This window comes from Triturus cristatus, chromosome 2_2 (assembly GCF_964204655.1).
Source record: "Triturus cristatus chromosome 2_2, aTriCri1.1, whole genome shotgun sequence".
NCBI lineage: Eukaryota > Metazoa > Chordata > Amphibia > Caudata > Salamandridae > Triturus > Triturus cristatus.
Window position 1 is genome coordinate 44,757,384 of NC_140582.1, and position 144,179 is coordinate 44,901,562.

The following is a 144,179-nucleotide window of genomic DNA, read 5'->3' on the forward strand; positions in this document are numbered from 1 at the left end:
GAGGGTTAAAGTGGCACCAATTAATGCCTTTGGTGAAAACCTTTCTACATCTCCCACACCCTAACCTTATGATTGTGCACTGTGGTGGAAATGACCTAGGCACTTTAACTGGTGTAGGTCTGGAAATGCTTATTAAGGACACCTTTGTGCAATTGATGTCGCTTTTTCCTCATTCTGCCTTTGTATATTCTAACATATGCCAAAGGCAAAAAGTGGAACTGGTCCTACCAATTTTGTCCGCAGATTGACAAAGCAAGAAAGCACGTCAACAAATCTGTTTCTGCTTTCCTCAGAGACTATGGTATGGGTTCTATATACCACAACAACTTGCGTTACAACATGCAAGACATTTATAGAGGAGACGGTGTACATTTCAATGATGAAGGGAACAGAGTCTTCCTCTTAAACTTCAGACTCTGCATCGGTACTTACTTGTAGGTACCAAAAAACACTCAATGAACACAACGGCTCTTTTTAGAGCCCCCTAATATCTTATCACTTAAATTTGTTTTTTTCTTCTTTTTTTTTATTTTCTACCGTACGCGTACGGTAAGCTTACCGTACGCGCACCCCGCGATTTTTTTAAAAAACATTTAAATGTATTTTTCATACTTTTATGGCCTTCTTGGACCCCCTGACAAACGCTAGGGGGTCTGCAACTCTCTTCGTTGCCCCCTTTCCACGTTCTCCTCCTTTTTTTATCAGTGTGAGACACACAAAATGGAGGCCGACACTTCCTGACTTCGACCGATTCGAATGTTTACAGTCATGTAACCACCAATCAGAATTGAGCTCGCGCATGGCACCGTGCGCGTACGGTAAGCTTACCGTAAGCGCTCGGAGCGCGCCTATAGATATATATATTGATTCAAATGCTATTTTCTCAGCAAATACTGAACACATTTACACCAGACCTACAAAAGGCACATCCCTGACCTGAGGACTACCTCTTTGCCAAATTTCAAGTAATTCTGTTCAGCCATTCGGGCTGCAGCTTGGACTAAAGGTCCTATGGAAAAATGCATGGGGAAAACGCGTTTTGGGACCCCCCCTTTTTCTCAGCCCCCACTTGACGAATCCCCCCGAGACTTTCAGGGAAGGAGCGGAGCGGAGCGCCCCACCTATTTTGAAAATTTCGCGAGGATTCGTCAATCGGCGCCAAAGTTATTCAAAATAGAATGTTGCGGATTTCCTATGGAAACACGGTCCTAACTATAACTACCTACTGGCGACCGCCAGTAGGTAATATATATATATATATATATATAGTTACCAGTCTTTCTCCCTCCAACAGGAAAAAAGTGTGACCATGCTCCAGGGGATTTAAAAGCGGCTTTATTTGTTGTCAATGCACAAGCATAAAAAGGGTCCCTGAAACACTTGGCAGACGCGTTTCTTCCTTCAAATGCATTCCTCAGTGCCTGTTTCAGTTGCATCCTTGTCAGGGGTCCATTACTGTGGTGTTTTATCAGCTGTGACCACTCCCAGTCACGTGATCACGCCCCTCCTCTGCCTCACAGGTGCGAAGCTCCTTGTGCTGTGCCTGCTCCCCCACTGCATGCTGGTCATCGTAGTTCGCCGCAGGGACCCATGCAGTGAAGGGATCCACTGAACACCAAGTGATGCTTCCAACTCTGGTTGGTCGGCGTTCCACAGCCGCTGCAGTGTGGAAGGCAGGTAACAAAGTTCTCTTTGGTCCCCCTTATCAGGCAGATAAATACTGCCTCCTCTCTCCCCAAGCGCTGAGACAGCACCAGGGGGGGCGACACGAGTGCTGTGTCCAGCAAAATACCAAAATGTTCGCAGGAAAATCGCGTACCACCAGACCGAGAGGGCGGTCACATAGCCAACACCTGCTAGCTGGCATAACATAGTTACCAGTCTTTCTCCCTCCAACAGGAAAAAGTGTGACCACGCTCCAGGGGACTTAAAAGCGGCTTTATTTGTTGGCAATGCACAAGCATAAAAAGGGTCCCTGAAACACTTGGCAGACGCGTTTCTTCCTTCAAATGGATTCCTCAGTGCCTGTTTCAGTTGTATCCTTGTCATGGGTCCATTACTGTGGTGTTTTATCAGCTGCGACCACTCCCAGTCACGTGATCACACCCCTCCTCTGCCTCACAGGTGCGAAGCTCCTTGTGCTGTGCCTGCTCCCCCACTGCATGCTGGTCATCGTAGTTCGCCGCAGGGACCCATGCAGTGAAGGGACCCACTGAACACCAAGTGATGCTTCCAACTCTGGTGGGTCGGCGTTCCACAGCCACTGCAGTGCGGAAGGCAGGTAACAAAGTCCTCTTAGGTCCCCCTTATCAGGCAGATAAATACTGCCTCTCTCTCCCCATGCGCTGAGATATATATCTCCAAGGTTTTCTTTCCAGAAAGGATCCATGCACTCACTGGTAACAGTTATAATCCAAATCCATTTATTTTGTAGGCAGCAGCATCCCGTGGGACAACCCCAACAGCCTTCTATCTATCTATGAAGGACTAGTAGGGAAGCACTGCTCCAGCAGTATAGGACATCAAATACCTGTACTCCAGAATCCCGTTCTCAGAGTAAGATTTATTTTACTGCCAACTCGTTTTGACCAAATGGTCTTTTTTTCTGCTAGTATCGTCTGGTTAGTGAGCTGAAAAGAGTGTAATCAAGGTCCGCTACATTTAATGTTTTTAAAGAAAAATTAAAATGTGTTAAAAATGTCAGAGTCCATTGTCACAAGTAGAGAGTAGTTATGTGGAGTGTCATGCAATACAGTGGAGGAAAGTGTTCTAAAGTCTATTGTCATAGACTGTAGTATTGTGGATTGAAACTGTGTAGAGTGCAATAGCATATCGTAAAGTATTATATAGCGTAGCGGCATGGTGTCTGAAATATTAGGGGCAATTATCAAAGGCTGGAGCAGCAAGTTGTACAGTGCAATGTCATGTCGAATAGTAGAATGTGGTGTTGTAGACAGCCATAGAGTGTTTTAGAGTGGAGTAGGTTAAAGTGGAGTGTCAGAGAGATGGGTATCGTCAATTGGAGTGTCGTAGAGTACAGCAGAGGAGAGAGTTGTAGAGTGGTGTGCTGTGTCATATTGTGGAGTGGCATGTGGTTGAGTGTCATACACTGTAGTACATTGGTGAAAAGTGGATGCCATAGAGTGGAGTAGAGTGTGATAGAGTGTAGTACAGTGTTGCCGAGTAGAGTTAGACACACTGGAGTAGAGTGTCAGATAATGGAGTGGCGTAGCGCAGAGTATAGTACAGTGGCTTAGAATGGGATAAAGTGAGGTAGAGTAGAGTACAGTGGAGTAGAGTACACTGGCGTGGGGTAGTATGGAGTGAAGTAAAGTGTTATAGATTGGAATGGCGTGTTGCAGATTATAGTGAAATGGAGTGCAGATGAGGAGAACGGCAGAGCATACAGTCAATTAAAGTGTCATGATTGGATTACAGTGCTGTACAGTAGAGTGCAGTGGGGTGTCATACACTATTGTAAAGTGATGTAGACTACAGTATAGTAAAGTAGCATACAGTCTAGTAGATGTTTGTTGAGTGGGGTGGTGTACAGTACAGTGTTTTAGAGATTGGTATAATCTTTTGGCATACACTGTCATATAGTACAATAGCATTGAGTGGCTTAGAGTGGTGTGGTGTACTGTAGAGTAGTGAAGTAGAGAGGAGTACTCTGTCAGAGTGGAGTAAAGTGGGGTTCAGTGGCATACAAAGAGTTGTGCGCAGTGTTGTATAGACCAGAGTATCATAGAGTTGAGTGTTGCACAGTGGCATGCAATAGAGTACAGTGTTGTGCAGTGGAACGAAGGGGAATAGACAGGAGTAAATTATTAGAGAGTGGTATACAATATAATAGAGTGTTGAATAGTGGAGTTGCATAGAGTACAGTAGTGTGTGAAACAGTGGAGCTGCATAGAGTGGATTGTTGCATAGTTGTGCAGAGTGAGGTAAAGTCTCATACAGTGGAGGAGAGTTCAGTGAAGTGGTTTAACATAGTGTGGGGTACAGTACAATAGAGTGTATTGGTGTGTCCTGGAGTAGAGTGGCATGAAGTGGAGTTTACTGGCATAGCATAGGTATCAAACTGTTACAAATTGGAGTGGGGTAAAGTATACTAGAGTGGAGTGCTGTGTCATTTTGAAAAGTGTTGCGTAGTGGAATAGTGTTGTAAGTTGGAGTGTACAGGAATAGAGTGGAGTATAGAGTTGGACAATGGAGTGTGCGGGATATATTGAAGCATAATGTTGTAGAGTGCCATGAACTGTGGGAGACTTTAACTGACTGTAGATATATTCAGTGGAGAAGAGTATCATTCAATGGCATGGCGTAGAGTGGTGTGGTGTACATTGTAGTGGTGTAGAGTGGAGTATCGTAAAGTGGAGGAGCATACAATGGAATAGCGTAAAGTGAAATAGCTTAGAGTGGAGTGATGCAGATTGGAGTAGGGTACAATGGATTTGTGTATAATGGAGAGGCATACATTGAAATGGCATAGTGTAGAGTCAAGAAAACTGTTACAAATTAGAGTGGCGTCTCATTGGAAACTGTTGTAGAGTGGAGTACAATAAAGTGTACGGGCATCGATTTGAGTACAAATTTAGACAGTGAAATGTTTGAGAATAGAGTGGATTACAGTCTAAGCGCCAGATGTATGACCCGTTTTTGCATACGCAAAAGGGTTTGCGACCTGTCGCGCATGCAAAAACCTACAGGGCCATGTACAAAGCCTATTTAGTGAGTTGCATTTTATTTGCAACTCCCTAAATAGGTTTTGCGACTCGCTATTAGTAAGGGGCATTCCCTTCCTAATAGCGACCGCAAAGCCATGTACTAATGTTTTGTGACTGCAAATGCGGTTGCAAAACATTTGCAAATGACCAACCTCTTCAAGGGGGTTGTAATGGAGTCTCAAATGGGAAGGAGTCCCCAGGGGACCCCTTCCTCTTTGAGACTGGCTCAGAATTTTTTTTAAGGACAGGCAGGGGCCCCAGGGACCACTACCTGCCCTTAAAAAATGAAACAAAAACGTTTAATTTTTTTTAATGCATTCCGTTTTCTATTAAGGCAAACAGGCTGCATTTAAAAAAAACTGCTGTATTGAAAAGCAGTCCCAGTCATGGAGGTCTATTGAGCCCATCAGACCACCATCTCTGTGAGGGACGGCCATCCCAACGGGGTCACAAATTGCGAGTGGCTTATTAATATTCATGAGCCTCGCATTTTGCGACCCCATTGGGAATTGCAATCAGTGTCTCTGACACTGTCGTACATAGCATTTTGCGAGTCACAAATTACGAGTCGCAAGTTGCGAGTCGCAAAATTCTTGGTTGTACATATGGCCCTAATAGAGTGGCATAGGGTTTTGTAGAGTGGAGCTTTGTAGAGTAGAGGAAAGTACACTGCAGTGGCGTAGAGTGAAGTAGCATACAATGGGTGGCATAAAGTGGAATAGCGTAGAGTGGTATAGCTTAGACTCAAGTGGTGTGCAGTGGTGCTTCATAGAGTGTATTAGGGTATAGTGTAGTAGCGTACAGTGAAATGACATTCACTGAAGTGGTTTAGCCTGGAGTAGTGTATTGTGGGGTGGGATAGAATCTAATAGTGTACAGTGGAGTGGTATACAGTGGAGTGGTGTCGACTGGAGTAGTGTATAATTTAGTGGCTTAGAGTGTAGGGGCATCCAATGGACTAGCATAGAATGGAGTGGTGATGAGTGGAATGGTGTATACTGTAGTGGCATAGAGAGGAGAAGCGTATAGTGGAGTGGCATATAGAAGGATAGCATGGAATGCAGTGGTGTATAGTAGAGTGGCATAGACTGCAATGGCAAATAGTGAAGTAGTGTACATGCAGTGGCGTACAGTAAAATTAGGTAGACTGTATTAGCTTACACTGGAATAGGTTTGAGTGTAATAGCATACAGTGGAGTGGCGTCCAAATTAATAGCATTTAATGGAGTGAGGTAGAGTTGAGTGGCATATACTGGAAAGGCGTATACTGGAGTAGCATAGAGCAGAGTGTTGTACATTGAAGTGGAGTAGAGTGTAATAGTGCATAGTGGATATCTCTACAATGGAGTGGCCTATAGTAAGAGTGGTGTAGACTGGAGTGGCATACAGTGGCATGGGGTAGAGTTTATTAACATAGAGTTGAGTGCCGTACATTGGTGTGGGGTCCAATTAAATAGCGTAGATTGGAGTGCCATACACTGGAGTGCCGTAAAGTGGAGTAGCATACAGTGGAGCAGCATAGAGCAGAGTAGCACACAGTGGAATGGCATGGGACAGTGACAGTGATGTCACTAATATTATTGAGGACTTTGCTGCTATGCAGTTAAATGAACTTGTTATAGGTGCCACCCATTCTGCCGAGCACCTTCTTTTTCCATTTGTTTCCAATCCTAGCTCCTTACAGGTTGTTCCAGCCCTACCCATGATCTGAACCAAACATTTTATGATCCCCCTGCCCATTCGCATACCCCACAAGGTGACTATTCCGGCCCCTGAACCAATTGGCAAACACCTGTGGTAAAAGCTATATCTTCCAAAGTTTGGCCAATTCATCCATGCCAGTAACCCTCACTTGTCCCCTAATGCTGAGTCTGTAAATAGCACTGTGAAAATTGGCTTATCTCTGCCTTAGACATCTTTATTTCAGGCAGACAGATCTCTGTGAAGAAGCGGTTTCCTGCCCCTGGTTCAACTGGGGTCTTATTTTGTCCAAAAAGCAGTACAAGGCCTTAGAACGCTCTTGGAGGAAAACATATGACCCTACTCAAAAAGTTCTATACAATTCAACTATCAAATTCTATCACAAACGTATCATGAAATCTAGGGCAGAATATTATGGTATTCAAATTAGCAACAGTAACATCCCTGCTAAATAAAGTTTGTGCCTGGTGAATAGCCTCTCAAAACCAGTGCTCTCATTTGACCCTATCAAAGTCTCTAGTGCACACTGCAACAAATTAGCAGACTACTTCATGAATAAGATCGAGGACATCTACTCACACTTCCCCCTGTCAACCCTATTTTAAGGTCTCAGAATGCGACACCGGCAATGGATAGCTCTCCTGCAGTCCTCCTCAGGTCACTGCCACCTCCATGTCCGCCTTCCTTTCAAAGTCTTTGCATTCAAGTGAAACCCGGCTCACCTGAAGATCCAATCAAACTGGACATTTTCATTAAACTTCAGGACCAGCCTCTTTCTGACAGCCTAGAACTGGTCAACGTTTCCCTGTCTACCGCTTCTGTGCTTGGTCCATGGAAGCAAGCTGAAGTTATTCCCCTCCTTAAGAAACCATTTTTGGACCCCTCTAAGCCTGAAAACTTCCATCCCATTTCCTTCCTACCTTTTCTTGCAAAAGTTACGGAGTGATATGTCAATGGCATTCTAACTAGATTCCTAGAAGATAATTGCATCCTGGACATATCTCAAAATGGCTTATGGCCTGAGTGCAGCACGGAATCTTCACTACTTGCTGTCTCTGAGCACCTTCAAAGTACCTCCAATGAAGGCAGCTACTCAGCCCTCATCCTTCGCAACTTGAGTGCTGCATTTGGAATGGTGCTTCACCAAATCCTACTCAGGTGCTTTCAGGACATTGGCATAGGAGGTGTCGCTCTCTCCAGGTTTGCCTCCTTCCTTTCAGAGCACTCCTTTCAGGTCATCACTCCCGTATAGCTCTAAACCCCACACATTACACTATGGCATCCCTCAGGTCTCCTTATTGATTCAGACATTCTGTAACATATACATCCAGCCTTTAGCTCAGGTTGTGGAATCTTGAGGGCTTACTCTGGTATAAACAAATGATACTCAGCTTGTGCTTTCACTCTCAGACAATCCATCGCAAGATATGGTCAACTTTCAAAAAGGTATGCTTGTGGTGGCAGAGTGGAAAAATAACAACTATCTATGCCTTAATGGTCACAAGACCGAGATTCTCCTCCTAGGCAAACAAGCTCTTTCCTGGGAAGACCACTGATTGCCTTCTTACCTCGGACCTCACCCCAAACCATGCTCTCCCATCAAAAACCTATGAGTTTGGATGGACATCACCCTTGCCTCTGAGGTTCAAGCTAAATTAGTTGTTAGCAACTGCTTTGCATTCTTGAAAATCCTTAAACCGATTCTGGGTCTTTTGGACCCATGCACCCGTCAAACCAGGCAGTCATCCTGTCCCGGCTAGACTATTGTCCTATTTTAAACCAAGGGGCTAATAAATCCATTATGAAAAACTCCAGCTAACCCAAAATGCAGCTGCTAGGCTGCTTTTTTCTCTTCCTAAGTTCTGGTCTGCCTCTGGCCGCCTGCTTAGGTTACACTGGCTCCCTGTGGATAAGTTTGTTGATTTTAAGACTCTCTACATCACCCACAAGAATCTTTACTCTCAGGAGGCCCTTATCCGGAGCCTTCTTATTTCATCCTATCCGCCCACAGGCTTTCTGCATTCCGCCTACCTAAACCTGGCCATTGTTCCTTAATTCAGGAGAGTCAGAAGCCGATCCTTCCTTGCCCTGGCCCCTTCTCTTTCAAACGTACTTCCTCTCTCTATCAGAAATATCAAAATTAGTCTACTTTTCAGGAAATCTCTCAGGACATGGCTTTTCTCATTCTAACTTCTCTTCCCCTTCCTTTGGGGTATTGGCAGTTGTAGGTATGTGTTCTATAGAGCTAGCGCTGGGAAACCCTATTGCTAGGGCAGCTATGTTCTCTACAAATCCTATAACATAATATAAGATAACATAACAACATTACATAACATATCATGGTGTAGAGTGGAATAGCATATATAGGAGTAGCATGTAGCAAAGTGGCATACAATGACGTGGCGTACAATGAGGAGGCATAGAGTTGACTTGCATACAGTGTAATGATGTAGAGTGGACAGGTGTAGAGTGGAGTTGGGCACAGTGTTATATCATAGAGTGTAGTGGTGTAGAGTGGAGCCTTGTACAGTTGGGAGGCCTAGAGTGGAACTGATGAAGACTGGAATAGCGTAGAGTGGAGTGGCTAAAGTGGCATGGCTTAAGATGTGTGTGACATTTAGCAGCAATGTAGATTTTGGTCAGCGGAGTAGCGCAAAACAGTGAATTGTGCTACCTTGCGATTCTCTAGATTTACCGATCAATGCAGGGACACACATGGTGGCCTTGTGTCCTTTTGTAAATATGACTTAAGTATTGCATTGCCCATGCAAACAATGAGTGAAGCAAGGTTACCGTAATCCAATAATACAGCTGTGCCTTAGTTTATTTTGGACCAAAACCAAAGGGGATGATGGGCGGAGAGTTGAACATTGCAAGCACTAACCCCCAGTCAACTGATCTGGGTTTAATCCATCATCATTCTTTAGCTCACTCCGCCACCCCAGTTCAGACATGGCCATATGCAAATCAGTCTGACCCTGTGACTCATGGGAACAGTCCAGCCCGAACTGCTAAGCCACGTCTTCCCTGGACCGGAAACAAGCATTCTGGGACCGGTTTCTAGCTAATCAGCCGTCATCAGCCAGGCTAGCTTGAATCCAGTGGCAAAGTGAGCAAGGGACCCACGTCTGGGCATATTTTGCCAACTTAGGGCGAACAAAGCAAAACCAAAGGGGATGATGGACGGAGTGTTGAATATTGCAAGCACTCACCCCCAGTCAACTGATCTGGGTTTAATCCATCATCATTCTTTAGCTCACTCTGCCACCCCAGTTCAGACATGGCCATATGCAAATCAGTCTGACCCTGTGCCTCATGGGAACAGTCCAGCCCGGCCGTGGTATATTGTGTAAGCCTGGGCAAAGCACTACGCTACGCTCGCGTAGTTTGCGAAGTTCGCGCTACTTCGCACTACGCGAATTGCACGTAGCACAGTGCGAACAAGCGTAGCGTAGTGCTGCGGTCATTTTTTGCTTGATCGCGGTCCTCAACGTCAAGTTGGCGACCGCGAGCAAGCAAAATGACATCCCGGCGAGACTTTTTCCTTGTTCGCGATCAGCAACATCAAGTTGGCGATCGCGAGCATGGAAAATAAACCTCCCAGCGAGATTCCCAACGCGAGGAGGTCAGGTTTCTCATTGTGAGTGGTCGCGTATGCTTGCGACCGCTCGCGATGAGAAACTACCAGTTCGTGTTGAGAAAGCTGCCGCTCGAGTAAAAATCTACTCGAGCAGCAGAAAACTACAGCTCGCACTGTGCAAGATGCCATTTTCAATGATTGCACAGTGCCGGTTGCTTGTCCGCACTGTGCAATCATTGAAAACAACATCTGGCACAGTGCGAACAGGTACTACGCAGTTCGCGAAGTGCTTCGCGTAGCTCGCGTAGTGCGAACTGCACTTTGCGTAGCTTCGCGAAGTGTTACTTCGCGAACTACGCCCAGGGTTAATACTGTGATATCTTTGCAGTAGACCATGGTACATGGCGATGACAAGCCAGTATATAATGGATTAATGGTTGCTTTTTTAGAATGAAAAGGCAGCCATATTTTTTCTACACTTTGGCTGTGTTCAGTTTTAGGGCCTTAGATATAGGTAAGTAGTAGGTCCCTACATATTACCTATTACCACGTTATGAAAGAATAATAGTTAGGGAAACATATTTATATTTTTTTTAATAAATGTTTTGAAATTACACGAAAATACAGTCGTGACATTCATCACTACATTTAAATTACTTATAACTTAAAAAATATTTACCCTACTTAACAGTACTACCCAAAAAACATAATCTCTATACCATAATGTATGACCCTGCCAAATTTCATGTAAATTCATTCAGCTGTTTTCGTGCTCCGTCAAACCCAATAGTAAATGAAAAATGCATTGGCGGAAAAACGTGTTTATTCACCCCCTATTATCTTTTCACCCTCTTATCGATTCACCAGAAAAATTTACATCATCTCAATCTGTAGAAAAGGCTAGAGATCTGGAAAGGTTTGTGATGATTTGTCAAACAGGTGGAAAGTGAATAGGGTGGTAATACCAGAGGAATTAATATATTTGGAAATAATAACTATAACTACAGGGTGGCAATCTGATTTAATGTGATTTCATTATTTGTATCTATTGTATATGTTATGTATTTGTTTATTGGTTTATATAAACATGCAACAATAAATGTGTCTTTTATTTTGTCATATAGTAATTCTGAAACCTTATGTATGCAGTCTAGTTTCTTTTTTAGTAGGATTGCGCTAATAATGAAGCCAAAAGTGAAGGACAACCAATTTTAGTTACAAAAATTAAGATTATGTTTTCTATCCAAATTGCAGTTATCATTTTCGCCATATAGTAGTGTGTGTAACTCATTGCTAGGTCACTTTTCCATCTTGTTGCACAGGAGCCCACAAGGAAGATGGTTTTATTATTATTTTGTGAGCCAGAAAGCATGCAAAGAAAACCTATGTAGATTAAGATGCATTGTATTGGTTATGTATTTGTTTATAGGTTTCCATTCGCTTGCAACCATAAAGGGGCCTTTCAGTTGTTCATGTAGTAAATCTCAAACTTTCAGTATGCAGTCTAGATTATTTTTTAGGCTTTCATGCTACTTAGAGTAGGATTGTGCTACATATGAAGGTCTAAGTGAATGAAAAACAATCATTGTTGTTCCTATAAAATTTGAGATTATCATTTTTTCCTAGTTGTTAATTATGTTACTATCCAAGTAGTAGTTTATGTGTCTCTCTGACAGGACCAATTTTTCATTTTGTTCCACTGGGGCACATAAGAAAGATCATTTTTGTTTGGCTTGTCAGGCTTGTTTTATTTTGTGAGTTAGAGAGCATACAAAGAAAACCTATATAGATTAGGATGTATTCTATTCGTTATTGTTTTGTTTATAGGTTGCCATTAGCATGTGACCATATAACACTCTGTCAGTTGATCATGTAGTAAATCTGAAACTTTACATATGAAGCCTAGTTTATTTTTGTATTTCCTTGTACTTTTAATAGTATTGTGCTACAAGATATCAGTAAGTTGAAAAACCTTACAACTTAACATTTATTTATTATACTTACTTGCAACACCCCCAAAATATCATCTGCGTCCCCTGAAATGTAACACTGCCAAATTTCACAAAAATCCGGCTGATGTTTTTTGCGCCATGCGAAATACAAAAACGTGTATTAAAGATGCATTGGTTTTGAAGCCTGGTAGATAGATATATAAATGTATATAACCTACTGGCAGTCGCCTGTAGGTAGTTAAAGGTAGGACCTAGTTTCCATAGGAAAAGTATTTTTTGACTTCTCTATATCTATGGCGTAGTTTGACAAATCTAAGCAAACTTTTACCCCAAAAACTGCACCAGTGATTCTCCTTTGACTTAAAAAGGTTTGGGGCGATCCATCAAGAAGGGGCCAAGAAAAAGGGGGGGAGTCAAAGAAAGTCTTTTTTAATGTTAATTCCAATAGTGAATATGATGAGGACAACTGCCAAAACCGCTGGACAGAAATACACCAAATTTGTCAAAAAGTAAGCTCTTGGTCTGGAAAGAGTGTTTTTGCTTATTTGGTGTAATTCCATGCAGTAGTTTTAGAGTGATTAAAAGAAATTCAAATGTGTATATCAAGGGACACCTACATGAAGGCTCGTGGCTCTTCACCCCAGGAGCAATGCTGTGATTGGTTGGCTGCAACTCGTGTAGAAAGTTGCGGCTGCCATTTTATGAGTGAGGACACGGCCCGGGAGATGGAAATAAAGCTAAGAAACTATAGAAGGGGTCAGGGTGATTGAAAATGCTGACCGTAAAGTTACTGAAACAGCCATGGAAGTGGACACCTTAGAAAAAGAGATCACTGACCTTAATATGGCCGATCCAGCAAAGAAAAATTATACTATCTTGGAGGAAATACTATCTAGATACGAAGACGATATTAAACAACGCAAGGCTCGTAAACTTAGATGGGACGAAATAGACCACGCGAATGGTAGGATTTTTATATTTGCCAAAATTATTTGATGACATAGTAAGGAAAGATCAGCCCAGGACAGAAATATAACACCATCAATCAGTGGCACCAGTGCCAGCTCCTCTGGCAATATCTCTAGCTGTGGGGACGAGGGCCCTAGTGGAGGCCAGCTGGTTGCACTACCTGATAATTCTTTTTTAAGGGAGGTTCAACGGATAAGAATGGGAATGGAAAACAAAGGGAATGAGATGAGACTAAAACAGGACAACAAAGGAAAACAAAGGAAAATAAAGAGAGGCAAGAGGAGAGGAAGAGGAAACCAAAGAAAGAGAGAGGGTACACACACGCTCATGGAACAAGAACAGGCAATAACTGACATGCAGGTGGGAGGAGTACAGGTTGTTAATCTTTCCAGTAAGGTACTGCCTAAAGATTTAATCACGGCTCTACAAAAGGGTATGAATTATTGTCCTACTTGGCTGTATGATGTTACTAATGTTAAGATTGATGTGTTCAAATTCGTAAGACAACTGAAATTAAAAAGGTTTTTTGAAAGCAACCCAAAGCCTGTTGTATCTGAGACATATAATACTATCACTGGGGAATTGTTGATGCTTATAATGTGACCACATTGTTATCACTGAATGAGGATGCCAATGCCCCTATTAATGTGCATGATGTCATATCGGATTTAGAACACTGTACTAACCTGAGCATGGGCAGTGGCCTTAAAAACAAAGCAAGGTGGACCCCACAGATCACCAGTGGAAATAATATTGACATTTTTCATAAGATGGTGAATATGGGAATAGATAAGTGGGATAGGCATATGCTCGTGAGTAACTATGTACCCTAATCACGTAATCTGACCTTTAAAGAATGAGAGGCCCTGAGGATATTATCTAAAGATACAGACCTCATAGTGAGGGAAGCTGATTAGGGAGGTAACATGCTTGTGATGGATAGAACCAAATATTATATGGAAATCATGTCACAACTAAACAATCAGACATGGTACAGAAAGATGGATAACAATCCTATGTTCGCAATAGTGAAAATAATCAACTCTGGCATACAACGGTAAAGTGAATGTGGCCTTTTGACTCATGATGAGTATTCTTATTTAAGAACAGATAAACCAAGATACCTCTGTATGTATGTGCTTACAAAGATTCATAAGGGCCCGGCTACACCACCAGGAAGGCCGATCATATCTGGAATTGGGGGGCCAACAGAGAGGATCGCTGAGTTTGTGGACACTATTCTGCAAACATACGTGACTACCATCATACATAAGGGATACAAAACATGTGTTAAACATCCTTAATGACTTGGTTTGGGACCCAAGTATGTGATTTGTGACAATGGACATGGTCTCATTGTACACGAATATCCTACATGACCATGGTATTCAGGCATTGAAACACTTTCTATACCGATGCCCTGTGGAGTTGTTGGAGCACTCTGAGATGCTCATTGAAATGTCACTTCTGATCCTTAAACATAATGCCTTTCTCTTTAATAACGAGTAGTACCTAGTGATCTGCGGGACTGCGATGGGCTCCAGATTTGCTCCATCTTTTGCCTGTCTCTTCATGGGATGGTTTGAGGTGGAGCATATCTGGGGCCCCTCGGGAGCTAGTAGGCAGGAGTACATTTTGTACTATGGAAGTTACATAAGCGACTGTTTAATGATATGGACAGGTAGTGGTGAGTGTGAGAGAGTAGGATCTGCACTTATGTTGCCCCCACTTTTCTGATGTATACACTGGTTTCTGGCTACAGTCTGGCTGAGTCCCTACTAATCAGGGCCCCAGTCTCTCTGTTCTCTCTAAACAACTTAGTGTGCATATTAGATGCACTAGTGATTGAATACTGTGGTACCTTATGAGCCCCTAGTATATGGTACCTTAGGTACCTAGGGCATTGGTACTTCACAGGCCTACCAGGGGCTCAAGCATGTATTATGCCACCCCTGGGAAGCAGACTCAATCTGACACCACAGGCCTGCTACTGCAGCCTGTGTGAGGTAGTGTTAGCACTCCTCACTGAGATATAGGTTCCTATATCTCACCATACACACATATATAAGCCTATCAGCCACCCCTATGGCAGGCCCTATCAATCCTGAGGGCAGGGTGCTTGGTTTACAATGTGAGGGGGTGCCTCTGCCTGAGCAGGGCCCCTCTTCAGCTACCAGAGTCTATTCTCTATTGCTGTTTGTGGATGTGGTTAAACCATATACTCTTAAGTGCATTAAAACGCTAACTTTGGAATGACTGCATCAAAACATGTCGTGTTTGTTGTGAAACAACTTGGAATCATACCCCCACATCAGTCCATGATGTGGGAACATGATCACACCCTTCTAGAGGGGCCGACATGTAAAACAATAGAAATCCTATAGAGCCCTGGCATCACAAAATGGATGCCACCAGCACAGACACTGGGCTGCCCTCCTGCTGCTGACTGAAACTTGCAGTGGAGGAGGCCCAACAAAAGACATCCTGTCACAGGGAGGTGTCACCACCTTCCAGACTGGATTTAGTGTATTGGAGCTGGGTGGGTGCACTCCTAGAGTGCTTTGAAGTCCTGCACTGGGGGAGCAGTAAGCTCCTCTGTGCATATGCCAGCTCAAACCGGTTCAGGGGCTACCTGTCCCTGCTCTGGCATGAAACTGGACAAAGGGAAGTGGGTGTAACCACCCCCTCCCCTGACCCTCCTAGAGGAGTGGCCTTAGAGCTAGTCCCTCCCCTATCTTCACTATAGGATAGCAAGCATTGCCCTCACAAATCAGATACCCCTGGACGAGGCTCTACAAAGAAGAATCCTGGCCCTTCGACGTTCCACTACCTTTGGAAGACAGAAGAATCTCCCTTGGAGTCAAGGAGTGACTCCCCTGCTTGGCAGGCACCAAAAACCTTAATCAACAGTTGCAAACTTTCCTGCTCCTGCCGGAGTCCGAAGTCCCTGTGACCCCAGAAGTGGATTTTCTGACCTCTCGACAGCCATTTTGAGTCCCCAGCAAAGCTGTGGTGTCTGGACCCCACGAGTGACAAGGAACTGCAATACCTGTGAACCGTGCACTATTTTCAAGTGCAAACCCTAAATAATGTTCTAGGAACTTGTACTTTGTACCATTTGTGGCCCACGCCCCCAGCAGGACTTGCACCAAAAATCAGCAGCCTACCCCATCCCGAGTGACCATGGGCTTCTGTGAAGCATTTCCTGTGGTGGCATCTTTGAGATCACTTGCCTGTTGGCTAGTGGGTCCCCCGAAGACTTTCTCAATGACTCAAAGAGTTTTCCTGGTTGCTCCGGGCCTGCCCTCACTTACCCTTGCTGGGTGAGTCCATCAGACCTTGCTGGTCTGCACCATCGACTTTCTTCTGTCTACACAAGCCTTGCATTTGCCAAGGCTTGTTAGCTCCAATCTGGTTCCTAACACTGCCATCATCAGCAGACATTGTGGGACACTCCTAATCCAGCTGCTGGTCATCGTCAATCTCTCCTGGACCTCGTGAGCAAAGAGTCAAAACACCATCGACGACCTGAATCGACGCAACATCTGTGGTCATCCATCTTGCTGGCCACCGGTCACTGGCAAGTGACTTTGAACACTGTCCTCTCAATTTTCAGGTCTCATCCATCTTGAATCCACATTTGGATTCCATCGGACACTTCTTCAGACGACGCAAGCAGCAAGTCTTCTTTGGTCTCCATAGAAAACAGCGAGGCGACCCGACACCAAAAGACACCTATGCACCCGGCTTCCCTGGGTGAGGTAACTCGTGCACTCCAGTGCCCAAGTGTGTGTTGGCTCTCGAAATACTTACCTTGTCAGTGGCTTGCTTGTAGTCTTCCTAGAAGTACCTTAGAACTGTAAAAATCTAACCGCGACTTGCACCATTTTAACCAATAGGAAACCCGCGGTTGTGTTCACACACTGCACGCGTCTCCCGTGGGCCTGTTACTTACCTGCTAACACTGCAATAGTGAAGCCCCAGCGATTCCCCAGGCCCTAGGCCTTATTATTTTTCAAGTCGACATCCTTATACCACTTTTTTTGTATATGGTCTGGTACGCCCCTAGGGCTCCAGCCATATTTGTGCTTAATTTATTGTGAAACGTTGACATATTGAATGTGTACCTAGTTCTAATCTCATAAAGAGATTAGTAGAGTGTGTCTAGTAATAAATACATATATATTTTATATATATACCTGTGTGGTGTCCTTTCATTTGGTAATTCAAGAGATTTTAAGGTAAAACAAGCTGCTTTACATTCCTCTGAGACTTAGCCTGAAGGCTGCTCTCCACAGCTACCACTAGGATAGCTTTCTTTAAAAGGTTGTCTTAAACCTATCTACCATAAGAGTCGAATTGGACTGGTGCAAGGTGGCCACTATAACTAGTGACCAGCATATGCCAGGCCAACTTCTCACAATGTGGATCTTGCAGAATTCTTTGAACACATGAATAACATCATACAGAATATGACATTCACCATGACAGAGGACACCGACAAGATTATATTCCTGGACGTAGAACTGTTCCAGGAGAAAGGGAAAATACACAGCAAAATGTACAGGAAAGTCACGGTGTGTAATTCACTGTTACACGCAAGTAGTTTGCATCCAAAGAGGCAAAACAACGCCATCCCCTAAGGAGAAATGCTAAGGCCCGCAGAAACTGTAGAAGAGACATGGATTTCTCCAGCAACCTGAGAGACATTGAGAACAGGTTTCTGTCAAGAGGATATCCTAAGGAAATAATCCAAAGGGCCAAAGATAGATCAATGCGATTACAAAGGTCAGATACTCTTAACACTGTCAGAAAGCATAAAGATAAGATTACACCTGTGAGATTAGTGACTAACTACCACCCCTGGTCACACAAACTGTTTGGAATACTGAAACACAATTGGCTTTTACTCACTGCTGACAGGTCTTTGAAACAATATGTTTCCAGACTTCCAAACATCACATATAGGATAGGTAAGACAAACCAAAATCTAATCAGCCCCAGCTACCCTCCACAGTCCCCAACTAATACAACCTGGGTAACACAACTTAACATTGGTTTGTTTGCCTGTGGATGCTGTAGCATGTGTAGGTTGGCCAAAAGAGGGGTAAAAGAATTTGAGTACAACGGATCACGTAGATTTAAGATTCATGACCATATAGATTGCCTGACAAAGTTTATGGTATATGTGATACAGTGCAAATTAAATAAAATTTACGTTGGAAGTACCATCCGTCCACTGAAAGACCGAATAGTGGATCACTTCGGTGCGCTGAAAAATCTGGACATCAGATACCCAATAGGTAGCCATGCGAGTGAGTGCTTAGAACAGAAAAAATCACTTGGCTTTCAATTCCATGGTATAGAGGTTGTTAAAATAGATCCAAGGGGAGGTGACAGGGAGCTAAGATTGAGGCAATGTGAGGCCCACTGGATCATGAAACTGCGGGCAGTGGACCTGGGGATTAACGTAGACAACTAATTGCATTACTTTTTACATGTATGATGTATTGCATGTACTGATGTCTTCTTATCCTCCTGCCATGCCTCTGTGAATTTCCCTATTACTTTCTACAAACCTGTACATAACCGATGCCCTGTAATGCTGATTGTAGATACCTTTTTAATGAACTTTTGAACATGTATGTGTTTGCTGTTTATATGTGACCTCTGAAATGTGCATGCTTCTAGAACCCCCCAAAAAACTCCCCTGGTTATCTAGAACTTTTCTTTTCCCTTTTTACACTGCCTTTAATTCCCATTTGTATATACTAATAAGCGAATCTCCAGCTAGAAATTGTTGGGATCCTGGATTCGAAATGGTAGGATATACTTTACCTAAAAGACCTATTGTGCCTTTGTTTCGGAAATAACCCCAATGTTTTATTGTATAGACCCTGACTCAATATTTGTCACTTTATCCTTTTGTCGTACTTCTGCTGTTCGAGTGCAAAAAGCCCGATGCCATTAAACTTGAGATCTTTAATAAGGATACCCCTAGAAATGGATGATATATATAAGATACATGCCTCACTATAATGTATTTTATTATTTTTCCAGCGCTCTGATATTGCTTATATTACTCTCAGATGGAGGCTGGGCATTTTGCCATTCGGCCCCGTCTTCCTCTGTCTGTCCATTTCTTAATGAGTTGATTATATGCGCCTGCTGGCCCATAACATGGTGTCATAGCGGTTGCTCTATAAAAGCCTGCATGTACATCAAATATATCTCAACATGAAACACATTACCTCCTTGTACCCCTATCTGCTACTGAACATTCTTTGTATTCTGTCAGAGCTTGTATGTGTATAATACAGATCCCATTGTGAATTGTATTTTAGTCATTTAATTTTATCTGTCTTTGAACACTAACATACAGTGCTTGTTCTCGTTTCTTTAGTTATAATCATTATTGCTAGACTCTACACCTGATGATTTTCTGTCTTGTGTGTATACAAAATGACCCCTACAAGATGGCGGCCGAGTAAAGCCCACCCGGGATTAGTCCTTTCTTTTCAACTCTGAAATTTACGCACGCACGTTTCCTCCACCTATTTATAGTGGGACGGTTGGAGGCTGCTTCTTGCTATGAGCCGGTTTTCCGTGATGGGAGTACTCTCCAAGTTTTGGTAAGTTGTTTTAGGCGACATAGTGTCCTGATTGTTTGCTTTGTTACGGGGCGAATATCGTTTTTAATACAAGTTTAAAACTTACGCTCGACAACCTTTGCCTCTGTCTACCCCTGTCCCTTTTTTGACCCGGGCATCGCATGTTATATTTTCCTCTGCGATGTCCTGAGAGCCCTAGTAATGCCACACAAGATACTATGAATTTCTCTACTTGTAACTGCAGTTTTTAGGTCTAGCCTATGCAGCGCGCATGCACTGCTTAGGAAAGAGATCTTTAGGAATCGGCACAGCTTTGCGGGCGCATTCGTGCACGCGTTGCATTGCTTCCAATGGCAATGCGTGCACGTCTGGCAATTCACTTGCGGGAGCGAGCTTTTCGCCATGTGTTCTCAATTATCACTCTTGGCGCCGCTCGCTCCCGCAAGGGAAATGCTTTTACTTTTGCCGAGAGGTTTTTTTTTCTACTTGTTTAAATTGCTGCCACGTTTCTTTACACATAACAGGGTAAGGTCGAGCCTTGCTTATTAAAGTACAATAAAAGGAAGCAGGTTATATTTTTTGTTCTAAACTATTATTGTTGTGTTACATGAGCGCTATTACGGCAGAAAAGACATGTAACATAAAAATGGTGTCACTGAAGATCTGTATAACTTATTACAACTGAGCAGTGAGGTCGTTGTACCCCGTACTCCTTAGTGCACGTAACAGGTGACTTCCTTTCCACGTGGACGTTTGGTGAGAAATGACGCGATGCTGTTCAAAAGCAAACTTTAGGCATGAAAGAAGGGAGATAGAAACATTCTAGTTCTTGATGGCCAGTGCCACCCACCTCAGCTGTGCTTAGGATGCTATGATAATGACCTCCCCAATCTCTGATCCGCTACGTCTACCCATGTCCTTCACATGAAATTAATTAACAGTTAGCACAGCCTGGCGCGAGAGCTCCCATTACAGGAAGCTGTGCCACGTCACCAAGGACAGGTCGAAGCTGTCATCTGGGGCAGCACGCATATCACATTTCCTCTTTTAGCTGCTCCTCATGTTTTTTCATTAGAGAGATACCCGCAGCCCTGGGCCAAAAGATGAATATAGCAGTGATTGACAATGATGGGATTTCCATTTTGTATGGGCAAAGGTTGAATAAAAATACTGTTTTACATCAGGATAATTGTTGGCTGTGCTGATTTGGAAAATATAGCTGCATAGTTACCAAGTGGTGTAATCTCAAATGTGACACGTTCAGCCACTCCTTACTTTTTAGCCAACAAGTTGTTGCATTCTCACAATTGTAGTTCAAATATTAAAATCGTGCATGTGGTGTTATATAAATTCCAGCATGCAAAGTTCTTGTGAACGCAAGGCTAGGACTGGCCAAGGATGTCAAACATGGTGCAGACTCACTTGGCAGCAATGGAATGAGTAGGGCAATTTAGTATAACAAATAGCACACTCCAAGAATATATTATAATGTTATTGCAATTCATCTCGTAGTTCTGTGACTTTTAAAAGCACTCGCCTTGCAGCTTCGTGCCTCTATGGGTCCACATATCTGTTTAGTGACTAGCAGTATCCTCATAATGTATAGCTGGGCAAACTTTGCCCCATATATTGTGAAGTCCTATTTTAAATTTTTGAAAGAGATTAAGACTTTTTCCGTGCAAGCCTCACCTACCATCCGAGATCATTGACTTTATAATAAAATTAAACAGATACCCGGATTTCATGTGCGCACTGACAATGCTTGTTTACACTATACTTTTACTCTTAACTCCTGGTGTCCCTGAAATCCAGTATTCGTTCTGGTTAAGCTCCCGCGGCTGTAAGTGTAAGATTCCACATTTATAGCTTGAATGGCTTGCTTACACGCCTCTAACCAAACTATGTGGCTGAGTAGAGCAAGCAGTTCAGTCTACCGCCTACTGATGTTGGTGTTTTTGTCAATACATGTCAGTCTTCACTTCTACAAATAACCCATAATACTCACAAAGGCAGATGTTTGCACCAGATCTCTACACGTGCAACTGTTATGTTGAAATGTGGAAATCGCTGCCTCACTCTTAGTTCATTTTCAAAATGCTTTTGGTGAAACTAATTTCTACATTGGCGCTAAATAAGGCGATCCCTGGTTCAGGTGCACATCATGTATGCCGTACTAAGAAGATGTACTTCCTCGTTTTTTTAATCTGCTATATAATTCAATATCGTTTTCCAAATATGCCATCTTATGCTAAAACTAACTATCATTTTTTGCCAGAATTCTAATCACGGTTTTGCTTGTTGAAGGGCTTTTGTTTTAAATTATTATAATGTCTGCACAATCAAATGCTATTATATTCTTACATGCTTTAATAATGAGCTGAGGGGGGATTTGAGACGTCACCATAACGCAACCCTCACGCAACCCCAAGAGACAATTTTCAGAGCTGTCTAAGATCTGTCAGCAGTAATACCAGCAGCAAGCCCATGTGCTGGAAGACGGCGGCCCCCTTTCCCAGCGTGACATCTGGCGGCAAGCACCTTTATCAACAGCCTTCAGGATGCTGCACAATGCTACCCTGTTCTGCGCTACGAAACCCTCTTGGGTGGAGCTCGTGCTACAAGGGAGAAGAAACAAATAACGGACTCACTTATCCCCTGTCCCGCTTCTCGGAAGCCTAGCCTACACCTGTTGAATGGGCAGGAAGATGGGACGGGAGTGCTGGACGGACGAGTGAAGAGGTTCGTCACACCGCGGAGAACGGGGCACTGCAGACAGCGTCACATTCCTGCCACTGAAGGATAGAAAGTTTCGGTTAGATCAGTATTAATGTATCTTAGAACAATGCCCAAATAAAGTTAATGAAACTTCCCTGTCTGTATTTTCAGTATTCCTGCCTGTTAAATAATACCTGTTTCTGCAGCGGGCGCAGTTGTAAGTGGTGCAAAATCCAGTTAGCGCCAGCATCTGCCTGTTGTTCCACATAATCTAGCAAAAACCTCTGGATGAGTGTTATTAATCGCACCTGATAAATCCCACGTCACACCGTATGAGATTTCATCAGGTGAAATGTCCTATTACTTACCGGTAATCTTCATTACTCCGGGTCCCGTAGTCCTCGACACCGTCATGGACAAATGAGATTTACTATCTCACTGACAGAAAAAAGAACAAAGGAATGCTGGACCTACCCTTCCCCCTCCCACTGGGAGTACTTAAGGAGTACCGTCCCAGCATTCCTCCTGAAATACCAAGCCCCAATGAAGGCCGGCAGACAGGGAGGGAGGGAGGGAAGTCATGACGGTGTCGAGGACTACGGGACCCGGAGTAATGAAGATTACCGGTAAGTAATAGGACATTACCCCCAGGTCCCTCCGTCCTCGACACCGTCATGGACAAATGAGAAATACCAAAGCAAACCCCGGCATTCATACCAGAAACACAACAAACCACCAGGATAGCAAACCAACCCAGAGATTTATTGGAATAAACAGAAAAAACATTTAGGAGCGAACAGAGCTCAACACCCCCAATGCAAAACCTCCATCATCCCCCAAAAGATTGAGGAGTCGATAATGCCTGATGAAAGTATTAGAAGAGGCCCACGTGGCAGCCCTGCAAATCTCAGAGAGAGGAACACCCCGAACCTCCGCCCAAGAAGCAGCCACCCCTCTCGTAGAACTACCCTGAACCCCCAAAGGAGGAGGAGAACCAGACAAAGAGTAGGCCAAGGAAATGGCTTGCTTCAGCCAACGGCCGATGGACACAGAGGAAGCCTTACACCCAAGAGATGCCGCACCAAAGGAGACAAAAAGGGAGTCCGACTTGTGAAAAACCGCAGTACGGTCAAGATAAATGCGCAAAGCCCTGCACACATCCAACAGAGACCACCGGGGACCACCAGGAGAATCCAAGACAGAACCCAGGGAGGGCAACACCAACTCCTGGCACCTGTGAAATTGCGAAGAAACCTTCGGCACAAAGGAAGAATCCAGGCGGAGGACCACCCCACCCTCCGTGAAGGACAGAAAAGGAGCACGCGCCATTAAGGCCCCCAACTCCCCAAGACGACGAGCCGAGGTGACAGCCACCAGGAAAACCACCTTGAGGGTGAGAAATTTCAAATCCACCTCATCCAAAGGCTCAAAAGGAGGACTGAGCAAAACCCGAAGAACCAAAGGCAAGTCCCACAGGGGAAAAGAAGGGCGAGGCACAGGCCGAGAAACAGTAAAACTGCGAAGAAGACGAGAGACCAAGTCTTCAATATCCGAAAGATTCCCCCACGGGGAACGAAAAGCCCGAACAGCGGCCCACTGGGCACGCAGTGTAGAAACAGCCAAACCTTTCTCGAAACCTTCCCACAAAAACTGAAGGACAACCGGCAAGGAACAGAACAAAGGGGAGACGCCCAACGCAGAACACCAACGATCAAAATTACCCCAATGCCGATCATAAGCCTTAAGGGTAGAAGGCCGCAGGGAACGCTGAAGAGCCATCGCTAAATGTTCCGGGAAACCGCGCCGTCGCCAACCCTGCCTCTCAACCTCTCAACCTCCACACCGACAACCACAACCGGAGAAGAGACAGGCATGGGGAAGACCGCAGAGGAGACGGAGACAGGGGAAGAAACCAAGGACCCTGCACCGCCAAAAGACGCACCGTCGGAAACCAAGACCTCCGAGGCCAAAACGGCAGCACCGCCACCACCTCCCGATCCTCCTGACACAAACGGGCCAGAAACCTGGGAACCAGAGCCAGGGGGGGGAAGGCATAGAGGAGACGCGACGGCCACGGGAGAGACATAGCGTCCACCCCCCAGCAACCCTCCTGCAGAAACCGGGAGCAAAACCGAGGGAGCTGAGCATTGTGCCGGGAGGCAAAGAGGTCCAGAAAGGGACGCCCAAACCTCCCGCACACAAGCCGAAACGCAACCGGGGTGAGAGACAACTCCAGAGAATCCGGAAAGCACCGACTCAGGGCATCCGCCACAAAGTTGTCCACTCCCCGAAGATGAACCGCCGTCAGAGACAGCAGATGGCCCTCCGCCCAACAAAACAGGGGCACCACTATCGCATTCAAAGAAGCCGAACGAATCCCCCCTTGATGATTCAGATAAGCCACCGTCACCATATTGTCGGACCGCACCAACACGTTCCGACCGAGCAACAGAGCTCGAAAACCCATCACAGCTCGGGACACCGCCGTGAGCTTTCTCCAGTTGGACGACCGGCGGCTCTCCAGGAGGGACCAACGACTTTGAAGGGAGCGAGACCCCAAGGTCGCCCCCCAACCCAAGGCGCTGGCATCCGACGTCAAGACCAGAGAAGGAGAAGATTGCAGGGGCAGACCCAAAGACAGATGATCCCTCACAGACCACCAAAGAAGAACCGGGAGGACCACCAGAGACACAGGAATGAGGACCTCCAAATCGCGGGACAGGGGATCCCAGAGAGACAGAAGGTACACCCAAAGGGGGCGCAGATGAAACCATGCCCATGCCACTGTAAAAACAGTCGCCGCCATCAGACCCATAAGACGCAACCAAAGGCGCACCGGAAAGGCACCCCCCAACCAGAAACGACGAGCAAGGGACACCAATGTCGCCACCCGAGGCTCGGGGAGGAACACACGGTTCAGATCCGAACGGAAGCGGGCCCCAATGAAAACCATGTCCTGAGACGGAGTCAGTTGACACTTGGGTAAGTTGATCAGGAAACCATGGGCCCGCAAAGCCGAGCACACCACCTCCCTGGCCTCCAGCAACAGGACCCGAGATGGAGCATGGATCAACCAGTCGTCTAAATAGGGGTACACCATCACCCCTTGGAGATGAAGCCATGCGACCAAAGGCGCCACCACCTTTGTAAACACCCTTGGCGCCGACCGGAGACCGAACGGCAACACCATGAACTGGTAATGACGCCCCCGAACACAAAACCGCAGAAACCTGCGGGACCGAGGATGGACCGAGACATGGTAATATGCATCCTGAAGATCGAGGGTACACATGAAGTGACCCGGCAGTACCAACGGAATCACCCTTTGCAAAGTCTCCATGCGAAAAGGAATCTTGGCCACCCATTTGTTCATAACACGCAGATCCAAAATCAAGCGGAAACCCCCCGTCTTCTTGGGAACCAGAAAGACCAGGGAATAGAAACCCAACCCCGTCTCCAACGGAGGAACCTCCTGAATGGCACCCTTTCGAAGAAGGTCCAGAATCCCGAGAGAAAGATGAGACCGCTTCACACGACTCGAAGGCCAAGGAGTCGGCCGAACACCCGAGTCTGGAGGAGGAGCCGTAAACTCCAGAACATAACCCTGGCGAATGATGTCCAACACCCAGACGTCGGAACAAGACTGAACCCAGGTATCCAGGAAGAAGCGCAGCCGCCCTCCAACCAACAACCCGGGAACCACCGCCAAAGAGTCAGGAACGTGGCTTGGCAGGTGGAGGGGACTTAGCCTTACGGTCCCGACCACGGCGAGAAGCAAACCTACCCTGGCCCCTCACAAACTGTCTACGAGAAGCAGGGCGTAAGAAAGATTTGGTCTTAGAAGGGACAGGAGCAGTAGCAGAGACTTTAAAAGAAGAAGAATGCTTCTTCTCCTTAAACAATTTGTGCAATTTCGCCTCCAACTCCCCCCCCAAACAACATTGTACCCTGAAAGGGCAACCTCAAAGCGCAAGCTTTCTGCGCAGAGTCAGTTTTCCAGTCCTTAAGGACAAGACTGCGACGTGCAGCCACACAAGCCCCTCCGGAAAGAGCAGAAGCACGCACAACGTAAAAGGAGACATCAGACAGCAGCTCCACCTGACGCTCAATCTGCTCAAGCAAACTAGAAAAGCCGTGGCATTATCCATAGACTGATAGAGAGACTTCAGGTCAGACAACAGGGACTGCGACACATAAGTCCCGTAGATGCCCGCCCTCAAGGCCAGGTGGGAACCAGAATACACCTTACGGAGCGCCACATCCGCCTTCTTGTCAACCGGATCCTTCAGCACAGCATCTTCAGCAAGGGAAGTACGCCCCACCAAACTAGCCACAAACGAGTCAATAGGAATTGAATCAGGCAGTTCAGTAGCCATATCCTGCAGAGGATAGAGCTTAGTCATGAATCGCGGAATCAGAATGCGATCAGGATCAGCCCACTCGCGCTTCAAAACATCCTTGATGAAGGGATGGACAGGCACATCGACAGTGGCAGCACTCTGAAATTGTCGCAACAAAGGGCCCCTAGAGGTACTAGGCGCGTCCCCTTCAGGGAACCCCATGTTCTCTTTAACATGCTACACAATAATGGTCATAGCATCCTTGTCCACATATTTGCCCTTCAACTCTTCATCCCCCAAACCCGCAGACTCCTCGCCACTAGAGTCCGAAGAAACAGGAGCATGACACCTGCGACGGGATCCAACATCACCCATCTCAGTCAAAGTCTCCCTGATCAAGCGCTTAATATGCGCATCAGCACCAGCATCACGGCGCCTGGACCTGGCAGGTGATGGAGACCTGGAAGCACTAGAAGAGGAAGACCTCTCCCGGTGATGTCTTTTCCTGGAATGCTTTCCCATCGTAAAGAACACACCAACAACAGCAAAATCGCCAGAGATAACAACCGCTATGCGGTACTCACCCCAGACGCTCGTTTATAACGAGTGTCCCAAATCCGGTAACCTCGAGGCGCCTGACTTCCGTCCACAGGCTCAAAAACCGAAAGTCAGGCATGACGACTTCCGGCCGGGGAAGCAGCTCCAACCAATCCAGAGGAGCAGCTCGGCCGCGCCCCCCAGCAAGCCCGGCAGGCCAGGAGAGGCGGCCATCGGGCCAAGATATAACCAACGCGGTATTACACCGCCGCGAGGCTGACGAAAAATGGAGAGGCCCGCGCCACTCCCCCCAAGCCCAGCAGGGAGGGAGAGGCCAACAACGAAGGGCCGCCGGCACCAGGTAAGAACCAGCAGCCACAACGCAAGATCCAGAAAGAAGGCAGGAGCGCCCCCGCTCCTGCCGCGTCCTCACACTGTCAGGATGACAGAAAAAAGAACAGGAGGAATGCTGGGACGGTACTCCTTAAGTACTCCCAGTGGGAGGGGGAAGGGTAGGTCCAGCATTCCTTCGTTCTTTTTTCTGTCAGTGAGATAGTAAATCTCATTTGTCCATGACGGTGTCGAGGACGGAGGGACCTGGGGGTAATGAATGCTGACTACCCCTCGGGGGCTGTCTTATTGGCCTGGTGCCCCCTGTTCACCCCCCACCTCCATCTGACATTTCTAACCGCTTTTTCACGGTCTGGATTAGGTCTCCAACCGTTTTTGTACTGAAGTTACCTATGCTCAAAGAAGCGCATTGACAGCTACTAATATTTTTAGTGTTGTATAATTTCAATTTTTTATATAGCGCCACTTTACAAAGATTGCCAGTGAAGCGCTCCTTCCGTTTTCTCTAATTCCGCACAACAGTGTTCACTTCTGCTGCTCTGCCGCTGGGCCTCTTCTCCCTCTCTTTCCTCCTCTTCCTCTTACTCCGTCTGTCTGTCTGTCTTGCTCGTCCTCACTTGCTGAAAACCATAACTTCCACAAATGGCTCTCTTGCCTACATTCCACATGCTTTACTTAATCTTGCATTCCCTATAACTGTTTGCTTTTTCCAGGATGTTGTTACTTTTTGTTTTCCAGGTAGCATATTTCTCTGGACTCCTCTCTCTCATAACCTATTTCCCATTTCTAGTTGTCTGGCGCCTCGAGTCATACCAATGGAAATAGCGCTATGCAAATATCTTCACTCCACGGCATACAAAACAAGCATTGGCATAGCCAATAGGTCTCGCCTTTTGGACCTTATGAGTGTTTAGCCATGCAACGGTCGATGTTGTTGCACCAAGGGTATTGTGCTGCATAACTAAATACTTATAAGGTCTCAAAATCGAGACCTATTGGCTATGCCAATGCTTGTTATGTGTCAGATGGATTCAGCGAAGCTACACTTGTGCTTCCTAGGCATTGGTGGGTGCATTTAATTTTGCTTCATTATCTCTGGGAGTCTTCGAGTACCGCAATTTTGTACAGGATGAGATGGTGAATGATGTATGCAATTTTGGTTCGAAACACACACCTATATATTCCATTGAGAGCCTACGATTGCTGTCAACCATTTTAGAATGTGGTCATTATTTATGCATGTTGTTTTTGTTTTTAGATATACGTCCATACACTTTTCTGAACCGTCTGTGATATGAGCAATACTAAAGGTAAAATTCGATTATATTTTACCCTATGTGGAGTAACTCTCAACTCCCCATTAAGAAACATGTAAGCTTCCCTTGTTAGTAATTTTTACCTTGGGTTAAGGGACAATACGTGAGTTTTTCCAGCTACTTGACTAGTCTTCTATGCTGTTTACAATGAGTAATCCTGGGTTATTTCGTTCAGAACTCCCTCCCTATTTAAAACCTGCTCACAAATAGGTGACGTGGCGTGGAATCTGCAAGCTTCAGGTATGACAGGACTTCTAATGTTATTTTCTTCTTCCTTCAGACCCATGTTTAATGGGATTATTCACAGGCTTGCCTGGATATTGGCGGACCTGACTTTCAAGTTAACATATGGTGAGTGATATGTTTGTGGTATAACACATATCTAAAGAAAAGGGGCGACCCGGTGTCCCTCAGAAACTGGGTATAACGTTTATCAAGAAAAAGTGGTTCTGTAGGGTATTCAAAGAGTTATTTCATATACGTACAAAGCATCGCTCAATCAAATTATTCATAAGACATGTATATCACCCTCGCCTATATATATGTATACATTGATTGTAAATAATTACGTAATGACATTAAATGCATATCCACTTTGCATTTATATCAGAATTAATTCAGTCAAATATGTTCATTTAGTAAGGTTTACAGACAATGACTATAAACAATAAGTGAAAATTGTGACATATGTGCTCAAGTGGGTGAACAATTTATTTGTGCAGTATATACAGAGTGGTTCAGGATTTATATACAGGGGATAGAACAAGATTATTTATACAGTGGCCAGCCTAGTAACCATGAGCCCTGATTGCTAATAATGCTTCTTTTGTGCAGGGCCGTGGTTGGTTTGAGCCTAGGTGTAGCGTTGACGTTTCAACCCAAGAGGTGCTCCTTTCAGTAGTCACTACGGGTCTTCATCAGGACTATGTGTGGGGGTGGGGAATGGGGTGTCTTTTAGCAGCCTATGGATGAGAGGTAAATGATTGTCAGGTGTATAAATTGCTTCATAGGGCGACAAGCGAGAGAAAAGGGGGCTGGGATGGACCACTCACCCAGTCTGGACCGAAGTTCTGGTTGTTAGTATCCCTAAGTGACACTTGTCTGAAAGTTGCATCAGCAAGCGAATGGCTGTGAATTAAACAAAATGGTACCTCGTAATCGGTTGACTCTAAAGGTGAAACATCAGTAATACGCTGCGCTGTGACAAGAAATCAGAAATTCATTCCAAGCGAAGGCTGACCTGTCCAACCAACATCATGTTGAGACACTGTGCAATTTTAAGGCATGATGGGACAGCGTGGGGGGAATGAAGTGCGGGTCATGCAATGTGTTGTGTGTAACGCAGTGAGGTCCAATGTAATTGGAGCGATCATGCTTAGGAAGAACAGACTGCCCACAGGGACACAGATGTTAATTGAGATGAATCACGAGAGTGTGAGGTGGAAACTAATGAAGGCGCGTGCCTAAATTGCAAGTAGCTCTCCCCCCTTCAGTAAGTGAAGTACGGCGCAGAGGTTCACCAGAAAAGAAAGCCGCACGATGAGGCCCAGTGTGAGTAGAGCAACCATGCTCAGAAAAAATCAATAGAGACGCTAATTTAAAGGCAATGTAACTGGGAAGGCGAGGTAACAGGTGGAGGCTGATAGACCAGGGGAAAGGAGTGAATATTAATCAAGGCGCGTGCCTAAATGCAAGTTGCTAACCCCTCTAGAGGGAGTCAAGCGCGGCGCGGTGGCTCACCTCAAGTGAAGATCGGCAAGCGGGATGAATCAGCAGTGGCTGAGCAGGCGTCAATCCTGATGGAGCTCAGGCGGTGAATCCTGATGTGTGGGTGCCGCTAGTCTACCTATTGTACGGAGGGGCAGCGTGTACGTTGTTCGTTACGCAGAGCGTGACACTGTTGCCGAGCAACCACGGCGATCGGTGTGCCTAAACACTGTATAAAGGGCTGAGGGGCTGAGTAAATCGCAGTGTTGAATGCTCCAGCCAATCTGTCAACATTGAACATTGAAATCATGCGCTACATTATAAGCCATCGTCAGAGTGCCGTGCTAAATGGCGTTAATGATAAGTACAAGCATGTTGATGGTGGTAACTGCATCCAAACATGCGTGGAGAAATATCATTCTGTGTGGTCATTATGCAAATAATTAAATACGTGGCAACATACATTACATTAGTGTAGCCTGTGCAAACGATTATCAAGGTTGTGTGTTTGAATCACGGGAGTAAAAGCAATACGTACATATGTTACATTAACTTAGCATGTAAAAACGGTTATCAAAGTTGTGTGTAGGATTCACAAAAATAAAAGGCATTAGCAAAAGGCAAACAAGTTCTATAGAGCAATTGTGTATTAAAAATTCTCAGTGTATAGGACAATGACCCAACTGTTTAGGCAAAACAGAGTGAGACCCTCCTACAACTGACCCATCTGTCTAGCTGTTTCCTCATGTTCGTTCAGGCCAGAGGACACGGAGTTCAGCGAATGGATCCATCTGCATTCTTTCAAATTTAATGTTGCTGATATTGACCTACCCCTAGGATGGGGGTACACTTTCTCAAGAACCCTCCATCAGATACTTTCTGGGGAATGGTTGTCTGTGGTAAAGTGTTCGACTAGGGGCGTTCCCTGTAGTTTGCATCTAACCCTGCTCATGTGTTGCAGGATCTGTGCTTTCGCTTTCTGTGTGGTTTGTCCTACATACGGTATCTTGCATGGGCAAAGGATTAAGTACACAACACTGGTGCTGTTGCAGTTGGTGAACCATGCCAGTTTGTGTATTCGGTTATTGTGTGTGAATGTAGCCCCATCGATGATAAGTGGGCAAGCTTTGCATGAGACACATTTGTAGTGCCCTGTAATGGGTGGGAGACCCAATTGATTCCGCAAGTCAAGTGGCTTTGGTCGTTCAAGGTAAGCCTTGACCACATTGTCTCTGATATTCCTGCCCCTCTTAAATGCGAACAGGGGATGTCCAGTGGTTTTCAGGTCAGGTGCTACCAGGTTCCAGTATTTCTTTATGATCTTCCTTATGTCATTGCTCTTCGAGTTGAACGTAGTGACACACACAATGCTTTCAGTTCCAGTGTTTTTCTCCTTGGGTTGCAGTAGTTGTTCCCTAGGGCAGTACCACGCTCGCTTATTTGCTCGCTTCAGCAGGACGGTAGGTTAGGTTGCGAGGATGATTGGACTCATATTTGAGTAGTGTATTCCTTTCAGTCGGTTTGCGATAGAGGTCACAGTATAGGAGACCATCGTCTACACAGAATGTGAGGTCAAGGAAATCGATTGCCTCGTCACTGTAGTTCATGGTAAACTGGATATCCCGTGACCTGCCGTTCAGCCAATGTTCAAAGTTTCTGAGTTCTTCTTCAGTGCCGGTCCAAATCATCACCACATCATCGATATAGCGTTTCCAATTGCTATGGAGTCAATGAACGGGTTATCATCAGTGTACAGGTGTTCCTCCTCATAGCTATCCATGAAGACGTTAGCCAGGCTTGGGGCATAGGTAGCCCCCATAGCCACTCCTTTGCATTGGAAGTAATACTCTTTTTTTAAATATGAAGTAGTTTTTCTTCATAGCAATTTCCAGCATGGTGATCAAGAAGTCTGTTGGAATCCATTGTGGTCTTGGGCGTTTATCCAAATTGATTCTTACCACCTCAAGGGCTTTAGCCTGGGGTATGGACATATAAATAGAAGAGACGTCAAGGGTTACTAGCAGCTGGCTTTTGGAGTCAAATGCTTGGCCCTCCAGGTGTCAGGACCCTCTAGTCTTCGCAGAAGCAGAATGGATGATGCTCCCAATGCCCGCCCACCGGTGCCGTCCACTCTACTGAGCAACAAAGCAACGTCACCAATAGTGGGGAAAGGGGAATGGGAAAGAGAAGAGACACTCCTTGTTCGGCTACCACCCTCATACTTCTCCCTGGACTCTTCTATGTTGAGGTTTCTGGATGCATGGAGGGTGCCTAATTCACAAAGGGAAAGAGAACATAAATGCAACTACAATCTCTCTAATATGTACCTGACGTGTACTTAGATTCTATGTTCTTCCTACCAGTTTCAGCAGGAGTTAATACCTCTCTTCTAGATTTTCTGTGTTGCACAATGAGAAATGTTGTCTGAGGTTGTGCTGGATATCTGAAACTAAAGAGATATTACATGAGCTTTTTTTAACCAAACCTACTACTAAGTATGTGTGTAACTCTAACATTTAAATACCTTCTATTTCAAGCAGTTTTGATTTAATAGTTCATTCCATTAAGGTCTCTTGTTGGTGATGGTTCTCCCTGGAATTCTTCAGACTTTAGCCCAAGCTTCGCATTACTTGTTCTTTACGCGCATAGAGGTACAAGGTAGGGAAAAGAGGGAGGAAAGTAAAAAGGGAAAGCGCAACTGAGGGGACAGAAGGACTACCTTGGTGTGAGGTAGGAAGAAGTCTGCAGAATGGCGCAATTTGAAGCAAGCTCTACTTTCTTGGTTGAGTCTTACTTGGTATGAGAGTTCCTAGGAAAGTTGCTCTGGCTCTGTAGCTCAAACATCCTTCGGAGTTCTCTGGAACCTGAGGAGATGCGCCTTGGCTGGTACGCTCACTCGAATGACGGAAGCGCTGTAATTCTGCTGAGGCCAAGGTATCGAATAATTTAGTTCAAATATTCTGAGACTCAGGCAGCGAGCGCTAGTAAACGCTCACGCGACTACTTGTTCAGTTCTCTGAGGCTTTGAAAGTGAGAGCGAGTAGAAGCTCACGCGAATAAGAATTCCAATATTCTGAGACTCTGGCAGCGAGCGCTAATAAGCGCTCACTCGACTATGAATTCCGTTCTCTCCTTCAACATAAGCTGAGGAAAAACTGAGGAAACGTGTGAACGCTAACGAACTTCAGTTGAAGTGCGCAACAGGGATCGCGCGCACTTCCCTTAACCACTAGACTGCACAGGTGCTTACAGAGAGTCTGAATAGCGGCTATAAAAGCAGCGGCCATCTTGTAACGTCAACTTAAACCAAAAGTAAGTCCTCCCAAAGGTTTACCAGACAGGGTTTGACAATGACCCTTGCCTTTTTCAAATTACTGCGCGGATTCTTATGTATTACTGTGGCAACCATGAACTTCCTAACAGCACCCCCTCTCAAAGACTGATTTATCGGTCCTGGTTTGTAAGGGTGTTGTAAGTGAACATATAAATAGAAGAGACGTCAAGGGTTACTAGCAGCTGGCTTTTGGAGTCAAATGCTTGGCCCTCCAGGTGTCAGGACCCTCTAGTCTTCGCAGAAGCAGAATGGATGATGCTCCCAATGCCCGCCCACCGGTGCCGTCGCGCCACTCTACTGAGCAACAAAGCAACGTCACCAATAGTGGGGAAAGGGGAATGGGAAAGAGAAGAGACACTCCTTGTTCGGCTACCACCCTCATACTTCTCCCTGGACTCTTCTATGTTGAGGTTTCTGGATGCATGGAGGGTGCCTAATTCACAAAGGGAAAGAGAACATAAATGCAACTACAATCTCTCTAATATGTACCTGACGTGTACTTAGATTCTATGTTCTTCCTACCAGTTTCAGCAGGAGTTAATACCTCTCTTCTAGATTTTCTGTGTTGCACAATGAGAAATGTTGTCTGAGGTTGTGCTGGATATCTGAAACTAAAGAGATATTACATGAGCTTTTTTTAACCAAACCTACTACTAAGTATGTGTGTAACTCTAACATTTAAATACCTTCTATTTCAAGCAGTTTTGATTTAATAGTTCATTCCATTAAGGTCTCTTGTTGGTGATGGTTCTCCCTGGAATTCTTCAGACTTTAGCCCAAGCTTCGCATTACTTGTTCTTTACGCGCATAGAGGTACAAGGTAGGGAAAAGAGGGAGGAAAGTAAAAAGGGAAAGCGCAACTGAGGGGACAGAAGGACTACCTTGGTGTGAGGTAGGAAGAAGTCTGCAGAATGGCGCAATTTGAAGCAAGCTCTACTTTCTTGGTTGAGTCTTACTTGGTATGAGAGTTCCTAGGAAAGTTGCTCTGGCTCTGTAGCTCAAACATCCTTCGGAGTTCTCTGGAACCTGAGGAGATGCGCCTTGGCTGGTACGCTCACTCGAATGACGGAAGCGCTGTAATTCTGCTGAGGCCAAGGTATCGAATAATTTAGTTCAAATATTCTGAGACTCAGGCAGCGAGCGCTAGTAAACGCTCACGCGACTACTTGTTCAGTTCTCTGAGGCTTTGAAAGTGAGAGCGAGTAGAAGCTCACGCGAATAAGAATTCCAATATTCTGAGACTCTGGCAGCGAGCGCTAATAAGCGCTCACTCGACTATGAATTCCGTTCTCTCCTTCAACATAAGCTGAGGAAAAACTGAGGAAACGTGTGAACGCTAACGAACTTCAGTTGAAGTGCGCAACAGGGATCGCGCGCACTTCCCTTAACCACTAGACTGCACAGGTGCTTACAGAGAGTCTGAATAGCGGCTATAAAAGCAGCGGCCATCTTGTAACGTCAACTTAAACCAAAAGTAAGTCCTCCCAAAGGTTTACCAGACAGGGTTTGACAATGACCCTTGCCTTTTTCAAATTACTGCGCGGATTCTTATGTATTACTGTGGCAACCATGAACTTCCTAACAGCACCCCCTCTCAAAGACTGATTTATCGGTCCTGGTTTGTAAGGGTGTTGTAAGTGAAACTGTCTTTTTAACTGAGGGGCATGAACATTATCAGCTGGCTCCCACGATCTATCATCAGGACCATACCCTTTCCAATCAATCAAGTACAAAAGATTCCCTTTAGTGCGTTTTGAATCTAAAATTCCCTTCACTACATATTCAGGGTGCTCATTGATTACGAGAGGTTCTGGAGGTTTTGACACTCGAGTATGTGATGTAGCCTTTTTCAAAAGGGAAACATGAAAAACAGGATGGATACCTAACTTGGCAGGTAATTTTAATTTTACTGTGACTGGCCCCAATATTTGTTCAATTGCATAAGGACCTACAAAGCGGGGCTGAAATTTTCGATTACCCTTTAAATGTAGATCACGGGAGGATAACCAAACCTGATCCCCCACTTGATACTCAGTTGTTTGTTTTCGATGTCTGGCAGCAAATTTTTTATAATCGGCTTTAGCTTTAGTTAAATTAGATTCTGCAGATTGATGGAGATGAGCTAAATCTTTCATTAAATTCCCCACTGCCGGTACTTCTAACTCTTCCTGTGTGTGGAAAGGATTAGGATGGCGACCATAATTTCAATAAAAAGGAGAATAACCTGTGAAGACACTTTTGGCATTGTTAAATGAGAATTCCGCCATCCACAACAAATCTGACCACTCCCCTCCTTGATCCATGAGGTACAAACGAAGGTATTGCTCAAGCTTCTGATTAACCCTCTACATTTGACCATCAGTCTCAGGATGATAACTGGTAGAATGCCTAACCTCTACTCCTAACCTATGCAAGAAGGCCTTCCACAAATGGGACACAAACTGAGAATCCCGATCTGAAATTACCCTCTTGGGAATCCCATGCATTTTCACAATGTTTTCTCTAAATAATTTTGCCAATTCTTTAGCTGATGGGAGCCCAGTTAGTGGAATAAAATGGCTCATCTTAGTGAAGGTGTCCACAAAAACTAAAATAGTATCGTATCCATGACTAAAAGGCAGCTCAACAAATAAATCCATAGTCACTGTATGCCAGGGATGAGAAGGCGTAGGTAGCGGTTGTAACATACCCTGTAGAGCCTGTCTGCTGAGTTTACTTCGGGCACATAATTCACAGGTCTGGACATATTGCTTAACATGTGCGGACAATCCTGGCCACCAAAAATAACACTGTACCAAATCTAAAGTCTTGGATATTCCCTTATGTCCTGCTAAAGGTTGATCATGACACTCTTGAAGCGCTTTTTCTTGTAAAACTTTATTTGGTAAATACAAGGCTTCTTTGAAATAGGGTAACTGATTTTGTAGTTTTCTTTCTTTTCCTTGGGAGACCCAAAGAGACATTTCTTCTGGAGTTAAACTTTTCCGAACTTCTTCTTGGCGATTGTCAAATGAAATGGTACAGATAAACTTGGATTCTGGAATTATTGGCTGCGGTTCTACAGGGTGTTGATGCTCCTCCGTTTGTATCCGGGATAAAGCATCCACTTTTCCGTTCTTGTTACCAGGACAATATGTAATTACAAAGTCGAAATCAACAAAGTATAACGACCAGCGCAATTGCCTTGGAGTTAAAGTCTTGGCCGTCTTTAAAAATTGAAGATTCTTATGATCTGAGAATACAGTAATAGTGTGTTTAGCTCCCAATAAGTAATGTCTCCAATCTTCAAATGCATCTTTCACTGCCAGTAGTTCTTTTTCAGCTATAGTATAATTTATCTCTGCTGGACTCAACTTCCGAGAGTGATATGCCACAGGATGCAATTGCCCCGTATTTCAATGTCGCTGTGAAAGAACTCCTCAAATCGCTTGATCAGAAGCATCAGCTTCTACACAGAAAGGTTCGTTGGGATCGGCATGTAACAAGGTTGGAGCTGAAGTAAAACTTTTCTTTAAACACCTAAATGCCTGTTCTGCTTCTGGTGTCCATTGGAATTTCACACTTTTTTTTAGTAAACAAGTGCTGGGAACAATCAGTTGTGAAAATCATTGAATAAACCGCCGATAGAAATTGGCAAAGCGAAGGAATCTCTGAATCTCTTTTACATCTTTTGGAGGTGGCCAACTCTCCACTGCTTGCACTTTTCCTGGATCCATGGTTATGCCTTGGGAGGATAAGATGAATCCTAAAAATTCCACACTGGGAGAACTGAAAACGCATTTCTCAAGCTTGACATAAAGGCAGTTGGCACAAAGACGTTCCAGCACCGTTCTGACATGCCCTGCATGGTACTGAGGATCTTTTGAAAAGATTAAAATATCATCCAAATAAATGGCTGCAATTTTATCAATCAAATCTCCCATTACGTCATTTATGAAGTGTTGAAATACTGCGGGAACGTTGCAGAGACCAAAAGGCATCACACAATATTCAAACAATCCAAACTTTGTTCTGAACGCCGTTTTCCACTCATGGCCCTCCTTCATGCGAACCAAATGATAGGCCCCGCGTAAATCTAGTTTGGTAAAAATTCGGGCCTCCTTAATTTGATCCAAAAGGACAGAAATCAAGGTAAGAGGATAACGGTTTTTGACTGTAACTCGGTTCAATGCTCGATAGTCAATGCAAGCTCTAAGAGTCCCTTCTTTCTTAGGAATAAAAAAATAATGGGGAAGAGACGGGATTGAGAGGGTCTAATAAACCCATTTGCCAGATATTTATCCAAGTATTCCTTTAGATGATTATTTTCGGCCTAAGTGAGAGCATATATCCTACTACAAGGAAGTACTGCTCCCGGCTCTAAATCGATTGTACAATCATAGGATCTATGTGGAGGCAAGTGTTCAGCTTCTTGCTCACTAAATACCTCTTTAAAGTCTTGATATTCCATTGGAATTTCCATGGAGTCTATCACCCCAATCGACTGTCCTCCAAAGGATAACAATGAGGCTTGTGAAGGTTCTGAAATCTCATTGGAAGGGCGGTAACAATGTTCCAAACAGAAGGTGGATAGCATCTTGACAGTTCGATTCTCCCAATCAATGGTGGATTATGTATCGCTAACCAAGGCAATCCCAATATGAGCTGGAATTGAGGTGCATTTATAACGTTAAATTGGTCAATTTCTCGATGGCCATCAGACTGAATGATTTCCAAAGGCTCGGTGTGACTAGTAATTGGTCCTGAAGACAAATTAGTACCATCAACGGCACGCACTGGTTCACTTTTTTCTTTACGGGTAGCTTGCACTACAATTAGTTGAGCATATCTTATGTCACAGAAGGTACCAGTAGCTCCTGAATCCAGCATTATAGCCACTCCAAAGATTTCTTTATCACAGAACTTCAGGGTCATTTGTAAAATCAAATGAGGAGCCAAAGTCTGTAGGGCGTTGATTATCAAATACGAATCTGGGATCGGCTTCTCGTCTTTCGCCATCAGAGCGACCCCTTCTACTGATGGTTTTGGGCGTTTCCCTTCATCGGAGTCTTTGGTCGTTTAGGACATTCCTTTACAAAGTGCCCAGAAACAAGGCAATATAAACACAATTTCTTCAGACGTCGCTGTTCCTTTTCTTCCTTACTCAAGGGACCACGTACAGGCCCCAATCTGCATTGGTTCCACATCTCCACCTGATCCAGTAACCTTCCCTCCTTCGGATTTAATTCTGTCAAAGCGAGGGATACTCATCTTGAATTCTTTCTTCTTTTCACCCTCTCGTTCAGAACAGCGAAAGTCAAGTTCTAACACCAAATCCACTAATGCTGAGAGCTCAGTAGGACGGTTGGGGATTCGTGCTAAGGTATCCTTGATCTCATCTCGCAGTCCACGATAAAAGAGGGCAGCCCTCTTTTCCTCTGGCCAGTTTGTTTCGACAATCAGCTTGTTGAATTGTGTCAGATAAGAAATCAGGTCTCTCGAGCCTTGACGTAGTTCTAATAATTCATTATCAGTGGCCTGAGATATTCTTCTCCTATCAAAAATTCTAAGAAATTCTGTTTTAAACAGATCAAAATCATAAAGGAAGGGATCATCTCTAGTTACCAATGGCATTGCCCTATTCGCTGCATCCCACCCAAATAAGACAGAACAAAAGCTACTCGGGACTGCGCATCTGGAAATAAGGTGGGTGACACATAAAGGGTAGCGAACACTGTGTCAAAAATAATTGGTCTTTCTGAGGATCCCCGTGAAACCTTTCTGGAGCAGCTAGGGGTATTAATGGGGAGACCGAATGAATTACCTGTGCTACAGTTCTGGGATCATTCTCTTGTGAAGTTTTAGCTGAAGTGGAGGAAGGGGCAACTGGATTTCCGGTGGACAACCCATCTACCTTTCGTGTTAATAACATAGTTTCCTGACGTGAAGCAATTAATTCTAATTTTAAACTTTTATTTTCTTCTCTAATTGCCCCAATCTCTTTCTGTATTCCTTCTAACATTTCCCCTAGTGCCTTGAGATTTAATCCCTCCGTCATTCTGCTTGGGCGAAGTAACTTCGTGGGCACTTCAAACTGTCAGGACCCTCTAGTATTCGCAGAAGCAGAATGGATGATGCTCCCAATGCCCGCCCACCGGTGCCGTCGCGCCACTCTACTGAGCAACAGAGCAACGTCACTAGTAGGGGAGAAAGGGGAATGGGAAAGAGAAGAGACACTCCTTCTTCGGCTACCACCCTCGTACTTCTCCCTGGACTCTTCTATGTTGAGGTTCCTGGATGCTCAGAGGGTGCCTAATTCACAAAGGGAAAGAGAACATAAATGCAACTACAATCTCTCTACTATGTACCTGACATGTACTTAGATTCTATGTTCTCCCTACCAGTTTCAGCAGGAGTTAATGCCTCTCTTCTAGATTTTCTGTGTTGCACAATGAGAAATGTTCTGTCTGAGGTTGTGCAGGGTATCTGAAACTAAAGAGATATTACATGAGCTTTTCTTAACCAAACCTACTACTAAGTATGTGTGCAACTCTAACATTTAAATACCTTCTAATTCAAGCAGTTTATATTTAATAGTTCATTCCATTAAGGTCTCTTGTTGGTGATGGTTCTCCCTGGAAATCTTCAGACTTTAGCCCAAGCTTCGCATTACTTTTTCTTTACGCGCAAAGAGGTACAAGGTAGGGAAAAGATGGAGGAAAGTAAAAAGGGAAAGCGCAACTGAGGGGACAGAAGGACTACCTTGGTGTGAGGTAGGAAGAAGTCTGCAGAATGGCGCAATTTGAAGCAAGCGCTACTTTCTTGGTTGAATCTTCATTGGTATGAGAGTTCCCAGGAAAGTTGCTCTGGCTCTGTAGGTCAAACGTCCTTTGGAGTTCTCTGGAAACTGAGGAGATGCGCCTTGGCTGGTGCGCTCACTCGTATGACGGAAGCGCTGTAATTCTGCTGAGTCCAAGGTATTGAATAACTTAGTTCAAATATTCTGAGACTCAGCCAGCGAGCGCTAGTAAACGCTCATGCGACTACTTGTCCAGTTCTCTGAGGCTTTGAAAATGAGCGCGAGTAGAAGCTCACGCGACTAAGAATTCCAATATTCTGAGACTCTGGCAGCGAGCGCTAATAAAGCGCTCACTCGACTATGAATTCCGTTCTCTACTTCAATATAAGCTGAGGAGAAACAGAGGAAACGTGTGAACGCTAACGAACTTCAGTTGAAGTGCTCAACAGGGATCGCGCGCACTTCCGTTAACCACTAGACTGCACAGGTGCTTACAGAGAGTCTGAATAGCGGCTACAAAAGCAGCGGCCATCTTGTAACGTCAACTTAAACCAAAAGTAAGTCCTCCCAAAGGTTTACCAGACAGGGTTTGACAATGACCCTTGCCTTTTTCAAATTACTGCGCTAATTCTTATGCATTACTGTGGCAACCATGTACTTCCTAACACCAGGAGCTGGATAACATGCATAGTATCCCTCACATACGATTTCGTCTCGGTGACCCAGGGTTGTAGAAAATGGTCAATGAACTTATTGAGTGGTTCGAGGACAGAACCACAACCCGAAACAATCGGTCGCCCGGGTGGTTTCTCTAGGCGTTTGTGAACCTTCAGGAGAGTATATATTGTAGGAGTCCTAGGTTTTTTGTTATTCAAGAACTCTTTTTCAGGTATACTCAAAAAACCCTCCTTAGCTCCTTCCTCAGTCAGTTGTTCAATAAGTAATCTGATTTCACCCATGGGATCACGGGGTGTGGGGAGATAACTTTCCTTGACTCCCAGCTGTTGTTCAATCTCGTCCACATAGTCAACGGTATTCTGTACTACAACCGCACCACCCTTGTCTGCCGCCTTGATGACGATGGTGTTGTTTTGGCAAACGGTGTTCAAAGCCAGTTTTTCTTCCTTGCTGATATTGTGTTTAATATATCTCTTGTCTGCCCAGAGTTCCATCGTTTCTTGGAGAACAATTTGTTCAAATGCCAAGATCCTCTGGCTCATTAGGTAAGTACCGGGTGTGAAGGAGGAAGCAGGTCTAAAGGGTGTTGCTGTGAGGTGAGGGTTGTAAGTATTTTTACTGAAGTAATATTTCAACCTTATCTTCCAGAAGAATTTCTGCATTTCCAATTTGATTGTAAAGGAGTCTGGGTTCACTGTGGGAACAAATGAAAGACCCTTAGCTAGCACCTTCTTTTCAGCTGGGGTCATGTCATGATCCGATCGGTTGATTATGGGGTCAAGTCTGGGGGTTTCCTGCTCAAGTCTATTAGTTCCTTGATTGGTTTGGATTAACCGTTCATGCCCATGCATGTCTATGATTGTTTGGTTAGGAACCAGGGTGTTAGCCTGTGTAGTTGGGCTGGGGGTCGAGATTGAGGGAGCGTTTTCAGGGAGTGTCATGGTGGGGGTAGTCACCACCTGTATGTCTGCCTGCGTGTGGAGATTTCGCCATGTGTTTCCGATGGGTAGAACCTCACTCATTGGTTGCTCTGCTGCGTGTTTCTGGACCTGTTCCAACCTCTCCCTCGCCCCCATCCCCGCTCGGAACCCCCACCTCTGTTTACCTGGCGAGGGTCTTCTTCTAAAAAATGTTGGCCTTGGTAGCCCAGGTTACTCTGGTTGCTGGTGGATGGTCTATCAAAATCTGAATCTGTGCCACTACCAAAGGAGGTGTCAGAGAAAGTGGGAAACCTTCGGGGACCTTGCCTACTTCGATTAGTAAAGAAGCCCTGGCTATCCTGATGGTAATACTCATCAGCTAGGTATGGATAGGTCAACCTTTTGTCATAGTTTCTTACATCTTTGGCAAGTTTGTCGAGTTTTTTGTTTAAGGTTATTGTATTAAACTCTGCTAAAGTTTTCTCAGCCCGCTCAAGCGCTTCTTTGACGTTAGAGAGGGCACTGTCCTGTAGTATTTCTAGAGTGAGCTTTTTAACATATTCAATTGCCGTTTCAACCCCAAGCACCATCCAGTGCCTGGAGCAGTTGTTGGCGACAAAGCTGAAACCTTCCCTAACCTTAGGGACGTCGATGAAAATGACCGGCTCGTTTCTAACCTGCAAGCCCATGGGAATGATGTTAGCCTGCACGTATTTAGTCAACAGATGTCCGTGTAAGCGATACCTGATAAGTTTCTTTTCTAGCCTTTCCAATTTGGTTAATTTTTCATTTAGACCGGCATCAACTGAATGTCTCTCTGACCCTAAGAGGAAATTGGATGCCCCCTGGTCTTGTATCAATCTGTTAATATACACTACGATTTACTCAGCCCCTCAACCCTTTAAACAGCATTTAGGCACACCGATCGCACCCATCGATCGCTGTGGTTGCTTGGCAACAGTGTCACGCTCTGTGTAACGAACAATGTACACGCTGCCCCTCCGTACATAAGGTAGACTAGCGGCACCCACACATCAGGATTCACCGCCTGAGCTCCAGCAAGACTGTCGCTTGCTCAGCCACTGCCGATTCATCCCGCTTGCCGATCTTCACTTGAAGTGAGCCACCGCGCTGCGCGTGACAACCTCTAGAGGGGTTAACTACTTGCATTTAGGCATGCACTTTGATTAATATTCACTCCTTTCCCCTGGTCTATCAGCCTCCACCAGTTACCTCGCCTTACCAGTTACATTGCCTTTAAATCAGCATCACTATTGATTTTTTCTGCGCGTGGTTGCTCTACTCACACTGGGCCTCACCACGCCGCTTTCTTTTCTGGTGAGCCTCTGCGCCGTACTTGACTTACTGGAGGGGGGAGAGCTACTTGCAATTTAGGCATGCGCATTCATTAGTTTCCAACCCACACTCTCCTGATTCATCTCAATTAACATCTGCGTCCCTGTGGGCAGACTGTTCTTTACATATGATCGCGCCAATTACATTGGACCTCACTGCGTTACACACAACACATGACCCGCACTTCATTTACCCCACGCTGTCCCATCATGCCTTAAAATTGCACAGGGTTTCAACATGATGTTGGTTGGACAGGTCAAGATAGAAAAAAAGTTTTCCCTTTGGTCAAAGACAATACTCAATCATTCATACATCAGTAATACCTAGCCAACAAGAACTCCTGAATGTTCACTATGAATGTATGGAAGCACTTATGAAACCAATAATAAAAAAAATGTATGTCTTTTTAATCATAAAAGTCAGTCTAGTTATACAAATTATATCATAACAAGAACATTTAAAAACTTCTTTTTTTTAAAAAAAAACATGTGCTACAAACAACACAATTCAGACTTGACTCCCGTTTCTATAACCGACCATGGGGCGGAATATGGAATTATGCGACATCTCTTTGAATTAGTTTAAAAGGGGTTGTCTGATCACTGTAGAGTCAACGTAGGGCGTTTCAAAACAAATCACAATTATAATAGAATTTAATCCTGTATATGTAATGGGGAAACTAACAATTGAGACTGAGAATTGATGAGTTACTGACAGGATAATGAAAATGAATATTTACACTTTTTCCTTTTTTGTTAAACAAAATGGATTATTGGGCAATTCACAAAATTATGCGATCTCGTTGAAGACTAGAGGGTTGAGGGTGCTAACATGTCATTAAAAAGATAGTATAAAGGTATGTAATATGGATTGTAATTTGAATGAGACATAACTTGCAAAATTGTATTAACAAACGGACTATTTGTTATAACCTAGAATAACAATAGGGCATGGTCTTATTTAATCCGCCGGAATCCATATTTGCTATGATTTTAAAAAGAGTGTTATTAGGGTAAATAGGAATAATATAGCATGATAAACACACAGCAAATTGGGTAGGGACATAAAGTATAGACTGTAACCAATATTGCTGCCTAAAAACGGGCAGAATAAGGTGTAAATAACACATGGGAAGTTTGGGTTAGTTAGTTATTATTGTTATTTGTTTCCTAGCCGCGAAAAATTTTACCCCGCAATTGAAAGGACATGAATGCCGGAATCTCGGCGCAAATACATAATTGGTGAGAATTTATTATATAGAATGGAGTATGTTAGTGTGTACTCTAAGAAATGTACAGAAGATAATGGGCGAATATAATTATAAATGGAAAGTTCTAATTCCCATATATCTTTTTCAGAATTTAATCTGAAGAAAATAATCTCCTTTGAGTCCAATTGACAAAAGACTACAGAATGCAAAGATTCTCTATTCATTTCAAGAGTGAAAACGTTATTCAATCGAGACTGAACAGATCCCCTGGGCTTTGGGAACAAGAATGTATAATCTCCCAAGATAATTTATAGTTAATGCTCCAAAACAATAAAGAGAATTGATTAAAATCTTTTCTTTTTAGATTACTCCAGCAGATTAGATCAGCTGGTTTACCTTTACTCCATCAAATAGTGGGAGGATTACTCACTAAAGTGATGTTGCACCGGTGAGTATAAGGATGTCGTGACATATGAGATGTATGATAGTAGTGTAAGAGTGATGAGAGATTAGGAGAAAATAGTTTTTTAAATATTTTTATTGTGGAATGGTTGAAGCACTTATGAATAATAATAAAATATATATATATTTTTCGAGATAGTCTTGTGATATACACCTTAAATGATTGTATAATAAAATGAATGTGTAGACATATGAGCTAACGGTTTGTTAAAACATTGGTATGAAACTTTTTCATGATTTATAAAAATGGAAATTGAATATAATGTCTTGATCCATTTGGTACAAATGTAATCCATCTGATAGACTGTTATATTTTATTAGGCAAGAGTACAGCCAAATTTAAGGAGAAAATATCTTTATTTGTCCTGGTGAAGGTGGTTTAAACGGGTACATACCACTGAAACGCGTTGACGCCTACTCTTCTCGTTAAATTCGGATTATTCAGCAGTGTCAAAAAGACAGGGAATTAAGACCTATGCTATCTGCTGTATATAAGGCATCTGGATTAACGTTTAAATGACAGTGTATTGTCTGTTTGTTCTCCTCTAGGGATATCAAATTTTTGATGAATTGTGGTGTTTGTAGCACATGTTTTTTTTAAATTAAGAAGTTTTTTAATTTTCTTTTTATGATATAAATTGTATAACTAGACTGACTTTTATGATTAAAAAGACATATTTTTTAAATAATTGGTTTCATAAGTGCTTCCATACATTCATAGAGAACATTCAGGAGTTCTTGTTGGCTGGGTATTACTGATGTGTGAATGATTGAGTATTGTCTTTGACCAAAGGGAAAACATTTTTCTAACTTGATGGTTATTGGGAGCTCGATCCCTTGGTGTAGAGAGCCCCGTCTCTTTGATTTTGAGGTTGGCCAGGTCAGCCTTCGCTTAGAATGACTTTCCGATTTCTTGTCACAGCGCAGCGTATTACTGATGTTTCACCTTTAGAGTCAATCGATTACGAGGTACCATTTCGTGTAATTCACAGCCATTCGCTTGCTGACGCAACTTTTGGACAAGTGTCACTTAGGGACACTAACAACCAGAACTTCGTTCCAGACTGGGTGAGTGGTCCATCCCAGCCCCCTTTTCTCTCGCCTATCGCCCTATGAAGCAATTTATATGCCTGACAATCATTTACCTCTCATCCATAGGCTGCTAAAAGACACCCCATTCCCCATCCCCACACACAGTCCTGATGAAGACCCGTAGTGACTACCGAAAGGAGCACCTCTTGGGTTGAAACGTAGACGCTACACCTAGTCTCAGACCAACCACGACCCTGCACAAAAGAAGCATTATTAGCAATCAGGGCTCATGGTTACTAGGCTGGCCACTGTATAAATAATCTTGTTCTATCCCCTGTATATAAATCCTGAACCACTCTGTATATACTGCACAAATATTTCACCCACTTGAGCACATATGTCACAATTTTCACCTATTGTTTATAGTCGTTGTCTGTAAACCTTACTAAATGAGCATATTTGAATGAATTAATTCAGATATAAATGCAAAGTGGATAGGCATTTAATGTCTTTACGTGATTATTTACAATCAATGTATACATATATAAAGGCGTGGGCGATATACATGTCTTATGAATAATTTGATTGAGCGATACTTTGCACATATATGAAATAACTCTTTGAACACTTTACAGAACCCCTTTTTCTTGATAAAATGTGGTATAACACAAGCATGCTCACTCTGTTTCTTCTTGGTATTATGACACTACTAATGTGCACTTACTACACCGTTCACTGTAGGTGTCCTTTCTCTTCTCTTTTATCGCATATACTCTCTTGTTTGTGCCATTGTCAAACGCGCACACTCCTCTAATTAATCAGTCATCTTACCCTTCTCTGTGACATGCTTAATTTCTTCCTTATGGGTTCCTTTCACTCTTGTTTTTCCTAGATTTGCGTTCACTTTCGCTGCACATTGTCAGCTTGGGTTTCACTTATGGATGTTTTCTCGGTAGTCCCCTCACTTATTCCCAATACCCCCTTCTTCCCTCCCCTTTTTATAAATCTTGCGTCTTGATGGTCCCTATTTAATCTATAATGACTTTTAGATAAATACCATTGAATGGCTTCTGAGTGTAAGTTTCTTTATTGTTGTTATTCTAGCCCTAAGGAAGTCAATGGGCAAAAATACTCAAGACGAAACACATGTTGGCTACAGCGGTTACGCCTATATGTTGATACGAACCATCTGTAAGATACCTATGGCTCTGAATGTGATGAGAACTAGAAAATAAAGAAGAACTTTGAAGTACAGACTCTGGATTGATACTCTTTGGACTGACCTTTTGATGAAATAATTGTGTTCTTTGCTTGGGAACAGGCTTTAGTCTTGCACTTTGCTCTCTGTGAATTCTGTCTACAGAGTACATCTGGATATGTGGGTGGCCATATCCCTTCTGTTCCCTCGAGCATCTTTTGGATAATATTGATCTTCTACTTATCACAATGGCATTGTGCGAAGTTTAACCTAGTCACAATTTCAAAGTTATATAGAAGGAGTCAGGGTAGGGGAGCCTTGTCCCTATTGCTGCATTGTAGGGGTCCCTGTGGGACCCATTATTAGTTTGAAACTGTTTTTTCATTCCACCTTGTTGGAGTCATAGTCCCATTGTGGTGCTCAGCGCGGCATCCCATGTAGCATCTCGGCGGAATGGCGTACCTCACTAAAAATAAAAAAAACATTTATTAACATACTCACTCACAGTTTAAGGCATGTAGTCACAGACTTGTGTACCCACTCAGAGACTCATGCATCCATACACAGACCCACTCAGAGACTCATGCACCTACTCACAGACCCACTTATGCACTCATGCACCCACTCTGAGATCCAGAGACTCATGTACCCCCACATAGACCCAGTCAGAGTTACGTACCCACTCAGATATCAACTCTGACATGCATGTACCCACTCACTGACCTCCTCATATTGTCATGTACCCACACACAGACTGACTGACACATGCACCCACTCAGACACTCATACTCCTACTTACAGACCAACTCAGAGACTCGTGCACCCACTCACAGACCCACTCAGCCACCTGTGCATTCACTCACAGACCTACTATTAGACATATGCACCCACTCATAGACCCACTTAGAGACACACCCAGTCACAGAGCCACTCAGCAACTCATGCACCCACTTACAGATCCACTCACATTCTTATGCACCCACTCAAAGACATACTCAGGGACTCACGCAGCCACTCTGAGACCCTGTCAGAGACTCATGCAGCCACTGACCAGCCTACTCAAACACTCATGCTACCACTCACAAATCCTCTGAGACTTACACAGTCACTCACAGATCCATTCATACACTTCTACCCACTCAGAGACCCACTCATATTCTCATGCTCTCACTCACAGACACACCCAGTGAGAGACTCATGCACCTCCCACAGACCCACTCAGTTATGCACCCACTCAGATGCCCACTCTGATGCTAATGCACCCACTGCTAAAATTGAGTCATGGTTTTAGTAGCAAAGTAAGTAGATCTGTGACCGGCTCCAAATGAATTTAAGAGAAGTTACGCGATTGGCGATATGCTTACATTTTGAAGCAATCAACCACACCTGCTACAGTTGAACTTGAAACTGGTATGATTATGTTATAAAGCGCTGTGAACTTATGCCTTACTGGCACAGTATAGTGTTTGAAAGGAGTGTGCTATGGTAAGAGGTCAAGTGGTGTGGGGGTTTGTTCTAAATACACTGTAGTTTAAAATCACAAACCAACATATTTAGAAATGGTATATGTACTGAAATAAAAATTACCCAATGCAGTACCATGATGGATGTAAAATGCAGTTGAAAAATTGTAGTAGTATTGTTGGAAATACTTTTGTGAACTCCAATAAGGATCCATGACCAATTTGCGAAGTTACCCTTGCTGCTGAGGGGGACTGCGATGAGCTCATGGATGCAGGCACCAGAACTATCAGATTGGGTTTGTTATCAAGACACTAAAGAAGAATTAAAAGAACTGACAAATAAAAAGTATTATAAGAACAAGAAGAAATGAAGGAAACGTTTTGATTTGCTATCACTGGAAAAAGAGATGGCAAAATTCCCATTACAGTATTTTTTTCTTGCAGAGAGTGGTACTTAACATTTTCTGTGAGAAAAAATATTGAACTGCAGTATCTGAATATTTGAGAATCAACAATGCAAATCCCCAGCTATGATAGTAATGCCAAGATTGATTGATGTGTGTGTGCGTATATATATATATATATATATATTCACTGAAAAAACCATAGGTTTCACACATGTTATAGTTAGCTGTACATTTTACTGATAAAAAACCAATGAAATTCCCCCGTTATAGTTACTGTAGGCAACTATAACTCACGCGACCGCAATCCTCTGCTGATGCTAATACTGTATTTAGACACTTATTTGCCCATGTCTTCTTCCATTAAATTTTAGCTATACATATATTACAAATATTTTTTTTTCATAAAGACACATATGTCATCAGCAGAGGATTACGGTCGCGTGAGTTATAGTTGCCTACAGTAACTATAACGGGGGAATTTCATTGGTTTTTTATCAGTTAAATGTACAGCTAACTATAACATGTATGAAACCTATGGTTTTTCAGTGAATTTGCAAGGTTTTTTAAATGCTAATTCCTAACTATAACGTGTGTGAAACCTATGGTTTTTTCAGTGAATTTGTACGGTTTTTTAAATGCTAACTTACTTTGCGCCATTCGTGGCGTGCGCGCCCACTTAACGCAGTTCGTTCCGTGCGCGCACAGTGAGCACACGGTGCGCTTGGCGCACCGCGCGCCCACTTTACGCAGTTAGTGCCATGCACGCACGGTGGTCACGCGGTGCGCTGCGCGCACCGCGTGCCCACATTATGCGAGATGGGCCATGTACGCACGATGCGCTTCGCGCACCGTGCGCACATGGGGGACATATTATGCGCATCGTTGTGAAATGTTTTGTTTATTTCAATTATTTCATAAGCCATGCACAAATGGTGCTCTTCGGGCACCATTTGCACATGGGGTGGGGAGAGTGTGGATACTTTTTTTTTTTTTTTTAATTTTTTTACCGTACGCGTACGGTAAGCGTAATCGGCGATTTTTCGAAGAAAAAAAAAAAAATTTTTGTTGGCCTTGTGGGTTGTTTGGGGGCCCGTATATCATTGCTGGGTGCTTATTATTTCAATATACTGCCCCTTTACCCATTTTTGGGCTTTATTTATGCTGCCCTACTCAGAGTGCGAGAGAGAAAATGGCGGCCGCCGCTTCCTGGTTTCGGCCGATTCGAATGTTTACTAAGATCTAAGAGCCAATCAGAATCGCGCTCGCGCACGTCACCGTACGCGTACGGTAAGCGCACCGTAAGCGCACCGTAAGCTGGCTCAGATATATATATTGATTTAAAGGCTATTTTCTCAGAATCTACTGAACAGATTTACACCAAACCTACAAAAGGCACTTCCTTGACCTGAGGACTACCTCTCTGCCAAAATTTCAAGTAATTCTGTTCAGGGCTGTAGCTGTGTCTAAAGGTCCTATGGAAAAATGCATGGGAAAAACGCGTTTTGGGACCCCCCTTTTATCTCTGCCCCCGATTCACGAATCCCCCCGAGACTATCAGGGGCGGAGCGGAGCGTAGCGCCCCACCTATTTTGAAAAATTCGCGAGGATTCGTCAACCGGCGCCAAAGTTATTCAAAATAGAATGTTGCGGATTTCCTATGGTCCTAACTATAACTACCTACTGGCGACCGCCAGTAGGTAATATATATATAATCTACTGGCGCTCGCCAGTAGATAGTTATAGTTACAACCTAGTTTCCTTAGGAAATCTCAAAATTCTATTTTGAATAACTTTGGCGCCGGTTGACGAATCCTTGTGAAATTTTCAAAACTAATGGGGCGCTCCGTTCAGCTCCTACCCTGAAAGTCTTGGGGTGATTCGTCAAGTGGGGGCCGAGAAAAAGGGGGGGTCCCAAAACGCGTTTTCCCCATGCATTTTTCCATAGGACCTTTAGTCGCAGCTACAGCCCGAACGGCTGAACAGAATTACGTGAAATTTGGCAGAGAGGTAGCCATAAGGTCAAGGAAGTGCCTTTTGCAGGTCTGGTGTAAATCTGTTCAGTATTTCCTGAGAAAATAGCATTTAAAAGCATATCAATATCTATACGCACGCACCGTGCGCGCACTGTGCACGCACCCTGCCGTGCGCGAGCGCAATTCTGATTGGTTGTTAGATGTTGGTAAACATTCGAATCGGTCGAAACCAGGAAGTATCGGCCGCCATTTTGTCTCTCGCAGTCTGAGGGGGTGAAAAAAAAGGTGGAGAACGTGAAAAGGGGGCAGAGTGGACAGTTCCTGACCCCCTAGCCTTGGTCAGGGGGTCACAGAAGGACCCCCAAGGGAGAAAAAAACAATTATTTTTTTTTTTTAATCGCGTGGTGTGCGCACCGTGCGCGCACGGTGAAAAACCTGAACAAAAAAAAAACTTAATAAATACATAACTTAGCATTTAAAAAACCGTACAAATTCACTGAAAAAACCATAGGTTTCACACACGTTATAGTTACGAATTAGCATTTAAAAAACCTTGCAAATTCACTTAAAAAACCATAGGTTTCACACATGTTATAGTTAGCTGGACATTTCACTCGTAAAAAACCAATGAAATTTCCCCGTTATAGTTAATGCAGGCAACTATAACTCACGCGACCGCAATCCTCTGCTGATGACGTCAGATATTACATCACTGATGACATATGTGTCTTTATGAAAAATAAATATTTGTAATATATGTATAGCTAAAGATTAATGGAAGAAGACATGGGTAAATAGGTGTCTAAATACAGTGATGTAATATCTGACGTCATCAGCAGAGGATTGCGGTCGCGTGAGTTATAGTTGCCAGCACTAACTATAACGGGGAAATTTCATTGGTTTTTTACGAGTAAAATGTCCAGCTAACTATAACATGTGTGAAACCTATGGTTTTTTAAGTGAATATATATATATATATATATATATATATATATATATATTATGTACTGGCGGTCGCCTGTAGATAGTTATAGTTAGGACCTATTTTCCATAGGAAATCCGCAACATTCTATTGGGAATATCTTTGGCGCCGGTTGACGAATCTTCGCAAAATTTTCCAAACTTTTGGCCAGCTCCGCTCCGCTCTTCTCCTGAAAATTTCACGGTGATTCGTCAAGCGGGGGCTGAGAAAAAAGGGGGGTCCCAAAACGCATTTTCCCCATGCATTTTCCCATAGGACCTGTTGACGCAGCTACTGCCCGAACTGCTGAACAGAATTACACCAAATTTGGCAGAGAGATAGTCCTCAGTTCAGACTCATGCCTTTTGCTTAAATAGTGTAAATCCGTTCAGTAGTTCCTGCGAAAATTAGGGTAAACAAGTTAGTGATATCTGGGCGGAGCCTAACCACACATCTCATCGTGAGATCTGATTGGCTGTCAGTACTTCATCCAAGAAGTGGTGGCAGCCATCTTGGGACCAATATACATGATAGCACCTCATTAAAAAGCATTGCAGTTAATAGAAGGTTTTAAGACTTTAGTTACATTATAAATCATTTGTTGATGGTACCATATTCATTTTAGGAATTGTGGTGTGTTCTAAGGTGATTTTACCATGTGAAAAAGCCTTCTGCTGGGATATCATGAATCATGTTTGAGAGAACTATTTTCTCATGCTTTTCCCACAGAGGTTTTGAAGGTGATCTATAAGCTCAACTGAGAGCATATTTTCTGTAAATTCATATTATCTTTCTAAGTCATGTGAGAATGAAGTCTGACATTCTCAGTAAAACATGTACATCCAACAAGGGCAGAGACTGTCAGTTGATTCCTTTGTATTCTACTGCAGCTTCCCAGAGTGTTCCAAAGAACAACTAGAGCGCTAACAGTCCTACTTATGATAAACGTATGGCACACCTGAAGCCATCTTGATTGGAATAAAGTGGTAACACTTAAAACATTTAATTTGCAAAGGAACAACATGAGGGGGTTCACTTTGCCATAGAAATTATGATTAGTGCTGCAGAAAGAAAAAGGAGGGCACATTTTGACTTCTCAAAACCTCTTCTATTTCATTAAAAAATTCTGACATGCAGACTGAAACATGCACTTTAAATACCAGCAGCAGACTTCCCTGGTGAGCAGTAGCTTTACTACAGTGATCTAATGAGAAACTAGAGTGCTACCATTCAGAAATTATGGCAAATGTGTGACACATTTGAATGCCTTCTTGATGGAACCAAAGTAAACCAGCATTGAAAATGCAATAGGTCTCGCCCTCGTTTAAGTTGAAGCAATTCTGTTTGTAATTAGTTGGCTTTTTAACTTTGCTTGTATTAGTGTTTTTCAAACTTTCATGTACATAACATGCATATGTATGCATATATGGATATGTATATGTATGCATGCATTTATATTTATATAGATATGCAGATTATATATATATATATATGTTTATATATGTATGTATATATATATATTTATACATACATATATATAAATGCATATGCATATACATGCATATATATGTGCATATGTGTGCATGTAGAGAGAGGTAGAGAGGTAGAGGTGTACAGGTAGAGGTGTAGAGGTAGAAAGGTAGAGGTAGAGAGTAGTAGAGAGAGAGGTAGAGAGAGGCAGAGAGGTAGAGAGTAGAGAGCGAGTAATAGAGAGTAGAGAGTGAGTAGTGGAGAGTAGTAGAGAGTAGCAGAGAGTGAGTAGTAGAGAATAGTAGAGAGTGAGTAGTAGAGAGTGTAGTAGAGAGTAGTAGAGAGAGAGTAGTAGAGAGTGAGTAATAGAGAGTAGTAGAGAGTGAGTAGTAGAGAGTAGTAGAGAGAGTTTTAGAGAGTAGTAGAGAGTGAGTAGTAGAGTGAGTAGTAGAGTGAGTAGTAGAGAGAGAGTAGTAGAGAGTGAGTAATAGTGAGTAGTAGAGAGTGAGTAGTAGAGAGTGAGTAGTAGAGAGTGAGTAGTAGAGAGTGAGTAGTAGAGAGTAGTAGAGAGTGAGTAATAGAGAGTAGTAGAGAGTGAGTAGTAGAGAGTGAGTAGCAGAGAGTGAGTAGTAGAGAGTAGAAGAGAATAGTAGAGAGAGTAGTAGAGAGAGAGTAGTAGAGAGAGAGTAGTAGAGAGAGAGTAGTAGAGAGTGAGTAGTAGAGAGTGAGTAGTAGAGAGTAGTGGAGTAGTAGAGAGTGAGTAGTAGAGTGAGTACTAGAGAATAGTAGAGAGCGAGTAGTAGAGAGCAAAGTAGTAGAGAGTGTGTAGTAGAGAGTGAGTAGAAGAGAGTGGTAGAGAGAGAGTAGTAAAGAGTGAGAAGTAGAGAGAGTAAGAGAGCATAGTAGAGTAGTAGAGAGTGAGTAGTAGAGTGAGTAGTAGAGAGTAGTTGAGAGGGAGTAGTTGAGAGGGAGTAGTTGAGAGTGAGTAGTAGAGAGTGAGTAGTAGAGAGTGAGTAGTAGAGAGTGAGTAGTAGAGAGTGAGTAGTAGAGAGAGAGTAGTAGAGAGAGAGTGGTAGAGAGTAGGAGAGAGTAGTAGAGTGAGTAGTAGAGAATAGTGGAGAGTGAGTAGTAGAGAGAGTGGTAGAGAGTAGTAGAGAGTGAGTAGTAGAGAGAGTAGTAGAGAGTAGTAGAGAGTGAGTAGTAGAGAGTGAGTAGTAGAGAGTGAGTAGTAGAGAGCGAGTAGTAGAGAGCGAGTAGTAGAGAGCGAGTAGTAGAGAGCGAGTAGTAGAGAGCGAGTAGTAGAGAGAGTAGTAGAAAGTGAGTAGTAGAGCATAGTAGAGTGAGTAGTAGAGAGCGAGTAGTAGAGAGTGAGTAGTAGAGAGTGAGTAGTAGAGAGTGAGTAGTAGAGAGTGAGTAGTAGAGAGAGTTGTAGAGAGAGTAGTAGAGAGTGAGTAGTAGAATAGTAGATAGTGAGTGGTAGAGAGTAGTAGAGTGAGTAGTAGAGAGTGAGTAGTAGAGAGTAGTTGAGAGGGAGTAGTAGAGAGTGAGTAGTGGAGAGTGAGCAGTAGAGAGTAGTAGAGAGTAAGTAGTACACAGTGAGTAGTAGAGAGTGAGTAGTAGAGAGTGAGTAGTAGAGAGTGAGTAGTAGAGAGAGAGTAGTAGAGAGTGAGTGGTAGAGAGTAGGAGAGAGTAGTAGAGTGAGTAGTAGAGAATAGTGGAGAGTGAGTAGTAGAGTGAGTAGTAGAGAATAGTGGAGAGTGAGTAGTAGAGAGAGTAGTAGAGAGTGAGTAGTAGAGAGAGTAGTAGAGAGTAGTAGAGAGTGAGTAGTAGAGAGTGAGTAGTAGAGAGTGAGTAGTAGAGAGTAGTAGAGAGCGAGTAGTAGAGAGCGAGTAGTAGAGAGCGAGTAGTAGAGAGCGAGTAGTAGAGAGCGAGTAGTAGAAAGTGAGTAGTAGAGCATAGTAGAGTGAGTAGTAGAGAGCGAGTAGTAGAGAGCGAGTAGTAGAGAGTGAGTAGTAGAGAGTGAGTAGTAGAGTGAGTAGTAGAGAGTGAGTTGTAGAGAGAGAGTAGTAGAGAGAGTTGTAGAGAGAGAGTAGTAGAGAGTGAGTAGTAGAATAGTAGATAGTGAGTGGTAGAGAGTAGTAGAGTGAGTAGTAGAGAGTGAGTAGTAGAGAGTGAATAGTAGAGAGTAGTAGTAGAAAAACCTACAAAGTTTTTTTACTAATGGCAATCCCCACTTATAATTCTCTTAGCAAAAATACAAAAAGAGAATATCAAGTCCCAACTCAAATACACCAAGTGTTTTGAATTTTGAAACAAATTTTTGGAAAAAAACTGTGAAAAGACAAGATGACACCTCACGTGCGTACCACCAATTCAGCCTGCTAATTGGTACTCACCAGCTATGCCCACTTTTATCATCATTGGTTGTCATCTTGCTTATAAAAAATATACATAAAGGTGCCGATTCCGATCCGGCAAAAATATTCCCCGTATGAATCGTACCCGGATTTTTTTCCGTACGAATCGTACAAGTCCCATACAAACTGGCAAGTACGATTCGTATGTAAAAAAATCCATACGAATCGCATTGGGAAAATTCCCCGACATGTCCTCGGGTCAGAAAAAGTGTCTGACACATCCCCGGACAGATTTACGTACGAATCAGTAAACTGAAGTCCGAGCGCGCAAGTACGATTTGTCCCGTCCGTCCGAATGCACAACCGTATGGAAAAAACACCGTACGGAGCGAACTCCCATAGCAACCATGGAGACGTCCAAACATGTGCCCGCATACGTGCCGAACACCCCCCCAGCCCACCCCCCCCCCCCAAGTACGCGCCGTACCCCCAGCCCCCCGTCTGTACGCGCCGTACCCCCACCCCCGTAGATATGGAGCATACCCCCACCCTGTAGGTACGGAGCGTACCCCCACCCCCGTAGGTACGGAGCTCCGTACCTACGGGGGTGGGGGTACGCTCCGTACCTACGGGGGTGGGGGTACGCTCCGTACCTACGGGGTGGGGGTATGCTCCGTACCTACGGGGGTGAGGGTACGCTCCGTACCTACGGGGGTGGGGGTACGCTCTGTACCTACGGGGGTGGGGGATACGCTCTGTACCTACGGGGTGGGGGTACGCTCCATAACTACGGGGGTGGGGGTATGCTCCGTACCTACGGGGGTGGGGGTATGCTCCGTACCTACGGGGGTGGGGGTACGCTCCGTACCTACGGGGGTGGGGGTACACCCCGTACCTACGGGGGTGGGGGTACGCTCCGTACCTACGGGGGTGGGGGTACGCTCCGTACCTATGGGGGGGCTGGGGGTACAGCGCGTACAGGTGCTCCATCTGTGCGTCGTCCTGATTTCCCGGCAGTTTTTGGCTGCCGTAAAATATTATCCGTGCGGAGTGACGTGGGCACGGATAGTACTTGCTGGTTCGTGAAACGCTGCCTGACTCCGTCCGGACGTCACGTCCGCGGTGTCCCGGATCGGAATTGTGAGTATGTGTGTTGTCGGTCAGTGGTTTTTGCGATTCGTACGGAAATGGTGTTTCCGTACGAATCGTACTTGCATGTTTGTAAGGTATTTTTCCCGGGTACGAGTCGGACGGAGAAAACGCTCCGTCCGACGATTCGTACCCGGTTTTTCCAGGATCGGAATCGGCACCAAAATGTCCACACAATTTTTACGAGTAAAATGTCCAGCTAACTATAACATGTGTGAAACCTATGTTTTTTTAAGTGTATATATAAATATATATATTATCTACTGGCGGTCGCCAGTAGATAGTTATAGTTAGGACCTATTTTCCATAGGAAATCCGCAACATTCTATTGGGAATATATTTGGCGCCGGTTGACGAATCTTCGCAAAATTTTCCAAACTTTTGGCCAGCTCCCCTCCGCTCCTCTCCTGAAAATTTCACGGTGATTCGTCAAGTGGGGGCCGAGAAAAAAGGGGGGTCCCAAAACGCATTTTCTCCATGCATTTTCCCATAGGACCTGTTGACGCAGCTACAGCCCGAACTGCTGAACAGAATTACACCAAATTTGGCAGAGAGATAGTCCTCAGTTCAGACTCATGCCTTTTGCTTAAATAGTGTAAATCCGTTCAGTAGTTCCTGAGAAAATTAGGGTAAACAAGTTAGTGATATCTGGGCGGAGCCTAACCACACATCTCATCGTGAGATCTGATTGGCTGTCAGTACTTCATCCAAGAAGTGATGGCAGCCATCTTGGGACCAATATACATGATAGCACCTCATTAAAAAGCATTGCAGTTAATAGAAGGTTTTAAGACTTTAGTTACATTATAAATCATTTGTTGATGGTACCATATTCATTTTAGGAATTGTGGTGTGTTCTAAGGTGATTTTACCATGTGAAAAAGCCTTCTGCTGGGATATCATGAATCATGTTTGAGAGAACTATTTTCTCATGCTTTTCCCACAGAGGTTTGGAAGGTGATCTATAAGCTCAACTGAGAGCATATTTTCTGTAAATTCATATTATCTTTCTAAGTCATGTGAGAATGAAGTCTGACATTCTCAGTAAAACATGTACATCCAACAAGGGCAGAGACTGTCAGTTGATTCCTTTGTATTCTACTGCAGCTTCCCAGAGTGTTCCAAAGAACAACTAGAGTGCTAACAGTCCTACTTATGACAAACGTATTGCACACCTGAAGCCATCTTGATTGGAATAAAGTGGTAACTCTTAAAACATTTAATTTAAAAAGGAACAAAATGAGGGTGTTCATTTTGCCATAGAAAGTATGGTTAGTGCTGCAGAAAGAAAAATTAGGGCATATTTTGAGAAATCCTCTTCTATTTCATTAAAAAATTCTGACATGCAGACTGAAACATGCACTTTCAATACCAGCAGCAGACTTCCCTGGTGAGCAGTAGCTTTACTACAGTGATCTAATGAGCAACTAGAGTGCTAACATTCTGAATTTATGGCAAATGTGTGACACATCTGAATGCCTTCTTGATGGAATCAAAGTAAACAACTGAAAGTATGCCTACTGAGGAGACTGTAGTAAATGAGGAAATTAGGAAACTTCATAACAAGTCTCCCAAGATGGCCACAAGAGACAAAAGAGCCCAAATGTAGCACAAATATCACCCAGATGTAGCCCAAGTATAGCCCAATGACAGAATGTCCCAGAGTGTTTTAAAGAACAACTAGAGCGCTAACAGTCTTACTTATGACAAAAGTATGGCACACCTGAAGCCATCTTGATTGGAATAAAGTGGTAACACTTAAAACATTTAATTTGCAAAGGATCAAAATGAGGGGGTTCATTTTGCCATAGAAATTATGATTAGTGCTGCAGAAAGAAAAATTAGGGCACATTTTGACTTCTCAAATCCTCTTCTATTTCATTAAAAAATTCTGACATGCAGACTGAAACATGCACTTTGAATACCAGCAGCAGACTTCCTGGTGAGCAGTAGCTTTACTACAGTGATCTAATGAGGAGCTAGAGTGCTACCATTCAGAATTTATGGCAAATGTGTCACATCTGAATGCCTTCTTGATGGAACCAAAGTAAACAAGCATTGAAAATGCAATAGGTCTCGCCCTCGTTTTATTTAAAGCAATTCTGTTTGTAATTAGGTGTCTTTTTAACTTTCTTTTATTAGTGTTTTTCAAAATTTCATGTACATAACATGCATATATGTATATGTATGTATGCATGCATTTATATTTGTATTCATATAGATATGCAGATTATATATATGTTTATATATGTATGTATATATATACACACATACATATATATAAATGCATATGCATATATATGCATATATATGTGCATATGTGTGCGTGTAGAGAGAGGTTGAGAGAGGTAGAGAGGTAGAGGTATAGAGATAGAGAGGTAGAGGTAGAGAGTAGTAGAGAGAGAGGTAGAGAGAGGTAGAGAGTAGAGAATGAGTAATAGAGAGTAGAGAGTAGAGACTGAATAGTAGAGAGTAGTAGAGAGTAGTAGAGTGAGTAGTAGAGAGTAGTAGAGAGTGAGTAGTAGAGAGTATCAGAGAGTGAGTATCAGAGAGTGAGTATCAGAGAGTGAGTAGTAGAGAGTGAGTAGCAGAGAGAGAGTAGTAGAGAGTAGTAGAGAATGAGTAGTAGAGAGTGACTAGTAGAGTGAGTAGTAGAGAGTATAGTGGAGAGTAGTAGAGAGAAATTAGTAGAGAGGGAGTAGTAGAGTGTAGTAGAGAGTCAGTAGTAGAGAGAGTAGTAGAGAGAGAGTAGTGGAGAGTGAGTAGTAGAGAGTGAGTAGTAGAGAGTGAGTAGTAGAGAGGGAGTAGTAGAGAGGGAGTAGTAGAGTAGTAGAGAGTGAGTAGTAGAGAGTGAGTAGTAGAGAGTAGTGGAGTAGTAGAGAGTGAGTAGTAGAGAGTGAGTAGTAGAGTGAGTAGTAGGGAGTAGTAGAGAGTGAGTAGTAGAGTGAGTAGTAGAGAGCAAGCAGTAGAGAGTGTGTAGTAGAGGGTGAGTAGTAGAGAGTAGTAGAGAGTAAGTAGTAGAGAGACTAGTAGAGAGTGAGTAGTAGAGAGAGTAGTAGAGAGTGAGTAGTAGAGAGTGAGTAGTAGAGAGTGAGTAGTAGAGAGTGAGTAGTAAGAGTGAGTAGCAGAGAGAGAGTAGTAGAGAGTAGTAGAGAATGAGTAGTAGAGTGAGTAGTAGAGAGTACTAGAGAGAGATTAGTAGAGAGTAGTAGAGAGTGAGTGGTAGAGAGTAGTAGAGAGTGAGTAGTAGAGAGTGAGTAGTAGAGAGGGAGTAGTAGAGTGTAGTAGAGAGTCAGTAGTAGAGAGAGTAGTAGAGAGAGTAGTGGAGAGTGAGTAGTAGAGAGTAGTAGAGGGTGAGTAGTAGAGAGTGAGTAGTAGAGAGAGGGTAGTAGGGAGTAGTAGAGTAGTAGAGAGTGAGTAGTAGAGAGTGAGTAGTAGAGAGTAGTGAAGTAATAGAGAGTGAGTAGTAGAGAGTGAGTAGTAGAGTGAGTAGTAGGGAGTAGTAGAGAGTGAGTAGTAGAGTGAGTAGTAGAGAGCAAGCAGTAGAGAGTGTGTAGTAGAGGGTGAGTAGTAGAGAGTAGTAGAGAGTGAGTAGTAGAGAGAGTAGTAGAGAGTGAGTAGTAGAGAGAGTAGTAGAGAGTAGTAGAGTAGTAGAGAGTGAGTAGAAGAGAGTGTGTAGTAGAGAGTGAGTCGTAGAGAGTAGTAGAGAGTGATAAGTAGTGAGAGTAGTAGAGAGTGAGTAGTAGAGAGAGTAGTAGAGAGTAGTAGAGTAGTAGAGAGTGAGTAGTAGAGAGAAGGTAGTAGAAAGTGAGTAGTAGAGAGTAGTAGAGTGAGTTTTAAAGAGTAGTAGAGTGAGTAGTAGAGTGAGTAGTAGAGTGAGTAGTAGAGAGAGTAGTAGAGAGTAGTAGAGAGTGAGTAGTAGAATAGTAGAGCGTGAGAGGTAGAGAGTAGTAGAGTGAGTAGTAGAGAGTGAGTAGTAGAGAGTGAGTAGTAGAGAGAGTAGTAGAGAGTAGTAGAGTAGTAGAGAGTGAGTAGTAGAGAGTAGTAGAGTGAGTGGTAGAGAGGGAGTAGTAGAGAGAGAGTAGAAGAGAGGGAGTAGTAGAGTAGTAGAGAGTGAGTGGTAGAGAGTAGTAGAGTGAGGAGTAGGGTGTAGTAGAGAGTGAGTAGTAGAGAGTAGTTGTAGAGAGTAGTAGAGAGTAGTAGAGAGTGAGTAGTACAGAGTGAGTAGTAGAGAATATTAGCGAGTGAGTAGTAGAGAGTGAGTACTTGAATTTAAAAGGAACACAATGAGGGGGTTAATTTTGCCATAGTAATTATGATTAGTGCTGCAGAAAGAAAAATTAGGGCACATTTTGACTTCTCAAATCCTCTTCTATTTCATTAAAAAATTCTGACATGCAGACTGAAACATGCACTTTGAATACCAGCAGCAGACTTCCCTGGTGAGCAGTAGCTTTACTACAGTGTTCTAATAAGCAACTAGAGTGCTAACATTCCAAATTTATGGCAAATGTGTGACACATCTGAATGCCTTCTTGATGGAATGAAAGTAAAAAACCTGAAAGTAGTTCCTACTGAGGAGACTGTAGTAAATGAGGAAATTAGGAAACTTCAAAACAAATAAGTCTCCCAAGATGGCCACCAGAGACAAAAGAGCCCAAATGTAGCACAAATATCACCGAGATGTAGCCCAAGTATAGCCCAATGACAGAATGTCCCAGAGTGCTTTAAAGAACAACTAGAGCGCTAACAGTCTTATTTATGACAAAAGTATGGCACACCTGAAGCCATCTTGATTGGAATAAAGTGGTAACACTTAAAACATTTAATTTGCAAAGGAACAACATGAGGGGGTTCACTTTGCCATAGAAATTATGATTAGTGCTGCAGAAAGAAAAAGGAGGGCACATTTTGACTTCTCAAAACCTCTTCTATTTCATTAAAAAATTCTGACATGCAGACTGAAACATGCACTTTAAATACCAGCAGCAGACTTCCCTGGTGAGCAGTAGCTTTACTACAGTGATCTAATGAGCAACTAGAGTGCTACCATTCAGAAATTATGGCAAATGTGTGACACATTTGAATGCCTTCTTGATGGAACCAAAGTAAACCAGCATTGAAAATGCAATAGGTCTCGCCCTCGTTTAAGTTAAAGCAATTCTGTTTGTAATTAGTTGGCTTTTTAACTTTGCTTGTATTAGTGTTTTTCAAACTTTCATGTATATAACATGCATATGTATGCATATATGGATATGTATGCATGCATTTATTTTTATATAGATATGCAGATTATATATATATGTTTATATATGTATGTATATATATATGTATACATACATATATATAAATGCATATACGTGCATATGTGTGCATGTAGAGAGAGGTAGAGAGGTAGAGGTGTACATGTAGAGGTGTAGAGGTAGAAAGGTAGAGGTAGAGAGTAGTAGAGAGAGAGGTAGAGAGAGGCAGAGAGGTAGAGAGTAGAGAGCGAGTAATAGAGAGTAGAGTGAGTAGTGGAGAGTAGTAGAGAGTAGCAGAGAGTGAGTAGTAGAGAATAGGAGAGAGTGAGTATTAGAGAGTGAGTAGTAGAGAGTGAGTAGTAGAGAGTAGTAGAGAGTGAGTAGTAGAGTGAGTAGTAGAGAGTAGTAGAGAGTAGTAGAGAGAGAGTTTTAGAGAGTAGTAGAGAGTGAGTAGTAGAGTGAGTAGTAGAGAGTAGTAGAGAGTGAGTACTAGAGAGTAGTAGAGAGTGAGTAGTACAGAGTGAGTAGTAGAGTGAGTAGTAGAGAGTGAGTAATAGAGAGTAGTAGAGAGTGAGTAGCAGAGAGTGAGTAGTAGAGAGTAGAAGAGAATAGTAGAGAGTGAGTAGTAGAGAGTGAGTAGTAGAGATTACTAGAGAGAGAGTAGTAGAGAGAGAGTAGTAGAGAGAGAGTAGTAGAGAGTAGTAGAGAGTGAGTAGTAGAAAGTGAGTAGTAGAGAGTGAGTAGTAGAGAGTAGTGGAGTAGTAGAGAGCGAGTAGTAGAGAGCAAAGTAGTAGAGAGTGTGTAGTAGAGAGTGAGTAGAAGAGAGTGGTAGAGAGAGAGTAGTAAAGAGTGAGAAGTAGAGAGAGTAAGAGAGCGTAGTAGAGTAGTAGAGAGTGAGTAGTAGAGTGAGTAGTAGAGAGTAGTTGAGAGGGAGTAGTAGAGAGTGAGTAGTGGAGAGTGAGCAGTAGAGAGTAATAGAGAGTAAGTAGTACACAGTGAGTAGTACAGAGTGAGTAGTAGAGAGTAGTAGAGAGTGAGTAGTAGAGAGTGAGTAGTAGAGAGTGAGTAGTAGAGAGAAAGTAGTAGAGAGTGAGTAGTAGAGTAGTAGAGAGTGAGCGGTAGAGAGTAGGAGAGAGTAGTAGAGTGAGTAGTAGAGAATAGTGGAGAGTGAGTAGTAGAGAGAGTGGTAGTGAGTAGTAGAGAGTGAGTAGTAGAGAGAGTAGTAGAGAGTAGTAGAGGGTGAGTAGTAGAGAGTGAGTAGTAGAGAGAGGGTAGTAGGGAGTAGTAGAGTAGTAGAGAGTGAGTAGTAGAGAGTGAGTAGTAGAGAGTAGTGAAGTAATAGAGAGTGAGTAGTAGAGAGTGAGTAGTAGAGTGAGTAGTAGGGAGTAGTAGAGAGTGAGTAGTAGAGTGAGTAGTAGAGAGCAAGCAGTAGAGAGTGTGTAGTAGAGGGTGAGTAGTAGAGAGTAGTAGAGAGTGAGTAGTAGAGAGAGTAGTAGAGAGTGAGTAGTAGAGAGAGTAGTAGAGAGTAGTAGAGTAGTAGAGAGTGAGTAGAAGAGAGTGTGTAGTAGAGAGTGAGTCGTAGAGAGTAGTAGAGAGTGATAAGTAGTGAGAGTAGTAGAGAGTGAGTAGTAGAGAGAGTAGTAGAGAGTAGTAGAGTAGTAGAGAGTGAGTAGTAGAGAGAAGGTAGTAGAAAGTGAGTAGTAGAGAGTAGTAGAGTGAGTTTTAAAGAGTAGTAGAGTGAGTAGTAGAGTGAGTAGTAGAGTGAGTAGTAGAGAGAGTAGTAGAGAGTAGTAGAGAGTGAGTAGTAGAATAGTAGAGCGTGAGAGGTAGAGAGTAGTAGAGTGAGTAGTAGAGAGTGAGTAGTAGAGAGTGAGTAGTAGAGAGAGTAGTAGAGAGTAGTAGAGTAGTAGAGAGTGAGTAGTAGAGAGTAGTAGAGTGAGTGGTAGAGAGGGAGTAGTAGAGAGAGAGTAGAAGAGAGGGAGTAGTAGAGTAGTAGAGAGTGAGTGGTAGAGAGTAGTAGAGTGAGGAGTAGGGTGTAGTAGAGAGTGAGTAGTAGAGAGTAGTTGTAGAGAGTAGTAGAGAGTAGTAGAGAGTGAGTAGTACAGAGTGAGTAGTAGAGAATATTAGCGAGTGAGTAGTAGAGAGTGAGTACTTGAATTTAAAAGGAACACAATGAGGGGGTTAATTTTGCCATAGTAATTATGATTAGTGCTGCAGAAAGAAAAATTAGGGCACATTTTGACTTCTCAAATCCTCTTCTATTTCATTAAAAAATTCTGACATGCAGACTGAAACATGCACTTTGAATACCAGCAGCAGACTTCCCTGGTGAGCAGTAGCTTTACTACAGTGTTCTAATAAGCAACTAGAGTGCTAACATTCCAAATTTATGGCAAATGTGTGACACATCTGAATGCCTTCTTGATGGAATGAAAGTAAAAAACCTGAAAGTAGTTCCTACTGAGGAGACTGTAGTAAATGAGGAAATTAGGAAACTTCAAAACAAATAAGTCTCCCAAGATGGCCACCAGAGACAAAAGAGCCCAAATGTAGCACAAATATCACCGAGATGTAGCCCAAGTATAGCCCAATGACAGAATGTCCCAGAGTGCTTTAAAGAACAACTAGAGCGCTAACAGTCTTATTTATGACAAAAGTATGGCACACCTGAAGCCATCTTGATTGGAATAAAGTGGTAACACTTAAAACATTTAATTTGCAAAGGAACAACATGAGGGGGTTCACTTTGCCATAGAAATTATGATTAGTGCTGCAGAAAGAAAAAGGAGGGCACATTTTGACTTCTCAAAACCTCTTCTATTTCATTAAAAAATTCTGACATGCAGACTGAAACATGCACTTTAAATACCAGCAGCAGACTTCCCTGGTGAGCAGTAGCTTTACTACAGTGATCTAATGAGCAACTAGAGTGCTACCATTCAGAAATTATGGCAAATGTGTGACACATTTGAATGCCTTCTTGATGGAACCAAAGTAAACCAGCATTGAAAATGCAATAGGTCTCGCCCTCGTTTAAGTTAAAGCAATTCTGTTTGTAATTAGTTGGCTTTTTAACTTTGCTTGTATTAGTGTTTTTCAAACTTTCATGTATATAACATGCATATGTATGCATATATGGATATGTATGCATGCATTTATATTTATATAGATATGCAGATTATATATATATGTTTATATATGTATGTATATATATATGTATACATACATATATATAAATGCATATACGTGCATATGTGTGCATGTAGAGAGAGGTAGAGAGGTAGAGGTGTACATGTAGAGGTGTAGAGGTAGAAAGGTAGATGTAGAGAGTAGTAGAGAGAGAGGTAGAGAGAGGCAGAGAGGTAGAGAGTAGAGAGCGAGTAATAGAGAGTAGAGTGAGTAGTGGAGAGTAGTAGAGAGTAGCAGAGAGTGAGTAGTAGAGAATAGGAGAGAGTGAGTATTAGAGAGTGAGTAGTAGAGAGTGAGTAGTAGAGAGTAGTAGAGAGTGAGTAGTAGAGTGAGTAGTAGAGAGTAGTAGAGAGTAGTAGAGAGAGAGTTTTAGAGAGTAGTAGAGAGTGAGTAGTAGAGTGAGTAGTAGAGAGTAGTAGAGAGTGAGTACTAGAGAGTAGTAGAGAGTGAGTAGTACAGAGTGAGTAGTAGAGTGAGTAGTAGAGAGTGAGTAATAGAGAGTAGTAGAGAGTGAGTAGCAGAGAGTGAGTAGTAGAGAGTAGAAGAGAATAGTAGAGAGTGAGTAGTAGAGAGTGAGTAGTAGAGATTACTAGAGAGAGAGTAGTAGAGAGAGAGTAGTAGAGAGAGAGTAGTAGAGAGTAGTAGAGAGTGAGTAGTAGAAAGTGAGTAGTAGAGAGTGAGTAGTAGAGAGTAGTGGAGTAGTAGAGAGCGAGTAGTAGAGAGCAAAGTAGTAGAGAGTGTGTAGTAGAGAGTGAGTAGAAGAGAGTGGTAGAGAGAGAGTAGTAAAGAGTGAGAAGTAGAGAGAGTAAGAGAGCGTAGTAGAGTAGTAGAGAGTGAGTAGTAGAGTGAGTAGTAGAGAGTAGTTGAGAGGGAGTAGTAGAGAGTGAGTAGTGGAGAGTGAGCAGTAGAGAGTAATAGAGAGTAAGTAGTAAACAGTGAGTAGTACAGAGTGAGTAGTAGAGAGTAGTAGAGAGTGAGTAGTAGAGAGTGAGTAGTAGAGAGTGAGTAGTAGAGAGAAAGTAGTAGAGAGTGAGTAGTAGAGTAGTAGAGAGTGAGCGGTAGAGAGTAGGAGAGAGTAGTAGAGTGAGTAGTAGAGAATAGTGGAGAGTGAGTAGTAGAGAGAGTGGTAGTGAGTAGTAGAGAGTGAGTAGTAGAGAGAGTAGTAGAGAGTAGTAGAGTAGTAGAGAGTGAGTAGTAGAGAGTGAGTAGTAGAGAGTGAGTAGTAGAGAGTGAGTAGTAGAGAGAGAGTAGTAGAAAGTGAGTAGTAGAGCGTAGTAGAGTGAGTAGTAGAGAGTGAGTAGTAGAGCGTAGTAGAGTGAGTAGTAGAGAGTGAGTAGTAGAGAAGGTTGTAGAGAGAGAGTAGTAGAGAGTGAGTAGTACAGTAGTAGATAGTGAGTGGTAGAGAGTAGTAGAGTGAATAGTAGAGAGTAGTAGTAGAGAGTAGTAGTAGAGAGTAGTAGTAGAGAGTAGTAGTAGTGAGTAGTAGAGAGTGAGTAGTAGAGAGTGAGTAGTAGAGAGTGAGTAGTAGAGAGAGAGTAGTAGAGAGTGAGTGGTAGAGAGTAGGAGAGAGTAGTAGAGTGAGTAGTAGAGAATAGTGGAGAGTGAGTAGTAGAGAGAGTGGTAGAGAGTAGTAGAGAGTGAGTAGTAGAGAGTAGTAGAGTGAGTAGTAGAGAGTGAGTAGTAGAGAGTGAGTAGTAGAGAGTGAATAGTAGAGAGTAGTAGTAGAGAGTAGTAGAGAGAGAGTAGTAGAGAGAGAGTAGTAGAGAGTGAGTAGTAGAGAGTAGTAGAGAGAGAGTAGTAGAGAGTGAGTAGTAGAGAGTAGTAGAGAGTGAGTAGTAGAGAGTGAATAGTAGAGAGTAGTAGTAGAGAGTAGTAGAGAGAGAGTAGTAGAGAGTGAGTAGTAGAGAGTAGTAGAGAGTGAGTAGTAGAGAGTAGTAGAGAGTGAGTAGTAGAGAGTAGTAGAGAGTGAATAGTAAAGAGTGAGTAGTAGAGAGAGAGTAGTAAAGAGTAGTGGAGAGTGAGTAGTAGAGTAGTAGAGAGTGAGTGGTAGAAAGTAGTAGAGTGAGTACTAGAGTAGTAGAGAGTGAGTAGTAGAGAGAGTAGTAGTAGTAGAAAGTGAGTAGTAGAGAGTAGTAGAGCATGAGTAGTAGAGAGTGAGTAGTAGAGAGTAGTAGCGAGTGAGTAGTAGAGAGTAGTAGCGAGTGAGTAGTAGAGAGTAGTAGAGAATGAGTAGTAGAGAGTAGTAGAGAGTGGTAGAGAGAGAGTAGTAGAGAGAGAGTAGTAGAGAGTGAGTAGTAGTGAGTAGTAGAGAGTAGTCAGTCAGTGTCAGTCAGTGTCAGTCAGTCAGTGTCAGTCAGTGTCAGTCAATCAGTGTCAGTCAGTGTCAGTCAGTCAGTGTCAGTCAGTGTCAATCAGTGTCAGCCAGTGTCAGTCAGTCAGTCAGTGTCAGTCAATCAGTGTCAGTCAGTGTCAGTGTCAGTCAATCAGTGTCAGTCAGTGTCAATCAGTCAGTGTCAGTCAGTCAGTGTCAGTCAGTCAGTGTCAGCTAGAGCAGCTCTGCTGACCTGGTTCTCTGGCTCTAAAGCAGCTCTGCTGACATGGTTCTCTCTCGCTAAAGAAGCTCTGCTGACCTGGTTTCTCTGGCTCAACAGCAGGTCTGCTGACCTGGTTCTCTGGCTCTAGAGCAGCTCTGCCGACCTAGTTCTTAGGCTACAGAGCAGCTCTGTTGATCTGGTTCTCTGGCTCTACAACAGCTCTGCTGACCTGGTTCTCTGGCTCTAGAGCAGCTCTGCTGACCTGGTTCTCTGGCTCTAAAGCAGCTCTGCTGGCCTGGTTCTCTGGCTCTAGAGCAGCTCTGCTGACCTAGTTCTCTCCCTCTAAAGCAGCTCTGCTGACCTGGTTTCTCTGGCTCTACAGCAGCTCTGCTGACCTGGTTCTCTGGCTCTAGAGCAGCTCTGCTGACCTAGTTCTTTGGCTCTAGAGCAGCTCTGCTGACCTGGTTCTCTGGCTCTACAGCAGCTCTGCTGACCTGGTTTTCTGCACTCACGATGCACGCACCCGACTTCGCGAAAATATATTTAAAAATAATATAAGTTTATTATAAATACAACTATATTATTTTTGTGAATATCTTACATAATCTCTTGCCCTAATATGTATATTAAAGACACATACATATCATTTTGGAACATACATTTTTTTGCGGGTGTCACGCACCCAGCGCGCCCCAGCACCTATATAATGTCATGCGGGACCCACAACCGCGCAAACATCTCGTACCGTAATGCGCATGTGTTGCAAATGCGGGGGAGCAGGAGTCGCGGACTGGTCGCATACCAATCGCGCACATCACGTGATATTAAATGTATATGATGTAACTGAAACACTCAACCGTCGTACACCATACACAGATTCTTCATGACTTTTCTAAAATGGCGGCTAGAATGTGCGCACCCACCGTGATGTGTATGCTTTGAGTTTTTAAAGAAAATAATATAAATATATAAAAATAAAAAATGAAAACAAGAAAATAATCAATATTTCAGTTTACATTTTTTTTTGTTGCAATTTTCAGAAAAATATATAATGTTATTTAATGAATCAAATATTTATAAATAAACAGTTAAAAAACTGTAGAAAATAAGTACAAAAAAATAGGTATAACTACTATCACACTTAAAAGTTAGCATTTAAAAAACCTTTGAAATTCACTGAAAAAAAACATAGGGGCAGATTTACGTTCCCTGGCGCATCCCTGCAAATCAGCAGGGATGCGCCAGGAAAGATGTGTTACGCAAGTTTGCCCTTGCGCCACCGCAGATGCACCGCATTTACAATGCGGTGCATCGTGGCGCAAGGACAAGCAGATGTGTGACGCATCTGCCGGCGTAAGGTTGGCGCAGTGCTGAAGTTGTGTCGCAAGTGCGATGCAACTCCAGCACTGTACCAACCTGCGCTATCCCTAACATGGTGCGTCACGCCTTACGCCTGCTTGAAGCAGGCGTAATGATTTGACGCTAATCTTACACAATAGACTGGGTCTACGAAGGTATCACCACCATGTATCAGAATAAGCTGCGGTACAAATACCTATATCTTTTGGTATTCTGAACCCCCCTCCTTTCTTAACTTGAGGTGGTCACTCACAGCCTTTCACCTTCAGTTTTAAGAAAAACCTACTGAGGGGCATATCAACAAGGCGGCGATAATTTGTTATCGCCGCCTTAGCGTCGAAAAAGCGGCGAAATTCCTATCGCCCAATCAACAAGGCGACGCTAACCCTTGTTAGCGTGAGTTTTCCGGCGATAACGACGGGATTTTTATCGCATACCAAGCCAGCGATAAATATCGCTAATGATATGCAAGGTAGGCGTTCCTGACAGAAATTTCAAGAAAAAAGTCGCTAACACAGCTGCTCCATATTAACAAGGTTATCTCAAACGCTTAGCTACAAAAACACGCACGCTAACTCCCGCCAACTCCAGTTCCTAACACCTGATAAAAAGCTGACTCAAACTGGAGAGAAGTGGGTGTATATAAGGCAGAGGTGGGCCGAGCCTCCCAGAACAGCCACTGAAGCCATGGAGATACTCATTCTGCAACTCGGACTCCCACCAGTGCTGCGGCAGCAACTCCAACAACCACAGCCACCGCCACTGCCACCACCACCAGGACCACCACCACCACCCATGCAGCGACGAAGAAGACAGCGCACACTGCGCAGACGTGTCTACCTCACAGACTTAAGGCCTGAGGAAGTCATAGGCCACTACAGGCTCAAAAGGACATCCATCGAGCACATCCTGACCCTCATTGCCCACAGGCTGACGCCACCAACAGAGCGGACAACCAATATCCCTCCGCAGACAAAACTGCTCGCTGTGCTCCACTTCTTGGCCTCTGGGACATTCCAACCAACAACAGCCAGAGTCGGTGGAGTATCACAGGCATCCTTCTCAGCCTTCCTCCCCACTGTCTTGGATGCCATACACAGCCTGATACCTCAGAACCTATACTTCCCCAACACTGTGCAGGAGCAGATTGCCATCAAGCAAGGATTCCATGCCATTGCTGGCATACCACAGGTGATCGGTGCAATTGACTGCACACATGTACCATTTGTGCCCCCTGCGGACACCGAGCACATCTACCACAACAGGAAGCACACCCATTCAATGAATGTGCAGGCAATAGTGGACCACCGCGGACTGTTCACAAATGTCGTAGCCAAATTTCCAGGGAGTGTGCATGATGCATTCATCTTCAGACAAAGCATCATAAACCAGCGATTCCAGGATGGCACATATGGAAATGCATTCCTCGTTGGTAAGTACAACTGAACACACCACATGCACAAAAAACACCATCATGTGAATTTTTCATTATACATTGTAATTGGCATTTGCACAAGTTATCATATGACAAGAAGAAAAGAAAGGATCACCGTGATACAGTACAGTTTGCATAATACCCAGATTAGGAAGAAGACGAAAACAAAGAAAATCCCCATTACCATGAGTACAGTGTCAGAAAGCCAACATTCCTATGCCTCATATGGGTCATGTAGGGATCTGTGCCAGGAATCCCCCCATTCATAGTTGCAAGGATGTTGCCAAGGTCTAAATGTCTCCTTTGCTCCATTCCTCACATGACAACCACTATAAGGCCAAAACACTCTGTAGATACTCCAAATATTCATTGCTGAGCACAATCCCTTCATAGGGTAACCAATCCACCAAACAATAACAGAATCCCGCCAGGGCCCTAGCCCTATCCCATGGTCCCCTAGAGACATGCATTACTATCAGTGTGGATACCCCCCAACAAAGGCCGGGTGGTGCAGGGGGCAACAGAAAACAAGAAAAAGAGAAAGCCCAAAAATAATAAACCAACAAGAGGGCGAAAGTCAAGAAAATACACATCACCCCGTCTCAAGCCCAGGGTCCGCCTAACCAATTGTTTGGCCCCACTATTTCACCAAACCCATGTACGGTCCTCCAGTATCTCTAGCTCCGCACTATCACTCCTCTCCGGATCATCCCTTGACTCCCATGCCTGGACAATAGCTCCCCAGCGCTCGGAAAGCGGGGTGCGGCTCGTGAGGATTCTGTCATCTGTAATAAGGGCCTTCTCCTCCGCCCGTGCCCATCGTGTGACCTCTGCCCCCCAGCGCATCATAGACGGGGTAATCATAGCCTTCCACCGAAGTGCTATCTGCCTCTTCACCAATAAAAGTGCCAAGTCTACAAACCGGTGCCCCAGCTTGCGAGCCTGTGGTCTGGGATAGAGACCCAGTAAACAGACCTCTGGGGTACAAGTCAGTGTCCCATTCAGCACTCTATTGACTTGTGCCAGGAGCTCACCCCAATTCACAACAAGCTGAGGGCAAGACCACATCATATGGTCAAAATCTGTGTCTAGGGCTGCACATCTAGCGCAGGAGATGTCTGTGCGCTGATAAATGGTATTTAGCCAATGCGGGATCAGGTATGTCCTGTGGAGCACATTAAACAGTAGCACCTTAAATGCTGTGTTCCCAGATACCGTCTTGGGGCTTCGTATGACTGTCTGCCACTCTTCATCGGTGATAAGCCTGCCTATGGAACCTGCCCATCTCCCCCTAAGACCTCCCAAGTTTTCTGGCGTCAAACCCCGTATTGCCAAGTATAGCCATCTGATCAGGTGGCCCGCCGAGCCCAAAGTTGCCACTGCTCCCAGTGCCGAGTGTGGACCCAGTTCAGTAGTGTGGGGTCCCCATAACTCAACTATGGGCCATCTTAGCCCATGGTAAATCAGGAACTGTCCCGCCGGGAGCACATGGTATTCCAGGAATTCCCCATCCCTATAACAATCCCCAATGGTGTGTATCCCCACCCCATACCACACAGTCAATTGTCGGTGGGTAAGCGGTGGTCCTCTTCCCGCCTGCGGGACACCAGTGAGGGGGATACCTGGAGCATACCGTGTTTGGCCACGGGAGCGTGTCACACAGTGGACCCAGCATTTCACCGCCACGGAAAGCAGCACCCCCATAGGTAGTATCAATTGGCGCCCATCCAAAAGTTGAGGATATAATCTAGCTGGAGCCATCCCCATCGGTAGTGATATAGTGTCATTGGCTCTACCGTACAACCAGCGAGTCAGCCACTGCAGCTGTGCCGCCAGATAGTACCCTTTGAAAGCCGGGGCTCCGAGTCCTCCAGAAGCCAACGGCAGCCTCAATGTTTGCAACGATGCCCAGTTCCGGACACCATCCCACATAAGAGAACGCAGGAGTTAATCCAACGTCTGAAACAAAGGCCTGGGGACTGGCACTGGAAGGTTCACAAAATGATAGAACAACCGGGGGAGCATCACCATTTAAGAAAGTGCCAGGCGGCCCATAAGGGGCAACTGTAGTGAGCGCCAAAATGTGACCATGCACCTGAGGTTTCTTAAAGGAGCCCCCAGATTCCCCTTGAACATATCCATCTGTGTGTGGTACATCGGAATACCGAGGTATTTACTGGAAACCTGTGCCCATACCAATTTGCTTGGCATTGTCACAGGTCGAGGCATGCTAGGCCTAATTGGGAAGACAAAGGTCGACAGTGTATTCACTCGTAGGCCTGAAAAGACAGCAAATCATTCAAACAAGTCCATGATCATCCGGACTCCCGTAGTGCCGTCTCTCAAATAAATCAGGACATCGTCCGCGTACAAGGAAATGATATGATTATCTCCCTCCATCGGTATCCCCACTCCCTCCGCCTCCCTCCATATACGAGTGGCCAGAGGTTCCATGGCGAGTGCAAAGATTAATGGGGATAACGGGCATCCCTGCCTAGTCCCCCTATAGATGGGGTAGGGGGACGAGATGGTGCCTCCTGTCTGTACTTGTGCACTTGGGCTCCTGTAGAGGAGCTTAATCCATTGCAACCAGCCGTCTCCCAGCTGCATCTCCATCATAACTGCAAATAGAAAGTCCCACCGGAGGGAATCAAAAGCCATTGCCAGGTCTATGGTGATCACAACGGCATCAGGGAAATTGCCAAGGGAGGGGTGGAACATCACATGATGAAGACGTCTCTAATTACTTGACGTTGAGCGAGTTCGAATAAAGCCACATTGGTCCGTGTGTACCAGTTGCCGCATATGGGGAAGAAGTCTCAACGCGAAGGCCTTACTCAGGATCTTAAAATCCATATTCAACATGGAAATTGGTTGCAAATCGGATAGTGGGACCTGAACTGATTTGGTTTTCGGGAGGGGAATCACCAATGCTTCCCTAATTGAGGGAGGTAAAAGTCCAGCTCACAGGGACAGAGCATAAACCTGTTCTAATTGAGGAGCCAGTACATCCATATACGTAGCATTGAACTCTGCAGGCAGGCCATCCGGCCCGGGTGTCTTCCCCTTCGCCATCTCTCTCTTATCGATTCTTTGATAGCTCCTACCCCCAGCCGAGCAGCCAGTTGTGTCTGATCGGTACGGTCCAGCTGCACGAAAACTTGACTCTCCGGGTACCGCTGCATTGATGCAACTTCCCAAGGGTCAGGGTCATCGTATAAGGCCTCATAGTACATCCGGAAGTCTCCATTGATATCACATGGAGAGGGTAGTATCTGGCCTGTAAGATCCGTAACACTGCTCATGGGGGACCCCCTGCCCTCCGGCCTAAACAGCCACGCAAGTAGTGTACTTGCCCTTCCTCCTTCTGCATGCTGGGCAGCGTGATGCGCCTGCCAGTCTATGGCCCTCTGTTGGTCCCAGGCGTGATGATACTGCCTCCTCAGCTCCACAAGTCTGTCCCCTGTTTGCCCCCCCCTCTGCCGCTTAGTTATCTGCCTGGAGTATCCGGCCTTCTATCTCTTCCAACTGCTGTGTTACCAAACTTCTTGTTCCAACTGTCTTCCCTAAGCAGAAACCCCTCACCACCAACTTGCACGCCTCCCACTCTACTAGTCGAGAACTAGCTGTACATTCATTAATGTGGAAGTAGTCTGTCAAGCATTCAGCAACATTGTGTTGAAATCCTTAATCTTCCAGCAATATAGGACTAAGGCGCCAGATGGGAATCAGAGTCCGCTCCCGAAGTGGAGTCAACCTCATAATAAATGGGCTGTGGTCTGATAGTGATGGACCCAGATACTCAGTAGCAGAAAGTAAGGAGGACAGGGATGAAGAGCACCAAAACATGTCTAGTCGGGTATGCAGATCCTATCAATACGAGTAATAGGAGTAGCCACGCGTCCCGGGATCATGTAGCCTCCAAACATCCCTTAAGTCCCATCCCTGGGCCCATGCTCTCAACCCTCTAGCTGTTGTGTCAACTGGAGTCCCATTGAGCGGGTGTGTTGATCTATCACAGTGCACATCAGCTATGCTATTAAAGTCCCCCCCTATTATCAGATCTGTATGTGGTAAGTTGGCCAGGACCCCTGAGAGGTCAGACATAAAGGAAAGCTGATCTCTATTCGGGCTATAAACATTCACCAATGTCACCACTCTGCCTCCCAAACTAACTGTAATTATCACGTATCTCCCTTCCTGATTGATCCTTTGCCTAAAGAGCCTAAAGGGAATCCCCGGTTTGATCAAAATCCGGACCCCCCTGGATCAAGCCGAATACGTAGTAGCATACAGCTGTCCCTGCCAGCGCCTATCCAGACGTGCCATCTCCTCCTCCGCCATATGCGTTTTCTGCTGCATTACCACCTGCGCCCCTCTACGCAGAACATAGGACAGTACCTGATAGCGTTTCATCGGTGATCCCATCCCTCAAACATTCCAGGTCACCAGTTGGAAGTGCTCAGCCTTACCACCTGCCATCGCCATTCTGCAATATTGTGCTCCCCCCCCCGCTCCACACTTGAAACCATTTCTGTGGCCCTGGTGTAAGCAAACAACCCCCATATCTAATACTCCCCAGCCCAAGAGCGGATTGCCAACGGACAACCACACAAAACTAGCAACAGAACCCATGGTGATGCATCTCACCACGCTACAAAGGCTAAGTATACAAAGGACTAGAGGAAACCACCCTCAGACCTGCTGTGGGTGCGTGGCAAGATCAGTGACGTCTACCAACATAGCCCGCCAACCGGCGACTAACCTCACAATTAACCCAGGACCCCCTTCCAATCCCAGTCTCACCCCCAGAAAGCCACTCCCCCGCAGGACAATGCTTCACCGTCAGGCTATACCTCCCGCAGTGTTCTACCGCTTCCCCCTGTAGCAAGGCCAACCCCCACTGCACCATAAAAGTGATCATGATCTACACCCTCTCCTACAATAACCGCCTACAAGTCATCAGCAGTCTGCGGTGTCACCGACGGTGGGACCCCACTGGTAGCCTGCGAGCTCTCTGAGTCTATGTCCTCCTCCCCATACTTAGCCTCCGAGTCCGTTTCAGAGGGAGAGTCTCTGGACTGCATCACTGTGCTCACCGTCTCCAGAATTGCAGCGCGCTGTGCAGCCAGATGTCTTGGCCTGGGTTCCTGAACAGTTGTCCGGCGCCTTCGTTGTCGCAAACGTTTCCCTGCATGTATCTGTCCCATTGTTTGGTGTCTTGAGGTCGAGTGAGGGGAGCCACCCGCCCGATACGTCTCCAACCATTCCCAAGCTGTGTGTGGGTACCTACAGAAGAGTCTTTAACTCCATCCTAATTTTTAGACAAGCAGGGAACAGTAAGGCCTACTGAACGCCTTATTCCCTTAGGGCCTTCTTCACTTCAAAGAACGAGGCTCTCCCTCTTTGTACCTCCAAGGTGTAATCAGGGAATAGCGTCACTTTGCTGTTGCTTACTGCAAAGGGGCCCTCTGCTCGTGCTCTCCTCAGCAAAAGGTCTCTGGCTCTGAAGTGCAGCAACTTAGCCACCACCGTCCGTGGAGGCCGACCAGGGGCAGGCGGACGTGCTGGCACTCGGTGCGCTCGTTCAAGGGTGTAAAATGTGGAGAGGCCCTGCTGCGCCACCACCCTCTGGAGCCAGTCTTCTAAGTAAGCCACCATATCCGTGCCTACTTCACCTTCCGCCAGTCCCACCACTCGAATGTTACTACTATGGTCCTTCCCTTCCACATCCTCTGCTCTCTTTTCCAGTAGCAGAACTCTCTGGAATAGGTCCCCCACCTGCCCTTGCAGCCCCTGCTGTATCGGTACCACAGTCTACAGTGATCCCTCCACCTGCTTCACCCTATCTGAGAGCTTTGCATGTTCAGCTCTCAGAGGGCCCAGCGCCACCGAGACCGTTGCAATGTCTTGGTGTAAGTTATCCTCACTGTCTTTGATGGCTGCAAGGAGGGTTTCAAATTGCCCTTGTGAAAAAGTATCCGGTTGATCAGCCTCCATGTCCTTAGAGTCCTGCGTCCCTCTCCTTACATCACGTTCAAGAGTGGGACCCGTCTGCCGTGCACTGTGCGTCCCCATGTCTGTTGTTTGTCGTGCTCTTACCGTCCGAGGGTTACTGACTCGCTGCGGGACAAGCTCCCCCTCCGGGCAAGGGGGTATCCACCACTCCAATGTCTGACAAGGATGAGGAGTAAGAGCAACTGCAAAATGGTGAGTGATGGGAACCCTATAGTACCGGTCAAGAACACAGCAGAGCGTACCTGTTCCCAGAACAAAGAGTGCTTCTTGGAACCCGCCAAAAGTCACATTTCCATCTCAAGGATTTCACAAAAAGTGGGATTCATAGTGTGACATCCTAAGTATTCTCACGTCGTCACCCAGCCTCCGATATCTCATTCTGGCATACAAACTCCATGCGAGGTGGCTGTCCTCTCAGCCCTGGCAAACTGGCGTTGCTCCGCTCCCCCGGGACTCCCGCCTCTTATGTCACCTACTCTCCAGAGGGCTGCAAGGTCTCCCCACCTGTGCGCTTCTCCAGGTGTTGGCATTAACTCAATGCCTGCAATCTCTCTTCCCCTCGCCGGATCCAAAAACGAGGCCCCATCGCTAGCGACACCAACGGAGCTGACACCTTCCACCTCGTCTCCTGTAGGGACCCCGCAGTGCGTCACCTTAAGCACTTCCGCATCGCCTTCCAGTCTCCAATGTTACTTAGCAGCCTATGAGCTCCGTGTGCGTCTTCTGATAATTCTGATTGGCCCATCCTGCCACCTCTTCAAACGTCAGGTGGGCAGCCCAATCTCTGCACCCAAGTTGCACCTCCAGCCAGACCTCGGCCTCTGGGACAGAGTACCTGCGCAAGCTTCTCTGGCCGTACGGATGCGGCCTATCTCCCCTCTCTTCGCCTTCCCTCAGGGCAAGGCCGCCGTGTGAGCGGCGTAGGCGGGGCGCCAGCAGTCACCGCACGTTTGTCCGGGACCCAGTTCGGCACGAACGGTGCTGCCTGGAGGGGGAACTGTGAGGGGAGCAGGCCCAGTCTTACCGCAGCGACTGCCCGCCCTCACTACCGTCCTATACTGCTGCCAAGGCACTCACCGCCAAAGCAATAGGGGGAGAGTGTGTCTCAGTGGCCAAGACAGTAAACACCGGCTTCAAGAACCCGGGAAGCGCCCACGCAGACAGAAATGCTGCTGATGTAGAAAATCCCCCAGGCCCGGCTGGATTCAGGAGGGATGGAAGAAGGCACGTAGCTGCTGGGGACCCAGCCGGGTCTGGTGACTCCCCCGCCGTCTCCGTGGCTTCCCGCCGCTCACTCTGTCACCCTTCACGCGGCTCGATTGCGCCGCCAATCCCTGGCTGGCATATAGGGGGAGGGGGAACTGCAAGGGGAGCATGCACCAGTCTCACTGCAGCGACCGGCGGCCCTCACTACCGGCCTACACTGCCGCCAATGCACTCACCGCCAAAACACAACGGGGGCGGATGTGTCTCAGCGGACAAGGGACATGATCTCTAGTCACAGGTGCTGCACCCCAGCGTATCTCCTCACCGTCGCGTCCCGATCTATCCGCCGGGCCTCCAAGTCAGGCACCTACCACGGGCTGTTACCCGGAGCAGCGGACAATCACCCGCTAGCAGCCGCGGACTCACAGCCCTTCCCAGGGTGCATCCCTCCACTATCCGCAGCAACAAACGGGTCCAAGGCCGCCCCCTGCAAATCAGTCACTGCCCGCAGGCTCAGGCGCGATGTCCCGGCCTCAGCTCCGGCAGCCAGGCTGCGCCCCCTCGAGACCTCACACTGGCTGATGCTCCAGCACTCCATCGCCCGCTACAGTCGGCGAGCCAAAATCACACAGGGTGACAGTGCGTAGGTCCTGGTGCTGCAGTGATGTCGTGGCAGTCGCTCATATGCGGGGGTAGGCATGATAAATGAAGGATATTTGGCGGCCCGGACGGAGCTCGCTCAGCACACGTCCGCCATGTTGTCTCGCCAAGCCACACACCCAAAAATACACTATCATATTGATCCATCTAGAGGGAGAATGCTAATACATTGTCTAGGTCCTGAAGGGGGGGGGGGCACAAAATGGATGGCCACAAGTTGATGTAAGGTGTACGAGGATGAGGTATACAGGCTCCACTGTGTAGAGCATGGCAACTCACTGGATGGCACACGTGCTGCCAGCGGCCTGCCAAGACTGTCTTGTTTGGCTGTGTTCGTTGCCAATATTGTACCTGTGTGCCATGTCTGCTGATTTCACAAGACTGCACCAAACACTGCGGCAACAGCGCAGACTATGAGATGCCACGCCCCACGGTGGCTGTGCGAGTCCAGCAATAGACAGAGTGGAGTTGCATGTGCACCAAGAGGTGAAACACAACAAAAATTAGTCAACAAGTAAATGCACCATGAAATACCTGTGATGTACTGTGCTATGGATGTGTGTGTGCCCAGGAAGCTGTCCCAGGCCAGGCTGCCGGGGAAGAGGTGACAGAAGATGACAAAGGGAGAGAGAGGCTGAGAGTCACAGGGAGGGAGACAGAGTGATGAGGGCGACCGAGGGAGGGCAACCGAGGGAGGGAGACTGAGGGAGGGAGAGACAGAGCAAGGAAGGGAGAGACAGAGTGGGGGAGGGAGACAGAAAGAGGGAGGCAGAGAGAGAGAGAGAGAGACAGAGAGAGTGAGAGAGAGAGATGTGTGTATGCCAGTTCTGGTGGCTCAGTGACCAAGGGTGTGCGCACCAGGGGTCTGTGTCCAACCACATGGCAGTTCCCTTACTCACTAGCCTTGCACCCTTCCCCACTGACCCTGCACCCACCTGTGTGCCACAGGGACACACCACACAGCAAAATTGGGACCAGAGAGAAAGTATGTGAGTACCCATGGTGTAGAGTAACCCACAGTACCTGGCTATCCATGTACCTCATTAAAGTCATCAGGACGGGTATACCAGTACGGTGTGTGGTCACATGTTTGATGAAGATGATCATGTTGCAGTACTATCTTCACGGTGACCTATAAGGGTGAGCCAACGTTTCACAAGTACTCACACATGTACAATCAGTGTGTCAATTATGCGGTCTGTTGTGACCAAGGTTGTAAGAAAGCACATTGATTGTAGGAATTGCAGAGTGTGGAAAATTGGCATGCATAGGGCGGAAATTGTGTCATTAAACCACCATACTGTGCCATTGCTGTTGACTGCAGTGTTGTTGGATGCTGCAGTTGATGGTGTTTAGTAGCATCTCCTCTCTCACTCTGCCACAAATATTTCCCTGCCTCAAGACTGTCATATGGTGTGTCATGTGGTTGCAGGATGAGTAAGTGGATGTGTATGTTGTCGCCACTTGTGTGTAGTCATTGACCTGTCAAAGGCAAATCCATTACAAATGCTAAGAAGTGTGCAAAGGTGAGCCATGCCATGTGTATCAGCGTGGGGAAGTGTGTGGACAGTCTGATCTTGTCGAAGAAACCACATAGTGAGAATGAGTGTGAGAAGTTGTGTCATGTGAATCTAATGCCCTGCTAGTGACAGATGACGCAGGCCAGTAAGTCCACGTGGTGTCACAAGTCAGTGTTGATGGTGTGTGCCAACCTTCACAGTCCCCATTGGGCCCTGCAGGTGAGGTGGCTGTGGTCTGTTACTCCGTGTTACCTTGGGACACACAATTGCGTGGCTTGTGTGGTGTCACAGGTCTACCATCAGCATGAGATGCATGTCTGAACGTCAGCTGTGCCATCTGTGGCTGAAGTCATCTGAACATTCACATGGCGGTGACTGCAACAAGTCAGGATCACTGCTATGGCTAGATGTTAGGAGAGCCAGACTGCCTGTCGGTGTCATTGGTTATTCAGCAGGCATCATTCCCATTTTGGACACTTGTAGTGACACACATGCAACCGTGCAGCAAGCATCTGCAAAAAGGATGGTTGGAGAAACAACACTGAGACAATGTACTATGCATTGATGCCCCTAAATAGCCAGAAGCAACACATGTCCAACCTAAGTCAAACTATATCAAAAATAACAATAGTTAAATATGTCAACACCGCCAACATCGTATGCCTAATGAATCATGTACACATCTCCCTATTCCATCCCATAGGTGATCAAGGATATGCTCTATGCCCGTGGATGATGACACCAATTAGAAACCCCACCACCCAGGCAGAGAGGCAGTACAATGCTGCACATCGACGCACACGTGGGATCGTGGAGCGAACATTTGGCGTGCTCAAGTCACGTTTCCGGTGCCTGGACATTACAGGTGGCAAACTTCTGTACAGCCCAGAAATGGTCAACAAAATAATAATAGCATGTTGTGTATTGCATAACATTTGTGTCCGCACAAATGCTCCCTGGATCGAAGTGCCTGTAGCACCGGCCGATGACCAAGATGATGAAGAAGATCAACGAGGTGGCCCACATAACACTGCCAATGCTGCTGGCATTGCCCGGAGGGACAGGATAATAAACAATTATTTCACTTGAGCACATCACTTTGTGACTGACAAAAAGCAATATATGTATATGAAAATTTGCCTCTAGAAGGGTTTGTGACAATAAACAAACTCAACAGACATACCCTGTCTGCCAGTCATTTTCCTGCATCAGTATATCACAATGAAATGTTACCATTGTACAATAATAGCAAGTAAGAGTCCAAAATGACAATCCTGTGGTGTATTACCTGCATCACAGAGACTCAACAGGGTGTCAATTGTGCACTACTTGATTTAACAAGCAGTTAAATCTGGCACAGAATTCCTCAATGCTTGTCTCACAATGCATGCCAACCATGATTCACAGGGTGTACACATCAGTCAAAAAGCAAATCTCATGTGGTTGTAAGTGCAAAATGATGAATTTCATGGCCAATTTGTTGTTAAAGTTTCTTGACAAATCTGAACATTGTCCATGGAATGTTTTACAAATCTGAAAATAGGGTGTTGAATGGTGCCAAGCATGAAAATATGTATCTGCATGCATTGAATGAGCCTCCAGCAGAGGTCACATGCACACCATCTCTGGACACCTTCTGGAAGACCGTGTAGACCGGTCTCTACTTTCAAATAAGCTGCACATTTGAAGTATGAGCCAACAGACAAGATGAACTATCTGACCATCTCCCTGCACCCCGTGGTGGACAAAGTCACTGAGAGACACATGAACACCCAGATGACTGGCTACCTTGAAGAGAACTCCATCATGGACCACTCCCAGTCTTGTTTGTGTATCAAGCACAGCACCAATAACTTACACCATGCTGACAATGCTTAAATATGCATGCCACTTGACATGTGTCACATTGTGGACAACACATCCTACTACACCTCCATGCAGCCACAAACACCCTCTCACCCACCACACAACACATGCCAGACACCACCACAAGGTGATAAAAGGAAAAGGCCCCTCCTGGAGTACAACATGGAGCGTCACTAACACACACGTTTGGATAAATGCACATGTCCCCACTCACTGCCACTGCTAGACAGCTCGTGGTAAGCATATCACACCACACAGACAACACACAGCACATCCTCCCCCTCAAGAATAACGCTGAAGACACAAAAGGCATCTCCCAGGAATGAATGTGGGAACTAGCAGATTGGATGACACACCTCGGAATAAAGATTAACTGTGAGAAGACTGACCTCCTCATCTCCAATCCATCCACATCCGCAAGGGACAAACGCTGGTGGATGACAGCCCGTGTGAGCCCCCATCACTGACAGACCATGCACGCAAGTTTGCCATCATCCCAAGTCCAACATCATCCTGCCCAGCAAGATCTACTCCAGTGCATGCTCCAGCTGCCTACAGACCCAACCTAATCCATCCCAACGTATAATCCCAGGAAGTATAATAATTTCCAAAAAGGCACCCATCCACACCAGGCTGGACTACTGCAACAAAGTCCACGCAGGGAGACACAAAACGCCACTACACAAGTTATATCACAGCCTGAAAGCGGCAGACACACCTGTCTTCAGAAACACACATGCCAAACACAAGATGCAACACACACAGAACATCCAATCTAGCAACAACAAGGAGAAATTAAGCTAAAAACTCCACACACATATTCCAATCACCACACATCATCAGCCACAAAGACATCCATGACAGAGTCAACCTCAGCATCCCCAAGAGGAACAACTGCTCTGACAACCTTGCCCTTGCAGACTCCACCATGATCGGCAAATCACAAGGCAGAGGGAGAGCAGACCCTTACGCCACAAGCAAAGCCATGGATGATATGAAAGTCAAAATCACCCAACCTCACACCCAGCATGCTAACATGCGGAACTACAAGACATGTCTATTTGGATGACTTGGAGCTGCACTCCCACTCCCCCACAGTGCTCTTGGAGCTGCATGTGTGAGTAGGGCACATCATGGCCACCCTTATTGTCGGGTCAATATGCACACATAACCACACCTACAGACCAACCCAGGGGAGTAATACCACTACAATTCACATCACTTGTTGCAAAGATTGTCTGTGAAATCACACATAGATGTGGGGATGAGTAATGTTACATGCCATTTTTGGCATTGACTGTCATTGAACATAAAATGTAGTCTGAGTATACCCCTGAGGAAGTGTTGGGTAATGAACCAAATCGCCAATTCTGTTGTGTGCAGTGGGATACACAGTACCTGGCCCTACTACTTGCTCTGACCCATGCCTGTACAGCGATGATAAAATATCCCACAACATTGGATGAGACGGATAAGGCGCTTGACTCCTGCTCAAAACTGACCCTCACATGTTTTCCCGCCTTAGCAGGAAGGTAAATGTTGAGTACTCCCCGCATTTTAAATGTATGTCAATTTGGACACATGGTGTCCCACCACCGTGCACTCACACAATTGCAAGCCATCATAACTAAGTCTGTCAGGGAGGGCAAGCGGACTTGCCTCCCACATGTGCAGTTGACATGGCCACAAATGAAAGGCTGCCTGGGATTCCACCTCATTGGTGGCTACTAACAAGCCACATGCCCCTGATACATAGTTGAATGCAATAGGCTGCTATGGGAGAAGCTACAGAACATCATGGGCCAGGCTGTGGTGGTGAAAAATATCTGAATCTAAAGGTGGCTAGCCCATAAGCCCTGGCCCTGGGGCTTTGACTCTTTGCCGGTTAGGGCGCTCACCCACCATGTCTTGGACAGGGTGCCAGTATGGAAGGGGTGGGCCTCGTTGCCCTCGCCAACAAACTACAGCGTGGACTAAATAGACTTGCCCCCGGGTCAGGAATCAGCCATCTTACATTCCGGCTAAACACTGGGCTGCAAGAGCATAGGGTCTAACTTTGACCTGGAAGGGAATTTGCCATGTCTGTGGCCCATCCAGGATTAGGATTACCACAATGCTCTTGTGTATTCAGAATTCCCAAAAATACACAGGGTCACGTGCCTCAACGTTGGTTACGTCACATGCAAAGTGGTCAGTGTGTAATGAGGACAAACATTCCCTATATTGGAGCTGGACAAAATGCCCATCACCACTCAGAGTGGTCAGTGCACAAAAGTGCCTTGTTTTATTGAAATGTATCTGCGGAGGGCAACATAAGTCAAGGAATAGGAACATATTCTGTATTGCGCACACCAGACTGTGCACAGTGTAGTGGGGACTGGAACCCCCTACAAGCTTTGCTCTCATTGTTGTCACACACACGTGCAACTACATGTCTGGTATAACAGCCAGCCAGATTGCATGCTGTCAGGGCTGCAGGATGACTGGTACACTCGTGCACTTACTCTGGCATTGTCAAAAATTGTAGATATATTGTGGTGAGTCCTTCGATGACATAGAGACAGGGTGCGACATAGCAATGCCCGGAGCAACAGAGCACACTCTCCTTGGCCTCTCACAGCAAAAGGCCTTCTCAATGACATCCCTCAGGGCTAGGGAAATAGTCACAGCTTTGCTGGCAGACAGGCCGGGGATCACATCACAGTGAGGGGAAATGGCATATCCAGGGCACATGTTCTGGTTACAATGTCTAACTAACCTATTAGCTCTTGAGCGCCTGTCTTGGGCTGCCGATGGAAGGCTGAAAGAGTTTGTCCACTCAGTGTTTGCCCTTTGTGACTTCATTGTCGAGAGATATGAGGGAAGTCACATGCCCAAAGTACTTGCAGGTGTGACGCATAACAACGATGGGGCAATCATCCACTGCTGGTCACACAGTGGAGTGACGAGGGTGCCCCCTTACACACATATTGTGTAGGCTTACTCTCATTTATTTAGAAATCTGTTTGAGTTTGCAACCGGAATCATACAATACATTTCAGGCGAGCTGAGAGCATAGTTACATATACCACATGGTAAAGTCTCATAACACATCATATGTAATCCTAACATCCAGTACCAATTGCGTGGCTCGCAGCATTGCCCCAGGCGAGAAACCTTGAGGATTGTGAGGAAAATGACCTCTGCATGCGGGTGTGCAGTCTTATCACGTATGGAGTTTAACGCATCACCGTGTCTATCGCCAAATGTGTATTTTTCCAGGTGCACCAGCAAACAGATAATCAACCATTAATAAACGCCCCAGTCCGCAACTGAGGAGCTGTCTACTCCACAGCTTAGCAACCAAAACAACATCCAACAGCAGCTCTTAACACGACTCCATGCGCCCGTCCCTGCCCAACCCCTCTCCTGCTGGGTCCCTACCCCCGGCCCCTGCCTCCAGGAGTGTCCTACCTACTACAATCTATGCAGCGCCATGCATCATCGTCTGTGTCAAAGTAGCAATACCCAGCGTCGGGACCCCCCGTCAGGCAAGACAGTCCCCTACTTCCTAACGCAGCTCCTGCAGTTCACCGCCATCATCCTCCGGGGTTGCCCCCTCTGACTGCAGAAGGGCCCGCAGCATCTCCCCCCATTGGGTTGCGATAGGCGTTATCCGAAGGCCCAGTGTTTCCTCCCGCCGAAGTGCCACCTCCTCCGCCTTAGCCCAGACTGAGAAAGAGCCGCGCAAAGCCCGTACATGTGGTGCAGTGTCCGCCTTACAGCGCTTGGTGATAAGTCGCTTTGCCACTATGATCCCCAGGTCTGCAAATCGAGAGTCAACTTTAGCCGGGGATGGTCTATGGAAGAGGTGCAGCAGGTAAGTAGTCCACTCAGAGGGGAGTTCCTGTCCTGTGCACCTGTGTAGTACCTCCTGTATCGTCCGTCAGTATGTGTCCAGTGCCGGGCAAACCCACATCATGTGGATTAGATCAGCATCAACTTCCGTACAACGGGGACAGCATGCGTCCACGCGATGGAAATACCTAGTAATGGCAGCCGGCGTGAGGTATGCCCTATGGATGATGAAGAATTGTATCTTGCGGAATCTCATATTCCTAGGCACCCTCCTCGGTCCCTGTAGCACCCTCTCACATTCTTTGTCAGTCAGAGGGCGGGCAAGGTCTACCTCCCACTTCTCACGCAGTGGCCCCAGGCTCAGCGCCGCCTGCGTTCGCAAGGCCGGGGCAAACCATTTAATCAGGTGGCTCCCACGTCCCATGACATGAAGATATTGCACCACTAGGTGCTGTTCCAGCTCCTCCCGTAGGTCTCCCCAGTGGTCTGCCAGCGCCTCCACCAGAGCCCGATGGCGGAGAAACTGGGCCGGAGCTAGCCCAGCCTCCTCCGCCAGCGTCGTGTACGGCAGAAGGCCTCCATCATGGTAGAGGTCCTCTAAAGTGTGGATATCAGCTGCATGCCAGACCCTCAGCTCCACAGGCCCAAGTACTCCCCGTCCACAAGGGGAGCCCTCCAAGGGTATAGCTGGCGCGTACGGGATCCTGGCGTTGGTAAGCCGGAGACGTCTGCGATAGCATTTGCAGGCCACCACTAATAGCAGGGGCTTGGGTCGCACTTCACCCGTCGTCGGGTGAAAAAGCCAAAGTATTTTGGCCAGCGCCAGCGGAGGGTCCTCTGCCGTTGCCGTATCCTCACGGCCTCTGTCTGCCAGCCAGCGGGCCACCCATTGTAATTGCGCTGCAAGATAGTAGTGTTCAAAGCATGCCATTGCAAGCCCACCCTGGCCGACGGGGAGACACAGTTTGGGCAGCGCGACCCTGTGACGTGCCGTTCCCCATACGAAGTCCCGGAGAGAGCGTGTGAAACTCGCAAAGAAGGACGCCGGAACGTATAGTGGCAGATTAGCAAAATAATACAGCAGTCGAGGCAGCACTACCATTTTTACCAGTGCTATTCGGCCGGTGACCAAGAGGGCAAGTGTGCTCCAGAAGGTCATTTGAGCCCTGATCGCATTTACGGCTCTCCCCAGGTTACCCTCCACCAGATCCGCCGTGCAGCGATATATCTTGACTCCTAAATAGTGAAAGGTGTCCAACTGCCACTGCACTCGTACTCCGTCTAGATGAGAAGCGGGGTCCTGAGTGTCATCCCCGAATGCATATAGGCAGGATTTAGCTGCATTCACTCGAAGCCCTGAGAGCTGCGCGAAATTGGACAGGATGCGTTCCAGCCTCACTGGGATAGAAGACACGTCCCTAACAAACACCAGGAGGTCATCCACATAAAGGGACACTTGATGTGTCGCATCTCCCAGCGGGATGCCATCTGCCAGCTCCTTGCGAAGCATCGCCGCCAGCGGCTTCATCGCGAGCACAAACAGGAGGGGTGACAGTGGGCAGGCCTGCCTAGTACCTCAGCCAACCGAGATGGGGTCAGAGATGTACGGACCAGTTCGCACTCGCACCGTAGGGCCCTTAGACAGAAGAGCCGCAAGCTGGAGAAAGCCTAGACCCAGTCCGAAATCTGACAGCGTCGTCACCAGATATCCACACTCCAGACAATCGAATGCCTTCTCCAGGTCCAAGACCAGGCAGCCTGCTCTGTGCCAGCGCTGGACGCTGTCTGCCGCTACTCGGAAATACCTGCGCAAATTAAGAGAGGTACTACGTTTAGGCACAAAGCCGTTTTGATCGCTGTGTACCAGTGTGGGCACCACCGCCGCCAACCTCTCCGCCAGTATCTTCGTCAACATTTCACTCGCTGCTTCCGCCTTGAGTGATCGCTCCCCTCGCTGCTCCTCACAGCGTGGTATCGTATTGCTGCATTGTAACCAAGTTGTGATATCTGCATAGCTCCATTTTTAGTAAGCTTCGTAATTTCATAGCGCTATTATCCCACAGCGCTTACATTGCTTTGATTGCATTGTTGTGTGTGATTTCCCCCGGCGCCCTGCTCTGACCTCCCCTCCATTTTGATCCTGCTGTTGTTGTGTTCCCCTGAGCCCGCCACGCCTCCCAGCTGAGCCGCCCTCCCACAAGCACCCAAAAGCATTCCCCAAACCTCGCAGCGCTGTGATTCACTCGCTGCTTCCGCCTTGAGTGATCGCTCCCCTCGCTGCTCCTCACAGCGTGGTATCGTATTGCTGCATTGTAACCAAGTTGTGATATCTGCATAGCTCCATTTTTAGTAAGCTTCGTAATTTCATAGCGTTATTATCCCACAGCGCTTACATTGCTTTGATTGCATTGTTGTGTGTGATTTCCCCCGGCGCCCTGCTCTGACCTCCCCTCCATTTTGATCCTGCTGTTGTTGTGTTCCCCTGAGCCCGCCACGCCTCCCAGCTGAGCCGCCCTCCCACAAGCACCCAAAAGCATTCCCCAAACCTCGCAGCGCTGTGATTCACTCGCTGCTTCCGCCTTGAGTGATCGCTCCCCTCGCTGCTCCTCACAGCGTGGTATCGTATTGCTGCATTGTAACCAAGTTGTGATATCTGCATAGCTCCATTTTTAGTAAGCTTCGTAATTTCATAGCGCTATTATCCCACAGCGCTTACATTGCTTTGATTGCATTGTTGTGTGTGATTTCCCCCGGCGCCCTGCTCTGACCTCCCCTCCATTTTGATCCTGCTGTTGTTGTGTTCCCCTGAGCCCGCCACGCCTCCCAGCTGAGCCGCCCTCCCACAAGCACCCAAAAGCATTCCCCAAACCTCGCAGCGCTGTGATTCACTCGCTGCTTCCGCCTTGAGTGATCGCTCCCCTCGCTGCTCCTCACAGCGTTGTATCGTATTGCTGCATTGTAACCAAGTTGTGATATCTGCATAGCTCCATTTTTAGTAAGCTTCGTAATTTCATAGCGCTATTATCCCACAGCGCTTACATTGCTTTGATTGCATTGTTGTGTGTGATTTCCCCCGGCGCCCTGCTCTGACCTCCCCTCCATTTTGATCCTGCTGTTGTTGTGTTCCCCTGAGCCCGCCACGCCTCCCAGCTGAGCCGCCCTCCCACAAGCACCCAAAAGCATTCCCCAAACCTCGCAGCGCTGTGATTCACTCGCTGCTTCCGCCTTGAGTGATCGCTCCCCTCACTGCTCCTCACAGCGTGGTATCGTATTGCTGCATTGTAACCAAGTTGTGATATCTGCATAGCTCCATTTTTAGTAAGCTTCGTAATTTCATAGCGCTATTATCCCACAGCGCTTACATTGCTTTGATTGCATTGTTGTGTGTGATTTCCCCCGGCGCCCTGCTCTGACCTCCCCTCCATTTTGATCCTGCTGTTGTTGTGTTCCCCTGAGCCCGCCACGCCTCCCAGCTGAGCCGCCCTCCCACAAGCACCCAAAAGCATTCCCCAAACCTCGCAGCGCTGTGATTCACTCGCTGCTTCCGCCTTGAGTGATCGCTCCCCTCGCTGCTCCTCACAGCGTGGTATCGTATTGCTGCATTGTAACCAAGTTGTGATATCTGCATAGCTCCATTTTTAGTAAGCTTCGTAATTTCATAGCGCTATTATCCCACAGCGCTTACATTGCTTTGATTGCATTGTTGTGTGTGATTTCCCCCGGCGCCCTGCTCTGACCTCCCCTCCATTTTGATCCTGCTGTTGTTGTGTTCCCCTGAGCCCGCCACGCCTCCCAGCTGAGCCGCCCTCGCCCCTCCCCCTCCGCTATCCATATATGACAGTAGTTCCCGCGCGCAGCGCCCGCGCCCAACCCGCGCCGAAGGTGCGCCAAAGGTAAGCCCGTCCGCGCCTGGACCGCGCCCAGCGCCAGACCCCCTGCCCCTCGCGCTGCGCTGCCCTCCCGCATCACCTACGATGCCGCCACCCTCCTAGCCCTCAACCCCGGTCGCGCCCCCAACTGCGTCCAAGCCGCTCCTGGACACACTCATGGACCTTTCTCCTGCTACTCCTGCAAATTCAGCGGCACCGACAACATCTCTGCTACGTCCACACCACAGATTCCCGACCCCAACCACCTACAATGCATCCTTCTCAACACCCGATCGGTCCATAGGCATGCCATTGACCTATGGAATCTACTAGACACCATTTCCCCGGACATCGCCTTCCTTACGGAAACATGGATGAATGCTTCCTCCGCACCAGACATCACCATTGCCATCCCTGAAGACTATAAGATCACCCGCAAAGACCGTACCAGCCACACAGGAGGAGGAATCGCCATCGTCCACAAGAAATCTATCCGCATCTCAACCAGCTCTGACGTCAATCTCGCCAACTCCGAACATCTTCACTTCCAGATCCACATCGACCCCAAAACAACACTCAGAGGCACTCTCCTCTACAGACCACCAGGACCCCGCGCAAAATTCAGTGAAGACATCACGGACTTCATCACCCCACACGCGCTCCCCTCCAAAGATTACATCCTTCTGGGAGACCTCAACTTTCACCTTGAAAAGACCAACGACCACAACACCTCCACCCTCGTGGACAACCTCGCCAACCTCGGACTTAAACAACTAGTCACTTCCCCCACCCACATCGCAGGTCACACACTCGACCCCATCTTCACATCCAGCAATCATATCTCCTTCTGCCACACTACGGATCTCCTCTGGACCGACCACAGCTGCGTTCACTTCATCTACAACAAGCCGAAACCCATCATCCACTCCCAACCTACCCTGCAAAGAAACTGGAACAAAATCACCACGGACCAAATCTCCGCATCGCTCCTTCGAAACTCCCCAGCCCTCTCTTCTAACGCCAACGAAGCCGCCGCCAACCTCACCCTATGGTTATCCAACACCGCCGACACCTTAGCTCCACTGAAAAAACGTCAAAGCAAACCTGGCAGCAAGAAAGCCTCATGGTTCAACGATGATCTCAAGAAGTCCAAGAAACTCTGCCGCTCCCTTGAAAAGGCCTGGAGAAAAGACCCAACCACCAGCACCAAGGACGCCTTCAAAAGCGCCACCCGCACCCACCACCAACTGATCCGAAAAGCCAAGAAAACAGCTTTCAAGGATCGACTTGACAACAACGCCCACAACAGCAAGGAACTTTTCAACATCGTCAAGGAATTTTCCAATCCCTCGGCCAACTCCAACGACATCACCCCCTCTCAAACCCTCTGCGACTCCCTAGCCTCTTTTTTCCACAACAAGATTGCAGACATCCACAACGGCTTTGACAACCAACCCGGAAACCAACCCACCCTACCATCTGCTGACCACCTTCCCCCCGTGAACACCCTTAACGCTTGGAACCCAATCTCCACTGAGGACACCATCCGCCTGATGAATTCCATCCACTCAGGATCCCCCACAGACCCATGCCCTCACCACATCTTCAACAAAGCAGACTCCGTCATAGCACCGCACCTCCGAGACGTCATCAACTGCTCCTTCAACTCCGCTACCTTCCCAGAAGACTGGAAACACGCCGAACTCACTGCCCTTCTGAAAAAACCAACAGCGGACCCCACCGAACTCAAAAATTACCGCCCCATCTCGCTTCTTCCATTCCCGGCCAAAGTCATCGAGAAAGCCGTCAACAACCAGCTCGCCGCTTTCCTCGAAGCCAACAAATCCCTCGACTCCTCACAGTCCGGCTTCCGAGCCAAACACAGCACTGAGACCGCCCTCATCGCAGCAACAGACGACATTCGAACTCTACTGGACAACGGAGACACAGTCGCCCTCATCCTCCTCGACCTCTCTGCAGCATTTGATACAGTCTGCCACAGCACCCTTCTACAACGCCTCAATAACATCGGAATCCAAGGAAAAGCACTTGAATGGATCACCTCGTTCCTCACCGGAAGAACCCAGAGAGTCCGCCTTCCTCCATTCAAGTCCGAGGCCTCTGAAGTCATCTGCGGCGTCCCTCAAGGATCCTCACTCAGTCCCACCCTCTTCAACGTATACATGAGCCCCCTCGCGGCCATCGCACGCCGACACAACCTCAACATCATCTCCTACGCGGACGACACTCAACTAATCCTTTCTCTCACCAATGACCCTAGCACCGCCAAAACTAACCTACACGAAGGAATGAAAGAAGTTGCCGAATGGATGAAACAAAGCCGTCTGAAACTGAACTCAGACAAAACTGAAGTCCTCATCTTAGGTACATCCCCCTCTGCATGGGACGATTCCTGGTGGCCTGAAGCCCTCGGAAAAGCACCCATCCCGACAGACCACGCACGGAACCTAGGCGTCATCCTGGATTCTTCACTCTCAATGAACAGACAAGTCAGCGCCGTATCCTCTTCCTGCTTCAACATTCTTCGCATGCTCAGAAAAACATTTCGCTGGATCCCCCTCGAAACAAGGAAAACAGTTACCCACGCTCTAGTCACGAGCCGACTGGACTACGGAAACACCCTCTACGCGGGTACTACCGCAAAGCTCCAGAAGAAACTCCAACGAATCCAAAACGCATCAGCCAGGCTCATATTAGACATCCCTCGCAACGAACACATCTCTGATCACCTTAAAGACCTCCACTGGCTACCCGTCAATAAGAGGATCACCTTCCGACTGCTTACCCACGCACACAAATCACTCTACGACATCGGACCAGATTGCCTCAACTCTCGACTGTCCTTCTACACCCCCTCCCGCCAACTACGATCTTCCAGCCAAGCCCTCGCCACTATACCTCGCATCAACAAGACCACCATGGGAGGCAGATCCTTTGCATACCTGGCTGCTAAAACATGGAACTCACTCCCCGCCTACCTTCGCCTCACCCAGAACCACCTAGCGTTCAGAAAGCAGCTTAAAACGTGGATATTTGACAAATAATCCTCCTCCCCTTCCTAAGCGCCTTGAAACCCTCTGGGTACGTAGTGCGCTATACAAATTTTATGACTTGACTTGACTTGACATAGTCCGTATTAAGCAGGGCCAGTGGTCGGTAGGACCCTAGCTGAGTGGCGTCTCGTCCAGGTTTGAGTAGGGAAATCACATAGGCCTCCCGCATGGACTCTGGTAGAGCGCCTTTCTCTAGAGCGGCCAGATAAAGGGTGTGGAGTTTGGGTATCAAGGATTCTCTGTAAGATTAATAGTATTCCACCGGAAGTCCATCTGGACCCGGCGCCTTCCCCGTAGCTAGTGAGAAGATGGCATCTCCTATCTCGTCTGCGGTGGGGGTTCTCTCCAGGGACTCGTGATGTTCTGCCAGGACCACTGGTAGCTCCACGGCTTCTAAGAACTCATCCATGTCACACGCCAGCCTTCTTCCCGTTGATCGGTACAAAGAGGGGTAATGAACTGTGAACGCCTGATGGATTTGCCATTGTGTATGTACCAGTGAGCCATCAGGGCCACACAAGGCGCCTATTGGGTCATGAGCAGTCTCCTGCCGTATCAGCCAGGCCAGGAGTCTCCCGGCCCTATCCAACGTGGCATGCACTCGAGCCGAGTGAGCCGCATAATTGAGGCAGCGCAGCCACTCTAGTAATTCAGTATGGCGCGCCCGAAGTTCTAGCAGGCGATTCAAGTCTGTACCCCCACCCTCCCCACGTAGCTCGCATGAGAGGAGGCGGGACTCCAGCGTAGCAAGAGCACTCGCCAGTTGCTTTCGGATATTCCAGGTCGCACCCAAGCAGTGCCCCCTGATGTACACCTTATGGGCGTCCCATTCTATCAGTTCGCTATCAGTGGAGCCCTTGTTAAGATCGAATTACTGTTCAATCGCCGTGCCCAAGGAGGCACAAAACTCCGTGTCCTCCAGGGCCACCGTCTGAAGGCGCCATGTCGGAACCGGGGGTCTGTCCGGCTGCCACCGGCGCACCAGGAGAAGGGGATTGTGGTCCGAATGCGTCCGGCCCATGTATTCTGCACGAACCACCCATGGAAGTACCAAAGGGGTACCCACCACCCTGTCTAACCGGACGTGGAGGCCGTGTACCGCAGAATAGTATGAATATACGCGATCAGCAGGGTGAACGCTCCGCCACAAGTCAATCAGGGTCCAGTGTGACAACCAGGTGGCCAGAGCTCTTGCATTTGACCCCACCTGTGTGCCTCGTAACGGCAGGAAGGACCTGTCCATATGCACATCTGGTACTGAGTTAAAATCCCCCCCAGAAGCCAAGGAAGGCCGACACACGGCGCCAGCACCGCCGACAGACTAGCCAGGAATGCGGGTTGCTCTACATTTGGTGCATAGAGGGACCCCAGTAGTACCTGCTGCCCATCTATTCTCCCGTGTACTAGGGTGTATCTCCCACCCGGGTCTACCAGCGCCTCCAAACAGACAAACGGGGTTCCCGCCCTTACCCATATCAGTGTGCCGCTAGCGTGTGCCGAACATGTGGTGCCATACACCTGCCCCCTCCAGCGCGTGCGCAACCTGCCCAGTTCCCTCGGCGTCATGTGTGTCTCTTGCAGGAGAGCTATGGCCACTGCGTGCCGCTGCATGTATGCAAAGACGGAGTATCGCCGCACCGGTGTATGCATACCTCGAACACTCGATGTAACTATATTCGTATTGGCCTTGCGGAAATCCTAAGTGTATACCTGTGGCAGTGCCTGGGGACGCCCCTCCAGGACGAGGAGCGGTGGGTCTGCGCATGACAATGCTGTGAGCTGCGGAAAACCATCAAATCAACATCGCACAAACATAGAACCGTGTGCATAAACAAATCAACAAAACCAAAGTAACCGCTAGGGCGAACCCCTCTACGGGTATTCGTCCAAACCATGAGGCAATGCTCACAAAATGTAACTAAGCCCAATGGTGGCTAGTGGGGCTGGCGTGCCGTAGTCGCCACGCGCAGATGTTTCCCTACAAAGGTGCCTGTGTACATGTGTTGGAAGGGACTCCCTTGACCGTGGCACAGCGCATGCCAGGGAGGTATATGGCCCTTGCTACATAAGCTGTCATGTGTGAGCATGCGCCAACACGGGTGCCCATACCTCTGCAAAGGGGCATTAACATGGCTGCCTCCCACCTCCCCCTCACTGCCGACCCCCCAGAGGTCCACCAACAAGGCCCCCCATGTCCTTATCTCACCATTCCGCGGACCACATGGGTTAGAACCAAGATGCACCAGTCTTCGGGTTCCAGAGCCTGTCTCCAGAGGTTACGCTCTGCAGGAAACACAGTCTCCCCTTTGTCCACACGTTACATTATGTGTTCCGATGTCTGGGGGGTTACCAGCGCCATCAGTTGGTCATCTGAGATCCCTGTGGACGGGGAAGACGAGCCGCTAGTCCCTGGATGACTCCGATCCCGGGTGGTCTCCCCTTGTCGACTCAGGGGATCCAAGCGTGGGCACCGCTGCCAACACTTCCTGTTGTTCCAGTCTACTCCTCTCCGGACTAGGAGCTACCCCCAGTCCCTGACTCTCCTCCCGCCGGGGTCCTTTCCCCCTGCGTCGTCGAGACCTCCTGCTGCGTTGTGGGGCCGGCTCCAATCCCTGCGGTCGCTGGCCATTGCTGCACCCAGTTTCATCTAGCCAGTCCCAGACCTCTGACGGAGTATCAAAAAAGCGAGTGCCATTATAGGCAACCACACGCAGACGTGAGGGGAACAGCAGTGCATACGGAATCTCTAGTTCACGCAGTCGGCGCTTTACCGCCAGATAGTTGCAGCGACGTTTCTGCACCAGTGCAGTATAGTCCGGGAAGAATTGCACCCTGCCACTAACAACTGTGATATCTCCCATCTTCCTGGTCTCACGGAGCACCGCATCTCTGTCCCGGTAGTTAAGGAGTTTAAATAGGAAGGGTCGAGGTCGAGACCCTGGGCTGGGCCGCTGTGTTGGAACCCTGTGGGCTCGTTCCACTACAAAGTGTGACAAGAGTTTCTCAGGTCCGAGCAGAGTCCGCAGCCACTCTTCCACGTAGTGCTCCAGCCGACTGCCTTCTTCACCTTCCAGCAGGCCCACCACGCGTACATTACTGCGCCGAGAGCGCCCTTCTGCATCGTCCACACGATCTTCCAGGGCGTGGACATGGTCAATTAAGTCTTGGAGGGCAGCAGTGTGGGTAGTCACTACGGGTCGCACTTCCTGAAGAGTCTGCTCATGCAGCGCCACCTTATGTGCCAATTTGCCGTGATCCGCGTGAAGCAGGGTGAAGTCTACCGTGACCTTATCAATGTGGGCCTCCAGTGATGACCTCGTCTGCTCCAGCGTGGAGCCGATCCGCTCCACCGCGGCCAGCACCGAATCCAGCTTAGCTGCCAGGAGCTCAGTCTGTGGGGTTGTGCCAGGGTCCCTGGTCTCTGGGACATGGCCCGGGTTGGCAGTCGGGGCCTGGCTGTCCCTCGGGGCATTGCGCAGCCGGCCCATGACTAGCTGCTGCGCCGTGGGCATCCGCACGCGGTCCGGGCGACCAGTAGGCTAGCCGAGCCCAGTCGCCGCAGGGCTCCACTCCTCAAAGCCGCTGTCTGCGCAGGCCCGCCGTCACATTCGCAGAGCCGCAGCGCCAAAAGCGAGTGTTCAAGACTAGCCGGAGCAACTGGCTGACTAATCCTGCCCCCTTGCGCTCGTATCTTCACCCCCGTGGAGCCGGGCACCGCTGGCACCCCAAAGCGCTGCGAGTCACCGTTGGGGCCACCACTCCACCGACCGCGGACTTGTGCCGAAACACCTCAAGCCAGCCTCCAGCAACGTCCCACCACAGAGTGCCTCGCCCATGGTGCCTGCAGTGGGGGCTACAGCATAATGGCCGCCAGTTGCGGACCTCGCACAGTACACCACGTGTGGGTCCCCCTTTTACCTCCACTGTACTCCTGTGTGTGAGTCGAGCGCTCAGGGGTATAGGTTCCGCCGCGTTGTCACTCCTCCGGCATGTTGTCGTCACCACAGGGCAGTCAGCCGGGCGCCACAGCAGGGGGCACGTCACCTCAGCCTTTGCGTCCAGGGGACCGTGCTCTGGCGATCACAGGACTGTAGAGCGCCTCCGACCGGAGTGTCAGGAGTATCCTGCTCTGGTGGCGTGTGGCCGATGAGTCCCCTGTCCGAGGCCTAATGCCCCAGTACACTCAGCGCAGGCCGCCTCCCGCTCCGCACGTCCATCGAGTGTGGGCGTATCTCCGCATACCCATCGGGCGCAGACCGCCTCAGTCCCGCGGCAACTTTTCTAGGCTGCACTCGTTGACGGCTGCCGCACCATTCATTAGCGAGCTGGCTACACCGCCGTGTCACCACTTCCGGTGCTGCAACCACCGCGGCCCAGGGAACACATGTCCGGCCTCAGCGTGTAGTCGGGCGCGCTGCCGTCAGCGGCGCTCCAGCGCCAAGCGCACGGCCACCGGTCCCAGTCTTTAGGCAGTTGCGGGGCGTCGCACGGCAACCACGCGTGCCGACTGTCATGCCGATATGTCGGGAGGCGGATGGGCTGCCCCCCCCCAGCTTGCAGCGCCCTGCAGGGGCCCCTTGCAGGAGAAATCACAGGATGAAGGCACCAGTCGGACGGAGCTCTACGGGCTCGCGGCCATCTCGATAGCGCAGGTGTCATCATGACACCCTTGCATTCTCTATTTGTGCAGTGACCACAGTATTGTCATGAATGTCCATCACTGGCCAATGACTTCCAGGATGTGATATCCACATTGCAAACACAATGATACATCCCACGCGCATTGTAAGGCACATGGCTGGACACACTCCCCAATACGGTATCAGCATCAGGCCAGTATCAGCCTCTTAGCGTTCAGAAACCATTGAAAGCAATGAAAGATGCCGCATACACACTACAGTAAGCATATTAACATTAGCGGTTCCTTAGCGTCCAGATTTTTATCGCTAATCATGAAAACGGGCCGCATACCCATTACAGTAAGCATATTGACATTAGCGGTTCCTTAGCGTCCAGATTTTTATCGCTAATCATGAAAACGGGCCGCATACCCATTACAGTAAGCATATTGACATTAGCGGTTGCTTAGCGTGTATATTTTTGTCGCTAATTCAGAAAACGGGCCGCATACCTATAACCGTATAAGCCAGAGTACAGTAGCGGCCCCTTAGCGTGCATTTTTTTGTTGCAAAGTGGGAAAATTGTCTCTAACACACAGGAAGTGATCTATGGCTGCTTCCTGTCTCCATGTGTGTGGCATTCACTTTCACTTTCTCTTTTGAGCACATTTTGGTGGAATTGGATGAGTGAGGAGGTGTTGGTGTGATTGTGCTGTTGGAGATTTGGGATAGGAGTGTTGCTGTGGTGCTGTGTCCTGTCTATTGTGTTTTTTTGATTTGTTTCACATTTAATTCAATTCATACTGTCTATTGTCCTCAGTCTTGTTGTGTTTTGTGTGGGTTTTTGTTACTATTTTCCTCATTGGGTTTTTAGTTTTGTCTTGTGGTGTTGAGAACTGGGGTGTGTGGAGATGCTGGGGGTGGGCAGGTCAGGGCGGATGTCTGAGGAGGCATTGGGGGGCTTCCTCAGGCTGGTGCGGTACTACCTGCCTCTGATGCTGGAGAGGGGAGGGCGCATCCTCCAGGGCCATGGTGTTGCGGTGCGCAAGTTGCGTTGGGAGCGCGTGCGGGCGCAAATGCTCCGCTGTTTCAAGCTTAACCGGACTGTGCGGCAGTGGAAGCACCGCTGGCAGGACATGCTGGCGCGGGAGGCGGACCTGCTGGATTACACCGGTGTCATGCCTGGCATCCAGGGTGGTAAGTACCAATTCCCTTGTTGGCCACAACTAATGTTACGTACATATATTAGTGATGTGTGTGAGAAGAAGATAATGGTGCATATGTATCAATAACCGTATTTGCGAATCGCAAATGACGATTAGTCGCAAATTGCAATTTGAGATATGCAAAATGGGAGGTAGGTCACATTTAGCACATATGTACCACATTTTGATTATTCCCTCAGTGCTAATGTTAAATCGCAATTCTGCCATTAAGGAATACCTTCACACTCACAACTAAGGGCCAGGAGGCACATAGGAATGAATGTGAAGTCAGTCTCAAATTGCAAATAGGACTTGGTAATCACCAAATCAGAATTCTTTCTAAGGTGCAAGTGTGTCATGAGTACACCCTGATGCCCCCCTGAAATTAGCCTGTGTGCGCATATGGCGCACATACATGCCATAAGGGCATGAATGTGCACCACATGGCACATATGAAAATGCTATATATTGCTATTCTATTAGATTTTGCAACATACCACCAACTTGAAGGTGCTGGTAATTCGCAATTTCTCAACGATAAGTTGCACAACTTGGGTGCTTGTTACCTGGCATGTAAGGATTTGCTATTTGCGATTAATTAAGGGGCATATGTCTCAAAATCCGTAATTGAGATTTGCAAATATCGATTTAGTGCAAATGGATATTTGAGAATTGCAAAACGGGATGTATGTAAAAAATCGCTAATATATTGCTATGTCTTGTTATTCCTTAATTGCGATTAGCAAATCGCAAAATTGCAATTAAGGAATACCTTCACATTCATTCATATGGTCCAGGAGGGCCATAGGAATTAATGGGAAGTGAATCTAAATCTGCTATTCTCTATTAGAGATTTGCAGATTAAGATTCATTTCAAGGCTGCAAGGGTGTCTTAATGAGCATGTGTGCACATATTGCGCACATGCCATATATGTGCGCAAGGGCATGTATGTGAGCCACATGGCACTAACAAAAATTCCAACAAGGGAATTTACCCAATAAATCACAAATTACCACCAACTTGAAGTTGGAGGTAATTTGCGAGTTCTGAATGAGGAGTCGCACAACCTGGGTGCTTGTTACATAGCAGTTAAGGAATCGCAAAATGCAATTCCTTACAGGCTAATGAAAAATTGATGATTTCAAAAATTAGCACTTTGTCAATAATGCAATATGAACATGGCTGATGCATCACGTTTTCCTATTTTTGATTTGGTAGCGCTCTTTTGTAGCAAATCGCTGCGTTAGGAAAAAATATATCGTTTGATCCATATGCCCCTAAATGCTCATGCAAAATCTGTGAAACACAAACATGGCAAGTTATCTATTTTGGCAATGTTAAAAAGCCTCATACATCCAGTTTTGAAATTTTGGCTTAACAAAAGCTGGGTTCTTGCGAATGTCAGTGTTTGCCAATGAAAAATAGCTTGATACATATGCCCCAAGATGTTTTCATGCAGTCCGAAGACCGTGATACCGTAACAACCTGGTTAATGTACAGGAAATTGAAATAAATACTTGCGCATGATGTCCTTGACGTTGGATTTGCATTACACACTCTTCCCACTACAGTGTGTGCAACAGTATGGAAGGTGTTGGGATAGTCTTGAAATATACGCATTGATGATGTGCGCCATGCAGTGTGCAAGGTGGAGTGGCAATTGGCGTTGCAATGACCGCATCTAGTAACTGTGCCACTGCAAATACAACATAGGAATGGACATCCCCGGTGTCTAAATTCCCATTACACACATGGCTAATGTGAGCTAATACTCTGCAGGAAGGGTTGCAGGGGCATGGTGGTGTTTGCATGTTGAAGTATATCCAGGGGTGTGTCTGTTTAAGAGCAATGTACAGAGTTAGTGCTTGGAGATGGAGAACAAATTTGCCTGTCAGAGGTGTAGCATAATTGTGCCACAGACCATATGAGCAAGTTATGAAAAGGAGCCGACTCACAATCAGGTCCCTCTGGTGCGGGGAACTTGCAATGGCCCAGCTGCTTGGATTGTCGGGTCCTTTGATGTGCCATGGAAATGAAGTTGGATGTAAAGGTATGTTTGCACAGAGTTGTGGATGGCTGTGTAATCCTGGGTGCACATTTTGAATGTGACTCGAGCTGTGATGTGGAGACAGTGGAGTGTGCGCAGGTGGTGGGAGGTGTGCCAGGGTCCTGGCATTGTGATGATCTGTCCCGTGGTTGCATTTGAGATGTCCTGCAGCTTGTGGTTGTGGTTCATGTTACATATGTCATCGACTGTGTTGCCGTAGTAAGGTGAGCAATTGCAGAGGGCATGAGTGAGTCTCTATGTGTGTCTGAGTAGGAGTCATTTGAGTGTCTGACATAGGGGGCAGAGTGTGTGGAAGCACGATGATGAGACCGGATATATCTAGCAATTATCTTGGACATCGAAGTCCATGATGGATTACATGTCGCATGCTTGGGCCGTCTTGGGGTGTGGGTCCACCATGTCGTGTGAGGAGCCTGTGTAATTATATGCCTGTATGTTTTTGTGCATGATGGGTACTTCTATTTAGTTGTTGCTCACTTGTATGCAGCTCTTTAACATACATATAGCAAGCTCTGTCATTGGTTCCCAATACTTCTGTATGCTGTAGTTGTGTTGGCTAGATGTGTCGAGGAGGATTTGCCAGTCGCATGCCTATGATACAATGTTGAGTCCATGGCTGATCACGATTGTGGCGTGCCCAGACATGTAGATGTGAACGATTGTAGGGCTGAATGAGGATCGCTGGGGGACCCCACGCCTGGTCTGACCCACACGTATGTAAGTTGAGGAAAGAGCAGATAGAGTTGAGGGCCTTGGCTTGGATCCCTTTCTTGTTTAGTCAGCGGCCTTTGTGAGACAGTGCTGAATGCCGCTGCAATTGGTCGAGGATGATGATTGAAATAGTAGATGTTGCGCTCTGTGTGGATGAGGTGCCTTGACATTGGGTGGAAAAACTCTGTAGTGCATCTCGGCCAGCAGTGATGTTTTGGCTGTGCAGCATCTGCTTCAACATGTTTGTGTGTGGATGCCATTCAGAGTAGGCCCAGTCAGGTTGACAACATGCAGTCAACACCACAGGGATGTAGCATTGTTTGTCAGTGTAACTATACACGTTTTGAATATGCCACCTTTGCTGGGGTTTATTAACACCACCTATTTGCATTTGTCCTCTCATAGATGGCCGGCAACCAATCACCCAAGGGGACATTGACCGTTTCCGGGACCCACACGCCACCGGTGAGTAGTGACCAGAACCATTGGTATGTTGCGTGGTCATGAGTGTCTTTGCCAAATGGAGCATGTTGTTGATCTTTAGTATGTGTGTGTATGGCATGTAAATTGCCTATGATGTGCTCAGGTATCCAGCCTTTCCGTACAGTGTCTAATATGGTAGGGATAAGGAGTACAATGCATTTCAATCTGACTTGTGATTCTGGCTATCAACAGTTATTGATACACATGTCAATGTATGTGCCTATTTGCGAGCAAATAATGCTGCCAACTAGGCATTTACACTGCAGTTGTGATGGCAATAGGCCACTAGCATTTTCTCCCATGTTCCTTTGCACAGCCTAAGCAAGATGGCACACATACATGCGTTTCTAAATCGTCAAGGGGCCTGCAGTGGGTGTAGCATTGTGCAGAATGAGGCAGTGCCATGATGTCCGTACAAGTTCAGAAATCTTGGCACAGTGATGCCTAAGGTATGCTGCATGGCACAGAAGCAGAAGTGGCAGGGTGTAGCTCTGATCCAATATTGTCAATGGTGTGTTACACACACACATTCCTTTGATGTGTATGGCAATTGTGAATTTATATTTGTGCACTACAGTGGTGTTGACAGGCTATGTCCGTGTGGACATACCAGGCTAGAATCAGGATCATGTGTACAAACTCATCGGACTCATTTTGTGACATCACTTAACACACATTTCCTTGGCATGCATTAGCTATGCATCATTTCTTTGCACATAGATGACCTCATCAGGACTGACGCAACAAGATGTGTGTGTAGCAATTACACAATCCTCATGACCCCAGTGTGCCATTACAAAGTGTAATCCATTGTAACAGTGTGCGTAGTTGCAGCATGCATACTCATCTCTACTATGGATTGCAATTGTGGTTTATAACACATGCATGACTGGCATTTGTGGGTCAATGATGTATCCCCGTCGCAGTGGATGACTATCACCAATTGCATAGTAATGGTGGAGTGAGTAAGTGCCTCAGTCATACCATGTGTGCGGCATGATGCAGCATGATTACAAGTGTGATTAGGGCAGTCCCAGCCCTGTTATTGTGCATGTAGTGTGAGACTCCAATAGGTATGTATTCACACCTGCACACATACCCCCTATCGTGTCTTGCCACTGACTTCATGTGCTGCACACAGTTCCTGGGGGACACACATGTCTGCACAAGTGCATTGTACAGAAATACTAATGCAGGGTTTTAGGTTTTACGGTATGCGATGGTGCCCACAATGTATACGTAGAGGTTTGGAGCTGAAGAGTAAAACGGTGCAAATAGGACGAGGGGAAAACAAACCCTAAACCCCTCCAGTAGACCGGAGTCTAAAATAGGAAACAACATAGAATGCCCATGCACACGTTACGAGTAAGTACTGTATCAATACAGGAAGTAATGGTAAGTAATGGTAAGAACAGCAGTATAGACACAAATTACAGAAATCCAACACGTTTCTTTTTCTTGGTTTAATATGATTCCGTTGCCCAGCCAACACGTGTTTCGTCCGGGTGTAAGACCCACGACTTCTTCAGGGCATCAGGCGCAACGTGAACGCATGATTAAATAACTACATGCGATCGCCGATCTGTTTACGAACCGGACTCCAACTACACTCCCAGACGCACTCGTCTCACAGGTCCTTACTCACTTGGGCTACTCACCCCTGTGTAACTCGTCCAATTAGTGACCATTACATGTTTTTTTCCCGTACAGCCGGGACGGAATTATAACCGGCGGAGAGATCCACTTACTGTTCACGTTGCGCCTGATGCCCTGAAGAAGTCGTGGGTCTTACACCCGGACGAAACACGTGTTGGCTGGGCAACGGAATCATATTAAACCAAGAAAAAGAAACGTGTTGGATTTCTGTAATTTGTGTCTATACTGCTGTTCTTACCATTACTTCCTGTATTGATACAGTACTTACTCGTAACGTGTGCATGGGCATTCTATGTTGTTACAAGTGCATTGTAATTGCAATGCAGCTGTCTGTCACAGGGTGGGAGAGGTTTGAGCTGTGCACGTAGGGGTAATGCCTCCCGAATGAAGTCAATTGTACAGGTCACACGCAGCACGGTTGTCCAAAGGTGCCATGTTTGTAGTGTATCCTTAGCTTTCTGGTGTGTCAGTGCATGTCCCATGCCATGCACTGTCATGTCAGTCTCAATCGCATGTAGTTATTTAATCATGCGTACACATTGTGTTTAACAGGTCAGTCATTGACGTAACATGTATTTTTCCACTTGTGATACTGATCTCATGTTGTACAGTTACATAGTGTAAGCCAACGAAAACTGACATAGATTTTTATTCTCTCTCAGACAACATGACACCTGAGGAACGGCACCGGTTCCAGGTGGCCAAGGACCGGTACCTCCATGTGCGTAAGGTTCACAGGGGATACCGCTTGATGGCACGGAGGTACCGGGCAGAGAGGAGGGCAGGGACCTGGCCAACGCTGCCAGAATGTGTCACCCCTGGCAGCGGCTCAACAACGTCGTGGATCCCGGGATGTTGGTCCCCCTGCTGCCACACCCGCACCAGTGCCAGGCCAGGCCTGCATGCACCGCCACCTGCGCCAGCACCGGCACCAGCACCCACACCAGCGCCTGCACCCACGCCAGACCCGGCACCAGCACCAGCACCTGCACCCGCACAAGCCCTGGCACCAGCACAAGCCCCGGCACCAGCACCAGCACCTGCACCCGCACCTGCACCGGCACCAGCCCCGGAACCAGCCCCAGAACCAGACCAGGAACCAGCACCAGCACCTGCACCGGCACCAGCACCAGCCCCGGCACCAGCACCGGCACCAGCACCGGCCACCATGGACCCTGGACTGTCCCTGATCATGCAGACTCTGAATAGGCACACAAAGCTCCTCGAGGACATCCACCATGGATACTCCACCCTTAACCGGCAGATGACTGAGATCAGGGAACACCTTGGCCTGCCCTGAAACACTACCCCAGTTCTCACCTCCCCCCCTCTTCTCACTTCCCACACTGTCCCCTTTTCTCATTATGTTGTGTCATGTCCTAGTTGTATGTGTTGTTTAGCATAGGTTTAGTGTAGGGTTAGTTAGGGTTAGTTTTAGACTGTTTTTACTATTTGTATTTCATAGGATTTGGGGATAGGTTTCATTTATCTTTGGGGGGGTTGATGTCTTTATTCATGTTCTGTATTTGTAAATAGTTATTTAAGATAGTTTTATGTCGCATTCAGATTTGTACTTAGGTTAGGGCTAGAGTTAGGGACATATATTAGTGTAGGTTTCATTTTCATAGATCTGTGTTTGTTCAATAAATGTGGTTTAACATAGATTTCTGCTCGCGCCTATATCATGGCTGATGCGGGGGAGTGGGTCTGGCACCATCGTGTGCAAATCATACCATCTGTGGAGAAAACTGTGTATGTGTAAGTATGGTCGGGACCTGTCACTCAGCAGGATGGATAGAACCCAGAAACCTTAGATGTGAGCACATTGACCATGCATGTCTGATAGTTTAGCAAGTGTGGTGTACGGCCTACTCTGGTGACAGTTCATGGTGAACTCAAACATCTCACATGTTCCTGGCCATGGCCAATCAATCTCCATTCCATGCATGCTGTTTGCAATTTGTGGTTCCATTGTTAATGTCACATGGCACTAATGTGTCAGTGAGTCACATGGGTGATATGAGTCTGAGTAAGGACATTGGAATGGTGGTCACTCAGAGGTGTCTTGGAGTATTGGCACTGTCTGGGATACCGATTTAACTTTGATTTTCTTGCCATTGTGACACACTTACTCAGGACAGCAATGGCTTGGGACCTGATGTTTGTTTGCAGATACACTGTTGTGCTGCACACAAGTGGTTACCTGCTGCATTGCTACCTGTACCAACAGTGCCATAGCCACTCATCCCAGCTGTTACTATCGCATTGTCTCATAGTGATGACACCCTTGTAATCTTTACACTGAGCAAGAGTATATGCAGAGTGCAGCTCACATGACATCCGTGGGCACATTGGGCGATATGTGTGCACTTCATGGCAGTGTTCAGAAGTAGCTATTGCATATGTTTTGTACAGGTAGGAGCTAGCTGACTCAATGCACTTTGTAATCAGTACGTATTGTGGACTCAACTTCAGTGTGGCCTAGTTTGTAGTTCCATATATGTAGGTTTGACCAGTGCCCTTGGGTCTCCTCTACAATGTGAATCTGTTGTGAAAACCTAGACATGTGACATGCAATGTGCTACATTACATCAATCTTTGGCTAACAGGTCCCGTGTTTGGCTATATGCAGGGAGAGTATGCTTTGCTATCATTCTTTGTGACACTACTTCTATCCTGCAACAGACTTGAACATGTTGTCACAGATGCATCTTGTTAGTAAGTGGCAAGGTATATGCTGTTTCTAAATAGGTATGGTGTGCACAGAGTCCACAGTCACCAGAGTTTGTGCAGAGTTCAAAGTTGGATATGACCTTACACTATGGAGTATTACCTTGGTCAAGCAGTGAGGCAGGATCAGAGGACTGTACTAATCCTTAGTTGTACACACTCATTCAGCAGGTCGTCTCACACACTCAATAACTGAACTCAACGCCACTGTTTTTCATCCAAAAATATATGTAAGTTTAATTTTATGACCAACAATAGGTATCAACAGATACTCACTCAGATAGCGAGGCCTTAGTTACATACTTTGGCAATGTGCCATTGACTTTGTTAGTTAATAGTTACAAGTTGTTGCAATAGGCAATACAATTTCTAACACAATAATACATTGAGCTAAATGTGAGTTAGAAGTGATTTGTTAATGATTACTTCCAGAATATCTTTTTTAAGTCATGGCAAGGTCTTGGAAACATGTGAGTATATCCATTGTAGTTGCTGTTGTTATTTTCTGCAAATAATTAGCAAGTACTAAACGTGACCCTAAGAAGAAATTTGACAGAGTCACTGCCAATGCTTTCCTATGAAGGTAAATAGTGTGATTGGTAAGTAGGGTTGTGAGTGGTTTTCTGGATCAGTGCTGGGCAACAAGATCCAGCATTGGTATCTCTCCCAATAGCAGTCGAGTTTTTCAATTTCTGTTAGTTGTAGATTTTCAAGCTAAACTTGTAGGGGCCGATTTATGTTCCCTGGCGCATCCCTGCATATAAGCAGGGATGCGCCAGGGAAGATGCATCACACAAGTTTGCCCTTGCGCCACCGCAGATGCGCCGCATTTACAATGCGGTGCATCGTGGCGCAAGGACATGCAGATGCATGACGCATCTGCCGGCATAAGGTTGGCGCAGTGCTGAAGTTGTGTCGCAAGCGCACCGCAACTCCAGCACTGTTCCAACCTGCCCTATACCTAACATGGTGCGTCACGCCTTACGCCTGCTTGAAGCAGGCATAAGGATTTGACGCACCAGCGTCAGAAAAGTGACTGCGTGAAATCTTGTAGATTTCACTGCGTCACTTTTCCGAGGCTTTTTCCGACGTAACGCACACCCTGCATACATTAAACCTGATGCAGATTTATTGTGGCGCAGGGCTTTACAACGTGACGTATCTCCCTAGATACGGCACGTTGTAAATCTGTCGCAGCATGGCGCTAGCTTTGCACCACCGCTGCGTCACAAAAGTGACGCAACGGCGATGCAAAAGTGGCGCACGGGGCTTGTAAATCTGCCCCGTAATATTTATGATCTCAACACTTACAAGGACTTTATAATGAGACCAATCAATGTTATCCTATGGAATGAAATTAGCTTATCGGCTGTTTGTTAATTACTCGACTGGCAGAGTGAAGGTTCTGGCCACAGACTCAAGGTTCCCCCAGGCTCAGGTTTGTACAGTTGGTACACCCTCTGTGGGACTGTTTCAGACGGGGGCAGAGTGAGTGTTGCACGATGTTATCCCATGGGAGGCAGGAGGTCCTTGGTTGCTGGCTGCTGACTAGCTAGCCACACAGCTGTGTGAGCTGGGGTCCAGGTCAGTTGCTCAGGGCAAATGTGGGAAGTAGGTAGGATTAGAAGTCACACTGCCGGTGCCACTCAGGCAGGTGGGTGGAGGGTGCCTTTGACCCTTTGTGCGCTCCTTGCATTTCAATGGGAAAGCTTCTGGGCAAACCAAGGCTGCAAGCTTGGGTTTGCAGATTGTTCATGTGCCCCCACCACATTGTAAGTTAAATAGGGTATTTTGAGGGTGGGTATGTCCCCCATAGTCGGGCATAGTGGGCCGCAGGGCGCCGGGTGCTGGGGTGACTTTGGGTCAGAATAAATCTTACCCTCTGATGATTGTGACCGGGGGGGTCCGTGGTTTGGAGGCTGCAGGCGCTGTAATGAGCGTCGCGGTGAGACCTTCTTGGCCAGAAGTGGGCTCACAGTTTGCGGGGGGGGATGTCATCGTGGTCTTTGTCCACTCCAACACAGGCCAGGCTTGTCCAGTGCAGGGTGTGCATGCTTTGCGGTTCCGTGATGATGCCAGGGGTTGGAATCTTGCTTTGGCCAGAGCTACTGCTCATGGGCCTCCCATATGATCAGAGTCACAAGGTAGCCAGGTCCACAGGGGTTAGTGATGTTGCTGGCCACAAGTGGGGCTGGCATTCAACACGGAAAGCAGTGACAGTGACACTTGTCTATATACGGATAATTCTTGGGATAATTCCCACATACTCAGGACTACCTAATAATCGAAGTGTCCTTACATTGGATGTTTCTTTTACACCTACTAAGGTCTCAATTGCGGGTTTTGGTTGTACCTAAGAACCCTTTGGAATATAAGGATCTACATCACATGGCTTGAGGGGTTCTCCCCACAAATATCATTTGAAATTATATTGCCCTGACGAAGTTCCCAAGGCACAAGGGAACGAAACGCGTTGGCTGTGTGCCGTTTCTGTGTCAATCATCTTCGAATAAAAAGAAAACGAAAAAAAAGACTTCTGAACTACAAGTGTCTGTTTCCTACAACTACCGATGAAGTGCACCTTCCCTCTTTTTCTTATGAACTCTTGTGTTTAAATAGCATCTTTCAACAGCAGATGCTGGAAGACGTTGCACTCACTCTAAATTTGCATAAATAATTGAACTTAAGTGCTTGACCTTGGTCTGCTGTTGGTTGCTTTGTTATTACAAGTGGGTCTGGGCTGTGGCCGGAACAGTTTCAAGGGCCAACAGACCGGTAGGGCTGGGGCATAAGCAGTTGGTGTACTTGTCTCCTTAGCAGCTGCACGGTAGTTCATTTAATCTTGCTCTTCATTAATTTTTCTAAATCAGGCAAAGGTAGCTTCAGGGTGCCTGTCAAGACTATGTGTCTTTGCATTACAGGTAGGTACAGGGCAGGGACCAATGTGTCCCTGCCCTGGGGTGGATACACACAATATCCTACCACTCACCTGCGGTAGTGGGCCAGTAGGCTAGTCCTGATTGTGCGGTGCTTCGCATCTTCAAGATGGAGTGCGCACGGAGATGGCCTTCACCTCGCCTGCCCCAGCTGAGGGTTGGTGTGGGCAGGCTGGAACATACACCTGTACTTATTATGTGTTTCCGGCCACTCTTCCTGCAAGAGTGGGTGTCAGAACGGGGTGTTGTAAACAGTTTTCTGGGTACAGCCCGTGGCCTGTCGAAGCTCACTGAGTCTGCATGCCTTTGAAGGTTCCCCCTGGCCATCCTGGGGGAAGATACCTAGCACCCTGCCCAGCATGTGCATTATTGCAGGCCCAGGGTAGCGGGGGCTGTGCACCCTGGGGTCCATCAACATGTCTGATGTATGGCAGCCCAGGCAGCCTCCCAACCAGACGTGGATTGTAGGTTAGTTGTCCATGGTTAGACAATTGTGGATATTAGTTGTTCGGGAAGGAACATAGGCCCTGGGCACCTGATTGCCAGGAGTCAAGGGCACACTCACTCAAAGTCCATTCAGCAGTTCCTCAACAACTGGGTGAATCCCATGCATGAAAGATACTAATTTATCTGATAAATACATGTAGTGTCACCCGATTTTTGAGATTGCTAGTTGTGCCATGATTTCAATGTTGTCATTGCAATTTTGGCAGTTAAATCTTGTTAAGCACCCTGTGGGACTTCTTCACTCTCTGACTCCGGTTGTCTCATCTTTGCTGTCATTGCAAGTGTCCTTTATTTTGGAAGACTGTGCCCCCTTCTGATGGGTTTAGTTGTATTGCTCTTTCACATTTCTTAGCCTGTATTTGGACAGGTGCTTTTCCAACCACCTCTACTCTCCCTTCCTACCACAGTTTCCCCTGCTGAGCCGCACAGCGACACGCACCTTTGTGACACCTGCATGCCAGGCTGATCCTCCATAATCCCCTTCCACTTGCATACCTCCACGGCGGGTCCACACAAAGTGCAGGGACATCCTGGGTCCCATGACGCAACTACACAAGTTGCCACTAAGATGCTAGCACACTCAACGCCCTCTACATAGGACAATAACACACCAGCTTCATCGACAGCACAGTACGCACACAAGGACACATCTCCAGCCGGTACTGCATTGTCACCATCATTGACTCTGGAACTCCAACCACTCAGTTGTAAGCTAACTACCTCAGATGCATTGTCCCCAACACCTGCCCTAGATGCCAACACACAAGTGAACTCTGGGACCTACTCAACTCAACCTCCCCAGACATGGTCTCCATGGCAGTGACCTAATTGTGCACCGCCTCTGAACACTCCCTAGCCATAGCCATCCTGTGCAGCTACAAGATCAACCACAGGGAGCGCACCAACGGAGTAGGACTATGAATTGACATATTCAACATGGAAACTCACCGAGTCTGAAACAACCACTGCAACATCCTCATCAACGCATGGGTGCCCTGAGTGATTTCAAGTGTATAACGTGTAATGTCAGGGAGCTGCACACCATGAGCCGCCGACATAAGGTCCGTGCCTACCTTGTGCGAAGAGGGATACACGTAGCGTTCCTCCAAGAGACTTACAATATGGGGTCAGAGGGTCTGGCGCTGCGGCGCAGGTGGAGGGGTCAGGTTTACCATACTTCGTACTCCGCATTTGCGCAAGGAGTGTTGGTGTGGATTGGAGCCGGTGTCCCCTTTCAACTGGTGCATCAGATTGTCGATCCGGAGGGGAGGTATGTACTAGTGCATGGTAAATTGAATGGGAGAGATGTCACACTGGGCAGTATCTATGCCCCAAACACTGAGCAGCAGGCCTTTTTTACTTTACTGTCCCGTAAGTTGTCATCTTACCTATCTGGCCCAATCATGCTTGGGGGTGACTTTGACTCACTGACAGCCACCGCTCTTGACAGGTCCCACCCACCGCTCCTGATGGCGCCGTCTACTGCGGCTGCCAGGGCTCGAGGGACATGGCAACTGAATTGGGGGTTGGTGGATACTTGGAGGGAGCTGCACCCGGGTGAGAGGGTCTATTCCTTTTACTCTTCTCTTCATGAGTTACACGTTAGATCAGACGCCATTCTCAGCTCCCCTGATATACACACGGTGGTTCAGCCCAGTGAATATTTGACCTGTACAATCTCGGATCATAACCCTCTGCTGCTGAGGCTTTGTTGGGTCGCCCAGCGCCCGGAGATCCCGGTATGGCGATTAAACCCGGAGCTGCTGGAGGACTCGGTATTCCAAGAGGCGATAAGGGAGGGGGTGACCCACTACTTTCAAGAGAACACGTGCTCAGCCTCCTCGTTGGCTGTGGAGTGGGACGCTTTTAGAGTGGTGGTGAGGGGCCTTTGTATTGCTCATAAGATCGGAGTGCGTGGAGTCCTCCTTCAAGACATAGATGCGGCGGACCGGCGATTGGGAGAGTTGGAGCGTGCTCGACCGGAGCGTCCTGAAGGGCAGGGGGAAGAGTTGGCGGGCCGGGAGGCAGTCGCGGTGGGGGTAGAGAAGCTACGGTGCTATGATTACAAGCAGTATTTGATAGGGGCCCATGCGGAGCGTGATAAGGCGGGGACATTGTTGGCGTGGCTTGCGAGTCCACTACACTAAAACAGGCGGCCCACATATTGGCGCTACGCAAGCCAGAGGTGCGAATGTGTTGCACCCAACAAGGTATTAATCGTCTGTTTGCCAGCTACTACGAGGGGCTATATGCTAGTAGGGTGGACCTGGATGGGGATCGACTGGAGGGATTCTTGGCTGGGGGAGACTTGGCGGCCCTTCCCAAAGCGGCAGCAGATGTGCTGGGTCAAGACATTACTCTGGGGGAAGTACGATGTGCAATCAAACATATGGCGCAGAAGAAGACTCCGGGGGTGGATGGGTTACCGATTGAATTTTATGCGTCATACGCGGAGTAGTTGGCTCCTCAGCTGGTGACCCTCTAGGACGAATCGCGGAGGGTGGGCCGGCTCCCGGCCATGATGCATGAGGCACTTATAATTCCGCTGTTGGAGTCGGGGAGGCCTCCCACTGACGTGACCTCCTACCGTCCGCTATCCATGCTCACTACCGACTATAAGATCCTGAGTCGGATACTGGCCTTGCGCATCTTGCCGTATATGACCCAACTGGTACATGTGGATCAGGCGGGGTTTATTTCCAAACGCAATACGGCTGGTAATGTTTGGCGCATGCTCCTGATGTTGGAGGCTGATACGTATGCATCGCACACCGCTGCTGTGTTCTCGGTCGACATAGTAAATGCCTTTGATATTTTGGAGTGGCCCTACTTGTTTCAGGTCTTGCGTACTTTTGGGCTGGGGGAACGCTTTGTGGCTTTGAAGGCTCTGCTGTACAGAGACTCCACGGCTAGAACTAAGTCAGGAGGTGTGATATCACCCCCCTGTGCGGTGGCTAGGGGGACACGCCAGGGGTGCCCCTTTTCCCCGCTGTTGCTTGCGTTGGCCATCAGAGCCGCTAGCGGACGAAGCCCGAACGGGAAGTTGGTTCAGGGGGCTCCAGGTGCACGATGATACCCATTACATAGCCCTTTAGGCGGATGATCTCCTTCTGTTTTTGGCCAATACCCAGGGGGAGTTGATGGTAGCTAAGCGACTGCTGCAATGTCTTGAAGAATTAGCGGGGCTGAAAGTGAATAGGTACAAATCATGTCTTTTCCCCACCTCCAAGATAGCTGGACATCCTCGATGTACGGAGGAGGTGCAGTGGGAATCTACCTGCATTCCATATTTTGGGACACGTATTTACCATGACCGTAAAGACCTGGTGTAGGGTAATATTGGCATAGCTGTGCGAGGTGTTCGGGGCAGTATGGACTTCTGGCAGTCGCTGCAGCTGTCTCTGATGGTGAGGGTAGCGCTTCTTAAGATGTTGGCACTCCCCAGGTTGCTGTACTACTTCCGAATGCTCCCTGTTTGGATCCCTGCGTGCTGGCAGACGTCAGGTAGCGTTACACGCATTGATGCGGCCGCGTGGGAAGGGAGGGTTAGCGGTCCCAGACTTGGAAACCTATTATTTAGCCGCTCTGCTGCAATGGCTGACCCAGGCGGTGGCTCGAGAGTTCAGAGGGGTGTGGGCCGGAGAAGGGGGTGGATTCCTGCCCACCTGCTTTCTCAGACTATTTTACTACAGCCAATGCACCTTGGGGATACCTCTGTCGAGGTGCAGACCTCGCGGTTGTGGTGGAATAGGAGCCAGCAGAGAGTGCGGATCGCACAACTGTACGCGCCAGAGATCCCACTGTTGATGTGTCAGCAGTTGCTCCACGGGGGCAGCTGGTCGGCACTTGAGGGGTGGTGTGCTTTGGGTTTGATGGCGGTGGGGGATCTGTACAAAGACAATGTTCTGTTGCCTTACCAGACCATTCGCAAGCGATTCGATCTCCCTCGCGGGGACTATCTCATGCATGAGGGCTTGGTGTCCGCTATACAGCGGCGGTGGAAGGGAGGGCTATCTGAGCCTCAGACATCCATGGCTTGTCAGTACGTGGTGCTGGCGGCAGGAACCATTAAGGCTGTTGCTTGTTTATACCGACGGATGACTTGCAGAAAACTAGCCCCCCCTTACAGGGCTGAAGCAGCGGTGGGCAGAGGATATTGAAGGAGTAATATCTGATAAAATATGGGCGGAGTTGCTTGAACGTCCCTGGAAATGCTCTAGGAATGCTTGGTTCCAACAGATCCAGTTCTTTGTCTTGCACAGGGCTTATCTCACTCCAGCTAGAAGCCAACGCTACTTTGGCACGCCCGCGGCGCCCTGCCCTAGGTGTCACGAAGAGGGGGCGGACTTCCGCCATATGTTCTGGAGCTGTCCTCAGATAGGGGCTTACTGCAGGGAGGTGTGGATGTTGCTGTGTGATGTTACGGAAAGGGAGATCGAGATTGGTATAGGTCCATGCTTGCTACACTGGTTTCCTCACACTTCGAAGACAAAAATCAGTAGCAAATTTATAGATATGGGGCTGGTTCTGGCCAAGCGGGAAATTACTGTTAACTGGAAGGCACAGCGAGGGCCGAGGTCACAGAAGTGGAGGGCGGAATTCAATCGGTGGGTGGGGTGTGAATCGATTCTTCGGCTGCAGGCGGCTACTCGAACTCATAGTGATAGGGCAATGGATTCAGCCCGTGCCTGGGGAGCTTAGACAGAATTACAGAAACCCACAGATTCAGATACTGATGTAGGCTCGGAGATGAGTGAAACGCAAGATCCACCTACTCCTGGGCCTGGTTAGAAAGGAATTGGGAGGGTAGGTGCTATCCCAGTTAGGGTGTTAGCGGTCCTCTGTTATGAAAGCCCAGGGTGTACCTTTTAGCGATAGGAGCTGTTATACTGAGCAAAGAACTGAATGCCCTATTATGTACTCCTTCAATGAGTCATGCCGGGGAAGTTGTGGGGTGGGGGCGGAGGGAGGGAGGAGGGGGATTAGTATGATAGAGATGTTAGTTTTGCTGTTCTTGTTCCTGATTGCGTGATGGAACTTCCGCATGTCTGTACTGTTAGTCAGGATGCCAGCTGCTACCTTGATATGGAAGCGGGTGGGTGGAGTTGGTGGGTGGTACACTGCGAGAATGTTTGGTGCGTGTGGGTAGTACCGCCTGTGTACCATGGGATAGCCATGGATGCGTGTGCACAAGGTTTGCTATATGTCAGGGTTATTTCTTGCACGCAGGGAGGCTCCTGACCAGATCGTTACTGAGTGTTATGTGATGTTGGTCCATCTTTATATCTGCAACTGTATCCTGTCAACGAAATCTTGAAATGCCACTAAAAATATGTTATACAAACAAAAGACAAAAATAATAAAAAAAAAGATTAACAAGATAAAAATCATTAACATCCTCATCAACGCAAGACACATGCACATCCAGTTCCACAATTATTCTACATCCCCCCTCAGAGTAACCCGCATCGACATTGCCTCCAGACCACAAACACATTTCCACATCTCCATCACCAACTTGGTTGGTACACACACCCTCACATCCACAGACTACATCCTTCACGTCGGGCAGAACTTTCACCTCGTGTCCATTGACGGCACTGTATCCACCACCCTGACCGACACCCTGGCCACCCTCAGGCTCATACAAGTTGGCACAACACCCATCCACCACAACAGCCACACGCTAGACCACATATTATCTGCAAGCTCCCACGTGCACTCAAACCACCCAGCCTACCTCCACTGGAACAACAATCAACGCAGCAAATGTGCTTTCCATGTAGACAGCACACACACCCCCACCCTACATATCCACTGGCACTGCTGGTGCACAGTCACAGAGGCACAGCTAACCATCAACCTTGCCTGGAGCACAAACACCCACACTCACTCCAGCAGCCAGAACGTCAGACAAGGGACAGGCAACTGCGCAAACACACTTGCCAAGATTAAGACACACTCCAACAGACACACCAGCAAGTGAGCCAGCTGGTTCAATGCAGAACACCATGCATCAATGCTGCCCTGCCATGAGCTAGTGAAGAGAGACACCATCAACTCAATCAATCAATCAATCAAAGACATTTCTAGAGCGCGCTACATACCCGTAGGGTCTCAAGGCGCTGGGGGGGGGGGGTGCCGCTACTGCTCGAACAGCCAGGTCTTCAGCTTCTTCCTGAAGGAGAGGTGGTCTTGGGTCAGGCGCAGGTCGGTCGGGAGGGAGTTCCAGGATACGCAATTGGCCCTCCTTCAAAGACCGCATTGCCAAAAAATGCACACACCAGCCAAGTGCTCTTCAACCTAGTGTAAGGACTCTCCTATCCCAGCTCCACCAACAACACCATACCACCTTTGCAAGACCTGTGCAACTCCTTAGTTACTTTTGGCCATCGCAAGGGTGCAGCCATCAAGGAAGGATAAAATGCCACGAATGCCACGACTAGCACTGAGGCCTCCATTACCACGGATGACAGACACAGCAACCCCCTGCTCTCCTGGACCAACGTACACAACACAAACACAATGCACATCTGGTACTACATCCACTACGGATCTACCTCAGGCACATGCAGACACCACATCTGCTCCACAGCCAGCCCCACCATTGCACCCCATATCCAGATGAGCATCAACAGCTCCCTCGTACATTCAACATTGAGTTGGAGCTGGAAGCACGCCAACATCAACCCCATACTCCACACACAAATGACTGAACCCAAGGACCACCTTTTGCTTCCGTCCTGTCTCCCTGCTGCCATTCGTGTGAGGTCCATCAACAGACAACTGACCCAAAAATCTCTTTTGGAACAGCATCCATGATCTGTCCCATTTGCGCATCGGCAGCAACTCCTGCAGCTAACTGGACACATCTCCCCCGCCAATGGCATGAGGCCACAGATGGACAACAGTGAAAGGGCAGCACTCATTGACCAGTAGCTGTGATTAGACTTCAAAACTGTCTTGCACTGCACACTATGCACACCCATATCCGACAATGAGATCCCAGACAAGGCTCGTGACTGTCCAAACTCCTTCCTCTACAGCAAAACCCATTCCGCCCTCGTCCATCCTTCCTGCTCAGAGTCCACATTGATCTTCTGCGGATTACCCCAGGGCTCAGACATCACAAAACATTGTTCTAAATGTACATGTCACCACTTGCACACATAACCCAACTGCCACACCTCAACATCATCTCCTACGAGAACAACAGCCAGCTGATCTTCTCCCTCACCATGGCCACACTCACTTACACAACCATACAACATGTAGGACTGTAAGACGTTGCAGAGTGGATGAAGAACTGCCAACAGGAGATAATCATCAGACAAGACAGAAATGCTCATCCTCAAATCCACCCCCACGCATGTTGCACCTCCTGGTGTGCATTAGCCCTGTGAACAGATCCATCATCAAACACCCACGCATGCACCATGGTGTTCAACATCAAGTCTACTCTCTCCATGCCAAATCTGGAAAACACCATCTTGTCCTACATTGTTTTCACCCTCCAGATGCTTGTCAAGTTCAACAGGTGGTTTACCACCAAGACATGGAGTACAGTCACATAGGCACTCTGCAGCTGCAAGTTGGAATACAGTAACATCCTCTATGCAGGAGACTCGCAAAAACCCTATTACCGACTTAGACGCATTTATGATGCCTCTGCACGCCTAGTCCTCGACATCCCTTGACGACACCACATCACACCCCACCTGTGAGACCTGCACTGGCTCACCGCCAACAAGTGTCTCACCTCCACGCACAAGAACCACGCACACAAGCCACTCCACAACTCTGTACATGCATACCTCAACAGACAACTCAGCTTCTGCACCCCAATCCAGCAGCTCTGCTACGCTGACATTGCAATAGCCACAGTCACACGCATCTGGACAGCTAACTCCGGCAGGGGTTCAGTATGCCACCTCAACACAAACAACTGGGACACTCTCCCCACCCTCCTGCAGCAGGCACAGCACATGCTGACATTACTGTGAGTCCCCAATAATGGCTTTTGCAAGCAGTGGCAGACTCCCACCCACCCCCACTCCTTGAGACACGCAGGGGTTAGTGGTGCACTTTAAAGATGTTGTCATTGTAAAATAGTCTACATTGCTTTTGCACATACACAGCCATCTCACTGCCTATCCGTGTCAGGTCACACATGTACATTGCTTGATTTCGCATTGCTGGACCTTGTGGGGAATTCACTGCCCCTTACTTGTTACCTAATTTGATAACTTGATTGTTCATGGACACACACCTGTGTGATTAAAGTGCATTTATTTACATGACAAAGTGGTTTTGCATTGAGCATAACTTGACCATACGACATGGGATTGGCAGTCCATTGTGAGCGACAGAGCCAGGGGAGGAGGCGGATTTAGCAGTGCCAGTGCCATTGTCAATGAACAAGAGGAGATCTGCTGTGGGTCAATGTGTGGGTCCACGCCGGGTGTTGATGGATGTCGGCAGACAGTGGGAGAGGAAGGGCAGTGAACTGTTGTTGTGTACAAACAAACAGGCCTTTGTACGTCACTGCTAGCTGGATTTGCGCATCACCATGGTGGCAGTTTCATCCTCAGCTTCGTCCGATGATGTGTCATGTGTCTCACATGTGGCCGGTGCTATGGTGGGAGCAGCACTGTGAGGCACAGACACATCAGGGTGCGGAGCTGTGGATGGAGATGCGCAAGCAGCAGATGTCACAAGACCGTGGGGAGGTAAAGCTGTCATGTGGAGAAGCATGGCCTGCCATATCTGTTCCAGATTGCGCTGATGTTGGGCCGTGGCAGCCAGCTGTTGGAGCTCCCTCCGCTCCCTAGACTCCATTACCCCTGCCAGTCGGGATAATGCAGCAGAGACACTGCTGGGGCTATCCTGCCGGGAGAGTGTGTCCACTCTCCGGATCAGGACCCCAGCAATGTCATCCAGGGAGTGTTGGATGTGATTGAGGGAGGTGTGGATGTCTGGCAGCCTTGCAAAGTTGTTTTCAAGGCCATTCAGACACCCCCTGAGCTCCTCAAAGTTGACTGCCAGGCTTTCCAAGCCCACCCGCACAAAGTCCCGTGTCTCCCGTTGTACCTCCAGCACCATGTTTTGAAAGGCCACATATGTGCTGGCTGGGTCCTGGGAGTCAGCTGTGGTTGGAGGTGTTTGCTGCCGGGTGGTTTGTGCAGGGGGTGGGCTGGGCGCAATGCTGGTGGGTAGCCCTGCTACTGGAGTTGGTGTAGCAAATGAATTGAGGATAAGGTCTAACTCGTCCATATTGATAGTTGGTGTTATGGTCGAGTCAGCGTTGTGGAGTGGGTCGTCCCACTGTCCAGGAGGTGTTGTCGCTCCCTCTGAAATGTTCATGGGAGATACAGTTTAACCGTGGTATCCATGTATGGGCATGCATTATTTGACTTGACAATCAGACATAGGGAGACTATATTTAGAACAATAAGCATGCTAGTTACTGGATGGTGATTATCACAGATGTGTGTGTGTACTTGTACATTGTAATATCACAAGTTGTCTAGGTGAGAAATGTGTCTTGACAGTGTCTACACAAACATGCTACCTGATGTGTTTTGGTTTGTGTTATGTGACTGATGGCATCCGACACACTTATTAGGCAATGTTGATGTACTCCGATTACTATGTGTGTACACTGCATTGTGTGATGGTGGCACCTGCTGCCTTTGTTTAGCTGCCCCTTGTCCCTTTCATGAGATGGGCCTTTGACTTCTGTGTATGGATAATGCAGACATGTGTAAATTTGTGTGGATGGTGTATCCTTGTCAGAGATGTGACACTTGTGCATAGTAGGTCATCAAGTCTCTTGTTCACATCAGGGGTTGTGTGTACATAAATTAGTGCCAGGGTGTGACATGCTCCCATGAGGATGAGTTCCACACTTGGCCACATAAGTGAGGTGTCCTGCAACATGTGAATCTCTTGGTGCTGCAGGCATGCTATCCATCATCCCCTGTCACATGCCTTATCAGGGTGGCTCAAGGAGTTGCAGTTTTGCTGGGGCTTGCACATGTGCATGCGTTACGTGTGCTATTGGTGATGTGTGATGAGTGCCCAATATTGTCACATTGGCAATGTGTGCCTACTTGGGGGCATGTTATCATGGAGGTCAATGTTGTTATCTGCGCTTTGGCATCAGGAGACTTACGCTACACGCAGCAAAGATGTCCTTGGAAATGTGCCACATATAATTCCAGGATGGGCACATGTTCTGGTGTGAACAAGGCCTTTGATTAGAATTCTGTGCTGCATGTTATCAGGCACATTATCATCACTTTGGTGTCTGTTTCAGGCCACAGTAGTGGTAATACTTTTCTGAACTTCCTTGATTCTATGTTCTATGTTTTTTCAACAAAGCTGCACTGGGTGGGACACATGTGCCTCTAAGTTGCTTTGGCTCGTTGCAATTTGTGTTGTGTGCATTGCGTCTGTCATGTTTAATCTTGCTTCCTGCACTTCTTTGTGATTACCCTTTCAGAGTATGGTGCAGCATGTATGACAAAGATTCGTTGCAATCTGAGCTGCTAGTGTCCACACACATTATACACAGATTTTGTCCCACATGTGGCGTGTGTGTGGCAGTGGTGGGTCGTATTGTGCATCATTGCAGGCGCCAATATTCTAGACTCTGCATGGGCGGTTAGATTTTCTAAGGGGGGACTACATACTCCATGCAGCGCTCACAGCGGATATTTGTGCGCATTGTAAAGGGGAACAAGCATGACCTAAGCCTACTTTAGGGTGACAATACATATTGACAGCGCTGTATAGTTGAAGTCTGTCACATGCCTGTTCATGCGCATGGGTTTCATGGAGCTGACCCGTTGGACATTCTTAATTGCAATGGGAGGAAGATGTTGTTTGAGAGATCCCTAACAGGGCTTGTGCAGAGCTTGTGTAGTACGCATGGAGGGGCAGCAGGCACACCCGCTTCCAATGGCTTATTTAAGATGTTTTATATTGCCTTACCTCACGCCGGCCGAAAGTCTATGCATGTTTCTACACTGACTCATGGGCATGCACAAGGGTTAAGGGAGAGGGGGCAGACTTTCCTCACATGATTTGGGTGTGACCAGTTTAGGCAACTTATTGGACCACACTGATGACAGTATTGAAGGTGTTGACAGCCAAGGAGGTTAACCGGTCAAGGGGGCTTGCATCCTACATTGATTCCCACACACGGCTCAACGTGTGGTTGCCGCAAGTTAATGGATAAGGTATTAGTATTGGCCATGAGGGGATATTCCGATGCACTGGAAGGCAAGTGGGACCACGAGTTTCGATCACTGGGACTGTCAGCTCACTAAATGTGCAGGGTGTGATGGGATAGTTAGGCTACTACTGGTTAAGGGTACAGTAGGCAAGGGATCACTTGATGCGGCTAGGGCATGGGACCATTTATTTAGGACATTTGTGGAAAACGACAGCGAGTGCAATGTCAACACTGAGCCAGGTGAGCTGGTACCAGGCTGGTGCCTTTATGGCACGCATATGTGACCATTCCACACCATTTTAGACATACATGATGGGTGAATCTCAAGCAGAAGACTGTATATAGTGTTTGTGGTGTTTATCTTCTGGACAACACAGATTACCACAGATTACACACTGGTGAGGCTATCAAGCAGTACAGAGCAACATGGGAAGTGACATTGCTTGAGGCATTGTGAAATAGACTTTTGTATTGATTAGTGCTGGTGATGTTGGTTTATATGGCCTGTGTTGTTATTGGTTTGCTATGGCCCTTTTCACATGGTTCTTCATATTGATGGTAGTAGAGGAGACATGTCATTGTAACAAGCCAATGATCCTATGCTCTGAATGATGAACACCATAGTGAGTGTAGTTGAACTAGGTGCCATATTCTCTGGATCAGCCTTAATATGATTGTGGCTTGGGCGGCAGGTTACCGCCAGTCTAGTGGCAGTGTTGTGCTTGATGATCGGCCCTTGTGAATTCCCATGAGAGTCCATGTTCTGGTGTGAACATGGCCTTCTGTGGGAATTCAAAGGGGCATATTATCAAGGCCATTTTCGCCACTTTAATGGCAGTTTGCAGTCGCTACGGCAGCAAGGATTTTAACGCTGTTCTTGGTAATATGTCCCTAGGTTTGCACAATGCTTAGATCTGATGATCGAGCTTACGCACACTTGAGGATTTAACAATTTTCATAGTGAAAATTGTACATGCTATGCGTTGACATGTTGCGGGAGAGGGTGGTGTGTATTAAGGACAGGGATATGTGTGCATGCAGGTGAGTTCCCTTGGGATGACAGAATGCCTTTCATGGTGCGCCACACATTGCATTTTGCAATGGTGTGCACACAACTAAGGGCCAAAGTATCAGAGACCGCATGAAAGATTATCAGCACTTGAGCAGCAGGGTACTGCCCCTTAGGCCGGGATCATGGCCTTGAAGTCCATGTTCTGGTGTGACCATGGGCTAGTATTGGAATTCGCCAGTGCTTTTTGTCATGGCCATTTTTGCCACTTTAGTGGCAGTTTTCTGCCGCTCAAGCAGCTATTATTTTAACGCTGTCCTTGGTTATATGCCCCATAATCCGTCTTTTTGTTGTGACGTTGCATGTGTTGTCGGTATGCGGGTGACTGTTAACTTTCTTATCTTGATGTACACAGTGCTACATCGCATGTACAGGCAAGGGGGCACTTTTGTAGTACAGGCATGCGGTTGTCACCATGTCCCCCTTGCCTCATCACCACACTTATCCTAATCTTCTTCTGCAGTCAGAAACTCCCATGTGGCAAAATGAGTATACAGTGTGAATGTGAGTGGTCACGTGCACAAGTACACATGCCAGCAACTGGCTCAGCACAGCTGCTACATTGCACATGTGTCTGCCTCGTGTGCAAGGTTGTGTGGGTCCCTCAAAGTCACCCTTGTTGGCCATGCACATCCCTGCACTCAAGTCAGCTACATGTGCTAATTTGCAGGTGTGCTGTTGTTGCTGTTGGCATGCTTACACGTGCACGTAATCAGTCACATTGACACTACATACTCATTTTGTCACCTGTGAGTTGCAGCCTTGTGGAGATGATTTGTATATAGGTTGTGATGGTGCAAGGGGTGCATTTTGTGTGCATTGTGCTTCTCTACATGATGTGGCCTTTTGGTATGTGATGTGGCACTAATTTAGTGGTCTGATAATGTAGCTGGCCTGTGTTTTTCTAAGGTTTCAGTGCACATTTGGATGGCAGTGTGTCCGTCAATGTGTGCGTAGCAATGTTTATGTGTGTCCATGCCAACATACACAGGGCTATCTGGGACCTGACCCACAGTGATTGTGGGTATGCAATGCTATTTATTATACATGTGTGCCATCGTGGCCATCCACCCCCGTCCACCCACTCCATAGTTTGTACTCACCCTGTGGTTGTGTCTGTTGACCTGCAGCGGTGTCCCGACCCGGCACTCCAACCACCGTCTCCTCTGTGATGACTTGCGCCACCAGTTCCTCGTGGTCATCCGGCTCCAGCTGCGGCGCAGGGCTACCACCTCCGGTGGCCATGGCTGCCCTCCGGTTGGCGGCCATCTTCTCCTTGGTGTTCTTCTTGCTGTCGTTCCAGCGTTTTTTCACCTCCTTCGCGGTCCTCCTCTTCCTCTCTCCCACAGCATTGACTTTAGCTGTGATCTCCTCCCAGATGCGTTTCTTTCTGGACAATGGCACTGTCTTCCTTATGAAGAGCTCCTGCTGGTGTTCAGCCACCAGGCTATACAGGACCTCATTCTCCTGGTGGCTGAACCTGGGGTTGCTCCTCCTCTTTTCCTTCCCCTGGCTCGCTCCCTGCTCCTCCTGGCTGGCTGTGGGGTTCGCTGCAGTCTCTGCGCTTGGTCCTGCTTCCTCCATGTCTCTGGTCTGCTCTGCTCTCTGGTCACAGGATTCCATTTTTTTTTTGTTTTCCTGCTTGGGGGCCTTTTATAGTGCATTTTCCCGCTTGCTGCGTGCAAAATGCAGGCCTGTTTTCACTTTTCAGGCTCATTTTGGAGTTAAATTGTTTATCTCTGCTTATCGCGGCTTTGTGTGCGTTTTTTTATCGCCGCCGCGTAGATTTTATCACCATTACTAAGCGCCGGAACTGATTATTATCGCTGGCTGGCGGCGCCTTGTTGATACGTCGCTACGGCGGCGATAATCAGAGGACTTCTCCGGCGACAAAATTTCTCGCGCTAACAGCGCTTAGCGATATTTATCGCATTTTCTTGTTGATATGCCTCAAAGTTTTTTTACTAATGGCAATCCCCACTTATAATTCTCTTAGCAAAAATACAAGAAGAGAATATCAAGTCCCAACTCAAATACACCAAGGTGCCAATTACGATCCTGTAAAAACTGAGTACGAACCGTCAAACGGAGCATATGGAACAATATACAAACATGGAATTACGATTCGCACGGAAACACCATTTCCGTACGAATCGTACAAAACCCCGACCGACGAAAATAAACGTACAAATGCGAACCGGGAAAGCGCCGACGTGACGTCGGGACGCACGCAGCCTGCCATTCACGAACCAGGAATTACGATTTGCACCGACGTCATCCCGCACGGTGAATATTTTCCGGCTGCCAAAAACTGCCGGGAAATCAGGACGACACGAACAAGGAGTACCGATACGCGACGGACAGACAGAACGACGCGAACAAGGAGTACCTGTACGCGATGGACAGACATGGACCCGAACCTATGTGTCATCCCGGCCCTCATAGCAGTCGACCTCCTCTACAGGTTACGACGCAGATGCCGCAGAAGGTCAGAACAACAAAGGGAGGGGGAAAAGGGGGGGGGTGGCAGGACCAGGGCAGGCCACAAAACCCCCACCAAAGTCACACAGCACACATGCCCTGGACATACCTGACCCTCAGGCCCTGGTCACTACAAGGGGGTGGGGGCGTGTCCAGCTAAGCCAGCGACCGCCACAACGGAAGTCCTTGACGATGCGAACCGGCAACACAACCAGACAGGTACGTCCCGTACCCACGCCTTGAGAGCGTGGGTACGAGTCGTACCACGCCCATACCTACGTCACCCCAACAATGGCGGGATGGCTCGTACCCACGTGGCAAAGGCCTGGGGATGGCCCGCACAAGCATTCCACAGCGTGGGTACGGATATGTACGGACCGTACCCCCACCCGCGTATGCATGGAGCGTACCCCCCACCCCAACAGTGTAAGTACGACACGTACCCCCACCGCGTACGTATGGAGCGTACCCCCCACCCCAACAGTGTAAGTACGACACGTACCCCCACCCGTGTACGTATGGAGCATACCCCCCACCCCAACAGTGTAAGTACGAGACGTACCCCCACCCACGTATGCAAGGAGCGTACCCCCCATGCCAACAGTGTAAGTACGACACGTACCCCCACCCGCGTACGTATGGAGCGTACCCCCCACCCCAACAGTGTAAGTACGACACGTACCCCCACCCGCGTATGCAAGGAGCGTACCCCCCATGCCAACAGTGTAAGTACAACACGTACCCCCACCCGCGTACGTATGGAGCGTACCCCCAACCCAACAGTGTAAGTACGACACGTACCCCCACCAGCGTACGTATGGAGCTTACCCCCCACCCCAACAGTGTAAGTACGACCCGTACCCTCACCCGCGTATGCATGGAGCGTACCCCCACCCCAACAGTGTAAGTACGACACGTACCCCCACCTCGTATGCATGGAGCGAACCCACACACGTGTATGTTCCAAGCGTACATATTGTGAAACAGGAGGGGTGTGTGCAGAGTCCTCCCAGCAGTGCCCAGAGACAGGAGGGGTGGGTGCAGAGTCCTCCCAGCAGTGCCCAGACACAGGAGGGGTGTGTGCAGAGTCCTCCCAGCAGTGCCCAGAGACAGGAGGGGTGGGTGCAGAGTCCTCCCAGCAGTGCCCAGAGACAGGAGGGGTGTGTGCAGAGTCCTCCCAGCAGTGCCCAGAGACAGGAGGGGTGGGTGCAGAGTCCTCCCAGCAGTGCCCAGACACAGGAGGGGTGGGTGCCTATCACTCCCAGCAGTGCCCAGAGACAGGAGGGGTGTGTGCAGAGTCCTCCCAGCAGTGCCCAGTCACAAGAGTGGTGGGTGCAGAGTCCTCCCAGCAGTGCCCAGAGACAGGAGGGGTGTGTGCAGAGTCCTCCAGCAGTGCCCATGGAACGCAAAGGGTGGAGTAGCCACAGATACCATGCCCACAAATGTCAGTCAGGAGCACAAAGACCCTGCAGTACATGTACTACATGTGTGCGAGGCTGGAAGTATACGCATGCATAGCGCCGAAAAGAAAACATGTCCACATGAAGTCATGTCAATAGTCCACATACACAAGTACAATGACTAGCAAGGATGCCACAAATGATGCAGGTGGAGACATCGCTCAGCATGCATGTGCAAAGTAGAAGGAGTCCATCACACACCCAGCTAATGTACACACAGCTCAGCGCTAAATATTGGCAACACCCTGCAGGGAAGATGGCAGGGTACACAGAGGAAGGAATACACCTTGGGACTATGTCACCATGCAGCAACTGCTTACATGAACAGAGAAACCTAGCGAACACCGTGTGATGGCACAAAGATCCCAGGGTCCCCCCTATGAGCAGCACACTACTACATTTCCCACACACCCAGCACATGAACACCACCCAAAACCATGTAGCAGCCCCACCAACAGCAATACCAGCAAAGCAGTAGTGTTCCAAGGTAAAAAAAAATAAATTGCTTTATTCAGCATGATCCAAAAAATCTTGTTTGTAGGAAGTTCAATATTTACAAAGCCCATAGGGCAGTCCAGAAGTCACAGCTGGATGGGGGACACAGTGGGATGCGTGTCCCCTAGCTTGCCTGCACAGTTAGATTCCGTCGTCTTCCACAGGGGTGAGAGCATCATGTGGGGGGGAAGGAACAGGCACCGCAGGGACAGGATGGGGAAGGGTAGGCGTTGTGGGTGCAGGGATGGAGGACTCCACCACAGGGGGTGGGGCAGGGCCAAAGGTGGACTCTAGGAGCTCGCTGCACACCTTAGCAAGGTCCTCCAGGGAATCCCCTGCACCCGAAGGAACCACAGGCCCCAAGGAGGGGGAGGTGTCAGAGGGATGGGTTGCAGCGCCACTGGGGGAGGGTGTGGACGGGGGGGAATCAACCACCCTGACCGTGGACTTCCTTGACCGCTTGCGTGGTGGTGTCACTGTGGGGCTCATGGACAGAGCGGCCATGAAGGAGTCTTTGGGGGAGATGTGGCCAGGAGAGCTGAGGGGAGGGGATGGGATTTGGAGGGAGTGAATTTGGTGGAATGCGGACTCCCAATCTGGCTGCGTATCACAAGTTTGCCCCCCGACCCAGTGGGTGTGCCTACTTCACCCTGTGTGTGCATGTCAGGAGGTGTGCGGTGGACCTTCCCTGCTGGTGTGGTGCCTGTGTGTGTTGTGGTGGGTGCATGCTGACGTCTGGGTGTACGTGGGACAGGCATGGGAGTGGGAAGTGTGGATGGGGCAGGGGTAGGGGGTGGGACGTAGCGCTGCAGGAGACCCACTGCTGCAGTCAGTGTCCAGTCTATCGACCTCAGCAAGCTGCGTTGGTCAGCCTGCGATGAGTGAATGCCCTCCAAGTATGCCTCCATGTTGTTGAGGACCTGGCTGTGGGCATGGAGGACTTTAAGGATCGCAGCCTGACCAATCTGCAACTGCCGCTGGATGTCCACAGACTCGGCATTGGCGGCAGCAGTGGAGACAGGGGCAGGGGGTGCGGTGCCTGGCATGAAGGAGACATGCGGTGACTGGGCACGCTGGGAAGGGACACGAGCAAATGGGAGGTGGCTGATGGCAATGGAGGGGGCGGGGCGAAATGTAGTGCTGCTGTCAGATGGTGGTGCAGCCACCGCCCACTCGGAGAGATCATCCTCGGACCCGTCAGCTTCATACTCTGTTGTGCCAGTCGACAGGTCCCCGGCTTCACTCTCCTCCGCCTCAGTCCCACTCGATGTGCCAGCCACGATGTCACCGCTGGCACTGGTGCTCGGTCCCTCTGCTCCGTCTGTGCCCATGTCTCCCTCCGTGTCCCCCGACGATGCTGTGGGCAGGGTGAAGAGACAGAAATTAATCATACACCTGTATACATATGTCACATGAGTCCAATCTACATAGGTTACAGTGCATAGCCTGAAACAAAAGAAGAGTTACATCTACAAAACAAGGTACATATGTAGGGCATGCAAGACACAGTTGTTTGACCCACCATGCCACTGAAAAACTATGGAGAGCATGACACAATAGCAAATGAGATGAAATGGAATTTTGACTGAGGAGCAAGGCCCTGGGGGCAATCCAGCACTGCATCTGCACCACACAGCGTGGCAGGAAATAGGGATGAGCAGGGACCATAGCCAGGAACTAGAGGCACATGCAGCATAGGTAATACTGAAAACATGCCCACCCTGACTGGCTCACTGCACCTTGAGTGTATGTCCAGACAAACATCACACACTGGCCAGTCCTAGCAAGGAGATATCTGGTTTTGACATGTAGGCCATGGCCGCACCACCCACCCCCTACATGAGACAATTCTTTGGAGACACAGGATGCACTTACATCTCTTAGTCTGGGTGAAATACACATGGGATGCAAAAATTCAATATTGCACACAAAATACCCAAGGTGCGCCTGTCCAAATAATCATGTACAAATGGGCATCATCAGATGATTGTAACAAGACACACAGGCAATGGCCACCGTGAGTATGAACAAGGAAAATCAGGACAGGCTGTACAGTGGACACTTGTACTACATTTCACGTCAATATACATTGGGCCAGGGGACAATGGCACTGAGCACAACCTATTCTGTAGACACAGAGATTGTCGACATTTTCGGATTACACACATGATACCTAGGAAAATATGCCCCTGGGGACAGTAGTGGCCACACAACTCCATGCTCCTGAATGGGAATGACTGCAACACACGCTACTATCCCTGCACTATGCGTACCGCACACTCATGCACATCATGTCACAGGCCACCACATAGGACATGCGTGCTGTAAGGCCTCACACTTGAGAGACTAACTCCCATGTCTGGACTCAGCATTAGTGCCAACTGACATGGAACCCACAAGTCCAGAACTGGACAGGGCACAGGCAAGGTCCCAAAACCTGTTACACACCACCCCCACACATGATGCTGCAGGCATAGTACACGTGGAGAAGGTGCCAGGCTACATAACCTTGTGAAGGAGTGACTACACACAGACCAGGGAACACATTGCAAGGAGGGGAAGGGAGGCTGGAGAGCACTGCAATACTGTGGGTAACAGGATCTGCACAGCACCATTAAACCCTGGCAGTGTATCCATGGAACAGTGCACTTACAAATGCTGGTGAAACACAACAAACACACATGTACCTACCCCCTTCCTGCTTCTGCATCTCCTGTAAGCGCCTGTCCAAGTCTGGAAATACCACCGCCAGCACACGCTTGTGGATGTGGGAGAGACGGCGGCGCCCGCGGTTCTTATGGCTCTCAGGTGAGTCCCCCAGCAGGACCCGTGCGATCGTCCGCGTCCAGCACCGGATATCCTGCCAGCGTTTCCTCACCTGGGACAGGCGCCGCTTCCGACCATCCGCACTCCTCACGGTGCTGACGGCGGTCAGCCATATCTGCTCCTTGGCAGAGGCGCCTACCTGTGAGGATGAACAAGTGACACTACATCAATACACCTGCAACATGTCACAGAGACACATATGAGAAGAAATTAGCTGGTTACAACAAGGCATGTCATGCAGCCAACGCATTGCACCTTTGCCATAGGGACATTCTCCTCTGGGGAAGGGCAAAAGCAGTACGTGCCAGTGAAAGTACACAGGTGGAATGAGGGCAAAGACACAATCAATGATCAAGGCTCACACTGTGCATCCCACCCACCCCTCCTGCGTCTGGGCACTGCTGGGAGGACTCTGCACACACCCCTCCTGTCTCTGGGCACTGCTGGGAGTGATAGGCACACACCCCTCCTGTCTCTGGGCACTGCTGGGAGAGCTCTGCACACACCCCTCCTGTCTCTGGGCACTGCTGGGAGGACTCTGCACCCACCCCTCCTGTCTCCTGGCACTGCTGGGAGACATCAGGCATTCCCCCCCCGGGACCCCCCCTACAGTACATAGCATGTGTGTTACACCTGGACACAATGCCAGAAGTCACAGTCACAAAAAAGGGACACAGTCTGTGCTAGTGGACTCTGCACTCACCTGATAACCTGCTCGCCCATACAGCATGGGGTACTGTGGGAGGATCACATCCAGCAAAGCCAGGTTCTCCTCCAGGGTGAATGGCTGTGACCTCTCCACAGCCCTTGACATGTTTGCAGGGAATCAGTAGCAGCAGCTGGGTCGTGGAATACAGAGATGTGCAGGCAAGTGCTCCCTCATGGGACCTGGCTGCCTTATATCTGCCTTGCTGGCCTATTTCATGCACAGGAGTACAGAGTGATTGGTCACTCACATTTGCATCCTATGTTTCCTCCAATCCCTTCAAACCTAGCACAGTCAGTGGGTTCTTATTCTGTTTTTTTCTTCAGCATGATGTCAACCCCACAAACACATTGCAACAAAGTAGATTCATTTCAACTGACTTCTGCTGTGCACCTTCCAGAACAAATTCAAACTTTAAACTTGGTCCCCATGACAACCAGCATGCATGTAGGCCTTAATACTTGTCCCTCATGTGTCCCCTATGTAATTTGGAGCTTCACACACAGGTACGGTGCGTTCCGGGGCCCTAGGGCACCCCAAATGCATGGCAACGGCCCGTACATGCGTGCGTACGTTCACTATCACTATGGGTGTCCTCGCGTATGCGTACTCGTAGTGGTACGGCCCGTACACACGCCTGTACGCTCCCTATCACTATGGGTGTCCTCGCGTATGCGTACTCGTAGTGGTACGGCCCGTACACACGCCTGTACGCTCCCTATCACTATGGGTGTCCTCGCGTATGCGTACTCGTAGTGATAGTGAGCGTACAGGCGTGTGTACTGGCCGTACCACTACGAGTACGCATACGCGAGGACACCCATAGTGATAGGGAGCGTACAGGCGTGTGTACGGGCCGTACCACTACGAGTACGCATACGCGAGGACACCCATAGTGATAGGGAGCGTACAGGCGTGTGTACGGGCTGTACCACTATGAGTACGCATACGCGAGGACACCCATAGTGATAGGGAGCGTACAGGGGGGTGTACGGGTTGTACCACTACGAGTACGCATACGCGAGGACACCCATAGTGATAGTGAACGTACGCACGCGTGTACGGGCCGTACCACTATGGGTGTTCTTGCGTATGCGTACTCGTAGTGGTACGGACCGTACACATGCCTGTACGCTCACCATCACTATGGGTACACATACGGCAGCACTCCCATAGTGATACGGGAACGTACACAGGCCCTCTTAGCAGAAGTACGGTGGTTTTCACACATCACAGTGGTGACAGGCAGCACACAGGAAGGAATAGGGCTGACATACTTGTCCATGGATGGACATCAAGGCATTGTCTGGCCAGTACTACATGTGTGGGGCACAGGTGTGAAAGGCTGTGATGTGGCACATTACTCCTGAGTGGAGAAGGCACCAGATGTATGATGAGATGTGTACACATGTAATGTGTGACGGTGCAATGTGTGCCAGGCATGCCCTTGACTCCTTTGACATGTGTGCATGTCATACTGCACACTTGGGATGAGCGTCACTGGCATGGCACGGACACCAACACACGAAAGTGTCCCCTGAGGCCCGGTACAGGGGTTACCACACCTGACATGTCACTACACACGGTGCACGATGTGACTATGTCATGTATGTGTGGGGGGTTCCCATTAGGTTGATGTTGGAGCTCCCTCAAAAGCTGCAGCCGTTGCAGCAACCAACATGTGTCTGTGTGTAGATTGACATGGCACAATGTTCCGCACACCAGGCCACATGTGGTATCGGATGTGAGGTGCGTATGTATGCATGGGACACGGAGTAGCGTAACAAGGACATGTCTGCATCCTCTCTATGAATGTGTGGTGAGTCATGACATGTACACCTTCATGGCAAGGTGTGTGGGCTGTCCTAGTGTAATGTCATGTGACCTGTGGCCCCAGTGTTCCGCTACCAGTCTCTGCAATCGACATCCTACTTCTGCTGATGTGTGGATGTATGTCACTCCTGTGTGGCGTCTGGCTGTTCACTTACACTGGGACACAGCTAATCCCATGCCATGGCATGTGGAGGTTCACAATCTCTGTGTGTATCTGGGTCTTGACAGGGGTGTCACCTGGCAGCCATACGTGTCCAGGGCATGTGGCACATACCTCACTCCGTATGTAGCATATGTGTATTAACAGATTAACATGTGCTCAGTACAAATAAATTGCTGTTGTGGTGCACTCACTCTTCCTTGTCACTTCCAAATTACTGCAGAGTGCCGCCTCTTGCTCGACCAATTCCGGACTTAGCTGCCATACGGGAGAATGACTGTATCCGGTGCTACCGCTTCCCCCAACGGTTGATTCTGGAGTTGACGGCGAGACTGGCACCACACCTGCAACCGCTGCACAGGTATCCTACGGCACTGACACCCAAGCTGAAGGTAATGGCAGCCCTATATTTTCTTGCCACGGGTACCTTTCAAAATACCATAGCTCATGTTGGTGGCATGTCCCAGAGCATGTTCTGCCGTGTGCTGCATGATTTCTTAGAGGCCATGTTGATTCACCTGGATGACTTCATCCATTTCCCAACCCCTGCAATGTTGACTGGGGTCAAGCGTGGATTCTATGCCCTGGGAGGGATGCCCCATGTCATTGGGTCCATAGATGGGACACATGTGGCTTTGGTACCACCACAGGCACAGGAGGTAGCGTGCAGGAATCGCAAACACTACCACTTCATCAATGCCCTTGTGGTGTGTCTGTCCAACATGGTGATTTCACATGTCTGTGCTCATTTTCCAGGATCAGCACACGATGCCTACATCATGAGGCGTAGCAGGATGCCTGAAATGATGACGCAGCTGCGCAACGAACGAGCATGTGTTGTTGGTGGGTACAGTCTGTCTGTCCTGTATTTTGCGTAGACTTCCAGCACGACCACTTCTCCTGTCCTACTTATGTCCATGTGTTTTCCATGTAGGGGACGCAGGCTATCCCAACATGCCATGGCTGATCACACCTCTCCGCAACCCCATCACACCGGCCCAGCTCCGCTACAACACCGCCCATAGCCGGACAAGGCGAGTGATAGAGAGGACGTTTGGCCTCCTGAAGAGCCGATTCCGATGCCTCCACAAGACCGGCGGCGCCCTCCCATATGCCCCGGCGAAGGTCTGCAAAATCTTCATGGTCTGCTGCATGCTGCACAACATGGCAGTTGAGAAAGCTGTGCCACTCATCCTGGATCAAGATGACCAGGACCATCCACCCGTGGAGGACGAAGAGCTTGGCAATGGGGCTAGTGATGTGGAGGATGTGGAGCCGCAAGAGGACATCCGGACTCGGCTCATACGTGACTTCTTTGCTTAGTGGTGAGTACCAGTGTCTGAGTGTGCACGCATTGGTCCCCGTGTGGCATGTGTGGCGATGTGTGTCTCCACCTGCATGTATGGCACGTGAGTCAGAGGTGTGTGTGGATGTGTCACTGGAGTGATGGTGCCAGTGATGTGTGTATTTCCCCAGTCCTAATTGTGACCTAGCATGTTGTCATCCATACATGTGTCGAGTACATGCACATGCAAGTGGCTGTGCTTTTTGTGGCTGACTTCTTGTGTGTCTCTCTCTTCCCCAGGTACTTGCGCATGCCGTCTGCTGGTTGCATTGTTGTGGCACTGCTATTCCTCATGGACACGTCATCGTGTGCTGACTCAGCGTTACAGGCACGGACACGTTTGGAAGTCTCCTTAGGGTAAGGGATGCATCAGGGGTGTATTGGGTGTGGCAGTTGTTCACGATGTATGCACACTGCCCCTGTCGATGTTTGGTTCCTCTGCAGACATGTTGCATCACCATGGTACACATTACATGCAGCTGGGTACACCTTAATAGAGGGTCAGACTTGTTGACAGTCATCAGTGATGGGATTGTGGAATGTGATGATGGCATCAATGTGTGTAACACTGCCCTCGGACACATACGGTTTGCATTGGCTTGACATGCTGTGGGACTTCTACATCAGCGGATCATTGGTGTATGGCAGGCTCTCCGTGAGCAGCTGTTAGCCGACACTTGTGTGCCAGTTCCATGGCTATCACGCATTCGTGCTGCAGAAGGGGGGTGCCAGTGTTGGACCCAAATGTTACTCCACATGAACTGTTCATGTGTACTCCGAGTTGCCTCTGCAATCCCGAATACATGACTAATAAAGGTGTCCCTATGCCACCAAGGTGCCTCTTCTCAGTCAATGCTGGTGTGTTGCCACGGTGCATCCGGCATGTCTGGCATGGTTTTCCGTGATAGTGGCTATGTGTCTATGTGTCGAGTAGCAAGATGCAAGCAGTTTGTGTGGGATTAGACTGTGTATTGTGCATGATGTCCATGACTGTGTGGGTATTGTGACATGTGCCATCCCCATGCATCCAACGTTGGCCAGGCCACCATTCTCTGCATCCACCGGACTCAAGCTTGCAGGACATGGTTCTGCCACCTGTCTACACATACCTGGGTGCCCCCCAGGACACTCCACATGATCCCTGACCTCTGCGCATGACTGTTGCTGTACTCAATATGTCTGTCGGCACGGTTGTGCGGCCACCCCCTCAGCTGGTTGGGCCCATCTCGGTGTGTATGGTGCTCCATGTCTGTCTTGCCTAATACACTGTGACCCATGTGTGTCCTGTGCCAGACTCAGGCCCCAGGGTGTGGATGGTTGAAGTCAAAAGAGAACTCAGGCATGGTTAGACTTTACAAGACACATGTAAGGTAATAATGCAACCAGCAGGCATCTTCTCTTCATGGTGTGAGTTTTTATTTTAGTGGGGGGGGGGGTTTGACATGAGGGCTTTCCGGGTGTGTGGAATCCAAAGTTCACTAGGGGAGTTGGTGTCCTTGCCATTTGAAATCCTCAGAGTCCATGCCACAGTCTTTGTCAACATTGGTCAGACAGTGACCAGCAAGGCCATGTGGCAGAGAATGTCTTTTGATGCTGTGATGCTGTTGCTCCAGTGGGCCAGGTGCCAGGCCAGGTGTCCTGGGAGATGGTGCTGTAGCGCCGACCATCACGGTCTTTTCCGTGGATGACCCGCCCTCCTGCAGGGACCCTCAGTAGCAGGCCGTGATGATGTTTGGGATGCTCCATCGGATGTTTCCTCCTCCTCCTCCTGATCCCTCCCTGTGGGTGGTGATGTTCTAGGCCTTCTGGCACAGGGAGGGTTGCCCATGTTGTCGGCCATCCGACGGAGTGTACTGTGAATTCCCGTGAACACCGTCACGAGCTCAGCCTGTCTGTCCTCCATCCTCCGTTGGTGTTGCAGTAGACAGGCATGTAGCTCCGCATGTTGCTGAGCCTGCTGGGTCTTGATCCCCTCGAGGACGGACACAACCTGGGCCATGCCCGTGGTGTCCTGCCGGTATGTGTTCAGGATGTTTCAGACATGGGCATATACCGGTTCCCCAGCCAACTGGTCAGGCTGGCGCCTCCGCCGTCCTCCACTCCCACCACCCCTGCCCACTTGCGCTTGGCCTGCCGTTGTGGGCACATCGGGTCTCCGGGACCCCTGAGGGATGGCATTTGCGGTGTTGCCTGCCTCCTCCTGGGTGCCCGGAGAACCGTGTCCCTCCTGGACAGACTGGCTGCTTTGTGGTGGTGGGGCAGGGATCCTGGGTGTCTCCTGGGATGTAGCAGGAGTGGGGGTGGTGGTTGGCCCCGTTGTACCTGACGCAGGTGCTGCAGGTCGTTGGACACCAGAGGGGCCAGGTTGGTCGGGGTCGTCCACAGAGTGGTGAGAGTCGTCGCTGCCGGTGGGATCGGCCTCCCGCAGAGCCGGGTCCTGTGAGTCTCCCCCCCCAGTGTTGGGGGGTGAACCACGACGTTGACCTGTGTGTGAGAGAGACAATGTTAATTTTGTTCCATGCAACATTCATGATTCATTAGTTTCAAAGTTGGAACATTTCCTCTGGGAATTTGGATCTATCTAGCATTCCACTCACAGTGCACTTGTGCATGGGTATGTCCCTTGGGCACAGCTTTGGCGACTGTAACTATGTGTGGCACAGTCTTACTTGCTGCGTCAAGTGTGACTGCAGTCAGCAGTGGAGTGGGCAGGTGTGGCGAGCCGTGCATTGGCGCCTTCCGTGTTGCACTGTACGTGGGCACATGAAGTTGTTCCACACACTTCAATGATGCAGGTAGCTGTCGTTTTGCTTGTGCACAGGTTGTGACATGGCCCTGTGTTTTGCCATGGAGGAGAGGGGGGGTGCTGGCACTGGCCACCCTTGTCTACATGCACGCAGTCCACCTGCTGACGAGCAGACATTCCCACACACCACAAGGCTGATTTGCTCTCCCTGTGTGTCCCTCCCTCTCTGTCCCCCTCTCCCTCCCTCTGTGTGTCAGCCTCCTCCCTCTGTCCGTCTCCCTGTGCCTCCCTCCCTCTCTGTCCCCTCTCCCTCCCTCTGTGTGTCAGCCTCCTCCCTCTGTCCGTCTCCCTGTGTCTCCCTTCCTCTCTGTCCCCCTCTCCCTCCCTCCGTGTGTCAGCCTCCTCCCTCTGTCCGTCTCCCTGTTTCTCCCTCCATCTATGTCCCCCTCTCCCTCCCTCCGTGTATCAGCCTCCTCCCTCTGTCCGTCTCCCTCTGTCTTTCTCCCTCCATGTCCCCCTATCCCTCCCTCCGTGTGTCAGCCTCCTCCCTCTGTCCGTCTTCCTCTGTCTCCCTTTCTCCCTCCCTCTGTCAACCTCCTCCCTCTGTCCGTCTCCCTCTGTCTCCCTTTCTCCCTCCCTCTGTCAGCCTCCTCCCTCTGTCCGTCTCCCTCTGTCTCCCTCCCTCTCTCTCCCCCTCTCCCTCCCTCTGTGTGTCACCCTCTGTCACCTCAGCCCAGCTTCCTGGGCACACACTGTTAGCAGTTCTTTGAATGGCCCATGGATTGTTGCTGTGAGTTTGTTTGTGATCTCCAGGCACCCATTGGGTGTAGTGTCTGTGTCTGCGCTGCTGCTGTGGTGGTGTGTGCTGCCACTCTTTCACAGTGTTGGCTGTTCATTAGCTGCTGTCATGTGCAAAAACGTGCCTTCACCCCCATGTGTTAATGCAAGGCGTCCGCCATTTGCTGGCAAGTCTTTCCTGTGTGGGGACATACTGTTTGTCTGGCTGTGACCTAGGCCATATGGGCAGAGGGCATTGCTGTCTGCTTCTGAGTTGCACTATGTGATTTTTGGGGCCCACCCTCCCGCCATCCGGGTTACCGTGTCATGTGTTGGTGTCTTCTGTGGCCTGTGACTTGACATTGTCCAGATGGGTGCATGGGGCATGGTGGCGCCAGTGGCATGTGCGTGTTCATGGAGTGTGGTTGAGTCATGCGATAGCTTGGGGTGGTTGCGTGCCTGTTTGTGAGTTTGGTTGTGGATGACGTTCCCCCCATGTGAGGTGCGTTGTTTGTGTACTCACCCGGGTCTCGGAGTCCTCCTAATCCCTCCACTGCCTCCACCGGCAGTATGGCCATCACCCTCTACTCCCAGGGATGGTAGTGTACGGGTCTGCGGGACGGCCCTCCTCCAGTGACGTTGGCCTGGTTGTGTTCATCCGTCATCTTGGCTTGGACCCTCCTCCGCAGATCGTACCACCTGGCTTGGCATTCCTGCTTGTTCCTTCTGGTGTCCGCAACAGCATTCACAGCATCGACGATGGTCTGCCACATGGCTGTTTTTGCTGAAATGCTGGTCTGTCTGACCAATGTTCCAAAGAGGTGTGGCTCGACTCTGAGGATTTCATCGACAAGGACCTCCAACTCTCGGCTAGTGAACTTTGGATTCTTGTTGGTGGGCATGGTGAGGGGTGTGGGTGTGGATGGTGGGGGGGGGTGGATGGTTGTGGGTGTGTGGGTGTGGTTGTGCAGGTGTGTGTGTGAATGTGATGAGGGGGTGTTTGTGAAGGTGTGTGTGTGAAGGTGTGCAAGTGTAAGGTGTGGTGCAGCTTCTAGTATGGTGCTGTAGGTTGTCTGTGGGGTCTGGCAGCAGTGAGTCTGTTGCAAAGGCTCATGGTTTGTGTGTGTGGGCCCTTTTTATTGGTCCATTGGTGGGTGTGGCTGTGTTTGAACTTTGGGTGGGTGTGTTATAAGGAGTGGTGGTGTTTTGGGCCTCTGTTCTTTTTGGCAGTTGCAGGTCAGTGAATGTGTTGTTTTAGTGGTTGTTGGACATGTTTTGTGGCTTTGTTCCATTCGAATGGTGTATTCTTGTGTTGTTTTGGTTTGTCCTGGTTGTGTACGTGCGTTTTTAGCGTGTGTACGGTGTGTACATGGCCCATTTTGTGGTACAGTGCTGTCCTTGTGTGTGGCTTGGTACGACTCGTACATGCGGTTGTGATGTTGGGGCCTGGGGTGCGCTCCGTACTTAGGATGTTGTGGTGGGGGTACGCTCCATGCATACGCGGGTGGGGGTACGACTCTAACGTACACGGGTGTAGATACACGGGGGTACGACACGTACACGGGTGTACATACACGGGGGGTACGACACGTACAGGGGTGTAGATACACGGGGGGTATGACACATAAACGGGTGTACATACACGGGGTGTACGACACGTACAGGGGTGTACATACACGGGGGGTACGACACGTACAGGGGTGTACATACACGGGGGGTACGACACGTACACGGGTATACATACACGGGGGGTACGACACGTACACGGGTGTACATACACGGGGGTACGACACGTACACGGGTGTACATACACGGGTGGGGGTTCGACACGTACAGTGGTGTATATACACGGGGGGTACGACACGTACACGGGTGTACATACAGGGGGGGTTCGACACGTACAGGGGTATAGATACACGGGGGTATGACACGTACAGGGGTGTACATACACAGGGGGTACGACATGTACAGGGGTGTACATACACGGGGGGTACGACACGTACAGGGGTGTACATACATGGGGAGTACGACACGTACACAGGTGTACATACACGGGGGTACGACACGTACACGGGTGTACATACACGGGTGGGGGTTCGACACGTACAGGGGTGTACATACACGGGAGTACGACACGTACACGGGTGTACATACACGGGGGTTCGACACATACAGGGGTGTAGATACACGGGGGTACGACATGTACACGGGTGTACATACACGGGGGTACGACACGTACATGGGTGTACATACACGGGTGGGGGTTCGACACGTACAGGGGTGTACATACACGGGGGTATGACACGTACACGGGTGTACATACACGGGGGGGTTCGACACGTACACAGGTGTACATACACGGGGGTACGATACGTACATGGGTGTACATACACGGGTGGGGGTATGACACGTACACGGGTGTAGATACACGGGGGGTACGACACGTACAGGGGTGTACACACACGGGGGTACGACACGTACACGGGTGTACATACACGGGGGGTACGACTCGAACGTACGGGGGCTGGGGGGAGTGTTGGGCACGTATGCGGGCACATGTCTCCATGGTTGCTATGGGTGTTCGGTGCAGACGGTGTTTTTTCCATGCGGTTGTAACATCGGACGCACGGGATGGATCGTGATTCCCCGGTCGGACTTCACATTTCACATTTGTAAGGTAAATCGTCCGTGGACGTGTCGGACACTTTTTCCGACCCGAGGACGTGTGGGGAATACTTCCCAATGCGATTCGTATGGACTTTTTCCCATGCGAATCGTAATCGGCAGTTTGTACGGCACTTGTACGATTCGTACGGTAAAAATACCGGATACGAGTCGTACGGGCCATTTTTTTATCGGATCGTGATCGGCATCCAAGTGTTTTGAATTTTGAAACAAATTTTCAAAAAAAACTGTGAAAAGACAAGATGACACCTCACGTGCGTACCACCAATTGAGCCTTGCCCACTTTTATCATCATTGGTTGTCATCTTGCTTATAAAAAATATACATAAAGGTGCCGATTCCGATCCGGCAAAAATATTCCCCGTACGAATCGTACGAATCGTATCCGGATTTTTTTCCGTACGAATCGTACAAGTCCCGTACAAACTGGCAAGTACGATTCGTATGTAAAAATATCCATACGAATCACATTGGGAAAATTCCCCGACACGTCCTCGGGTCAGAAAAAGTGTCTGACACGTCCCCGGACAGTTTTACGTACGAATCAGTAAACTGAAGTCCGAGCGCGCAAGTACGATCCGTCCTGTCCGTCCGAATGCACAACCGTATGGAAAAAACACCGTACGGAGCAAACTCCCATAGCAACCATGGAGACGTCCAAACATGTGCCCGCATACGCACTGAACACCCTCCAGCCCACCCCCCCAAGAACGCGCAGTATCCCCAGCCCCCCGTCTGTATGCGCCGTACCCCCAGCCCCCCGTCTGTACGTGCCGTAACCCCACCCCCGTAGATACGGAGCATACCCCCACCCTGTAGGTACAGAGCGTACCCCCACCCCATAGGTACGGAGTGTACCCCCACCCCATAGGTACGGAGTGTACCCCCACCCCCGTAGGTACGGAGCTCCGTACCTACGGGGGTGGGGGTACGCTCCGTACCTACGGGGGGGGTATTCTCCGTACCTACGGGGGTGGGGGTACGCTCCGTACCTACGGGGTGGGGGTATGCTCCGTACCTGCGGGGGTGGGGGTACGCTCTGTACCTATGGGGGTACGCTCCATACCTACGGGGGTGGGGGTACGCTCTGTACCTACGGGGTGGGGGTATGCTCCGTACCTACGGGGGTGGGGGTACGCTCCGTACCTACGGGGGTGGGGGTACACTCCATACCTACGGGCGTGGGGGTACGCTCCGTACCTACAGGGTGGGGGTATGCTCCGTACCTACGGGGGTGGGGGTACGCTCTGTACCTATGGGGGGGCTGGGGGTACAGCACGTACAGGTGCTCCATCTGTGCGTCGTCCTGATTTCCCGGCAGTTTTTGGCTGCCGTAAAATATTATCCGTGCGGAGTGACGTGGGCACGGATAGTACTTGCTGGTTCATGAAACGCTGCCTGACTCCATCCGGACGACATGTCCGTGGTGTCCCGGATCGGAATTGTGAGTATGTGTGTTGTCGGCCAGTGGTTTTTGCGATTCGTACGGAAATGGTGTTTCCGTACGAATCGTACTTGCATGTTTGTAAGGTATTTTTCCCGGGTACGAGTTGGACGGAGAAAACGCTCCGTCCCACGATTCGTACCCGGTTTTTCCAGGATCGGAATCAGCACCAAAGTGTCCACACAATTAAACCCAAATTGTGATATTAAGTGGTGAAGCAATCACATACCAAGATGCGACCAAAATGTGAAATAAAATTGAAAGAGATGCACTTTTCACAGAACCAATTTAATTCTTCCTTATGTGTGCATCTAATTCAAATTTTTAAAAAGGTTGCTTAATATGCATACTATTGTATTATGCCGACATGTTTCATCGCCATGAAAAATTTGTGGCGATTTCTTCAGGGCAAACACAGTCGCCTGGCACCAGTCGGGGACACTTCTTAACATTTGTAATGATTTGACGCACCAGCGTCGGAAAAGTGACTGCGTGAAATCTTGTAGATTTCACTGCGTCACTTTTCCGAGGCTTTTTCCGACGTAACGCCCACCCTGCATACATTGGGGCAGATTTATGTTTCCGAGCGCATCCCTGCAAATCAGCAGGGATGCGCCAGGAAAGATGCGTCACGCAAGTTTACCCTTGCGCCACCACAGATGCGCCGCATTTACAATGCAGCGCATCGTGGTGCAAGGATAAACAGATGCGTGACGCATCTGATGGCGTAAGGGTGGCGCATTGCTGGAGTTGATTCGCAAGCACAACGCAACTCCAGCAATGTTTAGGGGCTGCCCATACCTAACATGCTGCGTCATGCCTTACGCCTGCTTCAAGCAGGCGCAAGGTTTTGACGCAGCAGCGTTGGAAAAGTGACTGAGTGAAATCTTGTAGATTTCACTGCGTCACTTTTCCAAGGCTTATTCCGATGGAACGCCCACCCTGCATACATTAAACCTGATTCAGGTTTAATGTGGCACAGGGCTTTACACTGTGACGCATCTCAATAGATGCGTCACGATGTAAATAGGGCGCAACGTGGCGCAGGGTTTACACCGCCGCTGCGTCACAAAAGTGACGCAACGGCGGCGTAAAAGTGGCGCAAGTCTAACATAAATCTGCCCCATAGGTTTCAGAGACGTTATAGTTAGAAATTAGCATTTAAAAAAAGCTTTGAAATTCACAGAAAAAACCATAGGTTTCAGTGGTGTTATAGTTAGCTGGCCATTTCACTCGTACAAAACCATAGAAAATCCTCCGTTATAGTTAGTTCTGGTAACTATAACTCGCGCCCCCGCAATGCACTGCTGATGATGTCACATATTGCATCATTCATGACATGGTCAGTGACATCACTGATGACATCTCAAATGAGATCACTGATGACATCATCCACGTGACAATCTGATACACCTCATCATACATTAGTATAACCTTTCATCACTCACTGTAAAATACAGAGTACCATATTTGAAACCATTGACACACCAATACCAGTTACTAGATACCCACTCACTGATTCCTAAGTCTACACACACTACTACCCATTCAACAACGGAATCATTTATACATGCAGTCACTAATTAATAGAACACTATCAAATGCACTTATACACATATATAGATATTGACACATCAACAATCTTCTTAGTCGGTTATGCAGTCATCCTACTCACTCATGAAAAAAATAATCGCACTTACATTTACTCACTTACACAATTATCCAACAACACCTCATTTATTCAAACACATAGTAACTCATAGTTAATATGTTAAAAAAGCACCATTACAATTATACACTCATTCATATAGTTACTCTCACAATCACTGACTCTTACACATACTTATTTATATACACCAACTCTCTCATACAATGCCTTTTATTTTTTTACTTTGTTGAAGATGTACAACTAAAACATATATTCGCTCACCAACACACAAATAAATACACTGAGTCGCCCAAACAACTGTTTCCACATGCACTCTTAAAACTATACACCTAGTCAATCAACCATTCACACATCTATTCATAGAGTTACACACACCCCATCCAACCACACACAAACTCAGTGTCTCCTACAAATACTCACCCAACTAATCAATAACTAATATACACACTCATGTAGTTAGTGACCAACTGATGCAGCATGTTATACAACAACAGAGACAGTGCTGCACACATTCACATAGTTTAGTTACTAATCCATGTATTGAGTGAGACACTTTTAATTACTCACTTAAAAAGACAGTCAGACAGCTACTAAATCCTCCATACAGACAGTTATATATCCACTCAATCTTCAAAACAGATTGGTATATATATAATACATATTTAAATTTCAAACTGTAAAAAGGGGGACAACCTGCACCACCTCTCTTCAATGCACCCACCGCAGTGGCACTTACTGGAAGCACCTGGTGGGCTAGTTGGCCCCCAGGATCCCTCAGGATTGAAGGGGAATTATTTCCCCAACCTAAAACGTGCCCCAGGGCGTGTTTGCACACGTCACCTCAGGTCCCGTCCCCTCCCTTCATCATTGTTTAAATGCACCCTGTGGCCGTTCTAAGTTGAGAGATTAAGTCCCCTTGAATCTTAAGGGTTCCTAGGGTCAAACTAGCCCACTAGGTACCTCCAGTAAGCGCCACAGAGCTGCGTTCCAGAGGGGTGTAAAAAGGGGCTTGGCCTCTGAAAACCTGTCTGCAACGCAGCTCCCTGGTGCATACTGCAGATACCTGTTGGGCTGGTTGACCCTCAGGGACCCTCAGTATTCAAAGAGAATTAATTCCCCAACTTAAAACGCGCCACGGGTCGCGTTTGCACAGTGGTGAAGGAAGGGTTGTGGCCTGAGTTGACTTGTCTACAAACATGCCCTGTGGCGCGTTTTAAGTTAGCAAATTAATTCCTCCTCAATCCTGTGGGTCCCTGGGGGCCAA

General features: G+C 47.7%; 1 long non-coding RNA gene across 2 annotated transcripts; it reads left to right on the forward strand.

The window, feature by feature from the left end:
- Positions 1-19,463: 19,463 nt before the first annotated feature.
- Positions 19,464-104,641, forward strand: LOC146861807 (uncharacterized). Of its 2 annotated transcripts, XR_014978341.1 has the most exons (5): positions 19,464-19,561; positions 28,742-28,793; positions 29,080-29,150; positions 102,074-102,133; positions 104,470-104,641. It is a non-coding gene; the product is annotated as an uncharacterized LOC146861807 (long non-coding RNA). The 2 variants fall into 2 exon arrangements; XR_014978340.1 differs by lacking the exons at positions 102,074-102,133; positions 104,470-104,641 and adding an exon at positions 81,122-81,589.
- The last annotated feature ends 39,538 nt before the right edge of the window (positions 104,642-144,179 follow it).